The sequence below is a fragment of the Lepidothrix coronata genome, unplaced genomic scaffold, assembly GCF_001604755.1.
Source record: "Lepidothrix coronata isolate B3197 unplaced genomic scaffold, Lepidothrix_coronata-1.0 Scaffold75, whole genome shotgun sequence".
Taxonomy (NCBI): domain Eukaryota; kingdom Metazoa; phylum Chordata; class Aves; order Passeriformes; family Pipridae; genus Lepidothrix; species Lepidothrix coronata.
Genome location: NW_016690255.1, coordinates 1,419,047 through 1,541,576, shown reverse-complemented (window position 1 = coordinate 1,541,576; position 122,530 = coordinate 1,419,047). Strand labels below are relative to the sequence as shown.

The 122,530-nt window shown below is 36.1% G+C and overlaps 1 protein-coding gene and 2 long non-coding RNA genes across 7 annotated transcripts; 1 reads left to right on the top strand and 2 right to left on the bottom strand.

Moving 5' to 3' along the window:
• Positions 1-907: 907 nt before the first annotated feature.
• NETO1 (neuropilin and tolloid like 1) lies at positions 908-65,927 on the bottom strand. 4 transcript variants are annotated; one of them, XM_017819604.1, is made up of 11 exons: positions 65,097-65,925; positions 61,594-61,647; positions 59,907-60,044; positions 51,309-51,557; positions 31,514-31,555; positions 31,273-31,400; positions 19,425-19,653; positions 8,165-8,278; positions 5,303-5,861; positions 4,088-4,138; positions 908-2,842 (listed from the first exon to the last, which is right to left on the bottom strand). In XM_017819604.1, the coding sequence occupies exons 1-10, from the start codon at positions 65,122-65,124 to the stop codon at positions 4,102-4,104; spliced, it is 1,578 nt and encodes a 525-aa protein (XP_017675093.1). In that variant the 5' UTR covers positions 65,125-65,925; the 3' UTR covers positions 908-2,842; positions 4,088-4,101. The 4 variants fall into 4 exon arrangements, with proteins under 4 accessions (XP_017675093.1, XP_017675092.1, XP_017675091.1 ...); XM_017819603.1 differs by having other exon boundaries at positions 908-2,588; positions 4,088-4,162; positions 65,097-65,924; XM_017819602.1 differs by having other exon boundaries at positions 2,318-2,842; positions 4,088-4,162; positions 65,097-65,924.
• On the top strand, positions 26,902-44,831 carry LOC108499594. Of its 2 annotated transcripts, none has more exons than XR_001875595.1 (6): positions 26,902-27,077; positions 28,560-28,626; positions 28,982-29,028; positions 31,994-32,105; positions 40,146-40,251; positions 44,652-44,831. It is a non-coding gene; the product is annotated as an uncharacterized LOC108499594 (long non-coding RNA). The 2 variants fall into 2 exon arrangements; XR_001875594.1 differs by having other exon boundaries at positions 28,982-29,032.
• Positions 65,928-72,173: 6,246 nt separating the features above from the next.
• On the bottom strand, positions 72,174-77,653 carry LOC108499530. Its single transcript, XR_001875563.1, has 3 exons — positions 77,442-77,653; positions 74,090-74,174; positions 72,174-73,790 (listed from the first exon to the last, which is right to left on the bottom strand). It is a non-coding gene; the product is annotated as an uncharacterized LOC108499530 (long non-coding RNA).
• Positions 77,654-122,530: the final 44,877 nt, after the last annotated feature.

Here is a 122,530-nt window from a genome sequence, read left to right as displayed (position 1 = left end):
AGTATATAAGAAATAGGCATACTGTCAGCAAAGCTGTAGATCAAACACACTGCACCAGTCAAACCAAAATGATCTAATAAATACCATTCTTAGTTTTAGCTTAAGGCTAACATGAGGTAAAATGCATGAAGCTAAGACCACTAGCTCTGCTAATTTACTGTAAGTTACTGTTTTGTTATACAGTATTAACACATATAGCTCTGTTAATTTAACAAGCCAAACTTTCTTTCCATAAAACAGAAAGCTTGTTTGAACTGCCTTCTGCTTTTAAAAGAGTACCTTCCTAATAATAGAAAATACTCATAGGAAAGGAAAGCTGTTTACTTCCAGCAACAACTCCTTTTATTTCAATATTTTGAGTTTCACATTAAGATATCCTACTGTTGTGTGATACGAAACAAAAGTTTTCTTTACTGTTTGCAGTATAGTGGACTAGGCTATTATTTACTGACTACATAAAGCATTTAATTATTTGGAATTGAATATTTAAATTATAATATTTTAACTAGGTTTGAATTTATTTTCATTTATATTAATAGATATAATTTGACCCTGTTCCCCCAGCTTACAGATATTTTGCAATTCACAGTGCTGTTTCTGTTTAAGGGTATACCTAGCTATTAGGCAACATATTTCTAAAGGAGTTTCCAAAATCAAGTAAGCATTAACATTCTCACTTTGTTTGACTTGCTCTATTTACACAGGTTTTATGTTATTCCCTTCTTTTTCTGTGACACAATTAGGTATTTTTAAAAGAAAGCAAGGATATGCATGAAATGTAATTATTAAAATCCATGTCTTCTCCAGTTTAGTTCTTTCAGTCAACACTTCACTGGAAGAATCTTAAAATTCATTTTATTGTGCACTTGTCTAGAAAGGACTAGACAAACTCTGTATTTCAGGGGATTTAGGCACTTAAATATATAGCAATTATAAAAACCAAAAGTTAAGCATTTTTCTGAGACCAATACAATTCATCCAAAGCTAAATTAATATTTAGAATTTTCCTTTTATATTTATTTATGCACTATCTCCATTAGCAAATATTTATAAATATACATCAATGTTTGTGGCTGTATATGCACTTCTTCTAACAAGTCTTCCATTCTTCCTTTATTTTAAAATGGATGCATAGATGCATCCATTTTAAGCATGTATGTGGCAAATAATATAATATACTTAAGAAAGGATGATGAGCTAGGATTTGATAAGATTAAGGGAAAAAGCAGTGATAAAGTATATGAATTATAAAGAGATATTGATCTGGAAATGAACTATTAGTGCATGCTACAAACCCATGTAACTGAGGGATGACTCAATGACTCTCAATGACTGGAGAGGACAGAGGACTGTCTTTTGCAGCTAATATGTGAGAGCAAACAATTTAATCAAGCTAAAAACGAGTGGTGTAAAATATAATGTAAATTTAGTGTACAAAAAAAGTAATCAAATACCTAAAACCCTTCATCTTTTCATGTCATTCCTAAATCACACTTGTAGAAATCAAATTTTCTGTATTTTTAATTATACAAATTAGATCCTGTATATTTAAACAGCTCACCTTATTTTTTATGTCAGTCTTTCAGGTTTTCTCTTTTCCCATCTTTTTATACTTTGGGAAGATACATGGAATTTTTTATGCTTTTTTCAATAAATCTAGCAACATTTTTATATCGTCCATGAATGACACAAGATGCTTAAGAAGGAACTGGGATTTGTTTTAAAACAGAATTTGGAAGGTAACACTTTACATAGATAATGAAACTATGATTTTATGCATGGTTACTGAATTCTTAAATAAGAGGACTTTCAACTTTACATAATTTTGGCTCTTCAACCTATAATAACGCAACTTCTCAGGTGTAATTTTGGTGTCAGTTGCTAATATTTGTAGCTTGAATTACGAATATAATTTTGTCTTGCATAGGGAAGTGGTTCATATCTGTATTTCTAAAATTGGAACCCAGACATAACATTTGTGTAACCGATCAATATCTGCCACTCTACTACATTGAAGCAATCTTCTTATTAATTACCATGGAAATAAATTAATGAAGAGTACAGAATTGAGCATATAGCTTAACACAAACCTCTGAACTTAAATTAAGTGATCAGCTTTATGTAATATGAATCCATTTAAATCGTAAAAAAAAATGTATTTTGCTTTTCAGTAAGTGAGGGATGAGAGACAGATGATTTCCTGCTGTATCTGGGTTTTAAATTCCTAGAAGATACTTTTTGAGGTCAATCTCCCAAATTACACAGGATTGATAAATTAGGTAAAAGAAAACATTGCCATTAAACTCAAGGTACGAAATTATTATACATTTTTTTATGTATTTTTATATAAAAAGTTACAAGTAGCAAGCATATGACACAGAAATGGAACAGTAACAGCAATAATTGTGAATGCATGCTTTTTACAATGTATCTAATAAAGGGATTTTTGCCAACTCAAATATTCAGTAACAAACATGCAGATTAATTTCTCAATGTCAAATTCAGTCATATTGCTAGATGCTTATCCAACAAATGCTTCTATTGAAGTGATTATGAATGGCTAAATACCTGATTTCAATAAATTGTTCCTGAAATTGGGAATTTAAATTGTAACGAAAAGAAGAGAGAAAAAGAAAAAAGAGAAATGACTGATAAGCATAATAACCAAAGTCTTATTGCCTTCTAGTAATTTTACTCAACACTGTTTGCTGAATTTTGTCATGACATGAGAATAGCTGGTCAGAGTCCATAAAACCTCTAGCTGGTGTTTCCGAGGACGACAGTTTCACATTTCATTGTAGCATGTTCAAAATCACCCAGGAGCGCACTATTCTCAAGCAGTCTATATAATGAAAACAACGTACATATAACAAAGGTTCAATGTAAATCTTCTTCCACATATCACAAAACATACAAGTAAAAAGCAGACATAAAATATATAAACTCAAATAAAACTATGCTTAAAAAAAAGGGGTCAATCTTAGGAGCTAATTTCTTCCTCAAGTTTGTGGCAAATCTCCAAATATATTTAATAACTAAGGAGCACTTGGTGGCCGGCAACAACATTGCAAAAGAAATATATTATTGTGCAATGGGAGTATCTTGCTACAGAAGTAAGATATGCTTATATTTCTTAGATTTGCATGAAGGCAATGAAATTAAATTAGAAAATTTTCCACTCTTTCTTTCAGACAGCTAATTCATTATAAATTTTTCCATTCAGAGTTTTCATGACTGCATGAATAGTTGTCTGAAAGGAAAAAAAAGTTAAAAGATGTTCTCTGAAGAAAAAATGCAGAAAAATATTTACTTAATCTATCTACAAGCAATAAAACCATTAATGGATTCTTTCCCTGTAAAATTACTTTATACATATATACACATAAAAATGTATATACACATATCTATGTTTATACATACACGTATATAAATTGACAGACTAGCAGCTATCTTTAAGTCTATTATAAACATCTGAGATTATGTTTATTGAGATTAAATGCTGATAAAAATGATGCAAAATTAAAAGTCTAGGAATATTCCTAGACTCAAAAGAGTGAGTTTAATTTGAAAACATTAACAACAGTGCTACAGAATCTCTAAATTTATCAGTACTACCACATACTCTTCCCCCAAAACTTCACAAATCCTCCCCCAACATTTCACAAGGTCGAATGAATAAAATGATCCAAAGCCAGATAGTTCCACATCTTACTGACCTGAGTTAGATTGTCAAGTTTTATGTACTATTTCAAATGCTGGGACTCTAAATTTTATTTTCATAAATAATAATTAAAAAAAAATGAAACAGAAGAGACATGCAAAGCACCTGACTTTATAAGGTGTTTGGAATGAAGATTGCATTTAGCTGGGGCTGATTATAGTACTGCCAAGAATAAGCAACTAAAAAATTTTGCTTAGTTTGCAATGTTAAAGTGGTCATCTGTCTTTCAGTTCTCTTAGAATTCAACTCTGGCTCTCTCCATACAAAGTGATATACAGTTTGAGACCTAATATGCATTTCAGAAAAATAACAAATGAAATGGAAAGCAACAGATGATTCAATTGCTGTATACGTAAGTTTACTTACCTCAGGTTTGTCTCTTAGACCCTAGTTGTGTTGTACTCAGACTCATGTTTGCTTAGAGACCCAATGAGGCAGAACCTGGAATGTTATGGCTATTTCATTCAAAATAATAGTGTTTGCATAGAAAAGAAGAAATATATGCATATATATACTTAATAAACAGTACACTTTGATAATCTGACCAATATTCATGAAGTAATTTACACAGGCATGCAGTTAGATTAAAATAGTCAAATAACTTTTTTTTTAAGAAATAGAAATGCCTTAATGTGCAAAGAAAATATGGAGGGCATGTAAACAGTCAAAAGAAGTGCATAAATAATGCATGGAAGAGAAAACAAATATATATAAAAAAAGTTATGTGTGTTTTTTAAATATATTGTTCATAAATGTTTTTGCTTTTTTTTCTTTTGCTTGTAAACTTTTAATCATTTATATTTACAGTCATTCAAAGTGCAATATATAGAAAAAATAGGTCTTTTATTAAAAATATCATGCTTGACTTTCCTTTTTTATTGATTAGAAAGATTCCTTTTAGCTTCATTCTTATATGTAAATATATGAGTTCACTATGGTGCCTCATGTTCTAATTTGTCCATCTATCTTAAGTATGACAAAAATACTGTGATTAATAATGGAACGGATACATTAAAATTTGAAAATATTTTCATTCATTATATAAAAGTTAACATTTCATGATAAAAGGGGTTTCCTTACCCCAGGATTGTGATCCTCATTCTTGTGTCATGCACCAAAATGGATACATGTATTTTTTATTTATTGATGTATTGATTCAGAGATGGTTAGACCAACCATGGATTATACTCAAGGCCACCTCAGTTACAAGGAAACCACATATATGTGGCTTTTCCAAAAACTAAATTTACACAATCTTCTTTGGTTTTTAAAAATTGTACCTGTTCTCTGTTGACCTGTGTATGTATGCATTTGGATATGTGTAAAATAGTAAAAATAAAAAGAAAGAAATAAAGTAGAAATGTAAAGCTGAGATACAGGATCCTTCAGGAACCAGGAGCAGAGATGAGAGAAAGAGAGACAGGAAGAGAAATAATGTAATAGTATGTACTATCAGCAAACATAAATTTAAACAATAAGTAAAGAAGAAAAAAAAATATAACTTTACTGAATAAAGAGGGAATATGTTTGGCCAATCAAGTCCTTACAAATAATCTTCATCAAAAATCTATTGATACTGACCGCTGAACAGATTTATCATGTCTGGACAGCCTGTGGCTTGTGGTTGGTACCTCTTCAATTTCGTCTATCTCACACGCATCTGCAGCATCTTGTGAGTAGCTATGCTTCATGACAAGGATATTTCTCCTGTTCATGGGTTGAACAAGTGGTTTTACAGGCTGGGGTTGTATTTCTGTCAAGACAGAAGCATCTCTTGTGCTGAGGTTACTACGGCTGCCCTTAATGCTAGACACTTGTGATCCACAGTGATGGTCATGAATGCATTTTGAAGAGGATCTCCGCAGTTTATGATAATTTTCAAAGTCATCTGCAACATCAGCAAGGTCAGCTGTAGTCCCTGTCCCTCTGAGGGTGCATAACTCATAATGAGGAGGCTCAAACACCTCCTGGAACACATTTTGATCAAAGTCTGTTTTCCTTTGGACAAATTTTTTACGAGGCTGCTTGATCTGTACTATAATAGATATGACAATGAGGATGATCACAATGCAAGAAGTCACCCCAATTATAGTCCCACTGGTATTGGTAAGTTGGTCCAATAGGTTAGCTTTTCTTTTTTCTGTGTGATAGGAGGAAAAAAAAAAGGCATAGCATTAATTGCAGTTCAGGAATAAAAACAATCATGATGAGTTCACAGATTACTACAAAGCTGAGCCTAGTATATGTCTGAGTTCACTTAATCAATCTCATCAACAAAAGAGAAAAGAGGAAGAAATCAGGTATTCATGAAAGCTAAATAAACAACACACAAGTCCTCTGTGTGCCTATTCGCTTGGAAAGTCATTTGTTCAGGGTATATTGCAGGCTTAATTAATTGAAAGAATTATATATGTTTTTTTATAAAAAGCAACCACCGTAACAAGCAGATGGCTTCAGTGTCACCTCTGAACTCTATTTGCCTGCTAAAGCCCCCAAGACTGTTACAGATGTTCTCTTCATTATTTCTGTCCCTTCCAGTAAATATATGCAACTAGGACGTTAGGCCCAATGGAAGAACAAGATTTTGAAAAATTTAAAAAGAAATTTCTCTTTGCATTGCAAACTGTGTTGAAGTCCTAATAATTGTGAGCTGACTGGGAATTTTGCAGCGCTCAAGGAAAAAGCTAAATCAGGAGAAAATAGAAAAGTTATTCAAACTGAGATTTGAGAAAGGAAAAAACAAATTGGTGCAAGTTATTTCTTTTTTTTTTTTCTATTAATTTACAAAACTTTTCTGAACACCCATAAAAACACAAAAGCTGATCATGTCTACTACCCTTTACTCAGAGGCCTCTAATAGATTAGCCAGCAAACTGCATTGTGAGTGATGATAAACAAAAATATGCAGTAAAATAATAAAAATAAAACCAGTTTCACCCTACTGTTGTGTATCTTTCTTTGTGATTTGCTTTCAAATGGCTGCAGGCACATGAGATGGTGACTGAGCCCTGTAGAAATTCCAGCTGAAAGCATTCTTATCTTTCTCTCTCAGGCATAGCAAGACTCGATAATTGTGATTAAGTTTACTGTAATTTTTCTTGGCAACCTAAAACACATCAAAGAACTTGACAAAAAGCCTTTGAAATGAAAGTTACTGGCACCAAAACAGCAACATCCATCTCTTCAGAATCTCCTAGATTCCAAAAATTAACTTTTCAGTACTCCCCATTGCCTACTCTTACCCAGTGTTTTTCTAACTGACTGACACAGACTCTGGAGAAAAAGCAGACTTAGAAAAAGCAGCACTGCAGCAAACAACCTTTTTGCTGGAATCAGCAAACCTCCTTTTCATAGTTAAAAAAAAAAAGAGAGGATAAACACACAAGACCCAATAAAAAGATACTTGGCAAAAGAAAGATGAAAATCATTCTGGAAATTAAAAGAGTGGTGAAGATTTTCTGTTTTCTGCTGTTCTGAAGAACTAGAGAATGAATAATTATTTCCCAATTGTATGTTTAGTTTCTTTGAAGAATATTATGCTATGCCACAGTTTGTGTTCTTTTGAAGTATGCTTTCATTTGTGTTTTACCCTATTGCACTGCTTGTCAGGATTTTACAGGCTTCAGCAGACTTATGGGCTGACTGTTAATCCACCTCATTCTGAATTTTTTCTTGATTGGTTCCTAAATTTGGCATATCCCATGTTTCCAGGAACAAATCTGGATCGGGGGGGGGTGGTGGGGATGGATGGGGGTGGGCAGGAGGGAAGCAAACTGTCTCCCAAGCCTGCAATGTAAGTTAGTTAAGCTCTTTTCCCTGAAGACAACACAGATGCTGACTTTTTTTTTTTCCAGAAACACAGCAATATGCAGAAACCGCTGCCAACACATGGTTAGGAACATCCCTCCCTCCCTATGAAACAGACATTACACCTGATTTCCTGGGCTTGTTCCTCACTCTTCAATTTCACTTGATTATCGTTGGATTTCTTTGCTTTCTTGCAGTGTAAATTCCACTTCACCTTGGCTTTTAAAACCACATGGCCTATTATGGGCATAGCATGCAGCTAAAAGACACCTACTACCAATATGTTACTCCACTACAAAAGTACCTATGACAAAGGAACTGAAACAGTACTTTTAATTATACTTTAGATTGTATGGGAAGCAGAGAAGAAGTGATCAGAAAGCCTCCCAGAAGCATATAGTCAGCCAGAAGGATGTAACCAATGCAACACGACACATCATGAATACAAACACTGAAAGTAAGATCCATCGGCATCTTTTAGCTCCCTTCATTTTCTCTAATGCTTGATGTACGCTTTTCCTGAATTACTCTTCCTGAGTTTTCATGAACCTGGCACATACTTAACAAGAAACTGAGGATCCTTTGCTGAATCTCATGCAGTTTACATGATTTGACTTTTTCAATCCTTAACATTACCTTTGCAGTGGTTTTCATCCCAGGGATACACGCAGTTCTGGAGTCCGTTGCAGACCAGTGTATTATTTATACACATATTACTGTGGCAAAAGAATGTGTTGGCTTCACAAGGGGCTAAAAACAAGAGAGAAAAAGCTGATATTAAGTAGCAAATCATTCAGCACTCCACAACACACACATCTAGGAGCGGTCATGTAATCTGTAATAGGAAAAAACTATACAACACAGGTTCCGTGAGCATAATAATTATTTGACATGCAGCATTGACAGCACTCAATTGACAGTCACACACTTTTTATTACTCTGTGGCAAGAGATTTTCAGTTTTGTCTAAGATGACTGGACTTTCCCTTAGCCTGATTATCACGGTCGTAGTGGGTTGGCCTGTTGATTGGCCCATTGATGGGGCATCATTGATACATTATCAACAATTTTAGCCACAGATGTAAAATACATCACCCTATGGGCTGCTAGGAAAAGAGTTAACTGCATCCCAGACAGATCTAGTGTATAAGAAATAATTTCTTTTAAAGTTTGTTGCTGAAACTCAAGCTTTGTAAGAAAACTTGTGTGACTTGAAGAAGTCACTTTAGGGCCCCTATAAATGATGCCTGAGCATTTATACACAGAGAAAGTAAAATTACTTTACAAAACCTTTTAGTCATGAGAAAGGCTACAGTTAAGAAGCACCACTTTGATCACAAGTATGAAGATTAATAAAAGCAGCAGTCTTCAGCGTCCCTGAAGCCCATGATCTAGAAGATGCATGCAGATTAAAGCTGCAGGAAAAAGGCTTTACTGATGGCCATCTATTATTACTGTGAAGAAGCTGCTTGGAAGCCATCAGAAAAAATCATACATGCTTGCTAATCTGTGCTGTTTATGGAAGTGTTGGGAGATGATTAGGTGTTGGCATTGTGAAGCTACTACTCCAAAAGCATATGACACAGTAAAGATAAATTACTCCTCATATTTTTTTTATTAAAACCAAACCAGAAGACCTTCCTTCATTTAGAAGAGCTACAAACTTTATCAGTGTTAAATCAGTAAAAATTAACTCCTTATGTTTTTTTTTAGTTCAAACAACCCAAAAGTATTATTATAATTATTTTTAAGGGAAAGATAAAAAATAAACTAAGACTTAACTAACCAGAAAGGAGTTATGATGTTCATACTATTTATACTTCGAATTTGATGCTTCATAGCAATTATTCTCCTCTGCAACTGTAAAAGCAATTTCTGTGACAACATATATGCACAGTGCAGAGACTGGCTCAGAGCAGACAACTGCTTTAGTGATTTGCAAACTAAGGACAGCACAAAGTATTTATATTGTAAAACTTAACGACTCCATATATCATGACAAGAAATCCACTCTTCAATAAGTGTTTAAGTTCAGATATCCATAACTGACTACAATGGCTTATTTGGAGCATTTATGGTCTGTTAAATAAATAGTAAATGCCATCAAAATCAAAGTGTACACCCTCAAATATGCAACTGTTCACTCAGATATAACAGTATATATGTACTATATGTCTTAGCCAATGCTGAAGACATCAACCAGCCTGCTTCTGTTCACTGTTAATTTTTTTTTTAAGTCTGGTATACCATCCCCTAAGCTGCAGTGAGCCTGATGAGGTTGTAAGTTTGTTACAAAAAGGATTCTACTTTAGAATGGACAGAAAGACCAAAACAGCACGTGCATATAGAAAGGGAGGGTACTTTGGGACAGTCCTTATCTATCTGTTGCTGTCATTTGGGGACAGTGAGGTCTGAGCCTGGAGGATATTGTGTCACATCATGATCTGACACCTCATATAGGTAACATATCAGAGGCATAATCATCCTTCCACACTCTAGCTGTTTCCAGGTGAGGAACTTTTGGGACTGGTTCTTTCCGACATGCAGAAAGTCTCACTGTCTACTCTAAGCAAAAAAAGGTGAAGCAGAGGAAGAGAATTATGGAAAAGAGAAACCTAAGAAAATCTAAAGAGCTACCCATTCAAAATCATGGTAATAGGTAGGAAGTGTGCAAGAAAATAAGACCTGAATGGAGAAAGCACAGAGTGACACAGGAACAAAAGAAGAAAAAACCAAAGACAAACCAACCAAAAAACCAACCAACCAAAGAGGAGAAAAAAAAACCCAAACAAACTAACAAAAAACACCAATTGCAAGATCAGGATAGCTTCTGTTAATAAAGCCACAAAGAAGGAAAAAAAAAAAAGACCAAAAATCATTCAGAGTGGCATGAAGGACCTTAGAAAAGAAATGGGTGAACAGAGTGCTGTGTCTGAGCAGGCAGAATCACCTAGATGTCTATGACTTTAAAATCAGTCTGATTTAATCCTAAATGCAACTTCAAAGAAAGAATTAATAGTGAAAAAAACAAATCCCAAAAGAAAACAGAGCAATTTAAAGGAAGAAAGGGTAGTTGTGCAAGGCAGAAATAAAGGAATTCAGAAGTGGTAAGTAGAAAAGGAGAACTAAAGGCAGGTAGGTAGGAAGTGAAAGGAAGAGGAAGAAGAGGAAGAAAGAGAGAACTGTATAGGAAAAGTAGATGTCAATTAATGCATTCTGCACTGAAAGGAACAGCAAGATCAAATGAAAAATATTAGGAAATGTTTTGGAAATTAGAGAAAAATTAAGGGCAATAAGAAAGACATTTTCTGCAGATTTAAGAAGAAGGAGTAATTATACAAAGAGATAGCAGGGAGATATGGAAAGGTAAGAGAAAGGAAGAAAAAGGAATGAAAATTTCAATTTTTCTAAATTGTGCTGTTGAACTGTGGAGGAACAAAATGGTATGTGAATAAATGTCAAAACAAGATAAATAGTGATGCAAAGCAATTTCAGACCAGGTACAGAAAACTTAACAGGAAAGAAACACAAATGTAAGATTCAGAAAACTAATGACAAACAGCTCCCTCTTTTTCATATTTATAAAAGTAGTATAGTCAAGTTCTCTCTGTGGGCCCATGAACCTGGATTGATTAAGATTGTCAAGAGGTTAGGGTTAGGGTTAGGGCTAGGGTCATATTTTCTCCACTCTAATTAAGGCTTTTTGCTGGAATGAATGAAAGCGTCTAGGGAAGCTGAAAACTTGTCGGTCCCATTGTACATTGGAGGAATTAGTTTCCTTGCCCCTGAAAAGGCACAGCAATGAGGTCTTGGGATGTTGTATCAAAGACATTCTAGTAATAGCAAAAAGATAAATGAACCGATAGTAAACAAGTTTCTTTTATAGCAAGATATATCTGGTCCTGATGCTTTTCTGAAGCTGTTAGAGAACTCAGGACGGGAGTGGAATCAAGCAGTCAAGGTATGTGACATCAAGCTTGTGGAATTTTTTCACAAATGGAAGCCCCCACTATCATTAACTTCAACTAGATTAAACAACACAAGCATCTCCACACAGCAGGAGCCGTGCTTTATCACTCTGTGGTTTTCCCCATGACTATATAAATGCCCTTTATATGAGAGTAGCAGGAACAGAGAAAGCTCACTCAAGCAAGGAGCCAAGTGAGAGTTATTGGGTCATGATTAGTGGAAAGCCCAGCGTCAGCCCACAGCTACTAATATTGTACTTTGTGTCTGGACTACTTGATCATGGTCAAGAAGTCAACAAAATCTTTAGGCAGCTGGAAACAGCCTCACATTCATGGGCCCTGGTCTTTATGGGGATTTTAACCCTGTGGAGGGCAACACAGCAGGGCACAAGCAATCCAGGAAGCTTCCAGAGTGCAGTGATAGCTTCCTGACATAGGTAATTGGGGAGATGATGAAGGTACCTCTGCTGTGCCTCATACTCGTAAACAAGAACCAAGCAAGGATGTGAATGTCAAGAGCAGCCCTGGCTGCAGTGAGTATGAGATGGTGAAGTTCAGGATGCTGCAAAGAGGGAATAAGTTGGCTAATATTACTGTGAAGCCACTCTTGATTATCTCTTTAAAGTCATGCTGACCGGGGCCTCAACAGGCTGAACAGAAATGAATGTCAAACAGATCAACAAAAGGAAATGCAAAGTCCTGTCTCTGGGAAAGAATAACTTTGTGCACTAATACATGCTGGGGACTGACTGTCTAGAAAGGAAGTTTGCAGAATAGGTTCTGTTATGCAATAAGGTGACTGTGGGCCAGCATTGTGCTCTTGTGGCAAAGAATGCCACCAGTATGCTGGGCTGCATTAGAAACAGAATTGTCAGCAGGTTGAGAGATATGATCCTTCCCCTTTAAGGCTTGAGACATCAGACACATGAAGAGAGGCTGAGAGACCTCAGACTGTTCAACCCGAAGAAGAGAAGGCTCATGCAGGCTCTTGTCCATGCATACAAATACCCAATGGGAGGGAGTAAAGAAGACAGAACCAAGCTCTTCTCAGCGATGTCCAGCGACAAGTCAAGAAGCAAGAAGCACTAAATTAAACATAGGCAATTCCCTTTAAAATCCAAGAACAAACTTCTACTTTAAGACCAGTCAGACACTATGCACGAGCTTGTTTACCAGAGAGGTTGTGGAGTCTTCATCATTGAAGATATTAAAAACACAACTGGACGCAACCTGCTGTAACTGACCCTGCTTTGAGCAGAAGGATTGGACTAGACCACATCCTGGAGTCCCTTCCAACCCCTCCATGACTCTTTGAAAAGAGTGACTTTGTAATTAGATTAAAAGTAACAGCTGGGAACACACAATTATATAATTTCTCCTGTGTCCCAAAGCTGCCTCGCGTCAAACTCTGACAAGATACTGGCCTAGAAATAGGTGAGATAGCATATTCAGCACAATGAAGAATTCACAATGATTATAACAAAAGTGAGCAAATTGAAACTACACATATAATTCTATCTGATGTGTTTTAATAAATTTAGACCTCTGATAAATTTTTACTGTATGAAAACACTACAATCTAAATTAAATCACTAATTAAAGAAAAAATATTATTAAAGATTCTTTTTCTGGTTTGGATTTGAACTGATAATTATTTTTATATAAAATTACAGTTTGTATAAAATCATATACACAATGAAAAACTTCAAAAGTTTTCATTCTATTTTTAATGAATAGAATATTTTTAATGAATGAATATTTTTAATGAATATGGGTGCTATAAGAACACCTTGTATCTTAATATACAAAAAAATTTTATAGTTATTGAATTCATTATAATGTAACATTATCTTCTTTGCAACGAGTATTTATATTGAACACAAGATGGTGCCCTTATCCTAGACGATATATAAGCGAGTTACCAGGAATAAAAATGGTATTCCAATCTTTTTCAGGTTTAGGAAATGTGCACTTAAAAAACCACAACTATAATAATAACAACAATACTGTTTCTATTATTGATCATATAAATATATTTTGTTTCTAGTACAAATTAGGACATTGTTATATTATTCATCTTTCCACAAGGTTACCATCACAGCATTCAAAAAAAGCTTGTGTTTGCTACTGCTTTTCAAATTCATAAAAACTGAACCAATGTAGTTGTCTATATTTTCTTACTATGGGAAGCTTTTACAAATGCACGTGTCCATATACTTTTTCATTTATTAATCCAAAATGAATATTTTAATCCTGAATAGCCTTAAGGCAGACAACAATGAAGTGTATTAAGAGTTCTTCAATGCGCCATTTTAACAAAGCAAGATGAAATAAAAGAAGTCATAGTTTATATTTAAAAATATAATTATACTGCTTTCACTTAGACACTAAAATAATCACGAGTAACGCATTCCAGTTTGTACTATAAAACGAAAATATTTAGAAAGTGGTAGAGAAATTAAATATTCCATGTTATTAAAGATTATTATACTTTTGTGATATTATCACATTAATAGCAAAATACATTGCTTTGTGCATTGAGCATAATTTTATTGGGTATTTCAGGTTACTTTGGATATAAAATACAAACATGGCCAGGTCAAAACATTTTTACAAGATGGAGTTAATAGCAGAATTGTTATGGAACTCGTGTGAAGCCTGGCTGTTCCACTTCAGTGCAGTGCTTTCCCCAGTGTATTTACACCATTTCTTACCACCTTACAGCATTAGTGCAACTCCTTTGCTTCTGGAGTGTGAACTAGATCTGAGTAACCTAGCTTGGGTGCCTATGTCATCCTTCATTGAACTATGTGGATTTACCCTTTAAGCCTGTTTCAAGGCAGGGATTTCAGGCCAGGACTCGATAATCTTAGACAAATGTCCTAAACCACTTCCTATTTTTAGTCTTATCCCTCTTCCCCCCTTCTCTTCTTGTCATAACATTTTTGAGAGTTCTTACTTCTTCCTAAGGGTAAATGGGAAAAATCTGAAATTTTAACAATGGTTAGATGTAAGAAACATTTTACACTGAAGTCGTTAGACATTTCACACCTACTCCTCATCTACTCAAGACAGCTCATTGCATCATGCTCTGCATGTGAATTCTTTAAGTACAGATCATTTGGATTTTTCTATTGTTCAGTCCTGAAATATAGGGCTTTCTTTCCTCCACAAGAGGAAGAAAAATTAAATTTTTCAAATGTTCCTTGAATCATCCTTGAAAAAGAAGAAGTTTTCTAGCAGCCTTTTCAAGGAAAAATTCATCAGTCATACTGAGTGACTGTTTCAGTTGACTTATTAAAATTATAAAATTACTAAGCTGGTTTTAGTACTGTACACTACAAGTACATAATCTAAAGTAAAATTATTATCTTTTCATTTGCCATCAATGAAATAAAAAAAAGTTATTAAAATACAGAAACTTGACAATGAAATGTGCTTAATACTAAATGTTATTTCTCAGTCATCTTCAGACAGGTCTGTTCAAGATAAATGTAACTTTTATGAATAGTTAATACCAGATACACATCGATAATCTTGTCTTTAAAAAAAATCTATATGTGGTTTCACGCGTTTTTGTTTGTTTGGGAGTGGGGTTGTGAGTTTTGGGTTTGGTTTGGTTTTGGTTACGGTTTTTTAGTTGTTTCATTAGTTGTGGGGTTTTTTTTGTTTTGGTTTTGTTTGGTTTTATTTGGGTTTTAGTTTTGGTTTTTCCAGGGGTTTTTTTGTTTTGGTTGGTTGGTTGGGTTTTGGTTGGTTTTATTTTTTTCCTATACAAGCTCACCAGAGAATGGCAGCTCAGGAGCATGTGCTCAGAGGTCCAGTCTGTGTTCAGTTTATACACTCTAGGCACCACAAACATTTTTTTGTTCAGGGTCAGAGAGTCACTGGGATGCTTAGCCAGGGAGGGTTTTTTACCAGAGATAACTGCAAACAGCACAGAAGGGAAGAAAATCACAGATGAGTGCTCATCAGGAAGGAGGCAATCCCAGTGGTTTTTTTTTAATGTATTAGTGCAGAAGCAGAGACCAAAATCAGCAAAGCTGCAATCTGTTTATATTCCTAAGTCTTTGCAAAGGGAAACCGCCTGTTCACGTGTTGCACTTCATAGAATCATAGAATCAATCGAGTTGGAAAAGACCTCCAAGGTCATCAAGTCCAACCCTTGATCCAACACCGCCGTGGTTACTAGACCGTGGCACTGAGTGGCACATCCAGTCTCATCTTAAAAACCTTCAGGGATGGTGAATCCAACACCTCCTTGGGCAGCCCATTCCAATGTCTGATTACTCTCTTTGTAAAGAATTTCTTCCTAACATCCAACCTAAACCTCCCCTGGTACAGCTTAAGACTGTGCCCTCTTGTCCTGCTGCTGGTTGCTTGAGAGGAGATCTACGCCCACCTAGCTTATCACCTTTTTGTTCTCTTTTTCGGTAGTTCCCTTAGCTTTACCACAATAAACACAGTCCTTAACACTGCATACCTGAAGTCCCTTTTCCCCATCACCCGTGCTGCGTGATCACCTTCAAGTCTGTAAACAAGGACTTGGGTGCTCTTATTTGATAAAGCTGTTCACTAATCCCCTGACAATGACCTTAGATTTCTATCCAATATGGGTTTTGTTATTAAAAATAAAATAAGAATGATAGAACTTCAGCTCCATTAGAAAAGTCACACGTGAGAGGGCTTTAAAAACAGGCTTAGAGCTTAAAGGGACAATAAAATAAGACAAGGAATGACGTTTTTCTGGACTGGGGTTTCTGGTGCAGGATTATGGGCAGAGAAGGAAGCAGTGGTACCAAAGAGCAGTCAGAGGTGAGAGAGCAAACATCTTGCCTGCTGTGCATACAGAGGGTTTTTCTCTTGTCCCTTATGCCCTGGTTCTACAAATCTTCTTTTAGGCTAAAGTGTAGGTGTGTCTGCTGAGGAACAGCTCTTTGAAGAAGCTGTAGGTGTAGCATGTCTGTCATTAATCAGGCTGGAGATCACTCTCCAATCATGGAAAATGAAATGAACAGTTAGTCAGTGGGTAAAAAACAAAGACTCATTTTTCAAGTCTTCTTACCAGATGAACAGACACCTTTTGACGACACCAGCTTTCTTGTTTTCTTTTTTTTTCTCATTCTAATATTAATTTATTGGATATTTAAAAGCTAGTGTAGATAGTGACTACCATACATAAAAATATGATTATGCTTAGAAGATATCTTAAATATTAAAAAGGTAAGGACATAAGCAGAAAAAATCCCATTATGACAGTTGGAATAGCTAATAATGCTGATAATGAAATATCAGATCATCACTATAAATTATCACCTATTAAAAATTAATTGGTTATTAAGTGTTACTTAGAGCTCTACTACTATCTTGATGATGTGAAAATCATTCCTGATTTTCTGGCATAGGAAACCTCATGCATTATATGCCTTTCCTTCAGACATATTTATAGCACTGCTGATCTGAAAGTATCATTGCTGGTGGTTTGGAAACTTGTAAGACCACTTTTCAGACGCCAGCAAAAAATGCATACATATTCGGAGCACATGATCAAAACATATGAAAATAATCATATAAGAAATCTCTTTAAGACTTCTCTATTCTACTCAATTTTACATCCCCAGGAAATGGCTCTATAAAAAGAATTAACACTGAACAGACTTAAACTGAAAGAAAATGTTGCTCAGGCTCAGTAGCCTGTTTCCAAAAAATACCACTTTGAGTTCACAGAGCCTTGTGTAAGGGAAGAGTCACAGTCTCAACAGCTTAATTCCACACTAAGGAGAGGAACTTGGGGAGCAACAGATCACAACATCTCCTGGTCATTCTGACAGGAACAGTACTGGAATTCTACTTTTGCACTCTTTGCCCTGCACATAACCGCAACACAAACGTAATCTTCTATTTTTTTTCCTTTCTCAGCCCAAGATTAACAATATACAATTTTTCATCTTTGTCCCCAAATAGAGACACAGGTGTCTGTTCCCTGATGCACATCTCCCTGAATGAGGTCTGACACTCCTTCTCTTCCATGCCAATGATCTAATTATTCCCACATGCTGCTGAAAGATGTTGCAGTTTACATGCTATGAGATGTGTCTCACAGTGGGTCTCATTGACATCTGTTCTAGCTGACTTCCGACAGCCAGCACCAGTATGCAGCATAGGGCAGGACTTACAGACAACTGACACGACAGAGAAAGTACCATCTGCATAACCTTTAAATCTTTAAAGTCAGTTTCTAGTATTACAATCACAGATGCAGTTTCTTCTATTATTTATGAGCAGGCTGTGAAGACATATTTCAAAGAACAATTTAGCCTTTAATAATTTTTCAGCTTTTAGTGAGCAATGACTGTTCAGAGTGAATTTACAGAAAACATATCAGTATTTCGAATTTACCAGTCAGAATACCCTGCAGTATAAATTGTCATCTTCTTACAAGAATGGAGTAGCTCATAAGATGTAGCATGTCAGATAAATATATTAGGAATACTGTAAGAGAAAAAAAATCACTCATTTTTCCTTACTTTCTTTAAAATAGGAGAGATTTGCAAACACACACTTATTCAAACCTTCATTTCAAGTTAGTCATCACAGTGTTTCACTTTCCAGTTCTTTATATGCTGTGAACCTCCAGTGTCTATGCAGTTGTTTCTAAGGTAACAGATCAAGATGCCTTGTGAAAAAATGAATCAGATCTTGAATATTCAAGATATCTCTAGTTGCAGAAATGAGAAAGGACATCTCAACTGAGGGTTCTCAATACCTTTTAGATCTGACCTGATTTGCAGGCAAGAAAAATATAATCCATAAGGCTGCAAGTGTGAGAGTACAGTGGCTCATGCAGTTTCAGGCATGTAAACTGTCAGAAATTTTTAATCAGAGCCATAATTAAAGAATTAGGGAGGCTGTTCTAAACAGAGTCTCATTGCCTCATTGAAGGGTACACACACACAGAATGCAGATGAAGAATGTGTTTGGTAGGATTGAGCCTTCATTATAACCAATGACAGCTGCACAGAAATCTTTCGGTCAGATATGTGATGCACAAACCAAAAAACACATTAAAAATTAACGTGAACCAGCATATGAAAATAAATGCACATACATCTTTCTCAAGAGATCAAATATGTACTATTTCCACCAAAGAAAACAAATTGATATCTTTCACAGGTCTTTCACAGGATTAGCTGGGTCAATCATTTTCAGCGAATGGAATTATTGGGTTTTGTTGAGGTTTTTTGCTGTTGGTTTGACTGTGTGTTTGTTTTCTTAGGCTGGCTAGAAGTACCTTTTTTTTATTTCAAAGCCTATTTTACTTATTATCTGAGTCCAGAATTCATATAAACATTTAAATGCAAGTAAGGCACATAGAGAGAATATTAACTGAAATATGTAAGGCTTTTAGAAAGCTTTTGTTGCTACAAAAATGTAAATTCTTTGCTTAACAATCTCTGACATATGTTTATTGATATGTGCACACACCCACGAACTGTGATAAAATAATCATAGGGTATTTTTCAAACGCATATTAGAATGGGATCTAAAAAATCAAATTCATAAAAAAGGATCAGACTTGATAAAAACCTTCAGAGCTGTATTATTTTCCATGTTGTACAAGGAAAAATTGAGGCATAGCACCCTGGTAACTTGGGGATAAGACAAAAGTCATGGCCATATGACTTTACAGGTCATGACTGCTTCTACCTGTTTTCCTGTCTTTGAATTAGCTCCAAATGCCCCAAATGCTACTGCATTACAAATTACTGCTCACTACAAATGCATGTAATAAAAACTGTTCTGAATATTTACATAGGCTTGTTTGGCAACATTCTTCAGTGACTACTCTGCATGAAGAAAATATTAACAGATTTTGGGACTTGTATCATTTAACAAACTGAAAGGCAGATGCATTGATTAGGGTCTTACGTTCTTGGAAAGATGTGAAGAGCATCTGGAATCGGCTGTTTCGACTGCCTTCATCTGCCCACATGCGGATTACACCAAGACCTGTCCGCAGCATTACATCATTAGCAACAGTGCTGCAAAACTTTGCTTTCAAATCCTCCACGGAGCTGCTTCCATCATAGACAGCTACAAAATTCCTTTTGCATTCATTGGAATTCTGCATCTCGTAGTCCAAGAATCGCAAATAGATCTATGAATCAATCAGACAACAAAGGCAACATGTACAGATATTTGAGAATGACTGAAAAAACATTAAGCAACTTTGCTCTACCTTGTAGGAGAAAAAGTACACAACACCACAATCAGAATAATTTTTCTGGAGCTGGTGATCCACAGGGCACTTCCTTGTAAGGGCATTTATATGTAAACTGAGTACTGTTTGTATTTCCTGGTATTTTGTCCTGCTTCGACTCTATCAGAAGATCTAGGTGCTTTTTTGTTCTTATTTGCTGTAAGGTCCTAATTTCAAAATATATACCTCTCTTTCAGAAATATGTACGACAGTTCTTCAAGCTGAAGGACAGATAAGCTAGAAATTTCTTCTTTCACTGCTTGGCACAGTATTGCTCTATTACATGCCTGGCATGGAAAATAATAAGGCAAATCATTGCATCTCCCTCCCCAGAGTCAATATGTGTCATCTTTCTATGTCCCTGCTACACTGGTTCAGGAAGTGAGAATCTGAGAGCCAGGCAGAAATCAATCATAACTCTTTTTACCTTTCCTCAAGCAATTTTTCCACCTCTTGGCTCTTCTAAACCAAACATTGTGGTATATAACTTCATAATTTAACAGGGTTGAAATCAGGTTTACTTTATGGAAACTTCTAGAAACCTAGAAAGTTTCTTAGGAAATGTCTCTTGCATACAAGCTGTCTCATAAAGTAATAGATTTAGTGCCTTTTGCAAAGAACTCCTTAAATCTACCTAAAAAGAAGCAGGGGTGACCATAAAAGGCTATCATTTTATATTCAAATGTATATGGACTTTAACAGGGAAAATCACTAATTTTAAAAGCATTTGAATATACAAGCAAAATCAAATATTCCATTAACAAAGAAGGCAAGTAGTATTTTCAATAGATACATGACAAATAATCAAACTGTCAAGGGGACCTGGGAGACTTCAGGGTGAATTACCGCAAAAATAGTATAAAAAGAGAGTAAACATATCCAGCATAGAGCTGGATCTCCAGCTTGAAAAAACAACCAAAAAAGAAACCCCACTGTATTAGACATAAAATATACTTTTTTTGAAACAACTTTATTGACTTCAGGTATTTTTTTACATGCACAGAACAATTGCTTTAATACACTTCTCTGACTTTGCATAAAGTACACAAACGTAGCATATGTAGTAGCAACAAGACTCACCATTTCACTTCATGAATACATTAAAGCTCTTATGGTTTAGGCATTATGTGCTCTTAAGCAACGTGCTACTGTTTTATAATAGCTCAGATTTTTTTTATGAGCCTTTTCAGGTAGCATATTATGGTGCATTTTTATTCCTTGTTAGGCTTTGCATAAGCGTTTCTCTAAAAAGAGTATTTGTAGAAAAAATTTTACTAGCAAATGAAATTTGGTATACTAAGTTTCATTTTGCTTGCCAAACTTTTTTCCAGTGTGTTATTTCTTACAGTAATCCTTACTTATGTTCCATCCTTTCCATCCTTCAGAATAATTCAGAGGAACGTATTTCAATTAAATTCAGTTAAGTGAATTCTATTTTCACCATGTATCTTGGGTTTAACATACTATAAATTAAGAAGCTGTTTGTATTGGTCTCTATGAAATGGAGCAGTTAAGAGCAATACACAAAGAAATATTCAGATGGAAATATCTTACGTGAAGGCATACTTTTTATAGTGTTTTTCACTTCATGTATTGGTTGCTCCAGTAAAGCAGTGGAATGATATTGTCCTGACAGAGAACGATTACACATGGGGGAGGGAGGTATGGGAAGAGGCAGAGCCATGATATCCACACCCAGCAACTGGCCCATAGCTGGGACACACCAGAGAACTGCTTCTGTGTCCTGAAGACCAGTTGCTCCTGCTCAAACAAGAGTGTAACAGGCTGTGCAGCCCTGGCACCCAGCCTCTCCTGTGAATCTGCTGAGAGTCCATAGTCCATCCCTGCGTAACTTGCAACAGGGAGTTAAATGCACACTTTGCTTTTCTTTTTCTCCATTAACAGTGTTAGTCTGCTTCAGACAGGTGCTTCAGTGCTTGCAGCTTTGTTACGGGTAATGCAATAAAACCCTCCTGCAGCTGATTTTATGCAATATTGTATAAATGCGACTGTTTTCCAGGAAGCAAAGCATGTCAGATTGTTGTCTCACAGAGAAGAACAGATGGCTTCCAACATATTATTGTCATGAATCATGACTTTAACACTATATATGCCTATCATATGTATGCCATCTGTATGTTACAATATACTATATATATATGATAGACCACACAGATATAATGCAATGTATCGCATCACATTTTTATCACATTTTTATCTATTCCAATTTTCAGTAAAGCTCTTATTTACTCCAGGAAAAAAAAATTATCTTAGTCTGACTACAGAATAACAGCAAAATTACACCTACTGAGTGAAAGACCTCTCATTCTTGTTCATATGTTCTTTATTTCTACCCTGCTTTCTCATATATATGCATTTATATGTACAAGTATATATGCATATACATATATATAAGCACATGTCTAGCTTGTAAAGGGTATCCTATTTCAGTACTGAGATGCAACTTTTATGAGTTTTCATTCTTACAAGAAATGTGTGCTAATCCTCACTGTTGTTACAAAATACCATCTCTCACAGCAATTTCCAGCATTCATCAATTATTCCTGTTCTGCTCAAACATCCTATTCATACAACGGTACAACCAAAATCTTATTTCTATGGGTCTATCATTTGACATTCTCTAGTTTCTGGCATCACACTAGCCTTATGAAATGAAAAATATTTCTTAGAGTAGCAGTCATAAATGCTGAAAAGGATTCAAGAGAATAATAACTTAGCATTTTGCTTTGAGTCTTTCAGTGAAGCAGACAACACCTTCAGTTCTTCCTAGGACTGACTTCTGCTGTCAGTCATACCAGTTCACTCCTCTGTGTGAGAAATTCAGCTAACATCATAACATATATAACTTGATAGGCACTGGAACCACTGGAAAGAAATATTTGATTTAAAAATCTACATCTATCCTTCAGAAGAAAGATGCCACCTTCTCCAATGGCATGAAGTTTCATAAATTAGACAAAACAAATTCCTGATATTCTGAGGTGAGTTGGATTTTCATTGTCAAAATCTCCTTTGGAGATGACTACTCCTAGAACTTTATATAAAATAATGAGGACTTGATACAACACTCACTGAAATCAGTGGGTATTTTTCCATTTACTTATTTGGATCAGACCTTTGGATTAAGACTGCAGTGAATTTTCAAAAACAGGAAACTGATTACCTACACTGACAGTCTGATGTTGGATCAGATTTTATTTTAAAGTGCTGGAATAATTTAATTGCATCTGCACGCCTCTGCCAACTTTTATGGTTTTATAACTATATATTTGCCATTGTTCCTGTCACTGGCTGTAAGACCCACACTAGTAGAAGAAAATGACTAATAAATTGAGTTCCCTGAGGAAAGAATAAAACTGATTATATGACAAACTCTTACCTAATGCAAAATGTTCCCTATAGATAGCTTTTTGAAATCAGTGGCAATATTCTCATTATTTTCACTGGTATGTGGATCTCACTAAAAGAAATTAATCAGAAAGTGAAATAATAATTATCAGTATTTCTGGTTATGTCATTTACAAAGACCTTAGCCTTTACTTTACTGTAGCCATTACTTCTACCAGTAGTGGATAAGGAACTTTGCTCCCCTGAAAGAAAACAAACGAGCTAAAGAAGAGGTCACCAATTCAACCACCATCTGCTTTCATTAAGAATTTTTTCACTGATGCCAATAGGAGCTTTTGAAATGAACATTTCCATAGATACTGACACATTATACTACCATAATCAGGGCATTCTTGTTGAAGAGAACATCTTCTTTGAAAGGAACATAACTGCCATATCTTCTTTCATATTTTTGCTGCTAAGTTTTAATAAGACACTTTCTTCAAATCATCAGTTCCACATTAGCTAGAAGAGTGGGCTGCTCAAGTATTAGATTTACTGAGGTTTGAGATGTCACTGCAAATGCCAGTGTCATTAGCAACAAAACTGATTAAGCCTCACTGCAACTGTGGCATATATAATTTACACTTAATCACATTATATTTTAAATAATTGTCTTGTCATCTTTAAGATTTGTATTGTAATCATAAACAATTATCAAAAAGGAAAATGTTGGATAAGTTTTATTATTTTTTTAATTTAAATTTGAAAACAACAGAAATGTCTGATTGCATGTACTAGGAAAAAAACCCCAGCCCATTATAAACTATAAACCTTGGTAAAATGGTCAGATTATAATCTCTTCATAGTGATCCACTTTTGATGAGTTCTGCTTTTTAATCAATCACTGAATGTTAGGGCTGACAACATGATTGATCAGACCAGTCAGGAAAAGCTTCCAACTATATCCCTGTATCAGACTTAATATATGTGCACAGACACTCAGTCCCTCTAAATGAAACCAAACCAAACAAACAAAAAGCCATCGTTCAGCTGCCAAAAGTAATTTAGACGTAAGAGAAAAATCTCAGCTCCATCCAAGCATAATGTCCAGATTTCGCATATTCAGCTTCTGGGTTCATTCAATTCACTTGTAAGCACAGGACTTGGTTAAATCATCCTATGTCCTTCCCCATTGCTCAGTGATCAGTTACAGCACCTGCTTTATTCTGCATCTTTTTCAGCTCTATGTGATTAGCAAAGGGCTTTCAAGATGATACCTAGAGTATTTAGGCCTCAGAAGCCCTGTTTTTTAGGGCAGATTGTGCAACACTAATTAATCTCCTTCAGGGCAGCAAGGCGCCAACTATACCAGCCTAAAAAGCATATTACTGATGATGCTTGAATTTGCCTTCTGATGCGGCCTATCTTCTTGTTTGGATCTTAAACTTTTTTTCAATTAACATTACTTCAATCCAAAAGTGTTAACAGTACACGTTCTGTTTGGATTTTTGGTTGGCTGGTTGGGTGTTTTTTAGATTTTTGAGCCTTCTGTTATTAGTCAGGGAACATATTGTGCAAACAGAGAGCTCCATACCTCATATTTTCCTCTCTTCTGGGGCTTGGAGAATACTGTCTGTCAAAGGTGACAACATTATACAGTACTTCTAAGACCCTGTGGTTCACAGCCAAGGCTCAGACATCAAAACACCATTTTCCTGGACAAGTGAAGCTCTTTGGATTTCTTTGCTTTGTCCTATTTGTTTCTTCAAACTTCTGTGACTACCCAATAGCTGACATTTATTCTAACTGTCAAGTCACCCTCATTTTTCTCTAATACAGTGCCAAAATGCTTGCAAGTGACAACCTTTACAGCTCCTTGGTGTTGTTCTGCTTTTAACACTGAAAACTGTAGATCAAATCCTGATTCTGCTGTTCTCTTTGGCGGATGTTTTATTACTTTCATCAGTAGCTTTTTTTATCATATTTCCTACTATTTGGTTTAAGAATGCTGAGGTTTGTTATATTCCTATACCTGAATGGAATAGATTCATGGGAACTTAAAATTGGTGGTTTTGTCAGTGTTGCTCTGACATGTGCATTAACATGCCTGCTAGCAGAGTTTCTACACACGATTGCAAACATGTAATTGTCTTGCACCTTCATCTAAGAAAATTGTTTCAAGTAAGTGATTCTAATAGTTTAAAGTAGGTAAACAATATTTTCTACTTGTTTAAACATAATTTGTTCACCTTGTTCCAGGTATGTCATATACATATGTTGGGCTTTTTTTAATTCATAATATTATTTGCATTATCTGTATGTTAGCAAGCTTCAGAGCATCTTCAGAAATGGAGCTCATCTTAAGCCTGCAAAAGAGTCTCTGGCTGTTAGTTATTCAGTCTTTAAATTTAATTTTTCTGTAACATTTTAAGAATCAAAACTCAAATGGCTCCTATTAAACTTTAGTGCAGTACTTAAAGCTTCTCTTCTTCACCCGATTAAGAAGCTTCCAAAAATTAGGGATGTGGTAGCCTGGCAGTGCTGACAGCTCAGACTGCTTTTCTTGCAGGCCTCATTTAAGAGCACTAGTTTCCACTTCACACAGGAGAACAGAAGATGTTTTGGTTTAGTCAGATTGGTTTAAACTGACTTTTAACTCCACAGTTTGCTTCACTGCATGTTTCCTCCTAACTGGAAATGCATGCACAACAAGCCAGTCTCTCTCTGGACTACATTCCATATGAAGTCAGGCACCTGGAACCATCTCTTTATGTGGTTAGTTGCGTGGATACAAGGTCGAACACGTCAACGGTGGCAAGTGATTTAGAGCCTTTAGCAGGTAGCAGTACCTATTCTTTGTAAATATGCAAGTGTCTTGGTCACACTGGGGCTCTTGGCCCATCCCCAGCCTCATCCTGCAACAACCCAGCCTCATCCCTCCCCAGGCTGCTGCCTGGCTTGTGCTTGGGCCAGCCTCATTGCCTGAGGAAAGTCCAGCCACCGCTATACCCCAGCCACCACGGCTGGGAGTGCCCAACTCTCCTCATCAGCCATGTCCTGGCCCTGTGGCCACCGTCTGCCTGGCCCCCTTCTGTGTACAGTGCAGCCCCCTCCTTCTGCTCCCCAATGGCTCTGCTTGAAACAAACTTCACCACTCACAGGCAGCTCAGCGTTAAGGGTACTGTAATAATATGTCAAAACTAGATACTTGTTAATTCATACTTTTAGTTTCTCAATCTTTTGTATTAAGTCTTTCGTCCTATAAAGATCCTGAAAAGATATCTTCTTTGCCCCATAGCTTGCTCAGGTGGGGCAAGAAAATTAGGCATCACTTTGTCTAAAAAGCTTATAACTCCATTTTTTTTTCTCACAGTGTAAATACAGTGGGTATCCTTGCTATTTTCTCAGTATAAATGTACTTCTTGCTCGTTCCTCCAGAATAGATGACTTTCACTGGACTGCATTCAAATTAATTCTTGCCTATCTGTAGTTTTTGATGCTGAGCTGCCCAGAGCTTCTGGTAATAGTGCTTATAATAGCATTGCTCACTGTTTTTTTCCCAGCATCAGAATATCATATTTGTAAACATTTTATTACTCTTATTGTCACATTCTGCTATCTTTTTTTTTTTTTCTACAGAACCTCTGAAAGAGCAAGCATGACACAATTCTTGGGAAAGTTGCTCACCCAAGGGAGCGCTACCTGAGCACAAACATGCATTCTGTCTTCCTGGGGGGCCTTGTCAAACTTATTGTCACATTCTGCTATCTTTTTTTTTTTTTTTTTCTACAGAACCTCTGAAAGAGCAAGCATGACACAATTCTTGGGAAAGTTGCTCACCCAAGGGAGCGCTACCTGAGCACAAACATGCATTCTGTCTTCCTGGGGGGCCTTGTCAAACTCTGCTGATACATCCAATATAGAAAAACACTTGTTGATATTAGCCTCCAAAATTTCACCCTTATCAGAAAGTAAGAAAATACTAAATTTCTTTTTATTTTCTATTCCAAAATATAGAATCTTTGCTTATGCAGTGCTTGTAGGCAATGATATCTCTGAAGTTTTTCAAATCCTTATGCGAAAAGCTTATACACTTCCTTCTCTGGGCTTTGTTCTCCAGTGAAGAATTTTCAGATGGGGATGTTCCTCCAGAACTTTACTGTTCTGGGTGGGTTGGCACATTCAGTCAGCAGCTCACTTCTTAATTTTACGTTCTTGCTCTGATTAATGACTGAAGTCATATTCTACATGAAGTGCAGAACCCCCAATACTACTGAATTCACAGCAGCAACTGACTTTGAATTATTATGAGAAACACACACTTTTCAACCAGTCACTTTCAAGTATAAGACTCCAGGTCTGCATGTAGGATGAAGTTTTGTTCAAACTGCCTTATGCTGTCTTCTGCACTTACAGAAAGTTTCCATTCTGCATGCATTTTGGGGTTTTTTTGGGGGTTTGTTTGTTTGTGTGTTTGGGATTTTTTCAGGGGGGGTGTTTGTTTGTTTTGTTTTGGTGAGGGTTTTTGTAATATAAGGTAATCAGTGATCACTCTGTTTTAAGTGTGTGCAAGAAATTTGCTGCCCTCTGTCTCATTCCAGCTCGCTGAGGATAGCAACATTACACCCAGGCTGTCAGCTTGAAGCTCAGGTTCAGAGATCTCAAGTTCATACTCCCTGGCTAATCTCATTGCTCATACGTTGAGCTCAGACTTGGCTTCAATCTGGAATTGGAAACCAAGGGAAGGACTTGAATCTTGCTTCTGCAGACAGTTTAGACTGGATGACTTTAAGCCAAATGAAATTGCAAGTAACCCACATTCTGGCACAGTTTAATTAAGAAACTAAAGATGGAAAGATCCAGCACAAACTCTGTTTGAGAAACTCTGGCCTTTTAGGCATAATTCCCAGTAACAAACTGTGCAGCCCAGAGTACGGGAACACGTGAATTTAAAGATGCCTACTGAGTTCTCACTGTTCTTAGCAGAAGAGTCTGTTTTCATAGGTGAAAGCTGACATAAATTAAAGTGATGTCATTAAATAATTGTACTGAATATGTCATTAGTTCAAGGTTAGATAAGCACAAAGGAAGTTGATGGCAAAGCATGGACAACAGAATTCAGTTCAATTGAATCAGACCCATAAAAAATGTTATCATAAATTTTACATCATACATGTTTCTTTAAAATTTATTCACTTATTCCTTCCTTAATATCTGAAAATTTTTCAACCTGTCCTAGTATGGTGAAACACATATACCTCTCTGTGTGTGTGTGTATATATATATATGTGTGTGTTTGGAAACAACACTAAGAAAGTTCAAATGGACTTACCCCTCAAAGATGGACCTAGGCTTGAAAACTTTTTTTCCTAGCTTGCTGTGAAATCTTTCAACTCCACATGTTAGGAAACACTAATTTATATTCTTTTATATTGCTCAATCTCTCTACCCAGATAGCTCTGCAAGATGGGAACAGCAAGATCCATCAAGAGATGACCCATCCCAGCTCTCTGCCTAAAGGTAGGATTGATTAGTACTGTTTCTCCCATTTTTTATTATTGTTATCTAACCCACACTTTAAGACCACTAGCAATGCTAACTGAACAGACTTTTTCAACCAATCACTCATAATCCCAACCAATCATAATTCCCTCACTGTTGTTTGAAATTTTCTTCTTTAGTATCTAACCTGAAACTTTCTCTCAGAGTGTGGGACCATGAGTTATCCTACCGACATGGACTTCAGAGCATTCCTTCCTCATTGTAAAAGCCTTTTATTATATCATGCTCCTTCACAAAATCATGTAGATTAAATTAAATAACTTTTAGTACTACCTCCATTTTTCTAAAACTCTCTTATTGCTCTCCCTTCCAGATGCCCTTCAGCTAGGATACACTTCTTGAAATGCAACACAACTAAATGTAGGTATGGAAGAATTAATGAACTTCAATCTTTAACACTCTATTAACAGTGTTATGTGGTGTCCTTCTGTTATACACTGTGTTTATGGTTATGTAGCTACCCAATTTGTAGTTTTACATCAGGACTGAATTGTGGATAAATACTACAGGTAAGTAAATAAGGGATTTTTAGGAGGTTTTTGAATCATATAGAACTTTGGAGTTAGATCAAGTAAGAACATGACAATGACATTACTAGATCAACCAATTAGGAACTTGAATTAAGACTATAGGATAATTTTGTTGGCTTATTTGTGCTGATTCTAAGAAGTGCAATTCTAATTTTGTGTTTACCTGTTTTCATTCTACTAATATCTAAGTACATCATAGAATATTTTGGGTTGGAAGGGACCCAGTCGAACTCTCCTGCCGTAAGCAAAGATGTCTTCAAACAAATCCAGTTGCTCAGAGTCCCGTCCAACCTGACCCTGAATGTTTCCAGGGATGGGTCATTGACCACCTCTTTGGGCAACATGTTCCAGTGTTTCAAGACCCTCATTATAAAAAATTTTTTCCTCATACCTATTCAAAATCTACCCTCTTTTAGTTTAAAACCGTTATCCCTTGTCCTCTTACTACAGGTCATGCTAAAATGTTTGTCCCCACTTTTCTTATGCGCCCATTGAGTACCGGAAGGCTACTATAAGGTCTACCCAGAGCCTTCTCTTCTCTTGACTGAACAACCCCAACTCTCTGTCATTCCTCACTGGAGAGGTGCTCCATTCTCTCATTATTTTTCTGGCCCTCCAGCACGCCCATATCTTTCCTGTTCTGGGGGCCCAGAGGTAGACACAGCACTCCAGGTGGGGTCTCACAAGAGCAGAGTGGAGGGGTAGATTCACCTCCCTTGACCTGCTGGATATGCTGCTTTTGATGCAGCCCAGGATATGGTTGCTCTTCTGGGCTGCAAGTGCACATTGCCAGCTCATGTCCAGCCTCTCATTTACCCCCAAGACCTTCTCGGCAGGGCTGCTCTCAATCTGTTCATCCCCAAGCTTGTTTTGATACTGGAGGTGCCCTGAATGAATATAAATTACATATAATATATGTAATAATCATTCATCAGCCCAGTCAGCTCATATCACTGCTTGGTATAACAAAGTGGGAAGCTCATCTACTTAACTGAAAACCCCTATCAATATTAAATTTATCAAAAAGTAAAAAAAAATGATATGAGATTAAAGCATATTCTGGAAATACTTTATCTGTAGCCTTTATGAGCCAACTCTTCTCCTCAACTTTCCCATAAGAAAAATGCTGATACTAATGACTTTTTCTCTTCTGGAAACTCTTACTGAAGAGAACCCTACAGCATTCATCCATGTGTTATACTGATGATGAAACAGTTACATATCCAGTACAGTCTCCCCTCTGAGATTATACACAAAAACCCTTATCTGTTTAAAGACAGCAGAGATTAGTGCATAGATAAATTCTACCTTGTAAAACCTTTCCTGTCCAATAAAAGACAGCTAGAAAAAGTATACTGTGGAATCTCTTTAACACAGTGAATAAAAGTAGGTAGGAGGCATAAAGCTGTTCCAATTGTAAAGAAGGGAGAAGCAGTAGTTTTTCAGCAACAATTAATGCTATAATAACTGATAAGCTATGGATAAGAGGGGAAATCAAGCAGAATCCAGGAAAGTATTGTTAAATTCATTGCAGCCCTCTCACTTTACAAAGTGAGATGTCTGTGGTGGGAAGGAAATGAGAACACTATCTCTTTTTGTCTGTGGCTCTAAACCACTTAAGGTTTTATACAGAGGAACGTGAATTTACCTTGGGTCCATTTTCACAGTTCCCAGATGAGAAACAATGATGACCTTAGGGAGCCAGCAGTGTTCCCTTAGTAGTCTCTATATTAGGTATTTGAAATACATTGAAAATTAAAATGATAAGATTACTTCCCACTTAAGAAAACATGTTGATTGTTTAAAAATATGAGCAAAATTAAAGATGAATTTAAGAAAATCACTTATGGCACAAAAAGCACATTAGCACTGCCCACATCATCATTTATAGAGAAAGGTGGTTATTTTGGCTGAGATGACAAATTACCCTTCCACAGCAGAAGGAAAAAATAGTTTACAGTTCAAGCTGTAAAGTTATTAAACGAGATCTGACTGTACTAAGAAATGCACAATATATTAGAAAAGTCAATTTCTTAAATTAAATGGCAAATCAGCAAGTGGATGAAGGACTGACCTTGGATCGGGGTGGCGCTCGGATGTACCATTTACAGTCTACTGCTTCAGTTTCAGAAGCTTTTCCTTCTTTGACAATTTGTACAGATTCCACAATTCCTTCAGGTCCTCCCATCTCAAACTCACAAACTGAATAACAAAACACCAGAAAAAATGAAACCTGAACAGCAAACAAAAATATTTTCTACAGAAGAGTATAAAGGCCTCCAAGTTAGAAAAAAACCCAAAACCAACATACCAACCTGGCAATGGTTTCAAAACGCCAAGGTCCTTAAAATCTGGATCTTAAAAATAGAGAAAAATAAAATAAGTTTTGTTCAATATCTAGGCTTTAATGTCAATGTGCTAAAATTTGATAATGTGCTTCAGTGACATAATTATACATATACTTCTTGAAAATGAGAAATGTTTCAAAACTATGGCAACACACTAATTATTAATGCAGAAATTATTGATACTATCATACCAAGTTATTTTTTCTGTTATGAAATCCTGCTTTTCTCTGTCTCTCTCTTTCAGAAGAATAAGTTCAAAAATATTTCTGCATATATTAGCAAGTGAGAACATCACACAGCTAACTACATGATATTTTAATACATCAGCCTAATGAAAGAGGATATATTTACAGACCCATTCAGAATCTTTTTGCCTATTTTGCATTTTACAGTATAACACTCAACTTAACTAGAGAAATCTAAACTTCATTCCGTCTTTTTGAATAGTCTGCCATCCCCACTGACCAAGAGGAGACATTTCTTTGTGAGAAGCATCCATTTGGCCTTACTGGGAAAAAATATCATAAGGATTTACAGTGGAATTCATTGTGTTAACAAGGTAATAAGTCTAATACGTGTGCTATTTTCCATCAGATAAACATGATTATATTTGCTGTCTGATAGGATTTGTATCACACTTTTATAGCCAAGTGTAGTAAATAGAAGAAATGAGTTTGGTCTTAGACCTACGATTCAATAAACAACAATCCACAGACAAATTATCATTTCACAATATTTGGCCCAGTTTGAAGATACTGCCCAAAATCAGAAATGTGAGAGACTAAAGCATTTCAAGATATGTTTTCTTAGAATAAACTGATCTTGTCTGGGAAATATTTATCATTTGCTTTTCCACCTAAAAAAATGTTTTGCACTGTTTTTCTCATTTACACATAGAGCTGTTCTTGTTTCAGAATGGGGTCAATGAAGAAGGAACTATTAACAAAATAATGAAGCTTGGAAGTAGGAGATGTATCAAATGAAAAAAACCAAACCCACAACCAATCCACCACCAAAACTCCTGTTTCCCTCTAGCCTTAGTCTATCCAGGATAGCAAGAATCATAACCAAATAATATAATGAAAAAATCTAGTGTTCGTAAGCAAGATCAGCCATTTTAATCTCAATGGTCAAAATGTATTGACTTCAAAAACTGGAGTTGTAAAATCACTTTTTAAATTATTCCTCTGTAACCAGGCTGCTGTTGTTCTTCCCATTTATCTTTTACAGTTGCAAAATATAAATCATGAGTAAATACTCATGACCTTCTGGAACCACAAATGTAACTGAGTAGGCAATTAGCATTAATTGTTAAGCAGTTTTATAGATCAGTAGATATATATGATAATCAACAACGATAAATGTAATCAAATATTTTAGTTAATATACTTGGATGTTGATAACTAACGCTGAAACAAAATACTTTGAATTCTGGTTCAAATTAACATCCCAGCTGTATCCCATGTAACCATTGCATTTCTTCCTTTAACTAAGTTTGCAAGGATCACTCCGATCCACTGAAAACACTCCACCACATTACCAAAGTACAAAGGAGGAAGAAGGTGAAAAAGGTCCTGCCAGGATCTTCCCCATATGAAGGAGTTTTCATATAAAGCAGTGCCAGTAGCAAGAATACAGGCCGAAGTGTAATCTAGACCATGCAGTTTGCTGCACAAAACAATTCTTAAAGTATGTTCTTGTGTAACAATACAGTAACATTGGTAACAGTGCACACAGAAATGCACAATCTGTTAACATTCTAGAAATATGGTAGATCTTCCTCAACCTTGAAAAATAATCTTTTTGCAATTTTTCAGCATTTCAAGAGTGATGGTGAAATAAAATCTATGACACCTGAGGTGATATACTTCATTACCATTGCTAGTATACCAATACTATTATAATAAAAACAAAATCTGTATATAATGTATTATCAGAGATGCTTAAAAGTCAACCACGTTTAAGCATATTTGCCCAGTAAATATTTGCTTTTTAAATAGTCTACCATTAAATAGATTAGTCTTTAGCAGCTCTTCTGTATGTAATTCAATCAAATTGTTATTCTCAGTCTGGCTGAGTCAGAACACTTTTAATGATATCTAAACACTGAGTGGCTAGATCTTCCAACAGAGAGATGAAAATCATGTTCCCATAAGGAAAAATTCCCCAAGCAGGAAAACTCTGAAAAAGAGTGAAAAAGAAGATGGATCACCAATAAGGAGAGAGAAAAGTAGGATGCAATAGACTTTAAGGGCAATGAAATATATGCAAATATTTTTATGAGGATCTCCTTAATAGCAAAATGAAGTATGTAAAGAGAAAAACAAGAATGTTCATAAAAATTTTGAAAATATGTAAAGGTTATGTAAATGGAAGACCTTACATCCAGAAGAAGTTCTGTGACTCTTTCCTGAAGCATTGAAAGTCTCTTTTAAAACAAAGTAACTCAATAAAATAAAGGTTATTTCCTCCAGTGATATATATTACGACCCACTCTACAATAACAGATTGCTGCAATGTTTATTTATTATAAGCTTTACTGTAAAGCATTTGAAACTTTTTATGAGATGTAAAAAACTGTACTAGGTTATTTAGAGTTGCTGGAAAACAGAGAATGTGAAACTTTGGAGTGGCCTAGGGTGAAAGTGATAGTAATCTGTAATTTCCTTAACTAGTAAAAAAAATGTAGTGAATTAGCAGACAGTGAGATGGACCATGCCTGTGATAGCATTGATCATCTTAGCATGAAGTCAAGTTGGAGGCCAGTGGTGCATCAAAGGGGTCAATACTGGGAAAAATCCAGTATTTAATATCTTCATTAAGAACCTGGTGATGAGACAGAGCGTACCCTCAGCAAGTTTACTGATGACACAAAACTGCGAGGGATGGCTGATACATCAGAGGATAGTGCTGCCATCCAGAGGGACCTCAAGAAGTTGGAGAATCAGACTGACAGGAACCTCATGCAGTTCAACAAGGGGAAGTGTCAAGTCTTGCACCTGGGAAGAAGCAACCCCATACACCAGAAAATGCTGAGACCATCCAGCTGTAAAGCATAATTACATAAAAGGACCTGGGGGTCCTGGCAGACACCACATTAAATACGATCTAATAATATATCCATGGAGTAAATAAGGCCACCAGTATCCTGGGTTGCACTAGGAGGAGTGCTGCCAACCAGGCCAAGAGAACTGATCCTTCCCCTCTACTTGGCACTGATAAAGCAACATCTGGAGCACTGTGACCAGTTCTGGGTTCCCCAGAACAAAAGCAATATGGAGCTGCTGGGATCCAGCAAAGGGTTATGAACCTGTTTAAAGGGCCAAAGCATCTCTCATATGAGGAAAGGCTGATAGAAGTGGGACTGGTCAGCCTGGAGAAGAGTAGGGTCAGAGGTGATCTTACAAATCTGTACATAAACCTGAAGGGAGGGTGTAAAGAGAAGGGAGCCAGGCTCTTTTCAGTGATATCCAGTGACAGAACAAGTGGCAATGAGTACATACTGAATCACAGGAGGTTCCGTCTGAACATCAGGAAACACTTTTCCACTGTGAGGGTGACTGAGCACCAGCACAGGTGGCTCAGAGAGGTTATGGAGTCTATATCCTTGGAGATATTCAGTAGCTGTCTAGACACAGTCCTAAGCAAGTGGATCTAGGTGACTCTGCTTTAAAAGGGGGTTGGACAAAATGAGCTACAGAGGTGCCTTCTGATACCACCCATTTTGTGATCCTCTGATTCTGTAATTACTAAACATCACAACTGGATAATAGTAGAATAATCAGTCAAAAGACTAGACTTAATATTTAAGGTATAAGCAGAGGTTAGATAAATTTTTATCACAGTGCAGACTTATTCTTGTGGAATTTGTTTTTAGTCATGGGTATACCCCACCTGGAGAAAACTGAAATATTTAAGACTGGTTTCAAAAAGATCCACTAGGTCTTCATGAGAGACTCTGAATATTTTGGATGTTGGCTTTGGAATCTATTCCATATCTGGCCCATGGAAATCATGCTACATTTCTTTATTTTTCCTTTCACTGTTACTATGCAACAAGTCTGGCTTTTCTAAGCAGCTGGCAAACATGAAATTTAAATGAGAAAACAGAACGTCAGTTGTAGTGAGTTTAGAGCACCTGACTGCTCAAAAATCTTATGAAGTAAAGAAAATTGTAAAGTAAAAAGGGATTGTATATTAACTGGATGAAGTCTTCAAAAAGTATGTAGATGCTGTTGTTTACAAGTACACCCCATCATCTTATGTTATTGCTGAGCTGTGGTATATTCACACAGAGACATGTTTATGCACCTATGCATGCATGTATGCATGTAATCCCTTGCTCTGTGTCACTTGCACAGAAAGTGGAATGGTTTCAAATTCTATTACTTGAATAATTTCTATAAGAGACAGGGAAAAGGCATAAAGTTCAAACATTGCTAGCAACAAGGTGTGCTGCTGGTAATTATTATCACAAATCAATTTTAAAAGATCACATTTTGAGTAAAAAATCCACAGTTAGAAAAACCATTCAGCTTGTCTTTAAAGACAGATTGCACAAGGCTTCTAAAAGTAATGTTGTATTACAGAAAAATTAGAGTATTTTCTTTCTTATAAATGTTCAAAAATGTAAGTACACATCTGGCATTTTATTACTCTAATTCTTTAGCTTTTCATATAAAAAGTTCATTTTGGCACTTTCTTACCCTGACAACATCAAATCTGCTGCTCTCACTGATAAAAATTAATAGCTATCTCACTCTTGGAAGTCAAAATATTTAAGTTAATGTTTTAATACCTCTTATAATAAATGGAAGATTGAGTTAGTGTGGAGCATATCTGGACTGCAATGTACTTAATTACACATTTTTTTTAATTTTGAAGTACAGTATATACAGTGAAGAACATAAGCAATTGCTGCATGGTTAAAAGTCAATATGAAGGAAATATGTACCACAAAATCCAGGTGTTGATTAATTTTTGAGGTATTTTGCTTTCTTCTAAAAATGAGAAATGAAGGAATTTTTTTTTAACAAACTATACACTACAAAGGGTTGATGTTTAAGATGTAAAGGAGTTTTTGTTGTTTGTGAATACAAAACCTCCTTTTTAATGGATACATACAGCAAGTAGTCACAGTACACAGAAACCATATTTCCTAATGTTAAGTAGGGAAACTCTCCACTTCTACTCACTAAACAGGCAGCTGTAGATATGTCTTTTCATTTCCCTGTCTTTGACTAGAAATAGGCATTCAAATTCTATCTATCAATATTTAAGAAATTTTAACACATGCACATGCTTCACTGTCAGAGAACTTATTAGAGACTTGATTTTGCATGTAAATGCTCATAGAAAAGTAAAGAGAATTGCACTATTCAGCAAGCAACTATTTATTCATCTTCATGTTTACAAAGTCAGGTTCTTTTACAGTGATTTCTGGGAATCTAAATCAGTCCTACCCTCTTGAGCAGTGAGGTATAGTTCTCTATAAAGTAGAGCTTGCAGAAGTCAGTACTGAAAACGTATTTCACGTTGTTATCTCATAGTATTTGATGATACAGTAAAAATACTGGAAGATGATACCCAAAAGATTTTAAAAGCATAAAAATATGCTCAAAGAATCATTAAAACTGTTCTAAAATAGAAAAAATATTTCTATAAATAAATATTTTTTGTGAGGTACAAAAATAAAGGGGATTTAGCTATTCTACTGGGGACAGTAAAGAGGAAATACTAAGTAAAAAAAAAATTACGTTAAATACCTGTGCAAAACTCCACAAATTATGGTCTTATTAGCCTAAAATGAAATTTGTTCTGATTAATCTTTTTGTATTTGCAGTCTTTCTGAAAATCCCATGTATGTTTCTATCAGTATTAATGATACCAAAGGATCTTTAAATAAAGTCTGTAGTTTGCTAGACACCCTGAAAAAGTTCTATAATAATTATAGTTGGCAAATAGTATGTGCTGTATTTGCTCTTTATTTTCTATGTTCTTTGTTTCAAGGACACTTTTGTGAGCAAGGGAAGCTTTTTTGGAGGCTGCATATTTATAATCTAAAACAATGCTTCTCAAAGTTTTCACTTCTTAGCAGAGTCATGAAAGAACTCAAAGCTAGTAAGTGCAAACGTAGTAATGAATATGATTCCTGCTCTTTCACCTTGAAAGTCTACCAGCTATTAGACCAATGAAAAGTCATATGAAGACAAATGTTTTTGAAATAACACAAACTATCACCTGGAAGTTTGATTTTTACAATATCTTTTTTTTTTCTTTTGTCACTTTACTAATCTCAGCTCATACTCACAATCAAAGTATCTTTATAGTGTAATTGAGATATTATGGCAATTTACAAACTGTACTGCTATGGTGACCTCATTAAAATCAGATATACTGGAAGTGTTAGCAACAGTTGGACATTTGTATGTTGCTTTGATATTTTTTTGGAAATAAAAAGCCAGTATCATCAGAAAAAAAGAAATCTATATCTTTCCATAACTTCTTGCTAATATTGGTCAAATTGAGCAGACAAGTATGTGAATGAATTTCACTCAGAGCACATGATTACAGCAATTGCACTTAAATTTCTCTTTTCATACACACAATGGCAGGCTTTGATATTTTAGCCTGCTTACCTCCATTGTCTGCTCTGTAACCCATTCAGAGTAGGAACTTTCTCCACTGTAAATTTTGTATGGGTGAGAACTGTGTTAGAAAGTAAAAGGTCTCATAAGAGCCTCGGTGTCATCTTCAAATGGTGTTTGGACTATTTGATATGTGCTGTTAAATCCCAGAAGTGAGAAGTGCTTCCTGGAACTGACTTAGTGACAAAGGAGAAAAAGAATGGGAAACAATATCATACTCAGGCTGATGAGTGGAAAGAGGCAGTCTGGGAGCCTTGATATAAGTAGGATTATTTGGTAGATAATTTTTATTATGTTAAATATTTACAGTAGCAGCCGAGTAATTCAATTAGGCATTACATTCCCTTTATGCAGCACACTGTGTGTGGAAATGTAGGGAAAAAAGGATCCTATGATGAGTATTTCAAGGGCTGCACGTACCTTCATCTGCTGGTTTCCTGAAAATGTGTAAAACAAGACTGAATGAGCTCAGGAGTCCACTTTATCTGAGTAATGCAGCATTGCTATGACAGTGCAGCTGTCTTGACCACCAGGACTGGCTATCAGTCAAGGGCAGCACCTTGTATGTGTCTCCCCAAGATAATATCCCTGAGGCTTCCTATAATTGACTAATGGTGTCTGGACTTGACTAGGAAGAGAGATGTGTGATGCGATGGTGCTTTTCCTGAATAATGTTGAATTCTAAGTATTCTTAGTCATGCAATTTCAGCACAATACTGCTAAGGCTTGGGATGCGTCTCATTTTTTATGGATGACTCCTAGCTCAGTCCAAGGAAATAACACTTTAAGTTCATGGCAGAAGACTAGGCGAAAAAATGATCCAGAGGGTTTAGCCTCAACTGATTGCCAAGCATTACTTCTGCAGATTGAACCTATTTATACATGATTATTGCTTCCTACCACTGAGTGCTGAATCTGCATATTCTTTTCAGGACATTCATGCTGTATCAGTCCATAGAGTGAATTTCGCAGGACAGAAGGATCCTATGGGAATAACTTGGTGATATAAAATAGCCTTTGTTGTTTTATCATAGGAGAAATACTTTATCCTAGTTTTACCTCAGGACACTCAATAGAATGAATACATTCACTGAAGTATTCTTTTGAATAGTTACATCTTTTAGAGCTAATATAGTCAAAAGAATATGCTACTTCTGCTACTTCAAATAGTACTGCATCACTAGTAGCCAATTGCACATTATGACATATTTCCAATTAAAAAAAAAAAATCAACATAGTGTTTACACCTACTAATATTCTCCTGCTGTAGTTGGCCATGCCAGTGATGGCATCTTTTTGAAGATAACTGAATCTATAATGAGAAAGCCAAACATCTCCTCTAGTTTCCACATGTCAATAGTTCACTTTCCACTTTAACAAGAGAATTCTCGCACTGTTTCCACACATTTTTCTTCTACAGCCTAGCAAAGCACCAGGTGGTCTTTTGCTAAAGGAAGAATCATGTCAGGGAGCACCGGAAGGGAACTGAGTTGTGTTAGTAGAAACATCTGCTTGCTTAATCATCTGGCCATATATCAGAAGGAGATGAAACAAGACAAAATACTCCAGAAAAAAAAATACTTAGATTAGAAACAAGTGAAATAGCCATAGTCACAAAGTCACTCATTACTGTACTGTGCAACTGTTAGATTTTGAAAGTCATTGGATAAATTATGTTCTGGTACTCTCCTATAACAGTCTTTGTATGATTCAAAACAGTCAATGTCACAGGATGTTTTCAATGTATTCAATACCCAAAGTAGAAATCTCTTGGTGTTTAAGATCAAAGCGAAAAATCTAGGTTTCCATCCCCATTGGAGCCTGAATGTTCTCTTTCTAAAGGAAATATTAAAAAAAAAAAATAAAAAGGCTCTAGAACATATCAAAGGAAGAGAGAAATTCATTTGTTAAACATAATTGTCAACTCCAATTGTAACATGTGCTCGCTACAGACACTTTCAGTGAACAAGAAGAGGAACTCTAAAAGCCACATAGCTCTATGAATTGCTGAGGAAGGCATATCAACTCCAAGAAACATATCAGTCCCAGAAACTGTGGGTAAGTGGAGATTTGGAACCTAGAATACGATTTCAGTAAGATTCAAGTCTATAATAACTCTGTTACTGCTGACTTTTCCTCACCCCAGAAACTCCAGATTCAGCAGTCCCTAAACAGTGATTATATTCAGTACATATCAGTAAATTTTTAATTCTGTTAACATAACTTGAGAATTTAGGTTTAAAAAATATAGTTTTCATGGAATTTAACAGATTTGCGTTTTTTTATCCTCTATTCAAAATCTACCAGTCTGAAGCAGCAATCTGATTTCCACTGGATTTACTCACAATTTTAATACTGATTTTAAAAGAAGGAGGCTTAGGCCCACAACTTGAGCTGACATACAGCAGGATTTTTCCTAGCTTTATTTAAGAGTAATTTAAAGTTCTGGAGATAGAAAAAAAAAAAAGTTAAACATAAATTAAAGCTTTCATTTAAAATTACCTGGTAAACCATTGATCTATATTTGTATTGGAATATTACTGGTATGCAATATTCTAGAATATAAAAAACTATATTAATGCTGCAAATCATTCTAGTGGAGGATGCACATATAATTAAATTTGATTTTTAAAATCCTAAGCCAGTATGCATTTTTTTATTAAAAAACAAACAACCAAACAAACTGAAAATATAAACTTATTTTGTAGAATTTCAGTATGGACTTCATAGTTGGCAGCAGTTAATAACCAACTGTCTAATTCCCATAATGAAATCAAAATTTTAAGAACGAAATATTTTTAGTAAGTATTTTCTGCATTCTCTTTTAACGTTAATTTTCACATAGACTTGAGATATGAGCTACAAGAAATAAAAGAAAGAGAAAAATAGAATTCAGAGAAAACAAGAGATGGTATAATACAATCTTTTGTTAACCCACATACTGCAACCAGCAGATTTGATAACATTGTCTCTTGAGCTTCAACTACCAGATAACATCTGGCAAATGATGTGTGTAAGTCCTGTTACACAACATCTTCTGGCTTCTCAGTGTCATTTAGGGGACTGATATGTGACTAGAATAACACATTTCACGCTGCCTGCTTCTGTCATGCTAGTACAAATTTGCCACAGACACCAGTTTATTTAAATCTGAATTCTCAAAATAAATTTGACAACTCTCTTCTTATCATCTTACTCATGACTCAAATTGCTGGTTACTAGATAGTCTTTTGACATCAAAATATTCAAATAAACTTTCTACATCTTTAATGAAATGACCTCTAAAGCAATATTTTTAAATGTTGATCAAAAGTATTTGTTTATTTATTTTCACAATTTTTATTCTGTTCAGTTGCATTCTCAATTGTTTGGTAAATCTCGTAATCCTATACATTAAACAAAAAAATTAATCAAAAATTCATTTTACACTGTACACTCCAGACCAAAACATTTTGCCTCGCTGAAGTTGAAATCTCCTCTACAATCTATATGAGGAAATCCTAATGTCAGGCATTAATTTCCCTAGTGAATTGGAAACCATGCTGGGATCATGTAAACAATGCGCAGTTGACATAATCAAGAAGGATCTTCAGAGCAAGAATAATATGATTATTATATAATAATAAAATTTCCCCTTTCAAAAAATTATCCATACATACTGCTTCATTTTTATTTTTAAAAGCCCCTCTGATTGCACTATCAAAAGTTCAAATAGTAGGAATGTAGTAAAAGTGTACTGGAAACTTTTTTTTATGTTTCAAATTTTAAAACCATGGGGTGGAACCAGTATTCATTGCAAATGGTTGCATTTTACAACTTGTAAATCTGACTGACCAACTGAGTTGCACCAAAAAAGCTTCTCTGAATTAATTATGTTCTAAGCAGAAGATGGCTGAAGTAAATTATTTCATTTCAGACAATTCCAAGGTGATTTTTTTAGGGGCAAGGATATCTACAGAAAGAATAGCAAAGGAAGAAAGACAAATCATAAATCATGATCCGACAAAAACTTAGCTTACTGTAAGAGAATATTTAAAAAAAAAAAGGAAAAACTGAGAGTTAGTAAATTAAAACTACTTAGGGCTATATTAGTGTGATACTTGTCAAATAGACAAAGTCTGAATTGATGCAGATCTACCACATCATTGTGAAGGTAGAAAAGTAGTTTTTAATTCATGACAAGAGTTGAAGAAACACTGGTTCCATTCTCCAAAATTAACAAATATTTTATTTTGACCTAGTACAATAGATGGAAAGGTAGAGGATAGTATTTAAACATACCTACTTTTAAATAAGTACCCAAATCTGGAGATTGTCCAGATTTAGGGACATGCTTCGATGTAGGCTTCCTGAAGTTCTTTGATAAATTGAGACTAGATTTAGTGGCTTGTCAGTGCAGCATTTGAGTACAGTAAGCTTAAGCAACTCTTCTTGGGAATTATCCTTCGGCATATCAGAAAGTAATTTCAGAGATTTTTGGTGGATTAGAGTGTTAAATTATAGTAGTTGTTATTCTTAGTTGGCCTGAGGGCCTTTATGAAATGAAAAGGTTTTGCAGAGAAAAAAAAAGAAGGACACCTATCATTTGGATTTGCAATAATAAAAAAAAATATGCAAATTGGAAATATGTACACATGGAACAGAAATTGAACAAAAAATTACTTGTTGGTTTTCCCAAACAAAATATTAGGAATATCTCTACCTAATGTGAATTAATGTTGCAAGGAAAAAAACCCCACATTTAATCTACTCAGCATTCAGAAACATTAAACAACACCCACATTAAGTAAGTGATTCTTACATGAACTCATTATTGCCACTGTATAACTCTTTATAGATTTTCATATTTCAAAATTTGAATTATTTTGAAATTGGACTTAAAAATTTCGACTTTTTACTTCCTCAATGTTAATGGTTATTTTTAGGACAACACATCTGCATCTATTGTATACATGACATCAGCCAATGTTACTGAGAGGAGATTTGTTCATAACTCCTCGATGTATGTAGAAGATAAAAGGATGTATGATAAATAGAATCTGTCATTAGCTTTAGGTAGGTTATAATTGTACAGAGAGAAAAAAACTGAAAAAGAAAAAAGGGAAAAAACCAGAAAGGACTAAGTCTGGGTGTTCAGAGACTTGATTCGTGCTCTCGTTTTCCACAATGTTTGCGTCTAGCAACACACACATTGGCCAGATTTAACCATACAGATGACACCTACTCAAAGAAATCATTGAATTAATCTGTTCCTTACACGGAAAGAACTGCAAATGATAGTATTTCTCTACCCCCTGACAGCAGTATGATATTGAAGATTACAGTCTCTTTGATATCTTAGCACATAATAGGAGAAAAAGAGAAGATGGATCAAAGGCATAGATACTCTAATGGGCCAACTAAGTTTATTTACAAAATATTTAGAACAAAATTTGTATCAAAGTTGAATGAAGCATGATCTTATTTTTAGATCTGAGCATCAAAGAAGCTCAAATGTGATATCTGAAATGGAAGAATTACGTAGTCTGCATTTCTCAACAGACAGTAAACAAATAAAGGTTGGTCGTAGCCATCAATATTGCAAAAGATATATTAAGATGACAACACACACCTCCTAGAACTACAAATATACAAATAATTTTCAATAACATTCACCTCAGTACTTGTAAACAAAACAGACTCTCTGGATTGACCTCTTTACAAAAAATATGAATATTACCCTCAGAATATGAACCAATGCCAGACAGCTGATGAGTATGTACAACAAAGGCTGAGAGAGGATATACTTCTTATCTGACACACTTCATAATTTAATAACTATTGCATACTACAAAAATATTCAGTTCTAAAAACAGAAACATGACTTAGTTTTCCAATGACTCAAATGTTGAAAGCTACTAAATTATTGGGCAAGAACTCTCTTTATTAGTTACAGGGAACTTGGAGATTTCTAACAAGGGCTTGTGTATATTTCCTTAAGGAGATTTAGCTAAAAGCTAAATTCAAAGAGTTAAGAATCTATTAAAGAAAGGTAAATATCTCAATAAAGATCTTCATTTATTGCTGATAAAATCTTCTACTCCATAAAAGAAGTAGAAGAGAACAAAAAAAATTGGCAATCACAGTTACTTGAACCTACACAAATACATGACTGAAAACAAGTGATGTAAACATGGTTTTGCATCTAACATATAAGGACAGCTAAAGAATCAGACCAGCTGCAACTGTGTGCCTAAACTAAAAAATAGCTTTCCCATCTAACAGATAGGCCACACTCAGGCTGATTAGACAAAAACACTGAGATGAGTGTTAAGATTTATTTGCTATACCAGTAACACCTCAGAAACCTGTAGATACAATGCATAAAGACGAAAATTTAATGGCTTAAAGCATGGATAAGTAAAGAAAAAGAATTACTTTAATGTCAGCAGAATCTTAGCATACATCCACATTTCTAGGGTCACTAAGAGAAACCATTACAGACCAGGATCAGGCCGCAACACAACGAGCTCGGAGTGCATCCCAGTACAATCTATGAGAAAATCTGCCAGATGAGGAAGTCAGATGAACGGGAAAACCTTTGCAGAGTATTTCAAAACTCTTTATTCATTATATATGAGGCACGAAGTTTCTAATTTTTTCCCTGAAGAAATACATGTTATAATGTTTAAATAACAACAAGCAAGTAAGACACTAAAAGACAGATATTGTACGTGTTTTTCTGAATGTGGGTATTAGTAGTGAAAATTCTCACTGTAAAAGATGTTGTTTACAAACACTAGTGGAAGACTTTCTGTTTGCTACAAATTCCATTTTATCCCCCCTGCTCTGCCATTTTCAAGTGCTTCACAAACATTACAGAGAAATCAAGAATTAATAGGGGAAACAAATGTCCATGTCCCACTGGTTATTTCCACATTTTACAAGGGTTTAAAGCAAAGGATAATCACTTTATATCAGACCTAATGTCACGCTAACTCAGCATAGTATTTGCATAAAGTCAGAATTTTATCCTTAGGGAAAAGAACATATAAAAAGGACCTTATTTGGGGAAAACTCTTCTCCTGTTTCTAAGATTTAGTTTAAATTGTTCTATAACAAGTAATAATATAAACAATTTATAGAATGATAATGGTGGTGTAAAAATGCAGCTTAATCTAAAAATGTTGGTTTTCTAGTATTAATTTTGAATGCACATCTAAGCTTGCTAAAGATTCCTCCCAGGTGCTTTCAAAAGCACAATTTTTTTGTCAGAGAAATATGATTCCTATGTAAATAATCTTTAACCTCAAAACACCATAATCACCGTTATTGGTGAGATCACCTACAGATCAAGAAAGGTATTTCCTGTGGAGGTAAATAGAATTATCTGTACCTGTACAGGTGTATAATATCCTAGTAAACCTTCTCTAGTAGTATGAGTTCCACTTGTTATGGAACAAATACAGAGAAGAAATTTTTGTACAGAAGAGGGGTAGTACTGATGGCAGGGAGAGTAAGAAGCCTATGGCATAAAAAGTCAGCACAAGGATTTGACTTGTGTAGACAAGGAAACTGACAACTTAAAATAGAGATGACTGCCATCTCCAAGCTCACGATGCAGTGGCATGCAGCCCTCGTGAGGAAAGAGGTCTCACAGTTAACAAGTAACTTTGGTGTAAGAAGGCAAAGACATAGCCGTCTATATTTTAGGTGAGAAATCAGAAGAATGTTCCTAATAATTTGGATCCTGGAACAGGTCTTCCATAAAAATGGCAGAAGCAGAAAATACCCAAATAAAATTAACTTGGAAAGTCTTTTAAGATCTATTTATGGAGACATATGAATTTAAACAGTTATGACATGAGCTGGAAACTGACTGCTTGCAGTCACAGTGTGAGAGAACACTGGACTTTGAAAGCCCCTTCAATCCAATATTCAGTCAATACAAATGAAACTCTAATGTCCCTAGTCAATTAAAAATCTTACTCCAATTCTAAAATACTTAAAACTATGCTATTGCTCTTATTTTTACATCAAAGCTCAACAAAATAGGGACCTAACTGTTCAGTTTCTTTTTGTTGGTAATCTGATATCCCAGCATGCAGGGATTTCTAAACCAGGAAGTTCTGTAGTTACCTTTTGGGTATTGTCAAAAGAAAAATGTAAGTATGTGATAACAAGAGGTAATACGGGACCTGAGAATCCCTTGAGACCTTTTAGATAATCATTTGCTCCACATAAGGAATTATTTTTCACTTGAAATTTAAAATAAACATATTATCACATTACATTCTCATATTTATGATACTGAAGTACTCTAGGCCTAGACCTACAGTTCTTGTAAGATAATGAAATCTATAGGACATCACAACACAAAAGAAATTCCCTTGAAAAGACAATATTTATTTAACTAATCATGATTGTCAATGCAATGCATGATCCTACATGTGAGAAATTCCTTCTCACTCACAAGACCAGATGCCCTTATGCCTTGTGAACAGCAATGAAGGGTCTGACTTTTATGAAGTGCACTTTTATGAACACACTAAAAGTTGATAAGTCAAGCAAGCTGCTTATAAAAATTTGAAGTGCTGAGGGCTAGTTATTTCAATAAATAAAGAGATTCACACTTTTTAGGTTTTCTGTAACATCAGAAGGTTCTGGCTCAAAAGCTTAAATAAAGAGTTATAATGAATAATTTCTCCTAATTTTTAAAACCAAGTCTGATCCCAAAGGAAAAAGATTGCCACATTCAAAGCCACATGGCTCTGAGACTGTTTGCTGATTCTCAAAAGCTTAACTGGATTGCAAATTGGTTAAAAGTGATTGTCATTGCTGATACTAACTTAGAAGCAAACAGACCAAGTTTGGAAGAGAACAGGAACATAATCAAATAAATACAAACAACTGAGCAAGCTCACACAAGTGTTCACCTGTCACAGACAACTGGGAAATGTCCCTTCCTTAAATATGCTCAAGGAAGAACATAGGCATTAGACGGCAAAATGATTTGACAATCTCTTATCTAAGCTCTTTAGACCTGTGATTCAATTTAAGAAATTCACATGAAATTTTTCATGAGTTTTAAAATATGCAAATTCCCCAACCAGGAAGAATTTGAGCTGGTTTTTATTTTTTTTCCCTCAAGATAGATGATGCAATTATTCTATTATTCTGACATTCACTGCAATGGGAATGTAAAATACTGTTATTCTGATTAGACAGTGTTTTATACTCCCCTTTTTGGGACATATGATCATAAATATTTTTTTCTTTTTCCATTATCAGGCAGTTGAACAGAAAACATTACTGACAGACGTTTATATCAATGAGGCTAAATAAAAACACAGATGGCTTCTACTAAGTGAAGGAACTGAAAGTAATGATGTGCTATCTTAAGCCACTGTCCTGCAAAATCAGGGACCAGGATAAACAGAAATCTGATTATTCTAGCTGAGTAAGAAAGCTCAAATAAACATAGCCTCTCTCTGTCTGAATCCTTGTCTACACTAAAAAATTGACTCATTTTAAATAATAGTTGTCATAATAAGTCCGTTTGAAGTAGTACTTGAATTTTTCTACACAAAACAGTGATTCAACATCATTTTGGAAAACAGCCCTGAGACATAACTTTTTTAGGAAAAATGAGTGTAACAGATTGAGTCAAAGGACCTAGAGCTGTGAAACGAAATTTCAGGTGTAGGTCTTTCCAGGGCCCAAAGAATGGCAAAGCAAGAGCAAGAATGAGTTATCATTTGACTTGTCTCATGGGTCTTTCACATTTGTATTCAAAATTAAACAAAGTAAATAAAACATATTGTAGTCAGATATGTACTTTTTTAATACATCAGATTTGAGAAAAAAAGCCAACAAAAATGTTTGTACACATTTATGATGGTTTCATAGGTTCAGACAGTTCTATTTTGAAATGGTCACAGTTAATCAGAATTTAAAAATAAAAACTAAAATTGAAATAGTATATAAACAGTAAATAAGTTTTGTTTTGCTTATAAACTCTAATGTGTACAAAATGGTTGAAAATGTACTTTACATCCATATTTCATCTCGTTATTACTGGTATTCAGCTGTAATAATGTAAAAGAAGATGACTACTTTTTCTCTTAACTCAGAATTTGACATTGAAAATAATCTATCCTTAAACCATACATACAGCTTCATTCATCCACACCTTGCTTAACCCCATACTTTATAAAATCACAAAAATTAAAGCCTAAATGATTCTCTTAATAAGAACCTTGTTTTTGAAAAATTGTCAGTAGTTTTACCACTTACTGGGTGTGTTTGTATTGGCTTTCTGTGTAGCTCTGATTTTGTCATTAAAGTTTTTTCTTCTGCTAGATCTCACCTCTTAGACTGCTGAAAAGAGCTCTGAAAAAAAGTCTATTTAAATGGAACAGAATTTATGACAAAAAGGTTGCATTAGTTTCAAAATGCCTAAAACTCCAGTCCCTACTAGACTTTTGCATCAGTGGATGGATTTCTGACCATTTCAATACCAAGGAGTCAAAGAAATTATTGAAAAGTTCTAGTAATTGCAAAATATTAGTCTATTCATTACGATTTTTCTATATAATTTCTTTTTGTAAGACTTAATCCAAACTAGTTTTAAAATGCCTTGGGTGCAGGGTTGTTTCCATTTGCACGGACTAATAGATCTTCAGTGCAAGATTTTTCATGATACCTTAATTGATCTTATTTTCAACTTCATCCAGTTAGCTGTTTTTATACACCCCGGAGACACAGTAAATAATTTCTTTCCCTGTTTCTCCAGGTACCATTCAAATAACAATAAATGGTTGCAGCTTCAATTTAGTCAAATTTACTTAGGGGTTGTTTTTTTTTTTTTTAAATCTTGCCACACACCCACACGTTTAACATCACATCTCTTTATAATCAAACCAGAGCCTCCATCAAGACATCAAATGCAAAAGTGGCAGATGAGAAACACTTCATGGGTGGGTGGGGACCCTCAAAGTTTGTTGGTACTGGAGAAATAGCTCTGTTGCACTTGTCACTGGGATAAAGAAAGCCTCCTATTCAGACTGCAGATAGGCAGTGTGTCCTGCTTTCGACAAGTGAGATGGGTGGCAACCTACCTCCCCTGAGTGTTCAGCTGTTCTAGACAGCAAAAGTTTCTAAATGAGTTTTTGCTTTGGATCATTTTCATGTTCTTTAAAGAGAGGTTAGGCAAAAATTTTCTTTTGTATTCATAATTTAATTTCATAAGTTTTCACTACCTAAGATGGATCTAGGTGGTTTAAGTGATAATTCTGTAGTGGAGTCCTCTCTATGGTACTCTTATACACTCTTGAAAAGCATAATTCATTTTTATGAATTGAGAGTGACCCCTCCCACTGCACACATTTGGACAATAGATCTCAAAAGGTCATGCCTTATCCATGCCTACATAATAAAAGACTGTTCAAGTAATCATGTTCAATGTGAACTGCTTCTTGTTACCAGCGATCAAGAAGGCAGCAGTGCTGTTTTGCATTTGTCAGATTAATCATATTCTCATTTTGGCCAGTATTCCTAGAAATCCTCCATTATTTGCAGAGCTTTCTATCGAAATATATGGAGGGGGGAAAAAAAGAAAGAAGAAAGAAAAAAAGATAGCTATTCCATTTGAAGTCTAGAATAATTTATGCTGCTGTAACAATTTACCAGCATTGATCTCTGCATAGAAATTCTCCTTACATCAATAGAAAAACAACAAGGATAAAACATGATCCATGAAATTGCCTTTTACCTGAGAGTTTTTTAGACAGAATAAGCTGCAGGTAGTGCTATGAACATTTTTTTCAACTACAATGCATAACCCTTTGAAACAAGAAGGACAAGAAACATAAAGCAAAGAACTTTTGGCAGAGGGTGGGGAAATGGCAAAAGTCCACAGATCCATGGTAAATGAGAGATAAAAATTTAACTCACTTTTCAGATTGAATATGCAAAATTTTGTCCATTGTCTTTGAATTTACAATAATAGATACATGGATACAGATCTCAGGTTATTTGCTGAAGAAATTCTGTGTTCTATTGCTGTTTGAACCTTCTGAATAGGTTTACACTCTGCAAAACAGTATCCTTGACTTGAAAGAAAACTGAACTATGCTGGTTAATTCTATAACTATTAAGAAAACCACATAAAGGAGCCACATAGAGCAAAAAGTCCTGCCATCATCTATGATGTCCCTGGAATAATTAAGGAAGAAGAATTTCAGGTCTGCTAATTTTAGGAGATATTCTAAAGAATGTTGTTTGACCTAATACAACAATTTAGCTGAAACAATAGTGACATAATTGACAAAATGACATAATAATTATAGTGCTTTAGACCGTGCTATATTAAAGTATGACTCATCACTCAATACATAAGAAGGTAGAGAACTACGTCAAATCCAGCAGTGCAGTGCAGTGCAGTGTAGTGTAGCTGCAGCCAAAAAAGAAATTTAAAATCAGCAATCTTTTGCTGATAAGTGGGAGAGTAAGGGAATTAATCGAAAGTATGAATATGAATTTTGTTTTACTTTAATGAATTAAATTTAAAAAGGGACAAGGAATAAGTGTGTAATTACAATTAATATTTACAGTCTTTTTAGAAAAATATTTAATACATATTACTATATTTTTCTCACACTTCCTCCGGCAATACTTGTAATAGTTTGCTTTATTGAGAAGGGAGAACTATTCCACTTCTCATCTAGGGAAATGATTAGTGAAGTGGAAAAGCAATGATGGAATTTTCTGACATAATTACATTTTCTTACTAGAATACTTTATCAATTATTTTTTTGAAAGAAAAGGTGTACAGTGTAACAATCAAGTATAAAACACAGAACTTCCCACATAACATTTTGAATGTTTCTCTGTAATAGAATTCAATTGAAAACAATACTTTCAAAAACTGCAGTCTGAAAATTACTTCCTTGAAAAAGCCTTACTTTTATGCTAAAGATACATATGCCTTCTATCAGCGTCCTATCTATTAATACTTTCCTTGATAATAAAAATAGTCTCAGTTGAAGATATTGTTCAACAGCATGGTTATACACCAGTGGAAAAGTTACTATGTTAAGCTTTTTCTATTAAAAAGTGTGATGATGTGTACTCACCGGGTGTAAAGTTGTACCGAGCAGAAAACCCAATAGATTCTAGTTCACCATCAGCAAAAAATTTAATCCACAGGAATCTGCCACTGGATTTTATCATAGGTGGATTTTGCTGTCCACAGAAACGTCCAATGATTGGGGAAAAGCCAAAAGGTCCATCTCGTACTTCAATATGGTCAAATTTACACTCCCAAGAAGGCTCTATGGAATATTTTTCATCAAAGTGTAGTTCAATGCATTGTCTAGGAGCAGCTAGAGATGAAAAGAAAATTATCATATTATTTTCTAACTCAAACTCTTCAAAACTAAAGCAAACTAAAGAAAATCAAATATATCAATTTTGTATGCTTCTTAACATTTTGCTTAAAAACTTGTTTGAAAATTAGTACATCTATATTTTTATAGATTTCACACTGTCAAACTACTTGTCTATTGTTTTCCTTTAAAAAAGTGCGCTTGACAGCAGTGCTTAGCAAAGATAAGAGAGATATCTATGATACAAAGCAAAATATAGTTAGGAATAATTGGTTCAAACACAAAATCTTTTTAAGAAACTTGCAGATTTGGTAAAAGACTTTTTTCTTATATTTGGGGGAGGGGTGTTCATCAGAATGCCTTTTTATACTTATAGCTCACAAAGACAATGAAGAACAAGCTGATCATAACTGTGCTACAGTAAGGGCAGATTATATTCCTGTATGTATTGCAGTCAATGACAAACTGGAGTGTAATTGCTTATACTGAGAATTACTCATCATCTCATTTGAAACATAAGGACAAATGGAGTGAATTCTCACTTAAGAAAGAACCAGATAAGAATGACAGCTAAAGAGCAAATGATATACCGAAAACCTTGAAGGAACTATATAGTGGTCACTTAATTAGACATGAAAAAGTTCCATCCTTTATGTTAGGTACTAAGTCTAGTGACAGTCAGAATGATCTATAAAACAAATATTCCCTGGCATCTCCTGCATAAAGCAAAAAAGTTACTGGTAGAACTGTACTATTTTCTTAAAAGGAGAAAAAAATATCATGGTTTGGTCTCCAAATTTTAACAGATGCAGCCTCTGTAGGTGCACTATTTCCTATGCTTAATCCTTCCATAGCAAAACCTGTATGCCTTCAGTGTCTAGACCATGATGTGTTGGAGCTTTTTGCTGACAAAGCCTTCTGCTAAAGCAAAGATTTGTTGTGTTGTTGCCTGCTATGCCTCTCATGGGATCATCTCTTACACTTTACACATCTTGGAAGAGGTTGGAATTGCTATGAGCTTTGCCTAAGTTACCATTCTTTTCACACAAAAACACACAATATCAAAGTCCAAGCCAGGTGCATAAGCTTAACATGGAAACTGCTGCCACTCCAGCAAGTCAGTATCTCTCCATTTCTTTCCTCAGGATTAATACAAAACTGTTAACATGACCAGAACTTAGATCTTGTTTGTATTTTGAAATGTTTGAAATTGAAGTTTTTGGTACAAACTCATTACTGACATAAGAAAAGAGACTATTTAAAATTAACAGAATAATAAGAAGATATCAGGTAAATCTTGCAATCTTTACATAAAAGCACACAGTCAGAACCCTTTTACAAGTATTTCACATAAATAAATACAGCGTCTTTTGACAAGAAGCATTTAAGTAGTAAGTCAATAAAATACATTATTTGAAAAAAAAGATTTTAACAGCTTTGCTTACAGTGTTAATATAATTGAGTGATTGATATTTACTGAAACTCTTAATTTAACATAAGAAATAAACCTTTTCTACTGTTCTCAATTTGAAGAAATTCACATTTAGGGAAGTACTTAATACTGACCTGTTATTTATACCAATTTACAGGAAATTTGTGATCTTTGTGCCCATACAAATTCAAAACCAAAGCAGTACATAAAGCTTTTCAAATAATTGCACCAAATTCACAGACCATGTAAAAGAAACCACTTTGAAAGTATGGAAAAAATTTATAAAAATAATATCAGATATTAAAGCTTGTGAAGAAGATCATACTAATTTTATCCTTGGTGAGGTTTGAAGACCAAAGTAGATATTTTTCGATTATAGTAAAAGATTGAATACCGGAAGACATCATCGATTAATGTTATTCAGATGTTTCTATCTTTGGCTTCACATTTTTATAACAAATATTGATTTAAATTTAACTAAGTAATACTAGGGCAGAAGGGAGCAATCAGCACCTTTCAATTTGGCATCATATTTTTCATGCTCTTATTTCATTTAAGGAGATTTGTTGAGAAGTGTTCATCATTCACCTAAGGACAGCAGAGTTAGGCATCAGAAACTCCATACTTACAATGCTTTAGGTAATCTTAAGAATGCCCATTATGGCTTGAAAATCTTATATACACACTATTCCAATGTTATGCTATTAACCTACCTAAAGCTTTATTGTAATGTTTTAACATCACAAACTAGATATGAAGATTAACTCTGCTACAACTGTGAGTGTCATACAGCATCACAACCAGTGAATGGCTGCTCTGCTTTCCACAGCCACGAAGAGACACCTGCTTCAAAAATGGCTTATGACGTTATTATAACGTACTTGTCCTTTATAAACTTTCTCTTTTTCACGGCCTTATTTTGTACAAGTGCTGGCCCATAGTTAAACCCATAGCAGGTCTTCTCTGAATCTAAGATTCATGCAACATACATTAAAAATGGGCATGAGGCCCCTTCTGAGTTGTAGCTTAGTCATTTGATGTGATTTTTGGGGTTGAAAAGGAGCCAATTATACCTTCAGTATAATATAAAAGGAGTCATTGGGGGTAAATGAGACAGTTACACACGAGATCTATTGACTAGGTGAATGCACAATCTGAGAAAAAGCACAATTTCCACAAAGTGTAGTGCTCTGAATCTCACACTGCAGACTAGTTTGACAATCAGAATATTGCTATAGTTTACACTTCTCTGTTTTTATTTATTTTTCAACAAAGTGAAGATGAGGATTTTCCTAGTGAAGCTCAGATCTTGCTACAGGATCAAAGATAATCATATCAGCTCAAGGAGGGCTCGAGAGTTTTCGGTTTTCCCCAAAGCTCCCATCAGTAGAGGTTACTTCACTCTAAGAAAGGAGCATTGAATACTCATTAGCACCACATCTCCACTGCTAAACAAGGCTAGTAATTGAATCTGGGGGCTGGACCACTGGATGTTCACACTCCTTAAATGTTAAAGTCACATCTAGCATCACTTTGGCTGTGCCAGTAGGAGCTGCCAAACCCCGTTCTTAGGCATGATGTGGTGGCTCGCATCAGTCAAGGATCACTCACTCCGAGTAGTTTGTATCTGTACTCTTAACTTGGAAGGTAAAAGGAGTTGAAATGTACATGTGCAATTGTGCCTATGGGCCTTAAGGCCAGTAAGCATATCCAGACCTGTTTCAAGCACTAGTATAGGTAACTGCCCATGGCACAGCCTGCTCTGCAAGCTAATTCAAACAGGACTAATCTAAAACTCCTTTTGCCTGACTCTCCTGAGGAATGCAACACTTCATGTTTCTCTAATTGTATGTAACTGTGGGGTGCAATACACACATCCGTGCACCTTTTCATTACGTGCTTTTGAATGCACCTCTGTGCTTCATCTTAACATTTAGTTAACGGTTAAATTTTTTGTTTGCAATAACCTACAAAAGATACAAAATGAATCAAATCTTTCTAGAAATGACCATAAAGGATGAAATCATGTAACTCAAACTCTCAACTTTAGCTTCCTTTTAGCAAAAAAAGGTATATTTTCAGATTTATACTCTGTATATAATTAAGGATTTCTTTGTCAAACACGAGCTAAAACAAGTAGATATTGTATCAATACACATCTTGTGCCACAACTTTTGCAATAAAGTCGGGCATATGTGGTCACAGTAAAACTTACAGAAATAAAGTCAGAACAAGTTCAGAATAATGATTAATAATAATGTGTGTGTACCTATAGAAAAACAAAACAAAAAAACAAAAAAATCTGGAATATGCAAATCTCCCAGACTGGATTGGCATCTGGTCATCTAATCAGAAAAGGTAGGATGGAGAGGCCATTTATGGTATCCTTAGTCACAGGTAAAGCCCATTCACATTTTCAGAACTCCTTCTGTGGCTATGACATCAGGAAAAGCTGTTGTCAACTCCAAATGAAACATATTGAAATTGTCTCATAAAATGATTTTATTCCAAATCTCAAAAATCTTCCATACTTAGCTTCCAATTATATTTCTTCAAAAATATTTAATACCAAGGAAAGACTACTTAATGCTTTCATGTCTTGTCATATTTTTCATCTAATTATCTTACACAAGTGCTGTCTTGAGATTTTACATCCAGTGAAAAAAAAAAAAGGCATTGGATTCCAGCTTGCAGTAGAACAGTTGCAGCAAAACCACACAATTAAGATTTTAATTCTTATCAGCCTCTAAGTCTGTGTAACTGACAGCTGAAGTTAAGTGAAAAATCTGTTTCAATTTGCCACACTGCATGGAAATGAGAAACTGAATTTAACACCTACCCCCATCTCTCTGAGCTGCTACCCTTCTAATAGTTTTCAATAATCCTCGGTCTTTCTGGTTGTCCTGCTATTATTGATAAGAAAGCCACATATATCCTCCTTTTAAAAGAGGATTCTTTTCTTGTTTTGCTGAAAACTCTTTGAACACAAAAATCATCGTGAAATACAAAAGAACTTTGAGCAGATGTTTTTCATACAGTGATAACGTGACTGTTTTCTAACACCTGTGAAACATCTAGGATTAAAGAGTTTAATAGTCTTTTGTGAGAACATGGAAGACCTTCAAAAGTGCTATCTCCAAACGTCCACAAACATGCAAAATGGAAGATTTATTTCATATCTATATGTAAATCAATTCTGGTCCTTAACTCTGCTTATAAATAAATGCTTAATTATTTAAAACCAATGAACTAATAAAATCTTACAACTATTTCGCTTACGGAATTTCCAAAACAATTTTCAAGTTATAATGTATAAAGTATGACTATACCACTCCCCAAATATTTTTAATACAAGCAAAAGCCTTTGCTCCTAAAAAATCTCCTGTGCAAATTTCCATTTGTAGCACACATGCCAAATGTTCTGCAGTCTGGCAAAGGCTAATGCTGTCACTGCTGCAATTGCTCTGGGCAGCTGTGAATTTTTGCCAGGTTAGAGTCATGAATATGCAAAATAAGGGTGCAATTTGGATGAAGAGGGAATTTAATGTGTACACTCAGCTAGTTCCTATGTTTTCTATACGCCAAATAAGACTGAAAGAAGATGACAAAAAACCCCAAATTTTCATTGTGTTTTGAAAGGCAGATGGGATTCATCAGAAGCACCTTGTGATAGTGCATCCTTCCCCACCAAGCTGCACTGTTCACAGCTATTCTGCACTCATTCATGACATTCTTCTGTAGCATAACAATTTTTGTACTGAATCCATGATTTCTAGATGACCTAAAAGATTTCTCTTAGAAAGGCATTCAACCTGGGCTTTAAAATTCCTAGTTGTTCCAATAGTTAATTATCATTACTACTGAAACAGAAGTTAAAAGAAAAAAAAAAGAGAAAAAGAAAAATATCCAAGAGACTTCTAGCTGTTTGATTTGCTTAATCTTTGACTGCTATGATAGAAGTCCCTGCAGTTAGAAATCCTCTTCGTTTTCAGAAATTCAGTCTATGATCATGGCTACTTTTGCCAGCTCCTTTACTTCACCTAAGTAATTCTGACATGATAAAATGCTTGTATACGTTTAAGAAGAGCTACAATGTGGAGGAAAAAAGTTGTAACACGAGATGAAATTCAATTTTCCTACAACACGCTACATGCTGGAATCTTTGCTTAAGACCACGAAAGTCAGTAGGAATTGCATTTGAAGGAAGTCATCAGAATTTGCCCTAGAGTGTGTTTGGTAGCAAAAAATGAAGGAGTCAGGAAGGAACTTAGTGATTCATGTATGTATTTATAATCACATCACACAGTTTTCAGCATGGTATATATACAGTCCTGGTATGCTGAACTTTCTAAGACGTACGAAGGGGAGATGGGAATGCAGCAATGCTATTACAGATCACATCGACAATCCCTCTAGTTTGGTACTTGGTATTCAAGAGCACTCAGAAGCTATTTGAAGCATATTGGAATTTCAATAATAAATATAGAAATAAAATGCATATGGCGATGTTTCTGTTTTACTCTAAAATACTTACGTCCTTCATGAGCCAGGATTATCTACAATTTCCAAAAATTGTTATCTGTTCTCAAAGATATTGCTATCAGTAAAATAATTAATCTTTCTTTTTTTGCAATCCTTTAACTTCAATATCTTATGCCAATGACTTCCACACAATATAAAAGATATCGGGAAAAGTTTATACTTGCCAGTCTTCTTATCGTTTTCTGCCATTTTTATACTTTGTAAAAAGAATAAGTATGGACAAATAATGATTTTTTGTAATTTAATTGTAATTACAGTATAATTTTTGTTGACTTTCAGTTCTTCTTTTGCCTTTTTTTGAAATCTGCCACATTTTAAAATGTTATTGCTCAGACATTTTTGTGACATTTTCCAGACATGACTATTCAAGATTTTTTTAGAGGACAGAAATAGACACAGGGAGATCAGAGCTGAAAATGTTGTGCAATATCCATGGTTCTCATCAGATAATGTACTGATAGAGCTGCTTTCATTTTAGGTTTTAAAATGTCCAGTTGCAATCCAAATCGTTCATTAGGCTGGATGGGAAGATGAAAATATCAGAACCATAAAAAATTGCTTGCAACTGTTTTTTACCAGATTGAGTTTTCCCATGAAATATAACAAGATGTCTGTTAAGTCTGAATTACTCTTTCTCCTATAGATTGCTCCAAACCTGTCAACGTGGAATTTCGTCTTCATTATAGAATTTGGTTGACTAAATCTTGCTTTCATAAAGTGTTCTTAGACATTTCTATTTTTAGCTATTTAAAATCGGGTTATTTTAACAGTGTATTTTGCCACCTTTCAGCTTATTAACTCTATTTTTGTAAGTACTCAATTTGTACGATAAAGACAAAAGTCTTTACAGCAACGGGGATTCAGGCACCTTCTTCATGTGAGGAGGAACATCTTACGACTGAGATATGGGATTAAGGTTTACAAAAATGTTCTTTTTTTTGTTCTACACTCTTTCTCTTTAATGATAAAACACCCTGTGTCTCAGATATTTGAAGATAAAGCAAGCTTAGTTCTTCCCAGTCCCCGGGAAGGTTAGATAATTTGATCAATAGATGCAAAAGATCCTGGATCTAGCAACATAAGTGTAACAAAACAAACAAACAAACAAACAAAAAAGTCAAGCTGTACATATTCGATCTCTACATTTACTTTTTATTATAAAATTTATTTGTATTTTAAAACAATTACTAAACTATGAAAGAATTTAAATATTTACCATACATCTGCTTAAGTTTCATCCTCTTATGGGAAGACCGACAAACATAAATTTTCTTTAAAGACCTTATTTGGCTCCGTTATTTATAATCACCTCTTTACTTCTGACTCAAGTCAAGTTGCTTAGCACTAAACTGGAATTCAGCCATTTTGTTGTGATTTTTTGCCTTTCTGAAAGGGCATAGCAGAGGTGGGTCTAATACAGTTAATTCAATTTAAATCAGCTCTAACCTTTGGAAATCTGTCTTGATACTACCTGAATCTTTAGTAAAATAACTACTTCAGTAATTCCTGGTTCCATCATTAATTAATTAATAATTCTGTAAACCAAGCAGGGATAGAGCAACATCAGTGTTGCATTCTACATGTACTCAAAACTCATGAAAGAATCTTCTTGGTTCCAACTACTTGCTATACTGTACCTGATTCACCTTTTCTGCTACTAAGCTCTCTGACAGTATCTAATCATTATTACTTTCCACAGATTCATTTTTACAACAATCCTTTCAACATCCATTGTGTTAAGACTGAGGAAATCATGTATTTTTTTTGTAATACATTTTTAGCATTTCTTACATCACCTCCATGCCTACAATTAAAAATGACTTCTTAAAAACTGTGTCTTAGACCTGTTTGGTGTAAATGTTTATTCTTTTCTGGTTTTATTTTGTGAGGTGTTTTTAGTTTTTTTCATTTATTTTCATTTCTCATCAACCATTAGACAGAAAATAACTTTTACACTCGCTTTATGGATATTTTCTGTACAACTTCTTTTACTGTACTTTGCCTAGTTGTGCTTGTCATCCCTGATTCCATTATGATAAGTTTAGAATATCTGAATGGAAGTCTAAAGCATTTTTTTTCCTTACTCATTTTAAAATATTCTTCCATCATGTTACTGCATTTTAGATTCTACTCATTCTCTGAATATCCTGAAATAAATTGTACTGTATTTATTACTGAGTCATGCATACTTACCACCTGAACTAATTTATGAGTGATGTCAAGATATAAATCAAGAGCTTCTCTAAATCTTTGTCTTGAAAAGATTTATCATGAGCTTTATCTACCACAACTTCACCTATTCTTCACATATAATAAAACTTTTTTTTTTAATACAGTTGGTAATAAAATATAAAGATTCCTCATTTGGTCACCTTCTATAATGTAGACACACTCTCTGTCCGGAGGATACTTGTTGGGGTAATTTGGAGAAGTGAAGATGCCTCCTTCTGCATATTTGGTCCAAGTTCCGCACTGCACTGGTTTCTGTCCTTCGGAAGCAGTTTGCTTTTCTGTGAAATTATGACATTAAGCATTACACAATTAGCTCACAAATTACTATGTCTATGTGACACTTAGAAGTCTCTTACAGGATAAATAAAACAGTTCCTTCTGTCAGTGGCCTCAAGCTTTTCTCTGTTGAGAGTGGGTATGATCATGGACCTGGGGGAAAACAATGCTGTTCTTTATGGGTACAAATATATAATTCTTACTCAAAACATTTTTTTCAAAGCAGAGAAGAGGCTTGGATATCTTGGGGAGACATATATGTATTGTTTTTAAAATAATAACCTGTAGGGAAAGCACATGCTCAAGAAATGGAAAACATGAGTTTCCCATTCATATATCTCAAAAAGCTCAAGCATGTTCTCTATCAGCAAGCTTCATGCCGTAATACAGGAATACATAAGAGTCACAAAACCAAGAAAAAAACCCAGAGAATTAAGATGGTGTATACAAGTTGCTTTAGAATCTGCAGCGTCTTTATTCTATATTCACTGGACAGAAGTAGACAGGAGAATTCCTGGAATCTAGTTCATAGATTCCATAGATTTTTGCTGTTTGCTGTAAAATTAATAAATAGCTCTGAGGCCAGGAATCACATCCAAAAACTTTCCTCCTCCTAGGTGAATCATCAGAGAGCAGAGTCAGACCTACTTGTATGTTTTCTTCCTAGCCCTGAATTGCTTGCCTTCCTTTCTACACACTGACAGAGAGACTGGAGACAAAGGTTTGGGTCTGTTCAAGCTGAAGATGATGAAGGAATCCTTCCTAGGCACCACAGTTTAACAAGTAGGCTAAAATGAGATAGATTCTTCAGAGACAAATATACCTAGGTTGCTATTAAAAGGAAAGATAGTAGGTTTTAGATTGGTTTTGCTCCAGATGAGGTATCTAAGACCAAAGGTGTCCCATCTAACTTAAGCCCCTGATGTATAAAGTCAGGTATTTAAGGTTCGCTCTTACAATCAATGGAGGGAAACAGGCACCTTCCAAGGATGATTTTAACCACCTGAGTTCTGACTTATAGTCTGCAAGCATTTCTTTTTCTGCCTAGTCTGTATCTGGGCAGAGTTCAACATGGAGCCTGATTTCCTGAAAGGAATTCAGGCCTGCAAGGACTGAGCATTCAGACACAGGTTCAGAGATACACTGGGCTTAGCAGCATTATCTGGCTTGGGTCTCATCACACAGAGCACCCAAGGCTTTTAAGAATATTTTCTCTACTCACCCTGCCTAAAAGCACCCACAATAACCAATTTTAGATTTTTAATTATACTTCAAACAAGCAAAAATATTTTAAGTGTATGTAGCTCAGTGCCCAAGCTAGACTTCTCAGTTTGAAAGTGGGAGCACTTTACAGTCTTAAGTTGAGTCTGCCCAGTACCACTGGATTTTTTTTTGTGTGTAGAGGCATGCAAATACTCTAAACAAATGGAGAAAGCACAGATACTGGAAGTAAATGAGCCACTAAAAATTCCAAAAACTAAACTAATAACTCAAGTCCATACTTTGGTCTCTAATATACTGTCAGAAAAAAAATGTCTGAAGTTTACATACCTGTTCCTTTTTTCGTTGCCCCAGACAAATGTAGGATGATTAGACTTGCTACAACTGAAAGAGAAATATGAATTAAATATCACAGTGTGATTGTGCCTGCAATCAAAATGTACCCATCTATCTTACAAGAATACAAATTAAATAGAATTACTGTAAAAAAAAGTTTCATGTTTACTTGCATCTTTAAATTGTACATTTTGTATAAACAAGTTTCTTTGTAGTCTGTTGTAAATATTTATCTTTGCAAATGCATCCAAATAAAGAGAAGATCTTTTGGGTTTAAAACAAATCCATCCCATTTTTTCTTTTCCTTTAATAATAAAGAAAAACATTTTTAGAAATATTTATATAATCACAGTTTGTGCCAGTAATAGAAAAGTGTTTGCTTTTAACAGAGGTAGACAAAGGCCTGCTAAGTTTCAATGCCACTGTACTCACTAATGTCTCTCACTATGGCATAATAAAATTTGAAAATGAGTACTGGGAGTATGAAAGAAGTAGGGGTTGGGTTCTTCACATCCATCAAAGCATTTGCAAATCCCTAGTGAAGTAAATTATTGTGTATGCTTAACAGTCCCATTAATCTAGTTTGTTTGACTTGTCAAGAGGGTGTTGCTTTGTGCTGCAGTGAATCTGCAGCCCATTTTACAAATAGAAATCTCCTCTCTCCGACTATGATAATTATTGGGTTTCTGAGAATAATTTCCAAATATAACATTTTAACTGGAAAAGGCTAAGAGGTAAACACTTAGGCCAGTCTGATTTGGAAGATCGAAGTGACTAGTTAGCTACCTGATAAAGAAATCATGCACTGATTTTCTTGTCATCACTCGTATCTTCTGGCTATCGGAGAAAGTGGGATAGCAAGAGCAGGAGAGAACAGATCCATCAGTTCTTGGAGTGCTTGGGGCTTTGCCCCTGCTAGTTTGGCATTAGGCCAAACATAGTGCCCAGGCTGCACTGAAGTTAAAGCGGAGATTAAGTTGCATGTTTATTCTGAGCATTTTAGATCAATCAGCTGCCATTTGTGTTTTTGACTGTGATGAGGAACTGATAGAACTATGGTCTTAAATGTAATTCAATGGCATACTTTCTTCTTATTATCCTCAAGAGACACCAAAGGCCATCATGGGCTGGTAACTATGATCCTTTCAAAGAAGGTGCTTTCATCATTTTCAGCTTTTATACTGCAAATTGTGTGTACTTTTTACCCTGAAGGAAGGCTGTATTTGCAGTATTCCGATGGCATTGAGATATTTATTTCTACGTCTTTGACCTTTCCCATGTGACAGAGGGTTACAGACATAGATGATGGCTGCCTTATTAAGGAGGGAAAGGCTGAAATTCTGGGGAAGTGAAGGCTTGGCAGCATATTCACTATTTCTTAGTCAGGCTAACAGCCCCTAGAGATGGATATTGGCAGCGGTGATAGTTAAAAACTCTTCTGTGTCGTGGGCATCAGTGAGAACACTACATATTCTGCTTGGATCTGAATGCTACCCAGCCATTCATACCCTTACTCTCCTCAGGGATGAATTCTGGAAATATGTGCTAGCTGGGACTCTGCCTGCTGGCTGTGTTAGAATCTGAAGGCAATGGAGGAATCACCCATTTACTAAGTTGCTCATTTACTTTAGCTGTGTTTCACACAGTGAACATACTGTATCTACGCCTGTAATCTTCACCAGCCAAAGCCTAATTTCTCTATAGTGTAAGGTAGATTGGTGGTGGAATATGGAACCAGCTGCTGGTGTTCCTTCTGCCCACAAATTTATAGAAGCTAGAATAGGACGCACAATAGCCAAACAAACTCCACGTGAGAAATGTTTCTTTTTAGGCAATTGATAACAATTCATATCTGATTCTTACAGGTTCATTTCAAGCATCTTTATCTATTCACTCACCCTTCCTTTTCTATACAGAAAAAAATGGTGTTCAGAGAAGTAAAGAGAGTTGGTCCAAGTCACAGACATATTATTAGCAAGACGACAGAAAGAAACACAGGTCTTTTCAGTTTCAGTTGTAACCGCTAGAAAGGATCTTTCCAAACCACAGAGCTATGTTTTTCCAGAGCACAGAGCTATACTTACATGACATTATGTCACTACTGATTATTAATAGAGAGTCAATCTTGATAATAAAATCTAATGGACAAGAAGAAACTAAGAGATTAAGTTTGTTGGGGTTTTTTTCTGTACTTACCACATCTAAAATTTTCATAGATAAAAGGAAACGCTTCTCCCATATTGAAAAAAAAAAGAGAGAAAACCTCTTGATTTAGTGTTATTGACAACAACAGCGCCAAAATATGTATATTGACAGAAAGTAATTAAAATTATGGGCTTCATGGGACAAGACAGCACAATATACTTTAATTAAGCAGACAAGGCAGACAATTTTATTCTATGATCTCTTGCCTTTTTTATTTCTCAAGCCACAGAAAAAGAACTGTGCTTTTCACAGAGGGGAGAAAAAAAAAAAAAAGACCCCAAAGAGACCAACCACGCAATCTTCACTCATTGAAAACTGTCACTTGGGAAGCGTTGGCAGCATGGCAACAATATTGTGATTATCTCGGTTTGGGAATTATTTTAAAGAAGTTTCCACCAAATTTCTTGTTGCATTATCACTGTCTTCCTCCTTCTCCTTTCCTTCCTAATCGTGGGTGTAATTATAATCATGCTTTCTAGTGCCATTCTGATTACGCATCTTTCCATCTTTTTAGACCTCTGTATTTTTTTTCATTACAAGCTGTACATTAAGAGATTTATCTCTTGGCTAGGCTTTCAGGAGGCTGTGATTTGGCACAGACGTGGCTTAGCCTAGCGAAGAGTTGCTGGACGAGCAATACCTGGCCACAGCGCTATTGTACAGGTGTGGGCGCAGAGGGAAGTGCTGGAAGGCACTGTGCCCAGTCAAGCCCCTTCAGTACAGCGGACCCTCTGCAAAACAGAGGCGGGAGATGGGATCCCACCCGCGCAGGCTGAGGGCCCTGGGGGTGTTCGGACGAGTAGGTGATACATTTCGGTGCCTCCTTGCTGCTCCTGGAGGATTTCGGCCCATGGGGCCGCCCCCGCCCCGCAGACCTGCGGGATCCGTGCCCGGTGTGGCCGCCCCCGCCGCGGCTCTCTGCACTGCCCCGCGCCCCCATGGCCGGTTCGAGCCACGGCTGGGGCCACACCGCTGCGGACAGCGGGGGCTGTGCCCCCCTCTCCCCCGGCACGCCAAAGGCCACCAGATGCGCCGCGTCCAGTGAAAGCCTTCAGCCCTCGGGAGCGTGTCCCGCCGCCCCACGGCGCTGGCAGACACGGGCTGCCCCCCGGAGCACCGCAGCGCGGTGGGGGATAGGGTGCTGGGTGTGCGGGAGAGAGTTCGCCCCCGCGCCGCGGAAGTCTGGGCGTCCCGTTACGCCAGTTGTGGAGGCAGCGGAGGGCAGGATCCCGTGCGCGGCGGGGGAGCTTGGTCAGGGGTGGTGGGCTGGGAAGGGGGAGCCAGATACTCACTGTGAAAGAAGCTGCGTCCATGGGTCATGTCTGTTCCTTACACAAGGGGCTTCGGTCTCCACTAATTCCATTTAGATACGGGAGGACTTCCAGTGGCGGGGAGAGGATGGAAGTAAGAAAAGAAGAAGAAAAAGAAAAATCCCGAAGCCCCTACACACACAGCACAGCGGAGCAGCCCTTCCTCTCCTTCGCTCTCCCTCACCGCCTTCAAATGATCACCGCCGGCTCAATCCCATCACACCCGAGCGATCACCAGCACCGCCAGGAGCGTTGCATCGCGGCGGCGGGCAAGGCGGCGGCGGCGGCGGCCCGCGCATCCAGGTGCCGGCGGGCGGCGGCGGAGGAGCGAGCCGAGCCCCTAGTCACCAGTTTCATACAGAACCAAAAGCAGATCGAAGCATTTCCTGCAGGACTCCGAGCCCAGCGACTTCCAGCCCTTCGGCTTCTTTTGATGCATTGAAGAAGGGATTAATGGGTCCGTCATCAGCTCCCTGTGCTTGCTCCTCTGAAGGGGTGGGGGCGCGGGCGGGAGGGAACCCAAAGAGAAGGGGTGGGGTAGAGAAAGATTTACCAAATAGGGGATTTAGTCATATTTGTGTGCAATGAGATCCTTATTAGAGAAGAAATCCTTTAAAATAGAATAAATCCATTTTCGCAAAACCCTCTCCCGCGCGTCGCATAGTATCAAGTGGTAGCAGCGGCAAAAGGCTGAAAACACATTGCACGGTCTGAAATCCCCTCGGGAATGGATGAAGCGAGAAAGAGATGGACGAGGATAGATAGATGCCCCCTCACTTCTCCAGTCCAGGGCGAGAAGCAGAAGAAAGCCCTGGCGTCTCTTTCATTCATTCAGTGCAGGGAAAGGGGAGGGGGTGGGTGGGAGGGCAGCAGTGGTGGGGAAGGAATGATTTCAAAACTGGGAAAGGAAGACCAAGAGGAGAGGGATCCTTTCCCCTCCCCTAATCAGTTCATGGATCAGACAAAATGCTCATGGGTTCCTCCTTGACCTGCACCTGCTAAAGGGAAATTGAAAAGATTTTCCCCCTTGAGAGGCGACTTCTTCATCTACACACCCACACCCACATACAGACACGCACACACACGCGCACAAAAGGGAGCAATAAAAGTTTATCTGCTAATCCTCCGGCCACACATATAAGGATTGCCTCTTCCAATCAGCCCAGAGACAACTGCAAAATCTCTCCCTATCTCTCCCGCCCTCCTCTCCTGTCTAGACCTCTAGAGGAGGTTTATCCTCCCCAGCTACATCCCACCCCAAACACCCATCCCTTTGACGAGACTGCAGAGGGCTAGTGGTCAGGGCGGGAAGGGAGGGAAAGGGAGTAGAGCACGGAAAATATAGTAAGAGTACTAAGAGAAGCTGAAATGGTCTCAGTGGAAGAGGGGAGGAGGAGTGAATGAACAGAGAGAGCTGTATCCCTCCTTGGCCCCGGGACCTGGCCCTGCAGAGCCGCGGCAGCGACACCTGACTCCCGCAGCACCGCGGCCCCGGCACTTTCGGACCGGCCGAAGGGAGGGCGACAAGAGCGGACAGGGGCAAAGCGCACCGCTGGGGCGGCGGGGAGGGCCGAGGAGAAGGGAAGATTTGTGCTACAGAAGTGCGAGGGGAGCAGCATAGGATCCCCCGGGCTCTCTGCACCGCTGTTGCTGCGGCTAGGCTGGGGAATAGCCGACGCGGGAAAGCCGCCGACCCCGGAGGGGATGGGGGCAGAACCAAGGGACCCTGGTTACCGCCAGCTCAGGCTCCCCACGCCGCAGCAGCGCCTCGGAGGCGGGGCCGGCCCCGCTCCTCCTTGCCCGCAACCTGATGCTCACGCCGTTTGCAACAAGAAAAGTGTGTCTGGAAGCGCAGCCGGGGCGGGGAGAGGAGGAGGGACGGTGTGGGGGTGTCGTGCAGGAGCCTGTAGATCAAATAAAACTGAAATACAGTGCAGGATCCTCCTTTGCGCGGGTGCGGGGGAGGTGAGCGCAGGTCGGACGGCGCCGATGGCCGTGTGCTGGCGGCCCTGCCGCCGGGCCCGGAGCAGTGGGGCACAGCCGTGGGGCTGGGCTGCCCGCTGGGGCCGGAGCGGGTCCTGTCCCCCAGCCCGAAGGCAGACCCAGGACTGGGGGTAGTGACACGGCAGCCGGGAGGCCTGTTGTCTTTAGGGCACCTTTTAATGGGGAGAGTACCCTTACTGCCTTTGGAATAACACTGAGCAGCACAGAGGCTGCTCTGGAAAGTGAATGATGAGAAAGCCTGGACATTCATTTATTTATTTATTTAACTATTAATTTATTGAGTGGTTTTCCCAGTGAATCGCCTTATTTTAATAAGGAATCTCTAGGTTTTTTCAGCTTGTGGATTGTCTGCCCCGTAGCCTGAAATCAAGACTGTGCCTTCCATCGATGCTTAATAATGCAGTCAGCAGTAGCAGCATGCACGGTAGGGTTAAGTCTGAGGTGAGCTTGACTAGCAGAATTCATCCATTCAACCAGCCAGCCAGCCAGCCCTCAGTCCAGCCAGCCTGACTGAGCACTTAAAATTCCTTCTGGGTTAGAAGAGAACAGGGTTTTGCTACAGGGTTTTGCAGTAAGCTCCTTATAATAAGGAATATAGAAGATATAAGACTTTATGAAAGGATTCACCTATGTTTTGTGTAATCTGTCTTACCATTAGCAACATTGAGTCTGCAGCTGTTAATCTTAATAAACTGTCCTACTTTGCTTTCTAACCCTCTCAGCACTTTCTTTGACCTTCCTTATTCTCTTCCACCACAAGTTATAGAACTTTATTTGTCCAGTAATTGAAAGTCACATGATTTATCCATAGGATGAACTTCTATAATACAGATGTTCAGACTGCCTCTAGTCAAGCAACAGTAGAGTAACTGGAAAAGGGTAGTGTTGAATCCAGTCATAAGAATGTTTATAGACAGTCAGATGTTTCTTCTGCAGGATGATGCAGACATCCATATGGCTAAGTTTCAAGTTATAGTTACTTTAAAAAAAAAGGTTATAGAACAAGTAGGCACAAAACAGCTGATTGCGCTGTTCTGTGAAATGTGCTGTGTCACATCATATAACAGTGAGCTTCAACATTTTTCCTTTTCTGAAATAGGGTGTTTTCAGCTTTAAAGTTCTTAGATCTCTTTTGCTTGTCACTCTTAATTTTAAGGACACTATTGCAATAGTATTGAGAAACACAAAGTCGTACTTCCCAAGTGTGTTTATGCCAAAATGTAATCAGTCACCATCATTATGGAGGGAGACATCCACAAAATAGCTGAGGCATAGCCACAGTGGCCATTGGATGTTCTCATTAGCAATGAGACCTTAAGGAGATATCTCAGAATCTGCATAGTTGAATGCTAAAAGCTTGTTCAGACGTGTTTATAAGCAAGGACATAGGGTTTGAAGTTAGAGATGGTCCAAATCACTTTCTACTTCAGCAGATCTCACTTCTATAGAGAGTTTGAAATGTTGAGCTTCATACAACTACTGAAGTCTTCACCACATTTTTTTGGCTTTATATTTCATTTTGCTGCAAAATCTGCTTATGTCAGGTCTGGTAAATGCTCTTTCTAATAAGGTAGTAGCTCACCCACTGTGGTGTGTGCATCTTTCATTACCCTGCTATTGTATGGGTAAATTTTTATAGTGTGTATTTTTTTCATCCTGAATTAGCCAATCACCAGAACCTTGTGCTTCTACTAGGCAGTAAACTAAAAGTTAGAAAGGGACTCACATTTAATCAAACATGAGAAGTTAAAAAAAATGGAAAAACATAATGACCATAAATAATTTTCTAAAATGGCATCTTGGTGTTGTTTGGAAGTTTTTGGATTTTACTTGGTAAGAGTCTTATTGATTTTTAAATGAGTTTAAGGGTGTTTTTTACATTTCGCATTTTCCTTAGAGTAAGAACATTGCCTTATTTTATTACATGGAATGACAACTACACGTTTAGATTAGAAATCTATTTTTACTAGTTCTGTGTTGGTTGTCAGCTGAAATCTTGTTTTTAAAAATAAGCAAGACAACCAAACATAATTATGTTTCTGGATTCAGTACATACAAAGTTACTCTTTGCAGTCTTAAATCATCCATTACTTTGCAATCTCTTCATATAGCGAGTTCTGTCAGCCTCTCTCTTCACATTCACAGCTGAGTTTTTCTATTGATTTTTAGGGAAATTTGTTTGAGCACAGAATATTTTATTCAGCAAGATATGAAATCCTTCCTTCCTGTGGTATAACATCTTTAGGCTAACCTAAGATACTGATCAGTGATGGCTGGTATGGCAGAAAGGAGATCACCCATTTGTAGACCTATTTAAACTCTACGAAACATTTTCAAATTGATATTATAAAATGAAAAAAGACAAATATGCATGTAAGTATTTCTAACAGTTTTGTCAGAAACAGCAGTCTACAAACAAGTTGCCCTAAAAATCAATAGAAAAACTCAACCTGTTGAGATCTTTGTGAAGTATTGGACAATTTCTTAAACAGACAGAACGAAAGCTTTTGAATCTGAACTGTGTTATGCTGGTGTTTCAGCACAAGAAAAGAACATAAAAATTCTGCCTTGCTTCCACCCCTTCTGTGCTTGGCCTATGTGTTTATATGTCAAATAGCACAAGCAAGTCCAGGATGACTGGTTGTACGTGGCCCTGCTTGAGCAGAGGGTTCAACAAGACAACCTTCAGAGGTCCCTTCCCATCCCAGCCATTCCACGATGCTGTGATACTGTAAACAGTGGGGGACAATGGAGCATAAAGCAGGTGAGCAGTTTCAGTGAGAAAAAGAAAATCGTTAATATTCAGGACTGATTTGGCTTGCTTTCACGTTAATATTCAGGACTGATTTGGCTTGCTTTCAGTTGTAGCATGCAAGAAAATGAGACAATATATCTGGATTATTTTCTCCTTGAATCAGAGGAGATTATTCAGTCTCAGTTAAAATGGTAAATTATTGTCTCAGCTAAAAATTTCCCAATATGGAGGCACCTTAGATAAATTGCCTCTGTACATTTCTCAATGAAATTCTTTCCTGTGAAAACAAAACCTGTTCGGCATTTATTCCATTTTTTTGCCACTTTGGATAGTCTTGTCTTAACCCAGCTCTGCCACTGACAACTGTTCTAACTATACCCCATAATAACTAAGTGAATTAATTCTTCTTTGTGTAGATAAAAGACTGAAAGGATTCAAAGTAGCCATGAGTTGTTCCCAAATTCCTAACAAAAGGCTCCTTGAACTGTAAGAAAAAATGCAGTTATGAAATAGAGGAGGTATTGGCTCCCTGCTTTATAGAAAACAATCTATGCTTCTGAGAATGGGAAAGAGAAAATACAAGAGTGATATTTTACTTTTCAATGTTTTCTTTAAAATCAGTTTGGATTCTCTGTTGTCGTATATAATCACAGATGCACTTTTTGTCACAATCTCTTTGTGAATGATTTTTGTTGCTAAAATGTAGCAAATCCAAACTAGAGGCTCAGAATAGCACAGCTATACACAGTGTGACATTTGGAAACACCAAAATGAATCACCAAGCCGATCAGCACATTCGTGTTTTAGTTCAGATTAGGAGTGTGGTTCTAAAATGAATCTCCCAATTGCCCCCACTTACCACATTTTGGATTGCAAATTGGGCCAGTCTTTGAGTGTGTGAGCTGTTTTACTTATGGATGAAACTAAGCTGAGAGATGTGTTTCAGGAGCAGAGTTGGTTTTCCAACTTCTAAAGGGCATGCAGTCCACAGGAACAGAGTAAACCTAATGCTAAATAAATACTCCTTAAAATCGATACAGAGCAGGCAAGGAGAGCTCAGTATCAACAATTTCACCTTTCAGATAGGGTCCTTTTGCCCCAAGTTGCTTGTTAATGTGAAATATTCAATATTTCTTCCAACAGTGCTATAAACTGAAACAAGAAATACTGAAATATACTCTATTCGTTTGTGATGAAACACCTACTGAGAGGCATAATATGTACCTCCCTGTGTGATATCAGGATAATGGAGCATTTTGGTCCCTTAGAATAACCTCTACTCTCTTATTATCCATTTTTTGGTCATTCGCAGACGTGTCTCCTGTAAGTGCAGGAGGACTCTGAGTTTAGGCTCTTCCAGTAAAGGCTTTCCTGAACACGACAGAGTTAGAACACCTCTTCCTAAAAACTTTCCTTGAAAATTGAATTGTGTTTCCCTTCTGCAAGCCAATCTGGGAGACAATACTTAAATATGAGAAGCAAGCGGTTTAAAACGAGGAACAAAGAAAAATCTGATACTTTGTATCTGCAGTTTCTCATAATTAGTCTCGGATTTACTAGTTGCATCTCAGATTTACACGATACCACACAATTTTAATGAGATTAGAGACTTCTCTTCTACAGGACACTTGCTATTATTTCTTCTTCTCTTTTTTTTTTTTTTTTAATTCTTCCTGTTTGATTAGTCTCACTGAAATGGAATGAATTTATAAAAGTATTTTTTTATGTGATACAGGAATTGACAAGGTTGTCTACTGTAGTCAGTTTTCTTATTTTATCCAGAACAGTGGTCACTGAAATGGGGGCAGACTGTGCATTCATGGGGTACACAATACAACTCACTGGGGTGCAGGAAGAAAATATTTTTGCACCATTACTTAAAAAAAAAATTAAAAAACATTTTTATTTCTTCTTTATCTCATTCTTTTTAATTTCTATTTTTTATAAGTTTTACAATTTACAAAAGGCATTAGTAGGGTAGTTCATGTATGCATTTTATAAATAAATAAATAAAGGTATATTGGGGGCACATGCTTAAAAATCTTTTAACGATAGAGGATTGCTCTAAAAAAAAGTTTGGACAACACTCAACTACTGTCAGCTGTCCTCTCTGAAGCAAATGACAGTTGCAGAAATACTAGCCAAAATTCCAATTTTTAGGCGGAGACATATTTGCAACTTAAAGTTTCAAGAACCTATGATTCTACTATTGCAAGAATAAGGGCAATTCCTAAGTGAATTTCTTAGTAGATAATATGAGTTTTGGTTGGTTGGTTTGTTTTGTGTTGGATTTTTTTGATGGGGTTGTTTTTTTTTCTTTTATTTTGTTTGGGGTTTTCTGTCATTCACACATTGGTGAGTTGGAAGAAAGCTGTTGAACAGGAATATCTGAAAAAATTTTCTCTTTTCCAAGTCACCCAGTAGGAATTTTGTAATTACTACTCTCTGGCTCAAGTAACTTACGTTAAACAAAACAAAACCAACAAACAAAAACCCAACCAACCAAATCAACAAGAGAATTGATAAATTATCACTTTTCAAACAAACAACTGTAAAAGTACATGAAACTCGTGGTAAACCTTTCCCCAAGATTATATTCTGAATCTTCAATAACAGATTAAGTTGAAGACAACAATGAAAGTTAAACCATTGGAATATGTATAATTTAAAATTATAAACTGAAGTGGCAGAAGCTAAAATAAGCTTTAAAATAGATAACTTACTGCTTAAAATATTCTATCATTTAGCACACAATAAAAACCTATTTAAAAATTGTGAGTTGCATTTTTTTCTGAAGAATAACTTCCAGCTAGTTTCCACACAATAGGCATGTTGTGTAGAAGTAAAAACCTCTTTACAGAGATCAGTCTGATCCAAAGCACTAATAGCACAGTGACAAAGTGATACTAAATTTGAGTACTACATAACATTATGGGGCCCATGTTTGAGATAGAAGATTCAGATTTTTATAACACAGTTAAGGGTGACCCTTTAAACCTGATAAGCACAATATAACCAACAACTGGTTAAATAAATTAAGATCTATTGCAAAATCAAATGTTATCATTTGATGTAATTTCAACACTGTTTTCAGCAGAACGTTGTGTTGGAAAATGCATTACAGAAATAAAACTATCTCATATGTATTCTGAAGTAATAAATTACAAATGTCATTACAAAATAATGGTAAATATTTTAACAGAACAAATAATAGTAAAATATTTAAAGAATTATTAAGAATGGTTCAAAATGCTGATATTTTTTAAAATCTGAAGGTAATCCCTTGGATGGAAATATGCTCCTCTGTGATCCATATTTACACAAAAAAAATATTGTGACTTCTTCAAATGTCTAAAATATCTGGCCTTTCCCTTTTATATCCTAAACTATATTTCATATTTTTAAAATCTTCCTAAAATCAAATGCTACATTTATGCATAAACATGCATATTCAGAATTTTGGAATTAGGTATTCATAATAGCATTGCTTTATGTTGTGTAATGAAGACTACAAACAGGCCAGCTCTGAGGTTTCTAACTTAGTCTTTTTTTGAACTGTGACCATTCAAATATGAATACTCATATAAGTCAGAACGTTTATCTCCGCATTTACTGGGATTAAAAAGAGTCCTTGCAGAGATTTTACTCTATACTAGCAGAAAAAAAAGTGGCTGGTGAAAAAGAGTTCTCCCCATAGGATGCCAGCTGAAGAAAACATTAATCCAAAATGAAAGCATCTGATAAAACTGCAAGACTCCAAAGTGAAAGAATGAAGTGTAAATTGTAGTGTGGATTTTTTGATAAAATCAGGTGCTCATTCCTGTGCCTGTAGATAGCCAACAGAAGCTGATGATGAACTGCAGGAACTTGCTGCTCATCTAAGTAAGACAGTTCTGCGCCTCGCTCCTTTTGCTCTTCTGAAAGAGAACTTTCTCTTTTGAATCATGGAGGGAATTTCTTTCTTTATCATTTTCAAATTCTTTCTTTACCATCTTAAGCTACTTAAATAGAAATATCATAAACAAAGCATTTATTTGCCTATTGGTCTGCCATGTGGAAATACAAAATGTCTGGAAAAAAGGCAGATAACTATTGTGTTAATAAATTGTAGCCCCATGATAGATGCCATTGAGACCTCAGTACAATATGCATACACAGTAGACTCTATAGCCATGTTCTGGTGGCATTAACTATTAGTTGATTCATCTGCACTTACCTCTGAGCCATCCCATTGCAGCTTTCACTTTTTCCTATAACTGTGTTTAGGGTAAATATATGCAAATGACTGATGGGTGTCCCACCTGAAAAATGTATTTAAAAATAATGTAACGTGTAGGGACTGTAGGAACTTGTTCTTCATTGTACCTTAAGAGAAGGTATAATTTAGTTATGCTTGCATGTTTTCCTGAAGCTCATTAAATATTTTCTTTGTTATTCATAAAAGAAATTACCTCCTTTTAAAGACAAAAAAGAAGTTTCTCCTATATGATTGTATGGAATCTTAAAAGGATTAATTGGAAAGTTTGACTAATTTTTCTTTCATTAGTGTTCCAGTGGAACACTGTAATTATACGCATTTTTCTCGAGAATTGTTGTTATTAGGGCTCAATGTACCATTTAAGACAAACACTCTTTTTTATACCTGGGAGGCAGGGTGAATCATATTTATTATTTAAGTGAAATGTTTGTAATATCATGCCATGGAAAGAAGTGGATGAATATTGCTGTCTTACAAAACTTTTCATCCTCTTGAGAGAGTAAGAGAGACAGTGTCAGGTCACACATTTTGGAGTTAAATTTGTTATTGTTAGATAGTATGAAAATATTAATTACGATAGAGCTGCTTCAAAAAGGACATTTATTTATAATCTCTTACAGAAAATTAGTTTGAAAGCTGCATGCAGTTTGCTAACTTCCAAGTCAGCAGCTTTGCTATATCTAGCACACAAGTTATATGTGTAGTGCACAGAGCAAAGTTACAAGTAAATAGATGATGGACTGAAAACTAGATTGAGATAAGAGTAAAAGGGGAAGACTGAATTAGAAGCAGAAGCCTGGCTTGATCAGCAGGTGTAAATCAAAAAAATTTCACTGAAGATGTTGGATACACATTTATCAGGCCAAATGAAGTCTTATCTTAATTACTAGCTTCTACATTAATGCATAGGTTAGACTTTCATTGCATTGTTCTGTTCGTAATCTTGAGATGGGGAGAAAGGAAAAGGTTGGCAAGAAATGGAAAGAATACATATACAAGGCAAGTATGATGTACTCCTAATGGAGATACTTGGATATTAATGGATAACACTGCAGACTTAACTCATCTTGGTATAACAAATACTAACAGATGTAGGAAGCTCCACTACTAAATATCAGGTCATCATCTGACAGTAGAAATCTAAACAATTTATGAGGACCTGAAGTCACATGACAAAAGTACTCAGAGACATCCTCCACCAGGGTAGGATTCATTCAGCTTCATACCTGGTATAGAGTTAATTTTCCTTATATGGGGCTATGATAATTTTGTTATTGCTGATCAGCACGTGTACAGAATCAAGGCCTTTTCTGCTTCTCACACCACCCCACTGGTAAGGAGTCTGGAAGTGTACAAGGAATTGGGAGGGGACACAGCTGGAACAGCTGATCCCTAGTGAATATAGGATATCCCAGGGCATATGGCGTCACACTCAGCAATGAAAACTTTGGGGAAGAAGACAAAGGAGGGATGTTCAGAGCGATGTCATTTGTCTTCCCAAGTCACTCTTACGTGCAATGGAGACCTGCTTTCCTGGGGATGTCTGAACACTTACATACCAATGGGAAGTAGTGAATTAATTCCTTGTTTTGCTTTGCTTGCATGAGCACCTTTTGCTTTACCTGTTACCCTGTCCTTATCTCAACTCAGAGCTTTTCTCGCTTTTACCTTTCTCATTCTCTCCCCCATCCCACGGGGGGTCAGTGAGCGCCTGGCTGTGTGGTGCTGAGCTTCCAGCTGCAGCCAAACCAACGCAGTATTGCATGTGGTTCACACAGCCAGTCCCTGTCTATAATGGCACAGGACACACTGCTGCCATGGCTGGCCTTACCTGGGTGTTTTTTCCTGCTTCCAGAAGTTTGTTGCCTTATGTAAGAGCCTGCTTCACCAACACCTGAAGCTATCTGGAGTGTCTTTCGTGTTCTGTATACATATGGTTTTAGTTTTAGGAAACTGTTATCAAAATATACTAAATGAGGCAAAGCGATTGTCTTGTGCTTCAGGACAATGTTAGTATGCATTAAGGTTGCAATTTCTCCAAGAGGCTAACTACCAATACAGAGTCCTTGACTATTATTTACACAACTAAGTTGTTACCAGGTGAAAACCTTTTCAGTTCCTAGTTTAAAATGCATGTCCTGTCATTTAAGTCCTATAACACTTCTTCATGGTTAAGAAAAATATGTTAAAACCCATTTTAGTACACGTTTCCTGCAGAAAGTAAACTATTTCTTTCCAAGGCCCGAGCTCATGGAAAAATAATCAAGTCTCTTTAAAGTCACAGCTAGGACAAAATTTAGTATCATTAAGTCAATAATGTTAAAATTACTTTCAATTTCCCTCTTTTAAATGGCCTTTCATTCACAGTGTGCATATGCAAATTCTGACAGAGGTCTTCATCGTTAAATGAATCGTATGCTCTTGCACATGACAGCTTTTAAAATTACATTTCAGCTTTCTCAGTGTATCCTGAATCAGCCTACTAAACTGACTAGCATCAAGTTTAGCTATTCTATTTTAAAACTGTCAAACATTATTAGCAAAGCAGAGAAGCAGTTCAAAAAGTAATTAATTCCAAGGCTTAGAGTAAACTGCTATTTTAATTAAAAGAACACTAAATACTAATGTTCTGATTCTTTGTACTTAGAACATGAAATAAAAAAAGTCTAAGTCAATTACAGTTAATACATTTTAAATGCCAGCTGAAATATATTAAAGGCATATGTCCTGTTCCTCCTATTCATAAACTGCTTCAAAAGAAAAAAAAGTTAGATCATATACCATATTCATTGGTTATGTTGCTCCTTTTTTTATGGATTCTCTTTCAATTTGTGCTGAGTAGAAATATCAGCTGGTACACAATGAGTCTTTTCACCAAAATTACACTGCATAAAATGCCAAACCTCAGTTGTGCAGTTATGGCAGTTGCCACCTATAGGGCCACAGGAGGTGTAAGGTCCAAAACACTCTCCTCATTTGAAGCTTTGAAGTGCTTTCTATGCTTTGTAAATTTACAGCTTCCAGCTTGTCCAAACTTTAGATTATACACAAGGAAGGTACTGTGCATGTGAAGAAGCACTGTTCAGAGTACTGGAACAGGCTGTGCAGAGAGATTGTGGAGTTGCCTTCTCTGAAGATATCCAAATCCCAAGTGGTTGTGATCCTGAACAATTTGCTCTAGGTGAACCTGCTTTAGCAGTGGGGTTAGACTAGATGATCTTCAGAGTCCCTTCCAACTGTAATCATTCTATGACTCTGTGAAACAGGAATTTTAGGCAGTTTGGTTTCTACTAAAATTTTACAGTCTCACCTTTGGTGATTTGATCTCCTCATGAAGCGTTTAAAGTCTCAGCAGGTATGTCTGCAGTGTCCCACATGGCTGGTCTCAAACTAGCACTGATCCCCTCACTGCCAAACAGAAATCTTCAACAGGATAATCACCATGGCCTGAAGCAGTTTGAGCTACAAGTCATCCATAAGAAACAGGAACAGGAAGCCCTGTGCATCACATGATTTTATCAACACTGCTTGGGGCTAGCTCAGGTATCTATGTCCAGAGCGCCTTTGCACAAAATAGTTCTGCCTTGTTACTTATGCCTGTGATGTTTATCTCACTTCATAGTTGAACTGCAGTAATGCAATAAGTGTCACCACAACATTTCCCATGTGGACAAAATTCCAGCTTGTTCAAGAAGATTTAAAAGGAACATATCTTTGACAGAAACAAAGACTAGGCTTGTCCTTCCCTCTTCATGATATTTACTGTCCTCATAATTTCTAATTCAGTTACTACTTTGTGGCCAGGACTCAGGAAAACTAATCAATTCAAATTCTGCGGAGGAAGGTACAGAAAACGGGCTTAATCTTCTAGTTAAAAAAAAAAAAAAGAAATCAAAATTTTGTTGCAGATTGTATGTCTAGCCTGCAGGAGTGTCAGATAAAATTTCAAAAACTAGTGCAAGCTTTTATCATCACTGTGAAGCAAAAGACTGAAAAATACTCTCCTTTCTTCTCAGCTACAAGGTTCAGCACTTTGACCTTGCCTTCTCTAACACATACACTTTTAAAGAGCTGGACAGAAAACTTGCATCTGAAATCTGAGAAATCCTGGTTCAAGTATTTTTTTTCCTGATTTAGACTGCAGATTTAAACTAGAGGTGCTGCATCCTAAGTAATTATCAAGAGGTTGACCATGGGCTTTTATGCATTTAATTTTCGTGGAAAATCTAATCCTGGACATAAGAAACTTTTCCCAAAAGATGTTTACACAAAACTAGCACATTGCCACAGTAAGTTTCAATTCAATAACTCTATTAATTTAAAAAAAACAAACCACAAAACAAAATAACCAAGCAAACAACCCTCTGCCATCAAACTGCTGCACTGAAAAAATCCCAGCCCTTCCAAAATATAAAGTAGTATGTTTACAAGCTAGAAAAACCACAAAGCATTCCACTGCATACTCAAAACAAAGCACTCAATGTTAGTCAAATACTCAAATTTTATTAGTCACACTAAGTGGTGCAACAAAAAAACTGTGTTGGAGAGTCCGTGAGGCTTCTTCATCTCAGGTGTCAGGAAGGATCAGCTGCAGAATTAGAGACTGAAACTCCAAATATAAAGTGTAAATATCCATTGCAAGAGTATTATTGAATTTGGCTTCTAAATTTCCATTACCAGCAGAGATACTCAGAGAGGGATGTTCAATCATTCATTCTTTGCTCAGAGAATGAATTTAACCTTCCACTGAGTTGTCCATTCACTGATTCAGGATCAGTGAAACTTGCTTTTGATGTACTACATACTTGACTAGCTGTTCTTTGCCTACAGATAAAATTTTATGTCACCATCTTTTTTACACAAGAAAATTTTATCAGTATTATCTTAGTATTATATGAGACAAAATTTTTTTGCAAGCTACACTACTGTCACGTGACATGTTAATATTGTCCCAGTACTACCAATATGAGCACAAATGTGTATCAAGTATTAAGGCTTATCTCAAGTTTTACAGCATTTTTTATTGTAGGGTCCATTCACAGTTTCTTATACTTATCTAGGCTTAAACTACTTGTGTAGGGTTTTTTCTGCCGAATAACTGATTCTATCTTCACTCTTTGTAAAAATGTCAAGAATGGTTGAGCCATTTCTCAGTCAGATGTAAAGAAATAAAATCCTGCTAACTAAAGATTGTAGAGACCTTACTTTAAATGGAAGAATATCATTGTAACTTAAATATTTCATACTTCATGCTATTAATAAAAGTATTAAAAGTGCATGCAAATTTGACCAAATTAGGAGACAGAAGCACAATAGGTCTATCTTCCAGCCAGTAGAAAGAAAGGAGGAAGAAAATAGAGATATGAAAAGACTAATACATAACTGAAAGTATGCTTCTTCTAGATGGTGCTATTGCTTTGCTCTTGTGGGAAAAAAAAAATCTTTCAAGAAAAAAATTGATTGTGATAAATTTTTATGTTATTGTTACACAAATTAGACATATTATTAGGATATAAAATAAGATCACACATAGCGTACCTAAATTCTAAATTTTTGTTATATTTATGTTTTCAGGTACTTTTTATGGTAATTTTCAATTTCTTGCATATTGCCATAACTAAATTACATTGCAGCAATTAATACAATCATTTGATTTCATCTCTAAAATTTACACCAAAATGAGGCTTCTACCACAGAAAACTTTTCTTTTTCCATTGGCAGTATTGAAAGGCTTGAAAACCAGAAAATACTCCTAAAACTCTCTGGGATTTGTATGTACGTATGACTGCACAGCAGTCAGAATTGAAAAAGGTTTCCAAAGGTCAAATAAGAAATGGTATATATCAGAGAAACGTTCTTTATAAAGGTATTTACATTTCTTAGCATTTATATTACTCCATTCCTAATGATCAGAATGTGTTCCTTTCTGTGCAGGTGCCTAATTTCTTTATATGGATCTAAGAATAAAGGCTTCAATGGAAATAAATTGAAGGATTCAGTAGCATAAGTGTTGAGAAAAGCTGTAGTTCAAAGTTGCTTACCTAGCAAAAATCCCAGGAAGACAGCATTGATGTAATCTATTCAAAACATTATATGGCTCCTTTACTGCAGTCTGTGAGCATCTCAAAGCTTTTATTGTATTTATTTTAAAATCTTCACAGAATCATAGGAAAATAAAGCTGAGAGGGGCTTTAAGAGGTCACTGAGTTCTCTGGCACAAGATAAGATGGACTATATCTTTGTCATTCCCGATGCATGTTTATATAGCCAGTCCTTAAATTCGCTAGTGAAGGAGACAATACAGTCTCAGTGGGCAATTTCTTTCCATGCTTCAGTAGCCCTATTATTACTAATATTCAACCTGATTCTTTCTGGGTGGAAATCCAAATCCATCATATACTGACCAAACAACATGGGTCAGCTGAGTGTGTTTAAGCAACACCAGACTTTGAGTTTACACTGCTCAGGGTGAAGTGATGCTGCTCAGTTGAAGTTTACTCCTTCATTAAGGGAACTAGATTTTTCATTTTAACATTATGATCAGTCTGTTATTTGGCTCAGAGATCACAAAAGAAGAGTACAAAAGGAGAGATATCCCAAAACATAAGCTGCATGTTTAACATTCAGAGTTCCTCCCTCTAAATTACCAACAGAGGAACAGTTTACCAAACTATTGTCTATGCAAGCTTCTATATATGGGATACTTTGGGTGATTTCTCAGTGGTTTACAGAAAGCATTTTAATTAAGTAACAGTACTTATGGTGCTTGTGGTATAACATGTCAACACATACCTGAGGCATTTGGGTTGCCAAGTATTCCTTTTTCATTTTCCTCTTGGCTGCCTAGTGCAACACGAGACAGTGTTCCTCACTATTGCTCACCTTGCCTGGTTTGGTTGCTGCTTCTAGTCAGGACTTGGCTCTCATTACCCACTTCTGCATAAAGCTTTAATAAGCAAGAAAAAGAATAAATTGCAAAGTAAGCACAGAGGTCTTTATACTTTAAGCGCATATTAAGGTACGGTCTAGCACAAGGGCCTATAATCATAACATGCTTGTTGGAAATCTGAAAAATTCCCAGATACTTCTTAAGTTTTCTAATAAATCTTCTAATAAATCTTGGGAACAACCAGATGATGGCATTTGTGAAAATAGTAAAGTAGTAGTCATCAGAAATCATACAAGTTCACTTTCAAAATATTGAGAAACTCACCTGCCATACAGAAAAGGAGAAATTACAGGTGAGAACATTTCCGAGATAATTCAAAAGTTAATTTAATAATGCTCTCAGAGTTATAGTGTGTTGATCTTTTTGTATATCTGTTACAAAATGTATACTGTCCTTAACTGCTCTTTAAAATGCACTTTAAGAAAATGACCTAAATTCATCACGAAGTTGTCTTTGCCCTTTGAAAATAAATCATCTCAATTTTAAAAGTCTTATTGAACAGATTTAATTTCCACAGTAGGTCTGAACAGAATCAACATATCACTCATTCCATTTAATGAAATGCTGTATTTTCAAAAAAATCCACCACAAGCCACATTCACATTCTGAGTCACAAGATGAAAATTTTAATAGGATTGGTGTTGGATTTCATACTATTTTCAAAATCAGAACTACATGATGTAGTCAAAAAGTGTTCATTTAGATTCCGTTGCTTCATAGTTTAATGAAAACCTGACAAGTCAGATATATAAGGCAGATACAGAAAATATACAGAATATGTGAGAAACCCAAAGTTTTACCAGAAAAAGAAGATAAATTCTATTTATTGGTTTTCCTTACAAAGGAGGTGAGGATTTTCCCCCTCTGAAACTATTCTTTATAGACGAGTTCAAAGTACTGCTTAAACTGGAGTTGGTGGTAGGAGCACAAGTAGTGACCATAGAAATGCCAGCTTGTGAAAGAAAGCTGGATAATGAACTGGATAACTATAGATCAGCCGGAGATCAACAGTGGGCAAAATCGTAGAAACAAGAGTTGACCTGAGGATAAATACTGCTTTTGTAGAGGAAAGACACGTCTGATACATCCACCAGAGTCCTCCAAGACAGTAATAAACTCGTGAGAAAATAAAAGGCAATTTGGTTAATAAAGTATTCTTGCCTTTTCAGTATATTCTGTGCAAAGGTTCCTAGATAAACTAAGATGTCAGAAATGCCAGGCAAGATTTGCCCATGGTAAGAAACAAAACATGGAATTAATGGTCAGTTTTCACAACTATAGGGACTTCTCAGAGGGACCTTTTTGGATCTCTGTTGTTAAACATGTTCACAAATAAATCTGAAAATTATGTGATATAGCTTTTTAAGAATACAAAATCATTCAGAAAGGTCAAAGCTGAGTGTGCAGTATTACAGAAGGACCTTATAATATTTGAATGAAGCCTTGAGAAACTGAAAGATAAAGTGGCAGATTAACTCAAATGAAATAACACAAGCTAATTAATTTTTAAAAAATCACCCGGTGACATACCCACAATAAAAGACTCTGATTTATTATGATAAATGAAAGAGCTCTTGAAGCTTTTGTAGGTAGCTCCTTGAAATTATCAGATAGAATTTTCAGCTGTCAAAAAGACAAAATGAATGTTAGCCACCATCAGGAACAGAAAAAAAATAAATAGGAACTTGGTTAGAATGCACATTCTTACATGCTGCCTGTAGTCCTGTTCATCCTATCTCAAAAAAACTCACATTAAAATAAAAAAAAATATGGATCAGAATATAGGAAGTGTGTTGAGACAAACTGAGTAGCTTCTATAGGTTTGGAGAGAGATTACTGACAGAAGATAAGATGGAAAGCCCAAAGAATTATTAGTGACATGAAATGGGTGAACTGGGAGATCTGGAGTATAAGACTCCTATTTCTTTTTTTTTCTTTAAGCAGGTGCTCTTAATGATTGTGAGGGACAGGACATTGAACAAGATTTAGTTTTATGCAATGCATAATTGTTTTAAATTTTGTTATTAGCATGCTTTTCAGCCTCTATTAAAAAAAAAAAAAGGCATGTAAAATATTATTTGCATGCAACTTGTATAAGTCTTAAAGAAAGGAAATTTTTACCTGGACTTGGTCAAGGTACATGAATAGCTGGTCAAGTACTGGCATTTACTGGACTTTCATTGGGTGATGCTGGCTCTTTCAAACTGTTTGTTTCTCTGTCAGGCACTTAGTTAAATTAACCAATACAAAAGACTTGACAGATTTTTTTTCCCCTGTGTACTCTAAGACAGGTCACAAGGACTTGAAATACTCAGATTCTCAAGCATTGAGGGAGTCTTGACAAGAAATCTTCTTCTACATTGGTGACTACAGAGTTCTTACAATATTTGAGGCTCCCTGAGATGCTTGGAAGTCCCAAGGGCTCTTTGTCTTCCTAAGTGGTCATTCTTCCTTGAATGACCATAAGAGTTTGGAGTTTTCACTTTCTTCCCACTCCAGGGTGAGCAGGAAGATTCTCTCTTGGCCAAACACCCTTCCTGGGATATCTGGAGCCCATGCTTTAATACTGAGTAGCTGGAGAGTCTGGAAATCCTGACTTCCAGACTCACTTTCGGGACACCAGTAACGTCCCACAGACAGTGCTTATTCTAGGATTTGAGTAAAAACCTGTAGTGGTTATACAGCTTTAGTGCTTGAAATATATACTCTATTATTTTATCTGATTCATTCCCAGAGGCAAATCTCAGCTTAAATTTAATCAATATAGGGATTGAACTGTTAATTCAACAACTGAGGTCTGCTGTGAAGGGTGCATGGAAACTTTAGCAAACCAAACAAACCCCAAAATAACCAACAGACTAAAGCTCATTTCACAGAACTTTACAGAAAAAATAGCAGCTTGGCTATAATAAAAGCTGCACTTTGAGTCAAATCTTTTCTCTATTCCATAATCACATGTAAAATAGATCTTGTTTCATTTTTATATTTTTTTCATAATGCCACATTAAAGCACCATATTTAAAAGAGAAGGAATGAAATTCACTTGCTCTGTATGACTCAAGGTGAAAAAGGAAAGAAATTTAAGTCATTCATAAGTTTTGCTGCTACTTTGTCCTCAGTGTACTCTGAATTTACATGTATTTTGAGTGCATTGAATGATAACTGCAAAATCTTGCTATCACCACGACATACAGTGCAATACTCTTAGTTACACATTGGAAAAAAAAAAAAGCTATTTAAATTCTTGTTTTCAAGCCAGTCTCTCATCCTTAATCATAGCCAGAATTTTCTTTATTTTCTTGATTTATCATGGACCCATAACTGATATTCATATTTTCCCCTGTGTTTAATTACAGACTTGCTAGATTCTTCTTTTAAACAACTTTATGTTTGGACACTGCAGTTTGGGGGAGAGCAAATGGTCTATTATCTAAATGAAGAGAGAACATAATGGAAAGAAAAATAAAATCATTCTGAAGATGCCAGCTCGTAAGATTATTTTATTATGTGCCTTACAGACGTCATAGATTAAAGGGAAATGTTTGCTTTATTATGAACTGGACATTTTTAAGAACTGCATTAATAAGGTTTGGCCATATTCCAGAGTAACCAGAACTCTTTTTGGAGTGTCTGTCACAACTGTGCTTTCATTCTCCTACAGTGCAAAAGGAAGTCCATTCTCTCTTGAAAATCTAACATACCTATTGGATCTGCCCTTCTCAAAGCATAATGTGGATGTGAATCATCTGATTTGAATCACATGGCCCAGCTTGAAGATTTATCATGTTTTCACAGGTAAAATAAACACGTTTTAAAAAAGGATATATGCGATTTTGACTGGATTACACTGAGTGAAATTCTAAACAGCTATTAATGAACAACCATCTCACTGCATTAGAAATTATGAAGATCTTATCTTAAGCATTAATATAGCATTAAGGTATTTAAAGACATCATAAGAGAAAAGTTTGAATGAGGATGGACAATCATCTACCACATGTGCACATTAAAGACATAGAAGTACAAGATGGTTTTAATCTTTAAAGTTGCAGAATCCTGAGATGCATCAAAAAGATGCAAACCACATGATGATACACGTGAAGATAAAGAGATTTAAATTATAGACTTAAATTGCAGACTACCCACTTACCAAAATATAGGCAAGACGACTTTGTAATCAATTGACTCCGTGAAGAAAATAAGTTATTATAAAAAGATTTGATGATGGCCAAAGCTCTTTGAAAAATACAACTTATGTATCACAGTCTTTTCCTCTCTTTTCCTCATGGCTGCCCATACCAATGGTACAGGGTGGGGAAAATGGAGAGGGACAGTTTGACTATAATAAAATGTAGATGATCACTTTATGGAAGCTACAAAAACCTGTTCCTCTGACCTCGAGGTTGTGAAAGGTGACTAATTAGTCTTCTCTGCTTTGACACCTACAGTTGAATGTCCTTGGGGCAAGCAGTGTGTGGCAATTTCTCTCTGCAATCTTTAGTAGCTTGAAAAATGAGATTATAAGATATATGTAGGTTTTTGACTAGTGTTCATGTGGTCACAAGAGTGTCTTACATTGTCAGATATATTAACATAACGTTAGTGTTTCAAAATCATCAGGGTATTCCATACTGTAAAAATACTCTGTGAAGAAATAGCCCTGAGCAGATATTCCACCATTTTTACAGGATAGTCACAGCAAAAAGAGAATATAGCTGTTTCAGAAGGTAATGAAAAGTCAGACAAGATTCCATTTAGCAGTTATACAGGCATAGACTCATTCTGTAATTTTTCACATGGTGTCAAATGCTGGTGGTGTCAAGAATAATAAGACAGTTCTGAATATACTGAAAAAAGCTCATGCAGGAAAACAGATGTTGCTAATAGTATAGTCACATATTGGGGTATACGAAAGCTTTAATAGTGATTTATTTATGAGGGATTCAATATACAAGCTATTCAAGTACCAGTTCATGGGTAAGTGCCACTTAGAATGTTGTTAAAGGCAGCCTAGAAATGGTGATATGAATGATAAATTGATATTAATATCAGGTCCTTGGCCCTTTTCTTGTTACAAGTTGAAAATAAGCAACCACTCGAATTTCTGGTGTCTTGTGAAGTACCAAGTGACTGCTGTAATCCTCTCTAAAGCTGATATAGATCATTGCCTTAAGCTACACGATCTGTATATAGAACAGCAGAAGATAATAATTGGATTCTTGTTACAATTTATTTCCATTTCCTGATTCAAAATAAAATAGAAACCTTTTATCACTTTACGTGTGTGCTTTTAAGTATAAAGGTTAGGGTATTCACTTGGATGATAAGATCCAAAACAGTTTTTTTGTCTCCACTGAAAAAATCTCACTCAAAATGTCTTATATCTGCAGGTCATGACCTTGAGCAATTAGCCTGTGATAACATCCTCACCAACACGGGGAGACAATGCAATACAACAAAAATGTTCTGACATAAGATGAGGTCAGAGTTACTTATTTCTGAGCACATTTTTGTCTCAGTCTCTACTGTGATCTATTTTTACCAAAACACTTTCAGAAGACCTCCAAAAGTTACAGCCAGTATATGTTTCCTGGCACAACTTTTTTTCTTTCAGATGCATTAAAGCGAGAGTTCTCTGTCATATGGTTTAATAGTTCATAGAGAAACAAGTCTGATCATATTTACTGTCAACAGGGCATTATACATCCATTCATTTGCATTTTAGATAATTAGTACACTGAATTGTAAAAGTACATAATGAGATTTGTTAGGAACCAAGACACAGTTACATAGTCTAATTCTATTCATATTCTCAAAATACTTTCTGAAACATTTATGATCATATGTGCTTATGACTAGGAAAGTGTTCTGCATGTGCAGATGATAGCACAGCAAACTTGAACTCAAAAATTCCCTGCAGGAGCTCAAGCTACCACACAGTATCAACACCCCCAGCTTGTGTTAGTTACTCTGTGCACCATAACTTGCATTTCACTCATATATGAATTATTACTCTTGTATGCAGTTCTATTTTGAAACACATTGAGAATGACAGGTGGAAGTATTAAGAGTTATCTTCTCCCTGATATTCAAAAAACAACTTCACATTTCTCTTCTAGACACGCTTTGGATGAATCTCTATACATTTAAGCTCAGGAATAACTGAGGAGACCATTCTGTGTTTACCAGCTGGATAATTGCAGCCTTAAGGGAAAATCAGTGTTTATTCAAGGCAAGTGTAGATGCTTACCCTATTAAAGAAATACATCCACAGAAATAATTTAAAATTTTATGGCAGTTTTGCTCGTTTCAGAAAGCTACAAGGTTATGCAGGTATTTGTGTTTAGGCACTAATATAAATTATTGAGCCATCTCACTTTCTTTGTCCAATGAAAGTCTGGAAGAATGAATGGGGATTATGTCCAAGACAACATCCAGTAATTTTTCAGAGACAAAGCAGATTTCTGAATTTACCAACAGGTCTTGACATTACAAGTAAAGAGATGTTAATGAAAGAAGTGTTTATGTGAACGAAAAATATACAAAAATGCACTAACAGAAAAGTTTTTCTTCACCTCATTATCCTAATTTTTACAACCTACATATTTTAAGCATAGTAACCTTTTTCTCAAAGTTACAAATCCTTTTGTGACCTTACTGTCTTCCGTTTAGGGATACCCAACTCATCTCTAAATGGTTTTAGAAAAGCAGAACTAGTACCTTCCCATTAACAAATCCATGTAAATAGGCCACCTGAAAATGAGTCATAAACCATCAAACATTACAGAAAGAATAAACCATACGTTAAGGTTCTCCAGAGAGCATGAGTAACAGGCAAATCAGACACGTCAATTCCTTAAATTATAGGCAGACAGAAATTTCTTGATTGGAAAGAGGAATGAGAAAAATTGTCTCAGTGCCATGTGACATAGGTTTCTAATATCCAGAGAAATCATCTGCCATGAACATTCAAAGTTCAATTACCCAAATATACATTGGATTTATTGCTTAGTTCTACTGCATTTTCAATGCATTTTGTTTCGGCAGATTTTCAGTCAGTAAAAATTCAGTATCCTATTTCCAGCTGCATTGCAGTAATTGGAAAAATCATTTCATTATATTGTACAAGGTAAGATGAAAAATACACCAGAACTCCTTTAACTTCTTCTGTTCATGAACTACTGTATAGTTGTTTTGCCATCTAAAAATCCTTCTCTCTCCATGACTAATGTAGCGGCTCAGTTCTTACCGACAGTAAGTGAGAAGTCTGTCTCAAGGATTCTACATCTTCTTTGTTTAAGATTATTAGGCTTATTTCAGCATGAAGTGGTAGCCTTTGGCTGAAAAGATCTCGCTATATCTTGTCATAATCTGATTTCAGAAAAGGGATTTATAAAACCAATGAATATATATCTAACAAAGAGACAAATTGGCAGGCAATGTTTCGGCTGTTGCTGATCTTATTTCTCTTCAGGCCTTTGGGAATGAGTGTAAACTTTGCCTTGATTATTAAAGGCAAGTCAAACTAAAATTTAAATAACTCTGGTGTGTATTTACAAAAGCAATGTTTGTTTATATTTGTTTTTTCCCAATAATACTTTGATTATTATCTTTTCAGATTTTGTCACACATGACAAAGAAGGATTTTTTTGGTAGGATAATCCATGATACACAGTATAAATTCTCTGTCATTAAAGTGTTCTCTTTTTAATATATATTTTTTCCTCTTTCATATTTTTCTATTCTTAGATGAACTGCAATAGCACTTTGCTAGAGCTATGGCATGTATATGGGATATGAGAGATTTTCCTTTTTTTTTTTCAATCAGATGCAAAAGAAATCGGGAAACTTTAGAAAAAGCAAAACATAAATATAAAAAGTGTTTAGAAAAATATGTTTTAAAATATAGTCATTATCTTTTTTAAGATTGTTAAGATCCCATTAACAATTAATGGGTTCTTCTTCATTTATTCCCTCAGGTTGCTCTTACTACTTTTCAAGAATATTAAAATTATTCAACCTTTGCAATCCTTCCTGTCATCTTGATAATTTGATCAAGAGATTTCTTAACCTCAAACAATTACTGTTATGTTACACAGCAGATCCCTGGTAGCTCCTTTAGGACTGCAGTACACATATACTATGACAAATGAAATGATAAAAGTGCATAGCTTGATTAAAATCTTGCTTATACTGGAATAGTAGGAAAAACATATTTTTGCTATTTGCCTTTCTTTCCAATCAATGATCATACAATATATTTTCAAGGTAAATTGTTTAACTTGTCATACAATTAATAGTCCTTTATAATTGATGATAAATTTGTAATTATTTTTTCAATCTAAGGTTTCTGTTTACTATCCATTTATTTGTGTCTCTGTGTGTTCATAAATAGAGAGTTTGTCACTGACCTCAGAAAGTCTGGTTTCCTTTTGCACCCGTAAACTGCTTTTAGACACAGGTAGACACAGACCACTGTCAAGAGGAAAAATTACTTAACTACAAGTCATTGTCTAACATTGTCTCTCCATATGCAAACTCTAGGCCAACTTCTAAATTGCTGTACTTGCAACTGTGAAGTAGTAAGGAAAAAAAGGCACATAGAATAGAAAAAGATGTTTTGAATTGACGTGGGAACTCTTGGTTCAGTGAGAGTTGAAAAGAATATGACAAGGTGGGTTTAAGGATACTCTTTGCTCCTGTTAACTACACGTTTCAGATGAGACTGAAATTATAGAGAAGATGGAAAGAGATGTTAGTCATTAACACTTCAAAAGCCTTTCATGATGACTAAATTGTCTGTTCCAAGTGTTAGTGGAACACTTAAGGATTGTGCATGATTCAAAATGCTTTTTGCAAAATACGTGTAAAAGCTGGTGCTTGCTTTCTTCTCAGGGGAAACTGGTAGGACTTGGGTATTAGTGAAGAGACGGAAGGAGAATGGACTCCTTATTTTTTAGACAAAATATGTAGTGACCTTGAGGCTTTAAATTATGTAAGAGCTAGTATTGACACCATAAATGGCATCACTTCACTTGTATACCTTGGTATACAAGGTAAAACAAAAAGTTATAATTCAACAAGAGCAAGTAACAAGATAGTTGTCTGCAAAAAATGTCCTTGCTTTACTATTCAAGAATAACAAAAGGCCTCAGTGAAAATAAAAAGATTCACCTTTTTCATTATACAAAGAGTTAGTTAAATACAAGCAATGATCCAAATCCTTAAAATAGTTAATGGCCATTCAAACTCAATGAAAAAGGGAAGAGGATTTGTCATTCATTCTGTATAAATTAATATTTTAAATGCAACCTCTCATCACAGGTATAGTAGATTTCATCAAAGTTATAAAGTTTTTAGCTCTCACTATGATCATCAGTTTGAATCCGCAAAGCCCTTCATGAGATATAACAAAAGTGATTTCATGGTGCTGAAGTGGGGTAAGCGTAAGTCTGAAACAGGACTTAGGTTTGTGTCATCTGCTAACACTACACAAAGAGGTAATTCAATGTTTAAAGGAACTACCTACTGCCTTCAATCAAATGTCAGCCTGGCTGTATTGGGCATTGAAAAATGTAATTTTTAGGGTACCCTATGATAAACTGGTTCTATGGTAGTTGCATATAACTACCATAAACATTCTTAATAAGGCCAAAATCTTGCTTTGCTCCAAAACGATGGAGTGCAACACTTAAAGACTATCATCATAAGAGGAATGAGTTTTTATGATTTCAGTCAACCATGAATGACCGACAATTAATTTCAAAATCAGAATATAAAAAACAGAAGGACGTGGAAGATGGTGATGGGGAGGAAATGTAGGGAAAAGAAGGGAAGTGTAGAAGATGACAAGAGAAGTCTTAGGTCTCATATGTTCCAGGTGAGTTCCAGGCGGATTGTAGACTGTAAGAAAAGCATGCATTGTCTCAAATTTTGGCTAGAGAGGTGCTGCTGGTACTGCCTTTCGAACCAAGAAACACATCTAAATTGCCAAATTGTGATTGTCACAGGACCCTCAGTGTAAACATAGCATCAAACAATGATCAAATTTTGTCCGATGGAAATATGACATATTTCAGAAATACTGACTTGTAAGGGTCCTCTTGGCATTAAAATTTTGTACTTTAGATACGCTGGAACCTCTGAAGCTGTGAGAAGATTTTAAAGATCTAAACTTTGGATTTTGAAATCTAAAATGGCAACTATCAGTAAAAAACCTTTGTCTCAGTAATTTTATCTCTGTCTCATTTTAAGACATCAAAAACTGTTCAAAATAAATAAATTCCAACACTCTTCTTTAGGGCACTGTGACCTTTGAAAATATTCATTACAAATTTCATGAAAAATTTGAAAATATTCATTTTAATTGATTTCACCACCATTTCAAATATGAGTGGCTCCTAAATGATGATCTGCATAATAGTATTTAAAGTTTCCTTCACATTTTAGAAGTTTTCCTTACAAAGCCATCTTTGACTGCTGCCCTACAAAATAGTAGAGTCATTCACTGAGAAAGACAAGAAAACATTTTAAAACTGGTTTTGCAAAGGTCTTTAAAAGCTGTGGAAACCCTGAATACACAATGCAGTTTGTCTAGCTCTTATTGTGTTGGATACATTTGCATTCAGTGAAGTAAAAACTAGATTAAATTAAGGTTATATATTCCAAAATTTGAAATAAAATGCTCATGATTGCACAGTTACATGAACTATCCAAAAAAAAAGATCCAAAAGGTGTTTAAGTATAGGCTATTTAAGTATAGAAACCATATTTGGAGATCCTGTAATTGTTTCACTTGATAGTGATCCAGGACATCCTGCATGGTTTTTATCAACCAATAGCCACAGTAAGTTACTGACCTGTCATATCTTAGGTTTATCAAGTGACATGCAAGGATTGAGGTATGTCGTCCTGGTGTTTCACTTAGATATTCTGTGACTAGTGGGTCAAAATTTAATTTCCCCCAAATTTCAAAATTTGATTTTAATAACCCTACACCTTTTAATATTAAAATGCCAGCTTTAGGTGATTTAACTTAAGGATGGTGTTCAACAGGTAATTCTGAATCTGATTTCTACTTCTAAGATTTGAACTATGCTGAAACCTTCTGAGTTTCGTTCTTCCCAGTGCATCTTTTCTCTCCTTCTACTTTACCTAGGCCTTGCTCTTGTTTCATGATCAGATTCTTTTAGCTATGATATTGTTTTCAACTTTCTAACACATGAGAAAATATTCTGGTCTTTCGTGACATGTAGACAGGGCAGGCATACCTTTGCCACTGAAAAAGTTGAGCTAAATAGTGCCCTGTTGTAGCAAGTAGATGGCTTTGAAGAGCCATGCAGTTTGAAGTGATTGTTTGGAGTGTAACAAAAAAAGCAGGAAAATTTCCCAGAGAGAAGCAAAAAGAATTAATTTCATTAAAACATTAGACAGCATAAGGTATCACTGTCTCTAAAAGAAGAAGCTTTGCTTTTCTTCAGTCTAGCAACACATTTCTGCCTTTGTGTTACATTGAATCAGATGTAGGAACTGATCTGTGTTCATATTTTAATTTTTCTTCTTGATTTAGTTCACAATTTAACTACCAACTCATGGTGAAAGTTGGTTTCGTTCAGGGAGGGACTGCCAAGGTGTAAGTGAAACTCAAAACTGAAAAAAAATTGGTTTGATTGAAAATTTATTTGCCTAGAAATTGACTTGATTTGTGTATTGAAATTGGTGAATATCTCACTCTTAACAGAGCAGGTTTTCCCAGCAGATACCAGTTTTGCAAGCAAATATCTCAAACACAGTGAAGCCTTTATTACTTGTTTCCGAGGCATTTCTGAGTCACTTTGGAAACAGGCTAGCATGCTAACAGCCAGGAAAGATTTCTGGATGAAGGCTATAATAAAATGGTCAATGGGTTATTAAACTCGTTGATGTCAGAAGCAGAAGAGCCTCAGGCATACCAGCGTGCAGAATAACTGGAAATCTGTTATTTACAGTGTATACCTTTTGGCTCTCTAAAAGTCTTTCACAGGAAAAATCTTGATGAGTTTATTGTCTGAGTCTAGCCAAACAAGGAATTTAGGAGCCCATTACTCTACTGGACATAACCATCAGAATATTGATAGTAACACTATGAAATAATAAATAAATTTAGTTGTGGGGTTTTGTTTTCCTCCCTAAAACCTCTGACAAAACTGTTTCTCTCTTAGTCATCCCTGTGTGTATATCTGTTTGTCTGTTGTAACTAATGAGATTTATTTCTTCATTATATTTGAACAAGTCCTTTGATAACTGGTGTCATAAATTGACCTTGGCCGGATTCTAGGCACCCACTAAAGTCACTCTGGGCTGGGAGAGGTCACACAGGCAAAACAGACTCAACGTGGGGTTAATACTAAAATTTATTACTAACAGGATAAGATCTAAAGAGTGAGAAATAAAACACAAACACACTTTCCACCCACCCCTCCTTCTTTCAATGTTCTCCCTCCTCCCCCTGCAGCAGTGCAGAGGGACAAGTCCACCCCTCGGGCAACAGGTCTTCCAAATCTGCTGTCCCATAGGTCACTCTTCCACGGGCTGCAGGGGGACGGACAACCTACTCCACCACAGTCCTCACCACAGGCTACAGGGGGGAGCCACAGCTCTGAGTCCTTCCACTGTTCCGTGGGGTCCCTCCCATGGGTAACAGTCCTTGATGGACCTCTCCAGCGTGGGTCCACCCCTCAGGCAGTAGTTCTTCCATATCTACTGTTCCAAGGGTCACTTCTCCATGGGGTGCAGGGGCAGTCTCTGCACCCCGATGGTCCTTCATAGGGTAAGGTGCGTCCTTCATAGGATGCAGTCCTTCATAGGGTGAGCTGTACTGATGTGGATCCCCCACAGAGCCATGAGTCCTACCTGGGAATAACCTGCTCCAGCGTGGATTTTCCTCTCCACAGGCCACAAGTTTCTTGAAGGACTCCGCTCCATCCATGGCCTTCCATGGGGGTAATGGCCTTCTTCCATGCATCCATCTGCTCCAGCGTGGGCTCAGCTGAACCACGACAGGCCGCCCCAGTCCTGGCCCCTGGCCTGGCTTGATTCGGCCCAGGGAAGGGAGGGCAGTGCCCGCCGGCAGGGGCCACTCTGCCGCCCTGGCCTAGCCCTCGGGCCACCCCTCCTCCCACCCCTCACAGTTCACCTTGGGGGCTTTGGCACTGTCAGTGCTGTTCGGTTCCTCAGGCAGGACAGGCTCCAGCACTGGCTGCTCGTGGGGCAGGCCTAGGGGGCTGCAGGGCCGCTCTCCACGGGGCCGCACACCTCGGCCCTTGTCCCAGCCGCCCCTTCGCAGGGACCACTACTCGGCTGGGCCAGCACTGCCGAGAGCAGCACAGGCAGCTCAGCCAGGGCACCACTGCCTGCTCCGGGCTAGGTGCCAAGAGGCCCAGGCCGGGCTGCCGCCGCTCCCACCCCCACGGTGGAGGAGGCAGCAGGGCCACCTGGGAGCTTCAGTCGGCTCTCCCCTGGCTTGAATTCTTCTGTGCAACAACCTTGTTTGTAAATATTACGCCTCACAGAGGCATAATTATTGGTTCTCCCTTGGCTAGCAGCAGGAAGTCCCTCCTGTAGCCAGCTATCATTGGCTTCACTGGGGGGAAACTTCTAGCAGCTTCTAATTGAAGCCACCCTATGTAGCCCCCCTTGCTATCAAAAAAACCCAGCCACCTCAGCCCACGACAACTGGCTTAAACAAGTTGACAAGTAGCTAAGCCACCTTCTTGTTGGTGTGCATACCTCTGTGTTGCACTTCCAGAAATCGTACTGAATCAGTGAAAATGAAATAGTGCTAGTGATTACTCAGATCAATCACTATAACTAGACAGAGAACAGTGATCCACACTTCTTTGTTTTATCCTCTTTAATTGCAGTTTAATTTGCTCAAAAGCCCTTGAATTGAACTGTGGAAATCAAGGTCATTTATCTGCAGTTGTATTTGTCATATAGAACAAAACCGTCAGCGCTTAGCTTCCTGTATGAATAGACAACAACTGACTAATTTCTGCTTGAGTTCAAAGCAGAAGTTAAATACTTTGAAATTCTCTGATCTTATCTCAAAGATAATTTCTCGTAATTATCAAACACAATTCTTTATAAAGTTTCAGCTGTGACAATACAGCAGGACACATTAGCTTTTCTCTTGCTCCTTTGACAACAAGCACAGAATATTGTTCCCCTCTAAGGTTATTGCTCAATTAATACTGAATCTTGTGGGGAAATAAAACACTTTTTTTTCTGAAGAACTCACTGGAGATTGATAGCCAGTATCACATCACAAAGGAGACTACATGCTCATAAAATTTTAAATAATTTTACCATATTTATTCCTGTTTATAATGTAATATTTCACTGCAGTTTCTATTTCATGTAGATTTCTGGTCTGGATCCTGATCCTTCCTCATCTGAAAGTTTAAACTGTGCAAAACTGCATCAAAAATAGGTACAAGGGTATTGTCTTAGTATTCTACATTTTCTTCTTTCTATTTCCCCTGGAAGAGGTGGAGGGAAAACAGAGGAAATTAAAAAAAACAATGCAAGTGAGAAACAAGTTAAATATTTCTACTAGTTCGCAAATTCTAATACCATAGAAATTAGCTCAAGCAGTTACATCCACACGCAGAGCTGTAAGGGTGCAAAAGATTGACATTCAGAAAGGTCTGGATATAGACTTTTAGGTCAGCACACTGTAAATATAAAACTGTCTGTATCTGTGCTCTGATAGATTTTATACCCTTAAAAAAAGCCAAAAAAACCCCAACAAAATAAGACCAAAACCCCCAACCCCAAGCCCACAAAACCAACCTAACCCAACCACAAAACTCCCACCAAAAACCAAAACCAATCTCCCACCTCAACTACTGTAAATTATAGACAGGATGTTGTAGCAATGATTTCATACACATTCATTTCTAAAATTTAATTCTAATAATCAGGGAGTACAAAGGCAAAGTTTACACAGTGCTGACAGTCAGCATGAATCTTTTAATTAATTTTTATTCAAGAATCAGAATCTTATTTAAAATTTGCATTAGCATAGGTTTTCATTTTCTGTTCTGTACAGCTTCTTCAATGATTTCTGTTGTTAACTAAAACCTGAAGGCAGGTGTGTGGTTTCAAAAGCTGACAGTATACACCCTATGGATTTCCTACATAAATATTTTAAAGAAATCAGTTGTATGGATCAATAACACTAGATGCAAGATTCTACTAGATTAATATTTTGGAAATTTCAAAGGACATCAAAGAAAATTACAGGAATGAGGGTTTATTCCTTTGGACTGGAAGAGAAAATAAATCTATTGGCAACCAATTTGATAAGACTGTAACTTAATCAGGAATTAGGAGCATAAGGAGATTTGGAATTCTTCAAAAATCTAAAATAAGAGTTTTGTCCAATTCTCTTTGTTCAGGTTGTTTGCTTGAAATTACCAGACCTGAAGAATGATAATTAGAATGATACTTTAAATCAAAATACTATACCTGGTGAGGTTTGACCTTGATTCAAGAAAAGACTTCATACGTGGTCTTAAATAAGAGGATCACTTCCTCCTATTCCGTAATGCTCTTAATTTATTATTAGGAATCCCTTAATTTTTTACTCTGCTTGCTCTCTCCACCAGTCTTTTTACCAGTGGAAGTTCTTTTCATACTTACAAAGAATTTGGGGATTTTATCTGTGTCTAGTAGTGTGGACAGGTAGGAAAGAATGAGGGATATCAACTTAAGCCCAACAGGTCCTTCAGGTAATAAGTGATAAACCTGTAAGGAACTGCTTTGTAAAATCTCTCTAAACATAACAGCCCATTTCTAGATCTAGGAACAGAGCATTTCCTTTCAATACTCCCCTTAAAGCCTGTATAAAAATTCAGAAACATTGATCTACACTTAAGGACTCTACAGAGACTATTTCAGAGAAAGAGCATCCTAGGTATCTGTTCAGGCACAAAGTGATCCCAGTTTTAGCAGCAAATGAATCTCATGGCAGACAACTGTGTTTAAAAGGTTTAAGGAAGGACAGATTTCTTCTTTGGTGTTTTTGTTTGTTTGCTTTTTATTTCTTTTTTTTGTTTGTTTTATTTTAAATACAAGAATTTGGACTTTGTACTAAACAAAATTTTCAGAGAAAAAGGCTTGGCACATTTACACAGCAAGACATCAAGATTCCGGTTTCTATGTCCCTCTAGAACACACTCCTGTCTAAAGGATTCACTTTAAGTTACCACTTTGCTCTCCTACAGGTGACTGAGTCTTTTGGTAACTGAAAAATGAAAAGGAACATTATTAAATTTTATACCATATTGACTAGAAAAGGGTATGAACAATTGGTGTTCAAAAATCCGAGTTCTATTTGGCAATTTTAAATTAAAAGAGAAGCAAAAATGAGAAACTTCAGTTAGTTCTGCCCGTTCCATATGCACAATGCTGTACATATATTTTGCAGTGCTTTGAACAAGATTGTCTTCCTTATACGCTGAATATGGGGGGACCTATAGACTACACACGAATACTTTGTTCATTTTTGAACTTTGTTTTTTTGACTGAGAAGTCTGGAAAGTAAAGGAATCAGAAAAATATTAGGAAGACTGAGGCTACTGTGAAGCAACAGACTAGACCTATTGCCACAAATTCACAAAGAATAAGAGGGGTTTTTAGCATCACTTTTCATGCTTTGTACTTTGAAAGGACTTGGGCACATGACCAAATTTCTCCAGGAATAACAATGTACATCAGCTGATCTCCGCTAAAATTAGCATCCTCCACCCTGTCATGCTCAGCAAAGCTAGCAAAGCTGAACAAAACATATCTAAATGTTTCCACAATTCATGTGATTTTGATAAAGATATAAAAGAAATATATATAAAGAAATAAACAAGCTATATACACGTTATAGAAAGTTCAGAATCAGGAAGGAATAGCCATTCTAACTAGCAGAGGATTTTTTTTTTTTTAGAATGCCACAAATAGGAACTATTTCCATTTTGACAGCTGCTGTCTATTATCTTGTAAAAATCATACTTCTCCATAGAGATTATTGCATTATTATCACAGTTATGAGTAGGACAGATCTGAGAAGGTAAATACTAAGGAAAAAAAGTCAGAGACTGACAAAAGAAATTAGCAGTTCAAGAAATACAGTTGCTACCTGCTGCAAATACACAGTAATGCACTCTAACCTTCCTGCTCATTCGTCTAAATCTAGCATGCACTAGTTACTCATTCCAGGGATGACAGGTGGAAAGAAAATCAGCCAACTATTTGTACAACTATTATTATAAATATGCTTGTTTGGAGCGTGCACTCCAACAAACTTGTGCCTTTGGTTTCAAAGTCAAGCAGGCGAGTTCAGTGCCAGCTCGTCAGCTGAGTTCTTCTAGTCTGGAGGCACTTCACCCCAAGGTGAAGATGGAATATCCATGTTCTTTGTCCATGTCTTTGCTGTGTTTCCCCTAATTTTGAAAGGAGGGACAAGCTACAGTGAGGGATCACACAACCCAGATGCCAACTGCTTGTCATTATCTCTAATTAACATTTGAAGAGAAATGTGGAAACCGAAAGGAACTGAGTTTTTGTTTTGTCTCTGACCCGAAACCTTCCTATAACCAAACTATGAGTTAAATGTGTAAACAACCTCTGAGAAGATGGCAGGTTCCTCACAGACTCACAAACCCTGAATAACAGAAATTGCTGGAGTATGGTTGCTCTGGACTTGTGCTTTCAAATATTTTCCCAAGTGAGCTGGCAAAGGACTTCTTAACGTGCCTGAAAGCATCTGCTGTGTCTGGACTAGGACTCTGGGCTCCTAAGGTCAGTCATGTCTCAGAACCTTAGAAAAGAACTTCCATTTTATAGAAAATGCAATCCAGTCATATAGTGAAAGTTTGATGAGAGGAGATTTATATTGCTACATCTGAAATATAACAAGGCATTTCATCCACTGCTTATAAAAATATACAAAATTGAAAGACACCTACACACCATATAGACAAGACTAATTTGACTAAAATTATGTAGATCCCTGCAACAGCTACTAGTGCAGTCTTCTTACCTTCTGCTGTGGTCCTTGTGGTGTGGCTGTGTTATTCACTCAGCAGTGATTGCGATGTCACATTAATTCAACTTGTTAAAAAGCCTGCAAATGAAAAATATTCAAAGGAAGCAAGACAAAAGCTAAAACTCAACAGGAGTTGGGAAGTCTGACAGGAAATTATACAGGACGACCAGTTCCACAATGGAAATACTCAAAGAACAAGGTGAACAGGCCATTTTTCTGAAAAAACTGTTTAATTGAACATTTCTGTTGCGTTTCTCTAATCAAAGCCAGCCTGACAGGCCCAGAAAAACAATTGCTTCTCCTATGCAGTATTAATACTTATAAGCAGCTGCTGCATCTCAGATTGCATCATATCTCTCATTACTTGAAGGCTGTGGTTTGGCACCTGCAGCATACTAAATGCATCCCAAATAGTAACTGTCTCTTATACAGTATAGTTGAATACTGTATGACTAAATTGTGTCAAACAGTTGGAATTATCTAGTCTTCTGTCTGTATCTAGTCTTACATAATCTGCATTAGGCTTGTGAGTTCGGAAAGTCACATTGGCAGCTTGCCAATCCTCAAGAATTCATTGGGATTTTAAAGCTCCTAATGATCTTAGCCGATATCACTGCCAAATATTTGTACAAGTGACTTTGGTTTGTTGCTTTTCAAATGAAATGATAATCAGATGAGAGATTCTCCTAGGCTTTTTAAAGCGTTTTTTTTCCCTGAAATTAACTAGGAAGTACAACTATCTTACTCATCTAATCTACTATTTCTCAAGTCACAAAAAAAAAGTAATTCTGATTCAATACCTGTAGATTTGTGGAAATGGAGACAATTCTCACCCTTGTGCAACCTTCATATCCTCAACACTACATTGGAGAAAGTTGTTCTCCAGACATTTACATGCAATGCTAGAGGCAACAACTCTAAACTACTTCTTTGTATCAGCATAAAATGGCATTTCCTACTAAGCAGTCTGTTTTTCTCCCAGCACTGCTCTGGTATGTACTGACACAAATTCAAGTGGTAAATGAAAGACTTCAGTCTGCCATTATCTAATCTGAAGATTAGATTCCAAGATAATTACACATTTCAAATAGAAATTAGATTAAAACCTGACTGATGGTCTAATCGAATTAGAGTTCAGTTTGGTAATTCTTGCTTATTGCAACATATTGAAAGAGTCTGGTACATATAAACGAAGACTGTAATAGTATATCTGGAATACTTCAGTCCTCTGCATATTTGTAGTCACAAGTTAATTTCACTTCAAGGAGATGGCTCATCCTCAAGGAGGTTAACCTACTGGGTAAGGCTCCAAGACCTTGCAAAGATTTTCTCTAAACTGACTCGTCTAACTCTAAGTGTGTTTTACATATTTAAATGGCCACATTTAAATATCTCTATGCCTTTTCAGCTCAGTTTGAGAAACTGCTTCTGAAATGAGATATTTAAACTTTTATGCACACTACTCACAGAAATAATTGTTCCTCATCTGACACCCACACAAGTACAAACGAGGTTTGTCTGGACTGGCAATACATCATAAGGCTCTTAAAGAAGTCCAGAGAGATGAGGTGCTAAGGAAAGTATTATCTTACTTGTATTGTACTTCTGTATTAGTTAATTCGTACTCCAATAAAGCTTGGCAAACTAGCTCAGCTGTTGGGTACGCAGGTTTCTGATGGGAACCTCACAACTTTGCTTCTTAATGTTCATTAAGGAGAGCATACTTTACTTTTCCTGCTCTCCTTAAAGTCAGGGTGTGATTTCACAGAGTGAATTTGATTGAGTATTTATATCCAGGAATGTATCCATTTTTTTCTAGCATCCTTTCCCACAAGTAACTGAAAGGGAATAGTTTTGTTCTGAAGTAGTTCTTCTCACACTCATGGTACTCAGATGTATTTTACCAAGTATGGGTTAAACACTAAAGGGGCAACAGACGTATGGAAAAATAAAGCAGTCACTATGCTTTCAGCAAAGGCTGGCTAACATCCAAAGACACAGGCTTGTTTTAGCGAAAGGGGATGTTGGCTAGAATCCTGGTGGCCTGATAAGGAAAAAGAACGAATACAGAAATCAAATCAGATTCTCTCGGGCACACAGGGAAGACTATTAGTCATAACACTTTATTAGCATTAACTTTCTAAAATTTTGCCATTTATGATATTTTGGGTCCTAAATTCACTGGAAGGTTTTTTATTTTTTTACTCAGCATTTTCACTGATATGAATGAATGAATTCTTATTTACCAATACAAGAAGGTTTTCTACTCATTCTTTTACTTGGTAGCATAGAAAGAGAATCATAGAATAGCTCAGGTTGGAAGGGAGCTTTTTAGGTCAGCTAGTCCAATCTTCCTTGTCATGACCAGCAGCATTTTCAACTAGATCAGGCTGTCCCAGGGCAGGGTCCAGCCTGACCTTGAATATTTCCAGTGATGGGGCATCTACCGCCTCTCTGGGCAACCTGTTACAGTGTTTCATCACACTTATTATAAAAAACTTCTTTTTTATATATTTAAGCTAACCTAATCTAATCTAATTTGGCTTTGTGGAGCCTCATGAGGTTCACATGGGACCACTTCTCGAATTTGTCCTCTGCATGACATCTCATCTCTCAGGCATGTCAGCCTCGCTCCTTGGCTTGGTGTCATCTGCAAACTTGCTGACGGTACATTCCATCCCAGTGTCTATGACACAGATGAAGATATTAAACAGTACCTGTCCCAATACAAACCCCTGAGGGACACCCCTTATAACTGATCTTCATCTGGACGTTGAGACATTGACCACTATTATCTGGATGAGACCATCCAACCAATTCCTCCTCCATATGGTATTTCCCTCTACGAAAAATCCTTTTCGTTTTCCAAATTTGCTACCTGTCTCCCTGAGTGGATAGTTTTCATTTACATATTCATATTTTCAGGTTTCTTTAGCCCTTTGCAATCCTATACATTTTTCAAGGATTGTGTTAATTTGGGGCAAAGGGTGGCCTCATGAGTAGAATTAATTAAATGTGTTTAACATTCTGTATTCTTTTCCATTAATAAATAATTATTTCTTGTAGTTCAATACATTAGAAAGTTATACTGAAAGAATACAATGTGCTATCATTCAAGAACAATGCTAGGATTGTGAAGTAAGATTTGTTTCATATATTAATTAGTTTTTAATTTTTAATTTTATCTACAATAGAGTTCATGTTTCATTGCAGTCACTCAGACATAATAAAGTACAGAATGGTACCAAAGGTTTCTGGCATGACCAAGACACACCGTGAGTGCTATTGTCTATTACAGTTTAATGAGCCTCAATAACTGTAGCTAATAGGTCATATTGTGCAAAGAAAAAAATAATTAAATGCTATTTCTGTGTAATTACACCATCCGTTATTCATTACTAAAATTTAGAAAATTCTAAAAGCCTTTTATCACAAAAATTACTAGAGAAAAATAAAGATCATTTGAGGTGAAACCTTGTTTTTATGCTTTGCTATATTACGTGTCTAAGTAAATGTCTGCAGCCCATCCTGAAAATGGAACACTGACTTCCTGAGAGGAGAAAGTCTAAGAGTGCACCAAACTATCATTATCCAGCATTATCACTTACACATGGAAAAGGGTACAACAGAGACATAAACAACCCCCATATCTTAAAAACACAAGATGATATGTACATATTTTGTAGTATACAGTAGCTGTACAGAAACTGGGTTGTACATATAAGAAGAGGTAGGGAAAGATAGTTGTATATTTGATATTCTATAGATAAAGATAAAGCTAAAAAGCTTAATTTTTGTCAATGTGAATCTGGAAATCAGAATAATAGAAACTGAAGTTACTCAAAATTGTGATATCAATAAATATATAGAACATATGTCGTGAGTAACAAAGTTTCCTATGTAACTCAGTAGCATACAAGACCAATCACCCAAGTGATTGGTAGCACATACCAATAGCCAAAGTATTTTTCAATAACAAAAATTAAAAAAAAAAAACCTTTCCTTTACCCCTTCTATACTTCCTATTGAAACAATCACAACACTGTTGAAGTGCCACAAAAATGTCAGAGAAATACTTTCCAACTTCAAGCATAGGGACATTCTACTTATCTGTTATTACACTGTTTATATGCTGCAGCTTAAAATGAAGTACTGATAGGATCCTAAAACTAAATTTTAAACCTTAATATTACATAAGGTCAACAGTACCCACAAGATAGATACCTACCTTCCTGAAAAAATCTCCATAAGCAAGTTTGTAAGCAAATCATTTATGTTTCTAAGAACATATTTTGAACACTGAGATCTAGGTAGGTATACTTAAAACATTAACACTGAAAACTTTCAAAGAGGCTTGATTCCTTCTCAGCAATTAGGTATGTACTATAAGGACAAGTGAAGACCAGAAAACTGGTGGTAGTGAGATCCAGCTTCCTTTTATATTTTGTATTTCCTATCAAAAGGAGTGTGGCCAGCAGATTGCAGGAGGTGATTTTTCCCCTCTACTCCACTCTAGTGAGACCTCACCTGGAGTGCTGCATCAGGCCCTGGAGTCCCCAGCACAAGAAAGGTATTGACCTGTTTCAATGAGTCCAGAGCAGGACCACAGATGATTTAGGGATGGGGCACCTCTCCTATGAGGAAAGGCTGAAAAAGTTGGGTTTGTTCAGCCCGGAGAAGAGAAGGCTTCGGGGTGACCTAGTTGTGGCCTTCCAGGTTCTCAAGGGAGCCAAAAAGAAAGATGGAGAGGGACTATTTACAAGAGCATGTAGGGACAGGACAAGGGGGAATGGATTCAAACTGAAAGAGAGTAGGTTTAGATTAAATATTAGGAAGATATTCTTTACTGTAAGGATGATGAGGCACTGGCACAGGTTCCCTAGAGGAGTTCTGGATGCCTTATCCCTCAAATTGTTCAAGGTCAGGCTGGATGGATCTCTGAGCAAGCTGATCTAGCGAAATTTGTCCCTGCACATAGAAGGGGGTTTGGAACTAGATGATCTTTAAGGTCCTTTCCAACTAAACCTTCTATGATTCTCTATTCAGATGGTTAAGACAGGAGTAATGACGGGAAAAATGATGCTCTCTGCCATGCTGGCTGGCAGCAAACAAATAAGTGAATCAAACTGTTTAAGATATTCTTGGGGGGAAAAAGTACTGGCCTATTTATTGATCTACTGATCTATTGCAGTTCTCTATGAAAATCTCAGTACTTAAAAGACAGATTCCATAACAGGAACCAAGAAGAGACTCTTGAGACAGGGCAGACAGCAAATGGGCAGTGCAAAGATGGTGGCACATTTCTTGTCACAGTATATTGAGAAGATTATTTTGACTCTTAGAACAACTTAAGTATAAAATATTACAGAATTAGAATACCAGAACGTTTTTCAGCAAGTGGCAGTGGAAAAAAATGAACCCAATTATACACTGATACAAGAAGAACAGAGGGGCATTTATAGCAAAAAATTGTGTGAAATAGACAAAATTAGAGAAACATGTCAAGGCGGCTACTGATGGGAAGCTAGATTATATCTAAAGACAAATGAAATGAGCTACAGTCATAAACTGGATACTATGGCATGTACAAATTCTATAGTCAGACCTGATTTGCATGGTGGATATTAGATTTGCTTGAAGATAGAAAAACTCCTCCCAAGAAAAGGTGGAAAACTATTCAATTAAAAAGATGTTTTCCAGGCCGATAAACAAAAAATTCTCAAACTTAGGGTGAATATAAGACTAATAATTTCCACAAAGGAAAAACAGTAATAAACCATATAACATTTTAGAAGATACTAAAAATAAAATACATTCCGAGGACAGGAGAGACAACAGAGAAATATTTTTCTTTACATAGTTTAAATGGACTTAGATCTTGGTTTTAATATTAGCCTAAGGCTAGTGAGACCTATGTTTGAATAAGATATAAACTGCCCCACTGTAATACTACATGGAATCATAATTTGCATCCAATGTGATGGATTCATATCAGTAGTTCAGATTTTAGGTTAATATTTTTTTAATTTTCCAGGTACATAAGGATATTTTGAAAGCTCAGTAATATAAAGAATTAAATTTCTGCCAGGACAAGATTGCTGGACCTTTTAAAACACTGTTAGCAACTGACAATTTAAATAAACATGAACGTGCAAAACATATTTCAATCTGGTGTTGCAGTACCTTGAGTAGTCTTTGTTTTATTAATGGCTTTTATTGCACAGAGATTGCCAACAAATTACAATATTTAAACTCAGAAAAAAATTCCACAGTGTTGCTATATGAAAATATCCTATTTTACTGGCTAATATAAAGAAATGTGAGCACAAGAAAAAGAAAGAGCACAGAAAGTTAGAGTGACACCTTTGAAATATATTGGCTCAATAAAAATTGCATTAAACATCCAGAAAATTATGCAGAAAATACAGTAAAATAAAAAGTAGACTCTAGTTAACCTCTACAGTATAGTTCACAAGCAAAGATAAAATCAAAGGAAAATATTACCTGCAGTCATGGTCAAGGCATGGGATGTTACAACAAGGGAAAGAGATCTTGTCCTGTCACCTTACCTACTGTCACCTATCATTACCTATAAACATAATAATGTCACCATCTGGCCTAAAATGAGAGTTTTACTACAAAATTAGCTTAATTGCCAGTGGAAGTCAAGATGTAATAACAAACCTGTGTGGCAAATGCCCCTTATACGCTGATCAAAATATCATCTTTCCTACAGAACACCAAGCAAGCTTTCTCATTATCTACTTCAGAGTTCCTGCAAAATAAGCCTCTTGCTCTGCTGTTTCCTAAATACCTCCAAAACGTGATGCTCACAAGTGGTCTGAGTAAACTCTTGTAAAGCTCCAAATTACTTCAAGGATTGGCAGAGAGAAAAAACAAACCAAATTGTAGCTATAGAGTTTTTAAAACTCTGTTGGTCTAGACAAAAAGTTGCTGCTGTTGTTACCAGACTGCAGACCTTAAGAGACTGATAATCAAAATGATGAGTCATCCTCTGGATAATCTCAATTAAGTGGTTTCTAGTGTTCAGCAAATTCTTCTTAAAGGTATTTTGATTCACAGAAGTGGACAAACAGCAATATAACATTGTTTTAACCTTGTAGGAAAATGTCTGGCTTCATTAGTAGTTTTATGAAGATTTACATCTTCAGTTAAGGACACCATCTGCCTAAGAGCATTTTTCCCAAATCATCATTAGAAAAGCACTGGCTAAAAGGTTAGGTAGTTAAATTTGGCTTAAGCTGTCTTCATACAAATCAACTCGTCTCCATCTTTTATTATATTCATTTTTTTTTTATAAATGTTTTTTAGGTATGTCTGTCTCAAATGTCAAACTTCTAGTAGAGTATTAGAAAATTTGTCAAATATATTTATAAGGGAAAAGCAAATTGCTTTCTCCATATTTTTGGCTGTATGCTAGAAATATTGCAGCCCATTTTAAAACTTCTCTTTTAAAGCAATATTTTCAGTTCTTAATTTGGCCTTGAAAATTTGCCTAAACTATATTAAATTCTTACATTACATGAGACTGAAACCAAATTATGTAATTCAGAACAAAATTATCCAAATCTGATATAAGCTGCAAGAAACTAAAAGTATTATTGAAGTTTGGAGGGTTTAACATCTTGTTTAATTTCATGCTCTGACTGGTTGCTACTCAGATTTAAGAAAAAAAAAGACTGATGCAGAGAAAGGGAAAGAAAATATTTTCTACCACTTTTTCACAAAAAATAAAAAAAACCCTTTCCTTTACCCCTCCTATACCTCCTATTGAAACAATCACAACACTGTTGAAGAGCCACAAAAATGTCAGAGAAACACTTTCCAACTTCAAGCATAGGGACATTCTACTTATTACACTGTTTATATGTTTATATGCTGCAGCTCCAACAGCAAAAGGGCATCAAATAAACTAGCAGGTACAAAAGGAACTAAAGAAAACATATCCACACACCACACATAGAGGACTTGTGGAACTCCTTGCTGCAAAACTTTTACAGTGCTAAGGGGGTTGGGCAGTTTCACAGAAGAGGATACATGGCCTTTCATGTACACCATGGAATGTACACCAGGGGCTTCTGTCACCAAGAAGCTCCTGGGATTCAGCTCATTGATTATTGAGAATTTATCAAAGGAGTACTACTGCATATTTGCACCAATTTATATTTTTTGGTAGGGCATTTGTGGTGATAGACAGGGTGCTTATCTGGGCCTTTGGTGCCTGCAGTGTGTGTCTCACATTCTTAGAAAATATATCCTAGTGTTTTTGCAAGTAACAGATAATAGAATTGTTTCTATACTGAAGAGCAAAGCCCTGATCTAAATTTGTACACATCACTAGAATTAGGGTCTTAAATTCATCGCCTAGCAGATTAGATTGCAACCTCATTTATTAACTATTTAATAGAGAGAGAAAGCATTACTGCAATGGCTGGTTAAAAGCCATCATACATCCTAGGAAGTATTTTGTATTTATCCAGAAAAGGTGTGATTGCTTGAAACGCACCTAGGTTATGTGACCAGGGACTAAGGGTTAAATTTCAGAATGGAAATAATCTTCACCAAAATGTACATTTGAGTGGTCTGCCATAAACAAGTGGGTTTGGAAAATGTTTATACTGAGTATTGTAGTATGTAGTTTTTTTATTACTGCAATTATCAACCATGAACTCAGGCGTTGCTGTAATTATACATATTGCCATCTAATTCAAATTAAATGTGTTGCTAACTTGACATCCATTGTCCACTGCAACACTCAGAATTTGTTTACAGACTTTATCTGATGACATAGAATCTAGATAACATGACTTCTCCTGTAGGTTGAGGTGCAATAGTGCCAGAGACCCTTAAGCTAAAATACCAGTTCTACTCTGGCATGTCTGGGTTTTTTTAATTGCTATGAGATAACAGACAAGTTATTTGGAGTGCCTGTGTTCCCCCTTTCCAAGGCCCTAATATTTATGGCACTGGTGATTATAATGTCAATTAGGCATGTTTGTTTAACCCCTGAGAAGACACAACCACAAAATTATTTATTATCAGTACTTGCTCTCTGGAGGTTAAAGTAGCAGCAGAGGATCATATTGTACAGGGCAGAATTTCCTTCCCACATCCAAGTCTTCTCAGTGGAAAGAGCATCTCAAAGCACATAAATAATTGCAAGCTGACACCTTTTTTTTTTTTTTAATCTTAAGGAACTAGAGTCAAAACAAAAGACTAAAATTAAGCTTTAAGGGGCTTTTGAAAGAATAGCTTTGGTTTGAGCATTTACTATAGCAGAATTGTTCAGGTTTATATTAGGTAAAAGCTGTCTTGCACCACTCCACTCCAGGGAAGAACTGGCAATTTTGAGTGATGAAGTGGTGACTGTGATTTTCAGGCAAAACCTAGACTAATAATTTTACTCTCTCTTTCAAAATTACCACAGATGTTGCATACTGTTGGGTGGTGGTAAGAAGGAAGAGAGAAAGTTGTATGATATCCTCTTGTCTTGCCCTTGTGCAAAATACTAGTCTTCTAACAGTGATATATTCAGTTTCTGTTTGCTTGGGCTACAGATCAACTGCAGTCCTGGGAAATGAGCACAGCACACGCACAGAGCACTGCTACACGTAAAGAGTGAATCCAAAACATCTCAAACATACTGAACTATTTCAGTACATGATACAAAACAAATGTGTGATAGAGCTAATATAATTGGAATTTGCTGTGCCATCTTATATGAGGGATGCATTAGAGGTGCTGACCAAGCTGAACAATGGAATCTGTACTCAAACCCAACTTTTCTTACAGCAAAACTGTAACTCAATTAGGACTGGAGGCTGTATCCAAAGTACTGGAAATTTTGGAAATTATTTAGTTCAATGCAACTTTACATTACCAAAGGCAGTAGTTTGTTTAATGTTTCTTAGAAACGATAGAACTAGACTAATTTAAACATTTGTTTCTGCTATCTTCCCCTTTTCTTTTTAGTGATATTAAAGAGCTATTTCTCTAAAAGAAAAAGTTTGACTGAATTTCTGAATATTATTGAAAGACAACCTTAACTTGATGCCTTCTGCTTTCATTATATTTAAAAGTATACAAAACTCAAAATTATTTATATGAAAATTGAATATATGACTGACCCTTTCAAGAAAAAAAAGAAAAAGAAATTTTCTTGCTTGACTTTTTTAATGGCAGCTAACATTCCTTGGAAAGGAACAGTTTCTAAAAAGCAGTTGGAAGAATATAAAGAAACGTCAATTTTTCAGAGTTGGAGAAATCATTGGACGATTAAAATTTGATTTACGTGATTAAGTACACATATGCAAATGCCTACTATGTACAGTTTTATGCTCTTTTCATCCATGCTGTTCTAATCAATATGTAACTTCTAGAACATGTATATGGAATATATATGGAGACAGTTTGTGAAAAGCATGCACATGAAAAGCATATTGAAATGGAAAATCACAGAATCACAGAATTTACTGAGTTGGAAAGGACCCACAAGGATTATCAAGTCCAGTCCCCAGTCCTGCACAGGACCATCCCCAAAAGTCACCCCATGTGCCTGAGAGTATCATCCAAATGCTTCTTGAACTCAATATACTATGACTAAATGGTCTTATAAGCTATTTTTGTTCTTCTCCAATCAAATACTTGAAATACAGGAGCTTAGTAATGCTAAAGAAAATTAGTCAGTGTCTAGTTGTTTCTTTTTTTTAAATTATGGATATATGAGGTCAGTGACCTATGCATATTATCTGTCAATCAGTATGACCAAAGGGATATCATAATCAGCTCAAAAAAAAAAAGGCCAGTATCACACAGAAAGTTTTTTAAAATGTGCTGTCACAGACTTTCAGAATGCAAAGGCAGTGCAATTTGAGGACTGTTACGAGCAACAAACATTCCTTAAGATAAATGGTCAGTATTTCTAAAGTCAACAACTGCTGTATTTAAAAAAAAAATACAATCTCTGTAAAACACCTACAAGAAAATGCAACCATTGTGCTTCGTATTCAGTGACCAAGAAAATTTATCATCCATGATTTTTTATGAACTCTAATAAATTCTGAGCATCTACTCTCTGCTCCAGGTACGCCTTAGGGATTCAGATCCAAAACAATAATTCTCATCTTTTATAATACAGTTTTTAGTACTTGGATCTCAGATTTTGGATATGAAGCTAAAAAAAAAGAAGGAAACTATCAAACAGAAACTTCTAGGAAATATATCTGAATTCTATAACATAACAAAAATAAACCACAATGTATTTGTTCATAATATAGGAGATAATTTCATTATTGTTCGCCCTAATGCTGTAGGAAATTAAAGTGAATAAATCCCACCAACTCCCACAGTACAGGTACTTGCAGGAGCAGGATATTTTCACTTTTTATGGCTATTCATTATTAGATACTTAGAAGAACTTAGATGTATTGAGCACATAATAGGTTTTATCACTTTTGAGAGAGAAAGAGGATGAGAAGAGATAGAAAGAAATTGGATATATTTTGCAAAGTTTAGACAGTCCAGAGAAGGTAAATTTTTCATCCCGTACTTTTATTTTTAAGAAAATTGAATAATATGTTCAAAGAATTTAGTGACAACTGGAAAGGATAGTACCTGTGAAAAATGAAGTGGCTAGAGGGAGCCAAAGCAAGAATAAGAGAAGCAAGGCAGCAAACATGATGACAATAAAGGAGAAAAGAATATGGAAATTAAAAGAAAGGAATGAAGGTGGAGACCTAGTTCAAGTCCATACATGAAAGTTAATCTTGAATTGAACATGTCAATAATGGATTTGCCTTATTATTTCCACAAATAATAATACTTGCAGTATGCTATTTATACAAATAATGAGCAGTTTAAATGTCATGTTCTTAAAAGTAGCATTATCTCCTTTTCTTAAAAACCTGATCTAAAAGATGATGAACACACAAACCAAAAAGCACAAGATATTTTTCACCCAAGACATAAATTACTGTGGAATAATTCCTTGAGAGTGCAAATAACTCTCTATAAGTACAGTGTAGGAATCTTTACTTTCACTGGACAAAATAAAATCAATCTTAAAAATAAGTTTACAGTATAATGGAAAATCAGAAGCCAACTCGTTAAAATTAATACAGCCTGGAATAGAATAAGGAAAGACAATATGCAAATAACACAGAAAATGCATTTAATTTTTTATTCACTTTAGAAGAGATGCTGACTTTGCAAAAGCAAATGGAAAAGTTTGATTAAATATGTTTATATGAAAGGAATTGTAGTTCTTGTGTTTATTTCTCCTTTTAAAGTACGTGAACACTTCATTCTTTCAAAGCTATTCCGTGAGTGTTCATTCGTTCGGTAGAAGCAGAAGGAGCTGAGTTGCACATCATTATTCTTAATTCATGACTTATGATTCCTTTGTAAATCCCAGCCTGGATGTTATTAACAGAATCAGAAGCATTGAAGCCAGACTGAGTCATCAGTTTTATGGGAAAAAGTGTAAACACTTGGAAGATGGCCAGAGAACAGCCAATACAAAACTAGAATTTTCTTTTCATTTATGAAATAAGGAATTTCCTTTCCAGAATTTTATTGAAGAAACAATGGTCATTTTTGGCCATTCATGCTACTAAGAGGAGAAGCTATGCCATAGTTGCAGTACAATGTTGCTTTCATGTAAAACCTTTTCCGAATGTATTTCTTGATTTGCTTTTACTTTCATCTCATGGAGAATGTTGTGATATCTTTCATTTGGATTTGAGTACTTCTAATTAATAGTAGTATAGAAATAGGAAAAAATGTGTCCAAAATAATATTGGTCTGGACACAACTGGTGTTTTCTTATTTTTAATAATATTTTCACAGGTACTATGGTGCATTTCTCTGTACTGCATAAAACCATACTTTACAGATATAACCAATCCATTTAAAAATAGGAAGCAGTATACCCAATTAAAACACAATACATTCCTTAATTTATTAGCATATCATATATGGACACGCCTGCTCAGTCTTTCCTCCCCCTGCCCAATCCCCTTTCAATCTGATATTTCTTTTTTCTTTCCTTTTTTACTTTTCTTTTTTAGTATCCCCTGTTTCTGTAGTCCATCTTTAAATTTTGTTTTAGGAAGAGAGGTAAGCCCATAACTCAGAACAGTACACTCAGGATGTTGAAATCTGGTTCTATTCCCTCCTATTTTCCTGGAGAATTATTTGATCACATGGCAGTAGGAAATCTGTATCTATTTCTATTTCTGAGGATGTATATCTGCAAAGGGAAACTGTAAGTTCATTAAATTGAAAAATTTGAGAAAAAGAGACTGATCCTGTTTCACTATCTGTTCATCTGAGAAGAAGGAAATCTGGTTTCTAATGGCTGCTCCAATAGCTTAGCATTTTTATTCCAGTTATGTATTAAACCATCTTAATGCTCATTAATTTAGCTTTAATATTTACTTTCTCCCCAAGAAATTCATTTGATATATTAATACAGTTTTGGCATCCCCAGGGTTAGACTGTAGGTGAAGGAAGAGTTGAGGACCTACATTTTGAATTTGTGCTCCCAAATTCCAATTAACTGTTACACCAGACGCTGAAAGTCTTTCATGGATTAAGGCTTTAAACTTTTATACTCCAAGTCATAAAACAGGATAAAAAACTTTCAATATCTCACAACATTTCTGAAAGGTTTAATTCACTGACATTGACTGAAAATTGCTTCGAAAAAAACTTGAATGAAAGACATAGAAGTGCAAATGTAATATCTTTTCAGTAGAACTGTGGAAAGGATTTCTCTTAAGCAGGCTTGTCAAACTTGACCACTTGAAATACTTGCTGCTTGATAAGGATGTCTATTTAACAGCTGAATGAAAACAAGATCTACTTCCTCCCCACCATTTTTTCTCTGTTTTAATGAACAACTTGAGCGGGCACTCTCTCATTTCACAATAGTTTCTATTTTCTTTGCCCGACTGAATTTACTTTAAATTGTTCACTTTGTTGTTTTTTTCTCCTCAGGAACAAAATATTTCTCTGGTTGAGGGAATAGTGAAGCTTAATCATCCCTTTGCACTTATATTTAGGAAAAAAACACCCAAACTAGAAGCTAGGTTCTTTTGAGCACTTCCAAGTAAAAAGGGAACAGTCCTCTATCCTGCTAGATAACATATCTTACGTGTACATGGGATGAAATCTTATGCAATCGTTGTTGAAAAAAATTATATTTAAATAAACAGCAAAGTTAGCAATTTCAACTAAGTTCTCTGATGTATCTTACAGGCTTTGAAAGAATTAATAGCTAAAGAGGGTTTCAAGCTTTACTAGCCTTCTCTTTCAACATGTTAAATTTACATTTTTAATATTTTTACACAGGAATGATAAGTCTTTCTTTAGACTAAAAAGCTTTAAAAAGTGTATAATACAGATACAGTATTATGAAGAAATGTCAGATTTCGGGGGATAATAATTTTATTGACTTTAAGTGACCACAAATTCTAAAAAAGTAGCTAGACTGATGGCTTAAATTAGTTGCAGTGATTGAATACAAAAGCAAACAAACATTTTCTCCCCCATTTTTGACAAAAGGAAAACATTTTTTTCTGTAATCTACTTAATTTTCTGAGTTGCAGATTGTGTCTTAACAAAAGCAACAGAAGTTGTTTATTTTCAAAATTCAAAACACATAAGTCTTTCTCAGGAGAATTCCTCAAACATCAATATTTTATTTTTAAACTGAATTTATTGGATGAATAAGTCATACAATACACAGAGTAATAACAGCAAATGAAAAATTACATGTTTAGGTTTACTTTGGGTTTGGGAGGAGGGCTATGATGTTCTGCAAAAGCAAATTGAAGCTAAAGGATAAATATTGGATAGAATATTTAAAATGTCAGATCACCCCAATTTAATTAGGATTTTAGTATGCCCTATAAAAAAATCACTCCAACCTTTCTAATACTTTCCATATTACTGTACAACTGCTGTCATTTATGTCATCTGAATGCATGTGTTAGAGTTTGGCTATGCAAAATGCATATTTTTTTAGATTTCATTTTATTTTCATTATTTGCTTTTCTCTCTTTCAATACTTTTAAAACATTCGTTTGACTTGCACTGTGACTATTTGAGGAGATATTTACTGTTTCTGTACTTGTGTGCAATAAGTTGGTCTCTAACCACACTGCTTTCCAAAATGGACTTGTTCTTCAACTGTGGGAAGAAATGGAGTTTAGGAATGATCCAAGATGTAATAAGAAAACATACACCAAAAGAATCTTTAGATGCAATATCTTACCTAACATTATGCATCTAAAGTTACGTGTACTCCTGACTAATCAGTCATAAAAGCTAAACATATTCAAAGACAAAACTGCCTGTCTTAATATCAAGGTGAGGTAGAAGAATGGCTGTCTTTAGATGACTCTCAGCCTTTATATCCATAATTTACTCAAGAAACCCACATGATAACAAATAATAACTGAGATAAATCTGCAGTGGGGCAATTAATCTTCCCAGCGTTTTTATGAGTATTAAATCATTTAATTTTTTGTTTAAAATATCAGTACATCAGTTTAAAAAAAATAGGCTGAAGAAGGCAAAAAACTTATATAACAAATGCATAAGACTTAATCAGAAGTGTTGGTATACTATTCTTTATTTACCAAGTAAATTAAATGGTAAATGAGTTTATGTTTGACATAGACACAAGCAATTTAATATAGTCTTTAAAAGTGAAACATAGGTGATAAAACACCAGAATATAATTTATGAACACTCAGGGAACACTTAAAATGGTATCCTGAGATTCACAAGTTTTTAAAAGGCTAAATATTCTTTTAAAAAAATCTTTAAAATACTTACTTGAAGAACTAGTAAATTGTTAAGCATATATGTTGTACTCATTTGCTTCAACTTTTGTTATTTCAAGAGCATTTAGCAGTTTTAAATATTTTACAGTAGGTCTTCAAGACAACTAATCTCATTGTTTTCTAAGTAGAATTGAAACAGGAAAATTACAGAAATTGACACACATTATCACAGAAATCTGAGAGAAGTACCAAACAAATTCTTTAAAATGGCTGTTTCTCAATTATACAGCGGCTGAAAAATGAATGATTCTAAGCTTAATGACAAGAAAGCCATAAATTGTACTGTGAACATTTTCAAAATGTTATCATTAAGTGGGCTAAGAACACACAAGTATCAAAAGGATATATTTACTTTGGAATTAAGTCAGCTTTCTGTGCCCTGGCCTTAAAAAAGGACAATACAAGAATAAAAGTGAGAATAAAAAATAACCTTGACCATGAGCCAAATGTGACCTGCTGATACGAGCATTAAAATCAACAACAGCTGATCTCCAAACAATTGATGTCCAAATGGATTTAAGAAACGCTTTGTTATTAAATGCATTCAAGAGGGAAATCTCCCCTTATAAGAGTGTAACAAGGTGCATACATGATCTTAGAATGACATCCTGTAAGCCAAGCAAATTTTAAGCTTCTATATCTGGCTGTTTAAAAGCAAGATAGGTCGAAAAGATGAGCAGCATTGCTCTCTTTCATGAGAAGACATAAAAACAATAGAAATGGGGCAAGATTTGAAGTTGCATCAGCCTCACATGGCCTGTGTTCCTGAAGACAGAAAACACAATTTTCAGTGGAAAGTCCATTACCTTATATTTGAACTGTGAACCTTCTCTGACAGTCATCTCCCAGTCGTAACGCTGCATAGGGTTTTGTTTTCTTAAGCATGGTTTCACAGCTGCAGGTTAGGGAAGAAGATGACATGTGAGTTTACAAAAGGATTTAATTATGACCTTGAAAATTGATCCTGTTTGTGTGTTTGAGATGTACACATATAAATTAACAACACTCAAAACTTTTGCTGCTGCACTGCTTCCTATAACAATGATGGACATCAAATGGGTTTGAAAACTACCTTTGCACATGGTTATGTGCTTAAAAAAATATCAGAGCTACAAATTAAAAAAAACTAAAACCTTCACCTCTCCCTTCTGCCCAGGCTCAACTTCTCTCCTTCACTTCGAACTCCTCTACCTCCTCCTCATGACTGTCACAGGGGAATGGGGAGTGAGCGCTGTGGTCATCCCACAACAGCTCCTTTCGGATGCTTCTTCCTCTTCAGACTTTCTCCCTGCTCTGTGCTGGGTCTTTTCCATGGTCTGCTGTCCTTTGGATAAACCAGCTCCAGCGTGGTTTCTCCATACGCTGCAAGTTCTTTCAGGGAATATATACCTACTCTGGGTCTATGGGCTTCTCCATGGGCTGAAGGAATATCTACTTCACGATGGTCTTCTCCAAGGTCTGCATGAGAATCTCTGCTCCAGAGCCTGGAGCACATCCTCCTGCTTCTTGTTCTCTGGCCTTGGTGTCTGAGAGCTGTTTGTCTCACTGTTGCTTTGGTTTTGTTGTGGTGGAGGCTTTTTGTTCCTTGTCCTCCCCCTCCACCCACTCCCCAAATAGTCCACAAACACTTTACAAGCTTGTTGTCCTATTTAAGGAAGCACCTTATTTTTTATTAGATACATTGAAATCAATGATCCCAAATAACGCTGCTGACACTTGCAAAATTATATATTCTTTATCAAAGATTCTGGCTTTTACTCCTTTTACTCTTGAACTGGCTTAATATAAAGTGTCAGCTGAAATCCTGAAGAACTTCCCATATTCCAAATCTGTATTCCGGCCTTTTCTCTGTGAACTTCAGTACAGCGAAGTTCACTGTAGTTTTGTACAAAACCTGTGCTTTATGTGTCAGAACTGTTTAATTCAGCAGTTACTTATGTTCTCTATGGGTAACAAAAGAGGAATTTTTTCAAAGTTGTTGCACAGTATTTCAAAGGTATATCATTTATATTAGGAGTAAGGCATTCACTTGAAAATAGTTTCTTTTTTTTTTAACTGTACTCCAACTTTGTACTGTTTCAAGAGACAGTTGTATTCATGAATTTTCAATCATGTGCAAGACTTTCTGTTTGAAACAACTTCTCTGCCCAGAATGACCATCACAGCTGCCTTCCCTTTACACCAGAGAGGGTGAGAAGGGAGAGAAACTGAATAAAAGCTTTACTACTAAAATCTTTCTTGCAGGACTAACTTTCTTTTGGGGGGAGGGGCAGAGAATGTTAAAAAAGTAATGAAGATAGTTGCCTCTATTAATATCTAAACTATAAAGTTCAAGAATTAGGAATGGGCACTTAACATGCGCTCAAGTCACCTATAGCTGGATGTTGTTCTTGTGATGCATCTTAAGGATTGTTAAACAGATCCATCAGATCAGTTACACAACGTTAAGGATACAAAACCATGTTTTCTTTTCAAGAAAATACCTGTATTGAAAGCAAGTTGTCAATCCTTTGTGGAATCCAAGATAATTAACTACGCACAAAGAATTTAATCTGTCTTTAAAATTAGAAAACCAATACACCATAACCTTATTGTGAATTAACACATAAAAGTCTTACCAGGAAGTTTTGATGTTAATACATTATAGTTAATGGATTGCCTCTAAAAGATTTCAGCAGAGTGGAGACAATATGCAATAAAAGACATGGGGACCTACAGGTTAGTGCTGCTCTGCCAGCACTTTGTTTGCCAGATCCTTGGACTGGAATGCAAATTTTAAAATGGTTCCTTCACTAGAGGCTTCAGAAGGATATGCTAAAAAAAACAGTATTAAGCACTGGTCTATGTGATGTTAGAGTTGAGACTGAATTCCTCTCTCTCTCTTATTTTTATAAAAAAAAAAAAAAAAGCTGGCATCTCATCCCTTGGCCCATTTTTTTAAAAAGAAGCAAGTACAAATGCTCAGATGAGGGGACCTGACCATTTTGAGAGGCCCTACAAATCACTTCAGGGTACCTCTGGGTACCTCTGACTGAGATTAGCAGTGAGAAGGGCGACTCAGCCCTCCTTAGGGAACTTAGAAACTTCAACTTGGGATCAGCAAGGGTTCTTTTTTTTTGGAGCACAGTTTCAGAGCTGGGCGCACCTCCTCTTCTCTGTGTATACTTCATCATATTCTTTGGAACCAGTGCTAAAATTGAGGGTCATAACTCCATAATCTGGTTTTCCTTACTTCTCCAGCTGTACTAAGGGTGATCACCCCCTGAGATACTGCAAGAAGAGCCTTGTGGACTTCTGTACCAGCCAGTCTTTATAGTCTGCTGTTAAACAAATACCAGGGCAGAGAATGGATCAGATGCTGATCAATGCAGCTGCAAGCAGTGCTCAGTTACTTGAAGTTTTCCATGAACCTTCAAGGAGATCAATCAGTAGGGAAGCTATGCTATAGATCAGCCAAGTAAGATGCATTTTATTTCAGAAAATTTTGAAGAAAATTGTAGCTTGCCAAATAGCAAATATTATTCATTTTTGGGGGGTCATTTGGAGGTAAAGGGTAATGGCCAGCTCTCAGTACACCTGTATCAATACTTTTTGGTGGAATCTTTCATACTTAGTCACCATGGAATGCATCTTAATACATTGCTTGAAGACAATTGTCACTGAATACTATCAAAGCTCTTCTGAAAGCAGTGTTGGCTGCTATTCTGGGCTTTCCTTATGTCCCGAAGTTTAAATTGACTGTACATGCTAATACAATGAATACATAGAGAAAAGGGATTACCAGTGTACCCCTCCATGTACGTTCAAGAACTTTCTTGAAAATTTAAGTATTTCATCAATACTTTCTATGTAATCAATGATATTAAATACTTATTTGGGATTAAGCAGTAATTGCAGGTAATAACTCCAAAAAAGGTGCAATTGTCTTCATTACAAGGAGAGACAGACATTTAAGTCAGTTCTGCTGGTTTGACAACATATGAGCTTTTGTTGTTAATTGCAGTGTTGAGATGTTACAAGACACACAGGAGTTAAGATCAAATTTTTCAGTGATTCACCTGTGTGATCACAGTTTAGGCTTTTTTGTTAATTTGCTTTCTTATACATACAAAGACTAATTATTCAATGTGTGTATTTTAATATTATACCTTTTAAGTTAAGGAGTGTGTATATTATTATTAATTGTAATTTTAAATAACTTGGCATTCAGAAACAGGGTTTTTTTCTGATTCATGAAATATTCTTTTGTCTCAGTCCTAAACATCGGAGTACTTCTGGTTTGGTGTAGTAGAAATATTTATCTACAGAACAGACATGCTGAGAGTTCCTGTGTCAATATCTAGAACTAGCTGCAAAGATGTTCAAAATAAACAAATCTGAGTATTCTATGAGTCTTTAATCCAAAGAGCATTCTTGTCTGCCAATTATTTTTCATGGAATGATTAACTCAGAATGCAGATATACTGCTGTAAAAGAAGAATCATTTGACATTCTTATTTTATGTTGCAACTTGTATTTTTAAAGGCTTTGGATATAAATAAAACAATTTGACGAAAATGTTGTGACAAATAAGTCAGTGCAATGGAGAGGTAAAATAGTAATAGAACTAGTAAAATAATAAGAATAGCTACAGTGAAGCAAAGAAGCATATCCTCTAGGGGCCTTGAGCTTCATTTGTCATTAATTTATTGGCACAACTTTGTGAATATTCCATTATAGAAGCAACCTAACCAGCTATCTGTGAAATCCTATATGTCTGCCAATTGGTGATTTTCTGTTGGAACTGTCAGCACTTTCCACTGTACATGCGGCAACTTAGTGCAAAGGATGAAAGAATAAACAAAATCAATAGCTAAACTTTTTTTTTTTTTGTGCTGAAATGCAGGTGGAGCAGATAATTTATTGAAAACAAGAGCACAAGTTAATTGAATCACATGAAGACACTGTCATATATTATTCTGGAAACTTAGTATAGTTTAATACTACTCTTTATTTTTAAAGCAACCGTCATGTTGCTGTTCCTATGAATTTCCTTTTGCTCTACATGGAACAAACATGTTTGCTCAACAGGTTAGCAAAGGCATATAGTGCCTTCAGAAAGCTTCCTAAAAGAGTTTGGCGAAATAAACACTTGAAGAAAAGTACAAAGATCAATGTTTACAGAGCCATAGTGCTGTCTACTCTCTTATATGGTTCCGAATCATGGGTCATCTACTGCCACCACCTGCGTCTCCTAGAACGCTTCCATCAACGCTGCCTCCGTACAATCCTAAACATCCACTCGTCAGATTATGTGACCAATACATCTGATCTAGAACAAGCAGCAATCACAAGTATTGAGGCCATGTTGCTGAGAACACAGCTGAGCTGGGCAGGGCACGTCTCAAGGATAAAGGACCACCGCCTCCTTAAGATCCTGCTTTATAGTGAACTTGCCACCAGCTGCCACAAGAGAGGAGCCCCGAAGAGGAGATACAAGGACTCTCTGAAACAACATCTCAGCCTTGGCCATATTTGATCACCATAACTGGTCTACTCTGGCCTCCAATCGGGCGGTTTGGAGATACACTATCTATAATGCTGCTGATGCCTTTGAGAAAGCATGCAGGATCACCCTTGAGGAGAAAAGGCAAAGTAGAAAGAATCGTGCCTTGCTGAATTTACCACCTAAGGAGTCTTTCTGCTGTGCCTTTTGCAATCGGACATGCCTGTCTCGTATTGGCCTTTTTAGCCACCAGCGCGCTTGTAACAAACGTAGGTTAGAGACCTTTCCCAAATCTTCGTTTGCGAAGCCCAGCCATGATGATGATGATGATGATGACATGGAAGAAATCAAATTAATGACAAAGCATGAAAACAAGTTAATAAAATCCCATTTAACTTTTTTGTTCATTATGAAGCTGCAGTGAAGATCTTTCCTTAGATAATTTGATGATTTTTTTCTGATATACAAAGTTCGTGAGCACAAACAGAACATGTGGAACTGTTTGTCTTTTTTACAATATCAAATTTCTCTCCAGCCTGCCTCCTCTACTCATTGATTTCCAGGCCTATACTCTACCTCCACTGCTTAAAGCAATAGTGCTGTCTTTCGTTATGATCGAAAAAGATATATTAAAAACATAAAAATAATTATGTTAAAAATAACTTCCTAACATAAAAGAGCTCCTTTCCAGAAGAAATTACTCGACAGCTCATGTCTTGAAACACAGCCCTGGTCTTCAATTGCAGTCTTTTCATCCTTCAGTTTTTCAGCCAGCTTCCCATAACTTTGGTCTTCTCGAAGCTACTAGCAATGGGAGTTTGGTCATTTCAGACTTGACTTTTATTCTTCTTAGACCACTTGGGTTGTCTTTGGTACACAAACCGATGACAGTCTTTCTGAAAGGTTGAGGAAGGAAGGAGGGATAAGTGGCAGGGTAATAAGAAATAGAAGTTGTTTGTTACATTATGTGAAGAAAGGCTAAAACCATTGCATTATGGTGTACTGTAAATGACATTGTTTTTACAATTAGTATATCACAGCACATGAATCCACATATTCTTTCTCCTGAACAAAACAATGACTTTGGCTTTCCTGAGTTCACTATTCTATCAGATATATTTTTTTTAAAATATATTCAAAGTAGACACAGTTCTGTCTGTTTTCTGAGTTTTCGGCTTTATCCATCACAAGCACTCTTTACAGCTCTTACATTGATTGAATCAGGTTTAATATGTATATATCACATGAAGACATACATGAGTCTATATTTATAGAAGTAAATATGGATAGAAAGAAATACACATTTCACACAGTTATAAAAGTATTGCATTTTTATCTGGAAGGAGTATTTGAGCTCTACTATATCACTTTTCAGTTTTCAGCAACACAGTGGCTGCTGAATCTGTCAGTCCCTTGAGTTTCAAACTGAACAAGCTCTTTCTGGCTGGACCAATAAATCTAGTTGTCATATAATTTTTTCTTTCTCACATTTCATACTCATCCTGTATCACATTCTGTCTTTTCCCTTTGCTTCCTTTTTTGGTATTGTTTACATTCTGTAATACTCTTCCTTGCAACTCAAAATCCTCCAGTAAGGCATACTGAAATTTTTTCAGCAAAGCAGGTGTCAATCATAAAAACAGCTTTGTCAAAATCAAAACATTCTAGAAGAAACATGCTGTTAGAAAAAACAATAAATGATCAACAGAGAAAATAAAAATGTATTTTTTTTAACTTCTTCAAGCGTTTGTTTGACTTTAATAATTAAAAATGGTATCAATATTGTCAGCTTTATGTTTGCTTTTTTTTTTTTTTGTTTGTTTTTTCATTGTTTGGTTGGGGTTTTTTGACATAATGAAGACTTTAAATAGAAAAAAAATGCACCAAAAGTCAATTAACAATTCTGGGATAATTTGGAACAAAGATTTTGAAATTTGGAATTTTCAGCCTAAAGAAAAATCCCATTTTGGACAAATACTGGTTTTATTTCATTTTACCATCACTCCATATT

Coding starts and splice junctions, on each gene's coding strand:
- NETO1 (XM_017819603.1), bottom strand. CDS start 65,124: ATGACCCATGGACGCAGCTTCTTTCACA. Junction 61,648..65,096: donor TGGACGCAGCTTCTTTCACA/GTGAGTATCTGG, acceptor TTTCTCTTTCAG/TTGTAGCAAGTCTAATCATC. Junction 5,862..8,164: donor GGATGAAAACCACTGCAAAG/GTAATGTTAAGG, acceptor CCTATCACACAG/AAAAAAGAAAAGCTAACCTA.